Below are 144,179 nucleotides of genomic sequence, written 5' to 3'. Positions count from 1 at the left end.
CGGTCCAGCTAAGCATCTGGCCTTTGGCATATTAGTGATAAACTCATATTCTACATCTGTCTTCTGGGAGAGGAACACTGGAACAAAATGCACTTCCATTCTCCATTTAATACTTTCAGCGAGTGACTTTGGAAGTGTAATTTCATTTTACATTTAACAACTGCAAGCATTATATGAATTTGGAGAATGCAGAGGGGAGGGCAGTCAACAAATTTTAATCAAGAAACCACTTGCATAACGAAGGAAGCAATGGAGCAACCGAAGGGAGGCAACACCATCTGGAGGAAAAGACTGATAACTCATTGAGAAGCCAAGGGCCTATGAAAGAGAAATGTCTCTGGGCTACATAATTAACTTGGTATTTCATGTCTTTATGGTAGGTGGGTTATAGGTTAGTTCAGAGACCAGTGAAACTCATACAATACTCCGAAGACTGAGAGTAGACGGGGAGAGATGCACATAGCTTAAAACAAAGCTGGGCCATTTTCTCTATTTCCATTTCCTGGAAAACAATCTCTTTATTTGAATTTTCTGGAAATCACACAGAAGTGAAATAAATCACTGGCTTTAAAGCTTTCATCGTCTGCATCATTTCACACCTCTCCTGGGGCTTGCTGCTTCCAAACAATCCCATGATTTGGCAAATGTCACAGCTGGTTTTCATATTTGTCACAGCCTGGTGACCTATCACAGCAAGAGGAGACTCAAAAGTAAGAATTAGGCTATCCCAAAACATTTAGTTCTTCAATAAAAAACAAGATTAATATTCTTTATGTCTCTATTTAAGCTTTTTTCTCCTGTTGATCACTGTAATAATGGGCTGCACTGTGCTCTGTGAAACATTTCCATAATGTAAGAGCCCTGCTTCAATAGTTACAGGGAGAGAAGGGAACTTGGTGCCATCCAATGATCGTTCTGATGTTTCACCTTTCCATTAAGCTAAAACAGATATTTGCAAGAATAAAATGCCATATGAGAGAGAACTCATCAAAGGTAATCCAGTCTTTCCATGAATCCAATAAGGATGTTTGGACAAAATGATGTTAATGGTTGGCTGAGTATTTTCCTTCTACTGTTTTTCAGAAGTGGCTTTTGGGAACTATGTGCTAAATAACCATCTTTTTCTCTCACATCCAGATTTCTGCCATTGACTTTTTGCTTTTGAGATTGGAAATGCTACCTTTGTAATATAACTGCACCTCCCATGGTGGAAGATGGATGAAAAACACATTCTGTGGCTGTTGTGCTGGTCTACACAGAAGCATTAGGAGGTCTTAGGCGTATGTTCACTCTGCTGCTTTAATATTTGATTCCATTTTATGAATCTCTTACACTTGAGGACTTTCGTCAGGCTTCCAGCAGTGTTACAGCCTTTAAGATACTCATGAGGTTGGAAAACCAAACATGCACTGATTGAAGGAAATAAAAGAACAATAGGTTCTTACAACTGCAGCGGAAACTATTTAGCCATGTGAAAATGTGGGAGAATCTGCACTAGGTAACAACTGTTGTATTTCTGGGTATGAGAATATAGATTAAATTGGTTTTGGAGAGAAAAGCTTTTCACCTAAATGGGATCACCAGAGTTGCAAGCCTGTATAACAGTAAAAATCAGAAGTTTCAGCCAAGTTTAATGGAGAGGACCTAATTCCCATTATCTGTGCTGGGTGTGAAATTGCTGTGATGTGTAATACAGCAGAGAACAAGCCTGATAGATTTTACTGAGGTTCATCCCATTGCTACATGAGAAATAGATCTAACATGAGCCATCATAAATAAAATGTCTCAGAAATCCCTGAGGTTGCCCAAGGTAGCAGCTCTTCACGACAAAAAGGTCATTTATTTCCTTCCCAAGCAAATATGAACTGGTAAAAGAGTTGTTACACTTAACAGTGGATTGTACTCATGGAGAGCTTACTTCCAATGAAGCCCAGTTTCACTGTGGGCATTCACATGGTTGTTAACAGCATTTCACCTGCAGGAGCTGTCACCAGTAACATGGCAAAGATTCCCATTCCCCTGCACAAGCAAATACGACTTTGATGCTTTGAACCTAGACTTCAGCTATAACAGTTCATAAAGCAATTCTGTGTTACTCCCCAGCCTGGTCACACTCTCCCATTACCATGCCCTTGGTGACAACCATCTCTAGCTAATCATTCTTACTACCCTGCCCCACTTGTGCAAAGTCAGTAAAGGGGGCAAGAAACCCCCAAAGTGGTGGTATCTTCTTGTTTTAAAAAGCAGGCACAATGACAGCTTTTTAGTGATAGTTATTGGGGTACAGTCTGATAGAGAAAGATGGGAGGAGCACTGAATGAGGCCAGACAGCTGAAAGGGAAAATGGTCTCTTGAGCGTGAAGTCAAGAGCTGATAGTGCAACTCTTGACTTCAGGCAAAGCTGAAGGAAGCAAAATCTAAACATGCTGGGACAGGGTAAGGGGTCCATCTACCTGCACACATAGTTTGGATTATTTTGGTTTGGTTTTGGGGTTTTCTTTTGGATAGCTCATACTTCTACCTAATTAACTTGGCCATCAAAACAGCAACAATACAGAAATGCTGTGAGGGTTTATTGTTCTCTGCTTCATAGAATCATAGAATAGTTTTGGTTGTAAGGGATCTTTAAAAGTCATTTAATCCACCCCCCACCCCTGCAGTGAGCAGGGACCCCTTCCACTAGAGCAGCTTGCTCCAAGCCCGTGTCCTACCTGCCCTTGAACACTGCCAGGGATGGGGCAGCCACAGCTTCTCTGGGCACCCTCACAGGGAAGAGCTTCTGCCTAAGAGCTCATCTCAGTCTCCCCTCTGGCAGGTTAAAGCCATTCCCCTTGGCCTGTCCCTACATCCCTTGTCCCAAGCCCCTCTCCAGCTTCCCTTCAGCCCCTTCAGGCACTGGAGCTGCTCTCAGGTCTCCCCTTCAGGAGCCTTCTCTTCTCCAGGCTGACCCAGCCCAGCTCTCTCAGTCTGGCTCCAGGGCAGAGCTGCTCCAGCCCTCACAGCATCTCCATGGCCTCCTCTGGCCTCGCTCCAACAGCTCCATGTCCCTCCTCTGCTGCTGCCCCAGAGCTGGATCAGGGCTGCAGGGGGGTCTCCCCAGAGCACAGCAGAGGGGGAGAATCCCCTCCTTTGACCTGCTGCTCACGCTCTGGGGGTGCAGCCCAGGATACAGTTGGTTTCTGGGCTCAAACACACACTGCAGGTCACGGGGAGCTCTCAATCCGTTCATCTCCCAAACTGCATTGATACCAGAGGTTGCCTGAACCCAGGCACAGGACCTTGCACTTGGCTCTGTTGAACCTCACAATGTTCACATGCGCCCACTTCTCCAGCTTGGCCAGGTTCCTCTGGAGGGCATCTTATCCCTCAGGTGCATCAACTGCACCACTCAGCTTGGTCTTCCCAGGCACACAGGTGAAGCTGATGTGTTAGGAGGTCCCAGGGTCCTCCTTCCTACAGTGTTGAAAAATGGGTGCTGTTTCCCTTTTTCCACTCACCAGGGCCTTCACCTGATGCCAGGGCTTTTCAGACATGGAATGAGCCTTGTTTTCAGCATAACCACCTCAGCTTAGCGCAGGCAAAGGGCAAAAGCTGACTTTGTGTGTGAGGTGGGGCTGTGTGTGCAAACGAGGACACAGAAAAACCAAGTTAAGGTGTGACTAAGCAATGCAGCACAGCTGGTGCTGGCCTTGATGGAAGGAATAAAAGGGGAAGAAGGAGCTGTATTTATTCCTTTCTTCCACCTCTCGTACGCAACATGTCAGACCCTTCCTATGGTGGAACCTGGCAGCCCAAGGATGCAGCAGCTGTTGTCACCTACTTGCTCCCAAGGTATTGTTGCTAACTAAATCTTAAATGGCCATAGGTGCTCTTGAAAACTGAAGTGCTTTTGTTCTGAAAAAAGAGACCTTTCTGCATAGTGGAATACAGATGGTACTTGTTCCTTTGTATGAAAGCCCTTAAATACCATCGTGTTTAGGGCTGACTCACAGATATAAGTCTCTTTCTTTCCTTTCTCCTATATGTGTAATGAAAATAGAATTACAAAAGGTCCTTAGGCAGGCTGTACAAGGCAAAGGACGAGTGGCAGGGTTTCAATACTTGCTTCCTACCTCTTCCTTCCCCACGCACCACCCACCCATGCACATGTTTGTTTGCTTGCCCACAAGCCTGTTACAATCTGGTTCTTAATGAAAATGACTTTTATTTTTCATATATACCTTCAGAAGCTCTTGGGAAGGCACCTTCCCCTACAATTTGCCTGTTGAGTGATGCTGGGATGTGCATTAGGGCTGGAAATCAGGTCTTGTATTTTGTGTCATTGTGGGGCAAACCATGGTAGCTCTTTACATTTCAATCTCTTTTAGCCTTTCTGCTGTGAGTGGAACACTGATCCTTCCCTAGAGGAAGGCCTGTGCAAAGACATAATCCCACACTCGGGGATTCAAAGATGCTTTGCATGCAGGATTGGTAATGACTGAAATGCCAACTGCCCTAAAACCTAATGAAGATATTCAAAACTACTTCATCTTGTGCTATCCAATTCTCAGGTTGTTTCTATATGAAGTTGATTCATAAAAACATCCTTACAGGCTGGCTCAGAGGCAGCCGGCATCTCTGGAAGGTAAGTGCAGGAAAAGTTGTTGGCTCCATTAGGAGAATTGCTGTGTTTTCCGTTTGAAAGAGCCGGCAATTACATCAAGTTGCTATTTTTAGGCAGATAATAAAGTGGAACACTGGGTTAATGAAAGCAGCCTGCGCCAGCTGAGTGCTATGGAATAGTCACCCAGCGTATGCATGGTAGGCTGTATGTCTGAAACACATGCAGTCCACCTGCCTCTCAAATACAACTTAGCTTTTTGCCTGAGAAGAAAAGCTGGTTCTATTGGCAAAACAGAAAACATAATTGGAGACAACTCATCTCTTAATCCACTCCTTACTTCCAAAATTCCTTGAGTTTCTTTCAGAGGTGAAGGAGTGTTAATGCCATCATCTGAACACAAATGGTAGGAAGGGAGGAATTTGATCCATGCACTGGTATTCACAGTGCTTCTCTGCAAATGTCTCCGTGTTCATTCTGCAGTGCACTCCCCTAAGAGCTTAAGAAAACCACCCTGAGTTTTGTAGCTCCATTTAGCACACTCTAGCAGGCTACATGCAATTTTTGAGGCTTCTCTCTTTAAATGTCTTACGAGTTGCAATGCCAATGGTGGTGGTGTTTTGGGCAAACGAGTTGAAGGACTGTCTGTGGTGATAATGATGGTCAAAGTCTTAGTTTCAGATATTCAGGACAACACATAGATGCTTCCAGATCCAATAGGCTGCAGGCTTTGCTGTTGCAGTCAAAAGGGTGCAAACTCACCAAAATACCAACATAGAATCATAGAACAGTTAGGGTTGGAAAGGACCTTAAGATCATCAAGTTCCAACCCCCCTGCCTAGAAGTGGCATGCTGAATTAAAGAACATAGCGTTTATTGTAGCTTATGGTGGCCTGTGCAAAAGGGAGCTTGTAGAGTTATTTGCATCTTTCTCATGGTGGTCTGGATACAGCCTCTTTTAGGAAGCCCTTAAATTCTTGCTTGCTGGAGGCTTGGAGATCACATGAGGGAGAGGAGTGCTCCATACCTGCCCTATTTCTTTTTGTTCTCTGTGAGTATCCTCCCTCCTGGTTATGGTCAGGGACTTCCTTGCCTCTAATCAGGATGTTATAAATTCTGGGTGATGAGAAAAAGAGCCCAGTGGGGATCCTCTCAAGTCCCAGAGATTAGGGTGAAGCACTGACTTTAATGAGACAGTTCACATGCTGGCAGTGTAGTGTATACCAAGGACCTTGCTGAACTTGACTGCGTGTGGCACAGCAAGAGCTGTCGCGTTAGGGAAGGATTTGTTTGAATGGGAGAGGAAAGCTTTCTGTGAAGCTCCCCCCATCACCCAAGGGCTAATATGGATTAATTAGAGACTCTAGAGAAAACAGGATCTCTTATATGAAATATGTGGTTTTTTTTTACTCCTAGAAAGACCAGATTAAGGGTTGATCAATTCATGCTGGTTCTCAGCTTAATGAAGAATGTAAAGATCACAGGGAAAAACTGAGCACTTTCTGATTTACAGGGTCTGATTGGAGCAGTCATCTGGAAAGCATCAGCTGTTATAGTACTTCCCTGTTTCCAAGAACAGATTAATAACTAGATTGATTGTTCTGTTATAGCTACACTTTGTCTCCAGTTATTACACTCCAGGTATGGTATGAGTGTGGTTTCAAAGGCTATTGCTCAGTCTAAAAATCAGCGTGTGTTCAGGCTTTTTCCCAGTTGAAAATGGCACTTATTAGCCACTGGATAAAGGATATAACAGAGATAGCTGCAGCCTCTTGGTACTGTGGAGTAGGAGTAGGGGAAGTAGAAAGAGTACCTATAGGGAGCCAGAGTTGCTATCCTGCCCCGTAGGAGAGCCAGAGACACTCATCCCCACAATGGTCTCTCTCTCCCATAGCAGGAAGCACCACCTAATATTTCCCTTTATTTCTTGTTGGCTTCTGGCAGTCTCCTGCCTCAGGCAATTGATAAATTTGCTTGTGCCCAAGAGACATCCATAGAGTGGATGCAGGATGATGCCATTCACCTCCTCCAACCCCAACGTTTTTAACCTGGAGGCGTTTTCTTCTAAATCTGCTTTACAACATTAGAGCTCCATTTGTGAGTTATGTCTGAGCCCACCTGAAAGTTATTGATGAGTTCTATTTTCAGCCTTGTTGTAACTGTGTTTTAGTGATATTGACAGAAGCAAAGTGAAAATACACTGGCCAGTTCTGTTGTTGAGTGCAAATCCAGCTCTACCCTGTATTTATATTTGCCATAATTAAAAGTGTATGTAGCTAATAGTCATCGGATGTTTTACTGAGTCATATATGCTATTCATGCCTAAACAGGTAATTTTAAAGATGTTCCTGGTTCTTTTAACTGACAGAAACAATCTTGTCTTTGCCCATTTCCTTCCTTGTGCTGTTGGAATTTGCTAGGAATTCTGTATCTTTCCATCTATGACCTGGTTTAGTTGCCAACAGAGTTGGCAGGAGTTTTTCCACTGGCTTTGTCCAAAATCGGATCAGGCCACTAGAGAGCAAATGATAAATCACGTTCATAAAGCTGAAAGTTAACCACTGGCATTGATCAATACACACATGTATTTCTGCCTGGGCAGGGTTTGCAGTTTGGCATCTTTCCCTCAGCAATATCGCTGTAGTACAGTGAAAGGCGAGTATCTACAGCGATGCTGGGCTTCACTGTCCCTCTGGGGTTCTATGTGGGGCAAGTGTTGAAACCTTAATGGGGGAGTTACAGGTGTGTGGCTTCAGAGGTGCCTGGCCATGAACAGCAGCACTTCTCACTAGAGTTTCTGTTCCTTATATCTTGAGGCTGACAAGTTCACTGAATTCCCATGTCCTTTTCTTCCTTTTATTGCTGTCAGTAACAATAGTTGAAGATTTTGGCATGAAGGTACTGCATTTTTGTCATTAAAATCACTCATTCTTCTGTAAAAGTGTGTAGGTAGGTCTACAAAAGCACAGCATCTCAGAATTCTTTACCAAAGCACATAATCTTTCTTTACCAAGCACATCATCTTTCTTTACCAAAGCACATCTTTCTTTACCCAAAGCACATCTTATCTTTCTTTACCAAAGCACACCTTTCTTTACCAAGCACATCATCTTTCTTTACCAAAGGACATAATCTTTACCAAAACACTTCCCTTTCAGTCTTCTAAGCATTCTTTAGCCTGTTAAGACCAACTAATAAATGTTTTCGAAAGTGTAAAAAAAAACCATTGAAAATATAAAGTAAGATTCTTTTTAGACTAAAAGCGTGTCTATTATCTGTCTTTTCCCAGGGAACATTTTCCCTATTATCTGCCTTGACAAACAACTAGTCTCACTGATAAATAATTCAGCAGCAAGAGACTCTGGGGCTGTCTGTATAAAATTATGGCATACATTAACTGATGTCCTCACCAAGCAGGAGGTGCTGGGAGAATTAGCCTTGACAAAATGGCATTTCTAAATCCCCAGCTGTCCCCTTAAGAAACTGTGCCCTCAATATTCAGGTCTCTGCAGTTAGAAACTGGTGGCTCCACTGGAAAAGCAAGAGCTAAAGTGAGTTTTGGGGTGTTTTTCCATCAAGCTTTGTTGTTTTGGAACCTGTTAACACTGTCTGAATATCATATTCTAAGCAATTCTTGATCTGATTCAAGTTTCATTAAGCTGTTGTTTTTAAATCGCTCATGTGGGTTTTTTTTACCCTCCTAAAAGAAACACTTTAGGTGCCTGGCAGGTTAAAAGAGAAAATATTAAACAGTCTCATCACTGAAAGAGGACCAGTTCCCTGTGCCCAAACTCTGTTTAACTGTGTGTGGGTAAGGCATACCAGTATCAGTCCTTGAACGCTTGAGGGTCATGCTGATTTCAAGTGAAGTCTTCATCTCAAGCATCTTTCAGTAGGGAAGACTTCATGTAAGGAATAAAAAGGCTGCAAATAATTAGTACCATACTTTGGCACACATTACCCCTGGGTTAACTATTAAAAGAACCCATTCAGTGACAGCAGCTGCTGCAGATATCCTGAGTCTAAGCCAGCCCTGGGAGCTTCCCTGCTCCCTGCACTTGTGTTCCCTTGACTTCTCATTGCCTCTGCCTCCAGTGCTGTGAAGCTGCTTGGAAGGTTTGGACTCTGTGAAATGACTCTACAGTGATTTAGAAGTGATGAAGGCTGTACCATGCGTAAGTACTGCCATTTAGAGATGACCTTGTTTTTAATAATAGTCGTATCTTTAAAAGATAAAGCTTTGGCAAAGTTATGATATGGCTTTTTGCTGCAATTAGACTCAAGCTTTGTGCAGCTGTGAAGTTAAAGCAGAAATCAGTATATGCATCATCTGGCCTCAGTGCACAGTTGGATTTTAATACGAAGCAGTTTTATTCTGGACCGGGGGAGGAAGGGGTGTGTATGTTAATAACGAAGACCATAGCTGTCTATGACCTAAAACTACACCCTTGTATAAACAAAATACACAGAGAGTGGGTAGGGAAAGATTTTGTTGTTAAGTGATGGAAAACCAAAGTGAGTAAACAAGGTCACACAATAAAACTGGGGAAGGCTGAAATATTCACTTGCACTCTGAACAAGCCATCTCCTCCATCAGCCAGCCTTTGCTGTCTTTCTGGTTCTGTAAAAGGATGCACTTTAGCAAATATGCTGCTTCACTGTTGCAGGAGGACACCAAGGGAAGAGACCAGTTTAGGCATAGGGGTTGGCTGCCCAGGTTACTGGTAGCCTCCTTTGGAGAGAGAAAAGTTAGAGAGGTAACTGTAGTCATGAGGGAGCTCTGCAGTATCCAAACCCAGCCAAAACAACTTATTACTGTTAGCTGTAGATAACTGAAGTTCCCACCAGTCCTTGCCACTCTTACAGGGATCAAAATAATTCACACAAAGCCAACACATCTTGTAATGGCAAGCCCCAAGGGCTGTAGGTAGTGAGGTTTTCACAAACACATTGCCTGCTCCCACTTACTTCCCTTGGGGAAGATTTCTTGGGGGTGTTTTTTTCCAAGTCTAATTATCACTTAAATTAATCCTCAGTGTCAATGGCAAAAATGTCTGAGAGCCTTCCTCATGCAGTCAGCAAAAGAGCCCGTGAGGTGCTCTTATTCCAGCTTCAAATGAGAGCATCTTTTGCAATTAGCAGTTGGGATGAAGATTCTGGAGCATGTAAATCACTCAAAGCCCGTGGTAAAAGGGGCTAGAAAACCTTAGAACTTGCTCATGTTTTGATTTTTTTAGGGCATGCAGACCTTGCCAGAAGCATTCCTTCAACCTCCCCCCATTGCTGACCCCAAAACATAATCGTACAGAAGACTAAAGCGAAAGGAACTGGATCAGTACCCGGTCTCAGTTTAGGCTTTCTCTTGCCTCTGAAGTGTGGCACATTGCTTTTGTTGTCCTACATCCGAAAGATGGAGGTAGTTTGATCTGTTGTGAAAGGATTTGGGGGGTCCTGTTGCTGTTTGTGCAAAGACACCTTGAAGTAGAAAACAGTTTCTCCCACAAATATTCACGCATGTTAAGTGTGATGTCTATTCCCTGTGCTACAGAAATCAGTAAAACCATCTTTGTACTAATGCTGGTTGAAAGGGAATGGAAAAGGGATTAAGACAGGATAAGGAAAAGCTGCCACCTCACTGGGAAGTGTTTTTCAGGGTCACAGGTTGAAATTTGCCATGATGAGAAGTTTTGAGAGCGACTGTTAAACATCTAAGCAGCTACTGAAGTGAGATTTTTCAGTTACTGTAGCTGCTGAGGTGGTGAAGGAAAATTGATGCTCAATAATCCGAGCTCAAAGCGCTTTGCCAAATCACTGTTAAATGTGTAAGCTGCAGACTGAACAAACATAGCGAAGAAAAATTGCCAGAGAATGCCCCATAGCAACAAGTCCATTAGTTTGCCATTTATAATGGGACAAATATATTCTTTCCGAAGTCATAAAGATAGAATCTTCAAACATCATTCGTTTTCCCAGCTGGGATCAGAACCTATACATATATACAGTCTTCAGCCGTGATTGTGCACAAAACATTCAGTATTTATTTCCTTTCACATTTTATTATTGTTAGTGGAAGGGCCCAAAAATATAATCAGGATGCAGACTGCATATGCCTGATAATATAGAAATAGCACAGCATACCTGTCTTGCACCAGAAGACTTGTAAGAAAACCTTTAGTGTATGGAGTATGCACATGGATTTAGCTGCCACCTTGAACCCCTCAGTTCGTCTTTCAAAACAGGCATCAAAATAAATAGGAAAAAAATGGATTTGTCAGTTAAAATCGGTGGTGAAGTGTTTATGTACGCTCTATCCAGTTTTCTCACATACTAGTAAGATTTTTCAGGTTTTGCTTTTCTCCTCCTGATTTGCCTTCCCTCAATCATCCCTCCACTTTGCTCCATTTGATTCTCTTTGAAACAGAGAATTTATGGATTAAGAGCAAATCTGTTCCTTCTTTCTGCTGGAGCTCTGGTTTAGGTTACTGCAAAAAGAAGACTCCTGGTTGAATTATCAGTTGTGTCTACATTTAGTTTGGATTTATCTCTTTTGCATCCACATTCTTCTTTGTTGCTCTATGCTCTGCCTTTGATTGAAGGCATTTATGGCTGCTCTCATTCTCTGATGTCAGCCCACTGTGAGCAAAAGCAATGGAAATCAGTTAATGCGTGTTAATTGTGAGTGTCTCCACCTTAACCACAGGTATTGTTATCAATACTGTAGCCAATTTTGGTTTAAAGTGTAAGTTTTATTAAACTGAGGAAGCTAGAGCAGATAAACCAGCGCTGGGCGCCCCACGCGCACACTCGGTCCCTGGGAGGCGGTCCTTTATCTTGTTCGGTTCAAGGCTCCAGCCAATCCTGTCGCCCCTCCTCACTCGGATGTTGACGTGGCTCTTCCCCATTGGTTCCCTTTGTTGCAGGGGGGTCTCATTACCGAGAAGTTTCGGGAAGTTTCGAGAAGCTCCCAGAGGCTTCGAGAAGCGTCCACTGCCAGCCTCCAGCCCCCTCACCGTCGCAGCCCCCTCCCCTCAAGCGTTGCAACAAGACACCACTTCGAGCCACCCAGCCCCCTTTTCTCTCTCACAATCCCGTGCAACAATACAACTGACCTCCCCCCCATTACTTACACAGTACAACAGTTACAGAGTCAAAAAGGAGTATTGTTTCACATAACGACAGCCACAGAGAGCCTCCCTCCCCGCAGACTTCTTGATGAACAAACCCCACACATCACAGGTATGGCTCATAAATAAAGCATGTGGTAGGTTTCTGGGAATAGCATTCCCACTGGGACCATCACAGTGTGTCACATTTATAGCTTTAAAAGAGAAGGGTGTCAAAATGGGCTCACTTGATTGAAAGAACGTTCACTACCAGTTTGTCAGGTCTGTTGTAATGTTCAAGCAAATTAAGATGCTGGTTTTCTTTAAGCAGTAAATACCTGAAACATGACAACGAATTGAAATATTAGAAAGGATACTGGGAAGCTTTGGTAGTCCGTGCTTGTGAATTTAAATGTCTAGCAGCAAATAGCTCTTAAGTGGTGGTCAAGCGTATCTTCTATGTTCAACTTTACGATGTGCACCAGGCAGTGCCAAACCATGTGTGTGAGCGCAGGGCTAAAGAGTTGTGACAAATACGTGGTGACTGTACTTGAAAACTTCAGCACAGTCTGGGCACTGGGAAGAGGTGCCGTCACACAGACGTGAAGTACCCATTTTCCAAGTGATTTTGGAGTCCATACGACACAGAGCTACTTTCTGAAGTCCCTTTGGACACTGTTCCCTCGCACTTCTGGTGATGGGACTCCTGCCTGCATCTCTGTTCAGGCACGCTGCCTGCTTGTGCCAATCGATGAGGCTGTGTCACAGCGCTGCTTGATTGTCTCTTGTCTCCAGCTACTGCGATCCATGTGCGGCCAGAGCAGTGGTAGAAACTTCAGCTTTGACCTTTATTTACTTTGCAAAATCAGCCTGAAGTTTATTATGGCCTTTGGAGGTGCTCCAGCTACTTACCCATAAGTATGCTGAACAAAGCCCTCCTAGCCAGGGCAAAGAAATAGTCCTAAAGGAGGAATCTGTGGTGATTGCTTTGACTGCCGTTAATGTTCCCATGCTTAAAGCGAGTAGGTGGGGTTTAGTGGGGGGCTTTTCTTTCTGTTATTGCAGGTCCTCTTCCTCACTTGGCCGTCTTGCTGGTGGCTCTTTATATTTAACCAAGGCAGAAAGCTGCTGGTTCAAAGGGACTGGGTCTTAACTGCGTCCTCCTTACTCCATCTCCTGTTCTTCCTTCTGGTGAGTGTTTTAAACTTCTCATGTTGTGATTCCTTTTTACTCCTGAAAGTTCAGACTGAAGTTTGGATCCAGCAGGAGAAGCAGCCGAGTTGTGCTGATGCCTCTTGCACCAAACACTGAGTACTCCGTGCTGGTGTGGTTTAAGACAATCTAGGACATGCAGGAGACATGAAAAGCGTGATTTCACAGATGAGCAACGTAGCCTCTGTATTTCATGCTGTTTGGTAGCCATTCTGAGCCACATGGTCTGGCAGAGGTCAGCTTTGTTCGGTATCTACCCTAAGCTCTTTGTTTTGATGCAGCCATATCCTCTGCGTGGCAAAACAGCCATTTCCAAATGCCCAAAAGGCACTGTTCCCCCTTCCATCATCCGTCAGGGGTGTTAGTAATGAATATAACAATGCATAATTATGATCTATAAAGAATTATTGCTAAAGCGGGTGTCATGACAGAACATTTATAAAGTATACGACCAAGCTCTTACTTAGCAGCTCTCGGAGCTTTCAGCTTGGCTGTTAAATGAAAGCTTTTGTGTTCTGGTTGTATTTTGCCTTGGGGAGTTGATGTGGTTTCCGAGCCCAGCAGCCAGGTCCCTCCTTCTTACCTCCCTTTTCTTAAGGAGTCCTGAAAGGTGTTGTCTTTTCCCCCAGAAATACCCATTTAACTGGTACCTGGTACTGCTGCTTGCTTCTGAATGTGAAGATTCTCTCTCGGGAAACAGCAGATCCTGGCCCCCAAAACCATAAAAGCTTGATGGCTTTCCTATCTCTTCATAAACCCATGAGGTCTGAGGTTCTGTTACTGATAACGTTTTCTCCTCTGTTTTCTGTTGAATGAGCTGGTGAGCAAGTAAGCGTCTGTGCTTCACTCTCTAACCATAGTGACTTCATGTAAATAATCCCATGCACGGCCGATAACCGCTTAAATACATGCGGGACAAACTGAGGTCCATTAGGGATATGAGATGTGGTGGGAATGAGTAAGTAGTAAATCCAGTGACTACTGGAATCATACTACTTGTTGTTAATGGTGGCTGAACACAGTGAATGGACTTGCTTGCATGCTCTGCAAAAAAAAATCTGATACATTTTCTTTCCTTTTCCTCGGTCTATAAGTAATTTCTATATCCTTTATAACATCCTCCTTTGTGGCATTTAAGGAGTCAACATTCCTTTGGCATTAAAGAAAATCCTCTCTTAGTCCCTAGAACTGCTGTTTAAATTGATAATGGTGCCGAGGCATTTTCTTCTCTGACCACACTGTGCTTACAGAAGGAATTAGATTCCTCAGTTGAGGCCCTGGCAGTCATAATTCAGGTACTCTTTGAGGGCAGGCATTTGTTTGTTGGTTTCTTTTAATGAAACAGAAGGTGTATTGAGCACATCTGTTGAGTGCTCTAGGGAGTGCGTGCCTGGAATCGCTGAATCATCCCCTGGTAGGGGGTTTGCTGTTACAGATTTGCAGTTCAAAACGCAATCCCTTCGTTCTCAAAGGTGGGGGTTTTTATCACTGCCATTGCATCTCTGCTTTCTTGCGTCTGGTGGGGCACTTCACGGCTCTGTCCTTCCTCTGGGGATATTCCAGTTTGTTTAACTCCAGGTCTCCAGCATTCTTCAATAATCACTTGGAGCCGAGCTGACTGCGTTCACTGGGTGCCTGCCTGTCCAGGGCTTCATGGTGTAAACTAGCACATAGCACAGTGTCCAGTTGAAAACAGTTTTCATCCTGGAGACTCTGAGTTGCCCCTATCCGTGACCCCTTTCTGCAGATGATGTATTTTACCTTAATATGTATGCTGTCAAAACACAGAGGACCAGAGCCCTCTCTGCCTTGGTGGAAAGGAGGTCAGCCAGCCTTGCTGATAGGAAATCTATGCAGTTCCTCCATTCAGGCAAAGACAGACTGATAAGTATCAATTGAGACATCTGGATAGATCTTGGGAGAATAAGAGCCCTTGCATAGAAAGTTTTCCTCCTGGTTTTTTTTTTTTTTTTTTTTTGAGCGTATTATTCTGTTTGGTGTCCTTATCTAAGGACATTCTTACTTAAGTGCTTGTGTTTTAAGTGCAGCTTTAGCTTTTCTCATGCTTATCCTGCCAGCACTTCCTGCCCTCTCTGTTATGCAGAGGTAGAAGCTTTCTGTGGCTTTGTTAAAGTCTTGAAGCTTTGAGCATGCATTTCACTGCTTGTCCTTGGCGTATTCAACTTTTGTGTAAGTCAGCCTTGTCAGCTCGCATCCAGACAAAACATCGAACTGGAAGATGTGTACTGTTTACTACAGCAATAAGAAAAGGGCCTTGATTATGGTAAGCAGTGTAAAAGATAGTTGTCTCTAAGGACACGAACCGCGCTGATAAGCAATAGCTGCAGAGCAGTATGTTTTGGTAAGAATCTGAAGGATCTCTAGAGTGTTCACTTTGCTCATCCTCAATGTGGTAAAACGCAGCACAACCCAGTGGTAAAGTTTTGAGTGTTCCCCAGTCCAGTTTTTGGTGCGCTGAAGAAGGAAGTTCATGCACCAGCTGCTAAGGAGAGAAATAGCAGTTACAGCTGAACGCAGGATAGCAAAGTATTACTGTTGCTCCTGCTGTCACTGTTGTGGTTTCAGTCTGAGCTGTTAAAGCAGAAATTTGTCTTATATTTTGCTCCAGATGCTTGTTGTTCCGTAGGAGTCTTCCCCGTCACCCATATATGAAATTGAATACCTCTGCAGACCACAAGCTTTTACTACCTTGTTATTCCTCCAGATAGTTTAAAACTGATGCAGTCCATCCTGTTACTCTGTGTTAGTGCCCTGAAAAAATTTGTCTTGATACTACCAGGTCCTATTGGTTCCCTTGAAAAAGGATTGGGCAAAACCTGAAACTAATATAGAACAACCTAAGCAAACACTGGGCTAAACTCAGTTTAATCTCTGCTTTCCAAGACTGGGGTTAGTGTTCCAAGCCAAGGTTGTAATTTAAGAAGTGAAGAAAATGTCTCAGACTTTTTGTCTATGAGGATAGTCATTTATCTGCAGGTAACATTTATGGGGAGAATAGAGGAGGTATTGCAAAACAAGATGGAATAGAGAAAAGCAGAGGGTACAGCAGGCAAAAAGTTCTATCGACAATGATGCCAAATTGCAGAGGTTGCCCACTGTACTGCTCTGCTTCTCAAGGGAACGCATGTACTCAAAGGGTGAAAGATTTAATTTATCCTTCTTCAAGCATCTGATGCTATTTCGAATGGTTTTAAGCAGAATATTACTTTCGGATGCTCCACAGCAGGTACTTTATCTAAAACTGCATTGCAAATAGAGATACTTCAACATATTCAAGAAAATAACCAGTGCCAAGGTATTATGGCACCCAGATGGTTTCATAAACCATGAGTATGTTTTAACTAGTGCCTCTAATCACTTACTTTGGGTTTTCATGTGTCAGACTGATAGCCTAAGAAACAGTAATTGTCTCATTAAAGTTTTTGAGCTTTAATACTGTACATAGAGATAGGAATTTGGCACTGCACAGAAATGAGTTAAGCTTCATCAGCTTTGTGAGACAAGCATGTGGTTAGGTGTGCTCCCCAATTACAGTAAAAAATGTAGTTCTCATTTCTGCAGCTGCTATGATGCTGGATGGGGCTTGATAATACCTCATTGCATTGAGCTGCTTTGTGCTCTCTTGAGCCACTCTTTTTGCACGTGTGGAGACTGCAGTGCAGTAGAACTGAAATCCCCTTTTCCTGGCAGCAGCAAGACTTCGTAGCCTGTGATTGCTGCACCCTTTGGGCCAGAGGTGCCTCTGTGCTGTGAATTGCACATTGCCAGGTAGCAGACAGAAAGGAGGGTAATCCACTTCAAGTACCGACCAGGGTGAGACCTGGCCACTTTGAAGTCTTGCCTAGAAAATGGAGAGATACAGGAGGTCTGGATTCAGCCCGAAAGGTGAGGAAATGCCCACTGGATGCGGTAGTACGCAGCTCTAGCAGCCGTGATTAAAGGGGAAGTAGTGATCTCAAGTGATGCTAGGAAAGAGCAGGGAAATCCACAAACCCAAAAGATTTCATGCAAACGGGGCAACATCTTAACTGCAGCGGTTCCAGGCGACAGAGGTCAAATTCACGACGATGATAGTTGCACTTTCCTAAAAGTAAAGAATTCCAATGAAATGTTTGCAATGCTGCTTGATTGCATCAGTGAGCTGGTTTGTATCAATCAGTAGACTTCGTAGAAAGTAAACCAAGGACATTATTGTGCCTACCCTTAAATAGAGAAGATTAAAACTAATAGAGTTCATATATCAAGTGGTAAGTACAGTTAAAAACCTCCATAAATCTAGTGTACTAGCGTGTTATTCCGTCAGTGTTTTAATGTGACAGCAGAATTACAAAGAAACTCCTCTGAAATGAAGCTGTTTCTTTTATGAAGGCCCAAGTCTTTGAATAAGAAGGAAAGGAACAATTTTTTTTGTTCCTCTTCTCAGATGCATTGATGTGCATCACTTTAACATCAAGTGATTACTACTGACTAGATGAAGACTGTGAGTTAAAAGAGGTTTGATTGTCTTTAATCCAGGGAAAATACATTCCTCAGAGGTGTTTGCTTTCTTCTTTTTAGACTTCAGTTCAAACAACCTGTCGAGGGACTACACGTGCCAGCCATTGGGAAATATGCCTTTGTAAAGTCAGACCCCATAGGAGCCTGTGCTGGGTTTGTGTGTGGATAAAAGCCTCTTGACACGGAGCGCTCAGTGCTGATGTGCGGGATGGTTCAGTGAGAATGCGAAGGCAATGGGTTATACGGGAGCCTGATCTGGCAGATTTCACTTCCATTACAAGGAATTAATCCCTTGTTCAACAGACCTAAAATAGAAGCTCTTTTGCCTGCCTGGTAATTAGTCTCTTGCATATTTGCATCTCATTGGCTTTTTCTCTGCACTTAATGGCGCAGCTGCTTTTTGCTCATGATAAACTAGCATGGGGATCAGGAAAACACATCCATTTGGCCGTAATGGTGTATCTAATATCTTGTTGCATCTCGAGCTTCTTGGTCATGATGGTAATCTCCTATTAGTTCCAGGAGTGCTTTCCTTCTTTCCTTCCTCCCTCTCTGCTCCCTATTAGTTAAAGCACAGATTTAGTGAAACAGATTTCCACATCAGCCATCCACTACTGTGAAACCTCAGCTATTACTGGAAATTTTATACATCCCATCAGCCATTCTGAACTGGTGCCTGCACAAATCCACAAATAGTAAGCAGGGGAAAGAAGAGCTGCATATAGCCAAATTAATGTCTATTGCTTCCATGTAATGAACTGAAAACCTTCCTTTCACATTGTGATTTGTGTGCAGCCTGCTTTAGCCACAGGCAACGCCAAGCAAGCCCTAGTGCTTAAGAAACCTGCTGGTTCTCACAGCTTTCAATGGGAAGAATGAGTACATTGGGGATGTGAATATAAGCCAGTTGCTAACTCTGTAATTTGAATAGCTGGTGAACGTTTAGGATCTTAATTAAGACAAAACATTAGCAATGGAATTATGAATCACGGCAGAGCTCCATTGAGCAGCAGCAGAAGTCAGAAGCTTCTTTGCTGAAGGCAAGAAGAGTCAAATAGCCAGCGACAGCTTTGCTGGTCATAAATTGAAGGAAATAAAGGCAACCTAGGCTCTGTGAATTTGGATTCAAAGTTGTAATTACAACTTGCCCTGCACTGGGTTGTGTGGTGTGAAATCTCTGCAGATACAGTCTCAAGTCTGGAGTCACTGAAAGTCACAGTATTGTTGGCCAATATAAATGAGTTTTTCCTCGGGCAAAATCTCTGCAAGTTTACATTTCTGGCTTTGTTTTTAATTTCACTGTTTCTCTTGCTCTGTTCCTATTTTCCATTTTGACCTGAAACCACCCCTTGTGAGTAGACTGCTGATGTGAGGGCTTAGAATTTATTATTACTTCTTACTGCAGAAAAAATAAACCCAAGTGCATATTTTGATCCCCTGCTCTTTTCCAGTGTACAACCTTAAAATGACACTACTGGTTCTTTTGCTTGCACCAGTCAAGAATTACTGAAAACTTGGCTTTTCTGCTTTTTCTTTTGATATTCATTAGGCCAAATGAAGCGATGAACTGCAGGCAGAACCAGCAGACTTAATTACTTTAACATTTCACCCTTGTAAGATTTGATATCATGAAAACGAGTAACATTGCATGCTGTGAATGGTGAGCTTGTTACAGCATTAAGCCACGTTTTCAACTCCTTGTATCTGAATGGTGCTAATAACAGTTACTCATTTGCTACAGGGCAACTAATCAGCCCCAACTCATACTGGTGTCACTGGTGGACTGCATCTGCACAGTTCAGGAGAGAAGGGCTGAAGAAAGGGCCAATAAAACCCACTTAAAAGCTCAGAAGTAGCACAGTTTAAAGCTGTGTGGAGGGGAAAAGAAACGTGGAGGCAGTCATCAGGGACACTTGGAGACTAAGGTGTAGAATTTGCTATTTGAACATATGCACACAAATGCAGTGATTGTATGCTTTAGTTTCAGACGATATTATGTCCTGTGACAAATCCATAGGGACTCTTCCTCTCTAAGCCTTCTAAGGACTCTGAAGACCCTTTCTGCATACCAAGGTGGGGGAAAGGGGTGGTTCATCTGCAGCCCTGGCTCATCTGCAGACTCCATAGAATTCAGAAAATGCAGGGGGTCTGGAAAAGCCCTGGATGAAGGGTTAAATTTTCCCTTTTTCCTGGCCAATAACTTTGTTTTCTTATGTGAAAAGAGACAGAGATAGCCACTGGGATTTAGCTGAAAGAGATGGTGCAGTCCAGGAAACAGCACAAGAGAAGTGCAGTGTTCAGTATGCCCTGGGCTTTCTCTAGCAGGCTCTTGCAATATTTACCAGTGGTGTGAAAAGCATGAGAGTTAGCTGCTTCTTGCTTCTAAATTATAAAGATGAGTGTTTCGCAGTGGTTTGAATTAATGAGGCTTCCAGTGTGCGACTTATTTCCTACTGAAGGAGAGGAAGTCTCTTGTATCAGAGGAGAATACAACAGGTCTGTCCCTCCTCGGTTGTGAATTGGCCAGAGAGGGAGAGCTTAGCTCATACTGCCTTCATCTTGAGCATCCCTGTGCAGTGGGCTCCACCAGTGCCTTGCCACAGGCCTTTGGATCTATGCAAATTCCTGGCCTTAGAAGAATGTGAAGTGAAAGTCGTTAATGAACACATAAGTAGTATTCTGCTGTTTTGGGGTTGTGCCTTCATTTATTTCCAGGTGTCTGTTCATGGCCTGGCAAAAGGGAATTCTTTTTCTCATTGCACAGCAAGAGCTTAAGGAAGGATGATTGAAGAACAGGGACCAAATTATGAACATAAAGAGGGATCCAAAGTATTGATAGTGCACAGTGGGTGAGATGAATGCTTCTTCAAATACGTAAATTCATCTGCCTCATTAGCTATTAATATAGCTATTGTAGAGCTAGAACATCCTCCTACTGTAAAACCTGAACAACCTCATCTTATCGAAGATCCTAATTTTATAGAAACTGGGAACTTTTGCTGAATTATTGAGGTTTTTCCCTGTAAAGCTTGTCAACTTTTTTAAAAAAAAAGAAAAGAAATGAATTTACTACTTTGCCAGTTGTGCAAGGACAAAGGGAAGATGCTGTGTTTCAGATTAAAGCCATAGAGATGATGTCAGCCTACCTTACTTGCCAGTAGACCTTATCTCTGAGAACTCATGTAACTTGCTGTAATGAAGTGGCTGGTCTAAATGCATTTGCAACTCTAAAAATAACATTTCATTTCAAAATTAGCATATTTACAATTAAGGCTCTGCTGTCTATTACAAAATGAAATATGCACATTAACTGCTAATTGTTCTGTCATGACAAATGGAGGAATAGAGCTCTCTATGAGTGCAAGAGGTGTGTGAAAGCTGTGAAACAGAGCAGGAAGGTTGAAAATTGGGTAAACATAAACTTGGCACTGGAGGAAGGTGGAAAAATGAAGGAGGCAAGATAGAGCCATTAAGGCACAGGACTGCCTTTTTAAAGCAGATTATGGTATGGGTTATCTTTCCAAATGCTAAGGTGTTCTGAGGATTTCTGAAGGCAACCTTCTGAGAAATCATCTGTGTCACTGCTCAAATACCAAGAAGCTACTTGGAAAATAGATGAAGTTGTACTGTACATGCGTTGATAATGGGTATCATCAGCCTCAACTGCTGCACAAAGGTGTCTTGGAATTTATTGTGAGCAGAGTCCTGTATTCCTTCTCTTTAAAATAAGGACTTATATTCTGATCACCTTCCTTAAGCTATAGCAAACAACTTTGGGCTATCCTCTGCCATATAGGTACTGGTTTATGCTGTGGATGTTCAGGATCAGTGTGTCTACATGAGCCCTGCTGGAGTAATGGTCTGCACAAATAACTAGACCCTTTTCAGGAGGTACCACTTCAATAGGCCACGCCAGGCTTGGACACCCAGTTCCATTCCCCCTCTCCAGGCACTCAGGAAAGTGGTGAGGATATTGATAATTCACTAAGCCAAGCTGTCCCTTGCAGCTGTGCCTTGAAAGTTCTAGTTCAAATGCTTACAAGACCTGACTTTGAGCTTGTTAAATGAGTTCTGGGTGTGGAAAGGCATGAAAACTTAGCCTATTAATAAACACATTATACATCTTGCCTGAAAAACTAGAAGCAAGCAAAGAATAGCAGCTACAGACAAATTTTGGGAACCAGGAAGAATGGAAACATTGGAAAGAAAAAGGATAATTTGGGAATTAGCTGATATCTTCAGATTTGCACATGGTCCTGGCGGTTACTTGAGCAGGAAGAAACAGAGACCAGATTTGTCTTTATTAACTTGGTTTGGGTTCTTTTTCTTGCTTAATATTCTCTGGAGTTTGAGACGATGTCTGTTAACAGATGTGCAGCCTGTGACCACTGGTGCCTTGAGCATCCTGCTGTGGGTTAGGGTTGGTCTTGTTTGTGTTTTGCTGAAGTGCTGCACACCTCTAAGACACAGCACTTGGAACGGAGCTTTAGAAACTGGAGATGAGATTAGAGGCTCTTCCTTGACTGTTTAGGTTTGCCAGCACTGAACGCTTCATTTCTGTTGCAAATCATCTGATTGGCTGTCATCACAAGGATAACCTTTGTGATCCCATTCAGCGCAAATGTGATCAAGACAGATGGTGACATCACCAAGAAACTTCTCTCTGAAAGGTTACTTTGATTCCTAACTAGGACTTCCTAACTAGCTGTCATTCTAACTCCAACGCTCACACCTGTAGTAGGGGAAATTGCCAATTTGCACATAGACTTGTAGACATTATCCACCTTTCAGCCAGGTGCCTTTCCAATGACATCTTGAATTGCTCTCTCTGTTGCTAAGCATTGGTATTTTAATATTTGCTCTTTGCAGCCTAATATATTGGCTGTCTAATTTAATTTCAGTACATTTAGGCTGAAGCTTAATCTGGGTTCTGAAATTTGCTCTACTTGTGCAAACAGTTATTTTCCCCCAGCTAATCTGAGAACACACACACATACACTCTTCCATTGAGAGATGAGCGAATCAAGCTGCGATGGTGTAGGAAGATACGAATGACCCTTACAGCGATTGGTTTTAAATGAGCCATTTCAGTACCATAGTACATTCCATCGTACATTCTGGCTGGAACTGCACTGATGCTTACATCAAAACCTCAGATGCACGTTTTGCAAGGATTCAGATCTGGATGTTTTCTGTTTTCCCCAGCTTGGGCTGTAATAATCTGATCAATACATCTGTAATAGTTTCACCTTTCTCCTTTAATGTTTACCCTGTTCAGTAGGTAGTACCCTCACCACTATTTCTTCTAAGAGGCATGTTGACAGGTATTGGCAAGAAGATAGAAAAGCTAAGGACTAGTCATAGATACCAGGTGGGTGGATAAGCAGCCTGCCAGCCTAATCAAGCTGAGATCATAGGCACAAGACACTGCCCTCCTCCAGAGTTTTCTCACCATGGTACCCCTCACAAACACAAGATTTTAGCACTGGGCTCTGAATTCCTAGTGCTCAGCTTTAACTGGGTTTGACTAGCATGTTAAAGCATGGAATCAGAGAACTGGGTTGGAAAGGACCTTAAGATCATCTAGTTCCAACCCCCCTGCCATGGGCATCTGTAAACATTCTTGCTAGGGGTGAATTATGTCCGCTCAAATAGGTTGATGAAGTGCTATAATACATATTTATGCATTATATATATATATAAAAAGTTAATTTTACTAATCTGTTCCAGTTTTATTCTTTAATTTCAACTAGGTATGCAATAGGTGTACCTTATGGCATTGCTTTCTGAGGGCTAAGACCACTTTTATTCCTGGTACACTGTGCTCAGCGTAGGCAAATAAATGTCTGGATTGATCAAAACCCAACTGATTACTTCCTTAGATAAATGATTTAAATTCATCTATTTGACACAAAATAAAGGGGGGGGGGGGGAGTTTTTGGGGTGGAACTAGGTGGCTATTTGGCTCTTTACCATACCTGATTGAATCAAGCTCTCCTATGTGTCTCAGCCTCATTTTAGTGCTTCTGAAACCTCTCAGAAACCCTTGCCCTGGACAACAATCTAAAGCCACAGGATTCATTAGCAGAACAAGGAGACCTCATTGGGTTGTGGTAGAACAGTGCATCGTTTACTTTCCTAGATACTGCTGTTTGCCTCCAGCTGAGGGAGTGTTGTGTGCAGTAATCGGTGCTTTTGTGTACGTTCAGGGTTGGGGTTTTGTTACGTGTGTTTGGTTTCTCACGGTTAACTTGTAAATAGAACAGATTTGTTGCAAACAAATGAGTGTCTGTTGCTCCAGCCAAGGTAAATAATTTGGGCTGGCTGTAGGGGATGGGTGATGCAGTGATGGTGCGCGAAAGTCCATGCTTCCAGCACAAGTTCAGTCCCTGGTACTGGTTTGCTTTAATTCTCCATGTCGCTCGCAGTCAAAGTGAATAGAAACCCGAGTCTAAATAGCTGCGAATGGGTAAAGTCAAGTAGAAAGACACAAATACCACCATTTATAGAGCAGTAGAGCTAGGGTTACCGATAGACAGCATGTGCTAAGAGCTTTTTTAAGCTGGTAAGAACTTCAGTAGGTAGCTGACAGGAGTTCCCTCATAAACTGCAATACTGGGTGAAGGCAGAAAAGCTTTCATTAAGGATGCTGCAGACCACCTGCATAGGGATGCTATCTTGTAGTCCTGATGCAGTGCCATGGGGAGCATTGAAGGGTTTCTCACTCCGCTAGAAAATAAGCGATAACAATCTTTAATGCCTCTGGTTCCTGGAAGTACTTTGAATCTTAATACAATTGCCATAAAGAGACCTCGGAGAGGAAGATTTGCCTCATGCCAACAATTTCTCAGTTTTATTGTCCATTACAATGATTTTACGCCCCAAAACATCTGAGTCCAGCCTCCTTAAAAGGAGAATTAAACTTCACTTTTCTCTGTGTGTGTGTGTGCATGCTGTGTTCTGTGTCTTCACTATCCTTCTCCCTCAGAAAAGCTTCCACAGTTCCTGTTGCAGGTGGTAGAATTTCACTGTCAGTAAAATGATGTAGAGTTAAACAGTCACTGAACTGCAGTAGTAGATGCTTCATTTCTGAATACATGTTACCAAAACATAGCTTAAATACTGTAGTGCCTAGGAGTCTGAATGCTACTACAGTATGCTATGTAGGCATACTTTTTCCCCCATGCTACAGAAAGATTTGCCAAAAGACGAAGGAGTACACAGTATTGAGAAGGCTTGGTGATGCTGAAAGAAAAGGGAGATGTGTAATCAGTTTGATAGCTCTTGAGTTTACAGATGATCCTTGTCAGAAACACGAGCCACAACAACGTGCATGGGTTTTCTAATTCAAAGAAGTAGGTAATTTGAGTGGCTGCCCAGACAAGAAGCTATTCCATGATGCTGATCATGTATCATGAGATCAGGACAGGCAGTTGAAGGCCTGACATCAGTATTTGAACTCAGGCATGTGAAGAAAGGAATTAATTATGTGTTGCCAAGTAGTCTGATGTGGGGAGAGGAATGGGCAGAGCTGCTCTGTGTGGTCTCGTTACTAGTCCAGTAACACTTAAGGATAAGCTGCACAGAGCTGTCTGAAGTGGGCCTAAATTGTTAGGAGAAACCAGTAACTGTACCAGATTGTTCCTATTCTAAGACAAAATGATCTGGTATTTGATGTGCTGTTTGCAATATCCTTAGTTTGCATACCATTTATCATCTCTCTTGAGGAGTTCTGGGTTCTGCTAGTGTTGTGCTGCTGTTGCCTTGGCTTTTTACCTGGTTTTCCCCACAAACTATGGTTTGAGTCTTGTGTGGACAGAAGAGTGCGGAAGTTGTGCAAACCACGTGTCAAACATCACCAATGTTTTACTGTATCCCTGTCCCTGATTTCTTTGTCTGCAATACTGACTTGGAAATAAATCCCTTAGCCATCCTCTCAAACCTTGCATCGTGTCATCCTCTCGCTATAGGCAAAGAACTTCCCAAGACAGAGGTGGTGCTTTGAGTTCTTGCTGAATTATATTGCAGCTCTGATGGGACCAAGTGAGATAAGCTGCTCTGAACTGCAGCATGGTTTCCTGCCTTCTCATTTCTTACTGCACTGAACTCTGTCCAAAGTAATGTTCTTGAAACTGCTTGAACTGCATCCCAATAAGCCAGTATTCTTTCAGGACCAGGAGGAAGTTAAACTTGCAATCATGATTAGCTATGAGAAACTTATACTCGAGTTGATGGAACAACTCTTTCTTTCAGTCTTCACAGTGCTTCTACATTCAGTTACCTTTTGGGCTCTGCTTCAGGCTGGGCTGTGGATCTCACACTAGGTTGTCCCAGGAATTATCTGGCAGTTTAGGGCTCTCAGGGTGTGATCTGATGTACCCTTGCTCTCTGTTTAGTAGTAGGATTTGCAAAAGGCTGTGGCCTGGGCACATGCACACAGTTGTTAGGTTTCAGCAGAGTTTCAGTAGGTTCTTAACAGTAAAAGTACACTCCAGTGTGCTATACAAATGTGGCCTTTCTATCAGTATGACAAATTTTGTAACCCTATATCTTAATCTTATAATGTTAGGGATGTAGTGATAAATGCAGTTAGATCCATATGGTGTATAGGAAGGCTTCTATTTGACTTACAAAGTAAAAAGTAGTAGATTTTAAAGTTTTTCTTCAAAACAGCATCATGCTGCACCCATCTGTATCACCTTACACAACCAACTGAAGCAACCAAGATTTCCTGCTAGGTGATCAATGGTTTTCCCACATTCAGGGCTCTTGCACTGTGTACACATGGGAAAACATAGAATGATCTTCTGCTTGGAGGACTCTCTTCCAATCGCAAGGTGAAAATGGGATTATTGGGTGACTTAATTTGGTTTTCAGTGAACCAGGAAGCTTAACATCCTGCTTTGCATGCTTTCTAGTGTATTTGCCAGATGGGTCCAGGTTGCCTGTAAAGAGTTTTGGTAAAGCTAATAAACTTGGTGGTGTGGAGGTATGCAACAGATTAGGACCTCTGTTGGGACTGCAACTGCTCCTTGGCCAGACGGACCTAAACAGGAAATACCATAATGAGCTCCTGTTTTTTATGCTTATTTATCCTTGTGGTTTTTCTTTTTTCCCAGATTCTTCCCTTTGTTTTTGATATTCCAGCACTTGAGCGTTTGCACTGTGTTTTTCCGAAAGCACTCTGAGTCATGCTCTGTGCACGCTGCTGTGTAAATCATGTATTTCAATTGATTAACAGTTTAAAGCCTACTTTCCTTAGAGCGGTTGCTAAAATAAGTAACACCGCAAAAAGGCTCTGTCTGTAAGCTATGGTAATGCCTTTGGAATAAAACAGTAAGTTACTCACTTGGAGCTGAACTTTATGCAAGCTATTCTGGTTTTGTTCGGGGAACGTTCTGAAGCGGATTAGATTGCGTTAGTCTGTAACTAATGAACGTTTGGTGCTTTGTGGCCTATCGAGGAGAAATGGCTGTAACAACTTGTCACTACTGTGTTCGTTCACAAATAGACAGTCAGCATCTTACAATTAGTCTGGATGATCTTAACTGTAATCTTGATGTGGAACGTTGTGAGCAGGAGCTCCAATCTCAGTGCTCTCAGAGATTCTACCGTCGAGATGATTAAGGAAAGTGTGTCTGTTCTGTAATGGCATTTAAAATCCATTATTACTTTGTTAGTTTGCAGGAATCAAAATGAAACACTTCCATCATGCAAAGTGATGCAAAAATCTTCTGCAGTTTCTCCTGTTCTTTCCTCTGTTCTGCTCCCTAAACTGCATACCATGCAGCAAGAAGTTTGGGTTAATACATGTTATCTGAAAAATGGCTATTTTTTTGGTTTTGAGCCTGCTACCTGTTAATGGGGACACCTGATGATCATTCCCTCTTACTCTTCAGGTCCACCTCATTCATTAGAAGAGCTTTGATGCAGTCTCTTCCTGCCCTCCCTTTGCCTGTGTCTCTGCAGTGAGCACCTGGGTTGAGAACTTAGCTTCAGAGAAATCATGACTACTTCTCACTCTGTTGCAGTTCTGACTTTTTAATCAGGCAGTGTGTTCAATATAGATGGAGTTTAAGAAAATGGCTTAGGGAATGTGGTTAGATACTGCTGTTCCATAACCATCATCTGAAATTTTCTTATTGAATGACAGAATTGTTAGGGTTGGAAAGGACCTTAAGATCATCCAGTTCCAACCCACCTGCCATGGGCAGGGACACCTCACACTAAACCAACTCACCCAAGGCGTCGTCCAGCCTATGTTATCATCCTATGCTCATCAGCTGATACTGTTCTGACACACTTGGAGTGATGATAACTACAAAACCAGCCTCTGTCCTTCATTGTTCATGTTTCAAAAACTTACTCATATGTGTCCCAAGGTTTTTTGCATAGTCTTACTCTTTTGACTGTTTTCATAGTGCAGCTGGGCCCTGGTATTTGATCACAGTTACTGGTGTCTGCTGGATTATCACTGGGAGGAGTGAAATGCACCACATAAAAAGAATCCATGAGAAAAGCATCAGGGTGGTTGGGATACTGATCTCCTGTCGCTTTATAGATGAGCTTTGTCTCCCAAGCAGAAACTGTAGCTCCTTCATCCAAGGGATAGCAGCACCCACAATAATTGTGTTAGGGAATAAACCTTTGGTTTATGGTCCTGTTGTCTCCTAGAGTTTGAGTGTACAGACAAACATCATTGGCAATGAAATCTTTGTTCCTATCCAAACACTGTTTCTAGAGAGCTCCTGTTCCTTTACAAACCAGGTATTTTCTTTCTTTTCAGAGAAATAACTTGGTGGGAAGAGGGGAGAGGAAAGAAGGGAAAGAGAGTGTGGAGAAAGAAAGACAACCACTGTGTCGTATGAGCTAACACTGGCTGAATAGCTTTGCTATAGATACTGAGTTTGTTTTTCCCAGTTGAGTTTTCTTTCTGACATTATTCTGTTGCCTGTAACTTTCTTCAGCACCATTTCACTAACATCCACCTTCCATTTTTTGCTAGGATAATTTACCTCCTACTCCTCCCATCCCATTTTCATGTTGAGTTTGGGTACTCCGAAGCTAAAATTGCTTTCTTTGGGTGCAGTAAGTAAACATCTCTCTAGCTGCTGTGAATTTAACCAGCCATGTTCAAAATAAGTTTTGGTAATCCTAGGATCATTCAGGTGGACAGGACTTCACAAGGTATCCAGTGCAACCTCCTGCTCAAAATGGGGTCCATGTATGCCTTCATCGCTTCATTAGAGAATTTGGATTGCTGAAGCACAGAGGGATGGGTCTTTAGCAGTCACACTTGCGATCATGCAGTAGCCAGTTTGTATAGGAGAAAATGAAGTTGTTAATTTTTGCCAAGGCACATTTGCACCTTGAGTGTTTCTAACTGGAAAGTGAGGTAAAAGCTTATAACAGAGCCATGTTGTTGTGAGGCACAGAAAGACTGCTCCTAAGCCCTCATCCAAACAGGTTGTTTCTGCCTGCTTCTTTCATTCTGAGAGATAGCTATAAGGGAGAAGAAAAACAATTTTATGTGCAGCAATATGACCCCCACCTCGGGCCTTGTTAACATGATCCTGAGACTGGGATGGTGCAGTATTAAATGGTGACATGGTTTACAGTTCCCTAAGTCACTTTGTTCATGTTTTGGTTAGCTTAGTTCATACACACACTGTGCATCCACAGCAGCGAGTGCTGAAAGCCTGGCTAGCTACAAGCATGACTTCAGCATCACTTTCATTTGTGTTGCAGTGTAGCCTAAGATACAGACCTCTCCAAGGACTGCAAGTGTGCTGCCAGGAGCAGAGAGCTGATACGCTGCTAATAGGCTGTGTCCCAAACTTTGGGACTATGAACCAGCTTCTTTGCAAACCACGTCCATGGGTTTTTTGCCAGGGTTACTTTGCAAGGCCACTTTCTGTCTCCAGGCTCCCTTCGCATTGGAATGTGGAAGCCAGAAAGTCAGATTTCATACTGTTTCACACTCTTTAATTGGCTGGATCTCCGCTGTGCCAGCAGCATCTTTCTTCCCGAGATAAACAGTAAGATGAAAAGCAAGAAAAACTCTTGCTCTGATACCTAAATAAAGAGGTTTTTAAAACATGGAGAAGTACCCTCCCCATGAGAACACCATCTCTCCTCTCGTTTGGTGTTTCCCACTTTGAATTAACAAGGCTTTGTGCAGCCCAGTGCCGCTTTGAGATTGACTCGGACTGTGCAGTGGGTTTGGACCAGATCACTTCCAATGGTTCCTTTCAACCTAAAGTAGTTTAAAACCAAACCCTAACTCCCTGGTCTAAACCTTAGTTAATAGTAGAAAGTAGGTACTTTCTTCTTTCTTGCTTTATGTTACTGCAAAAAACCCCAAATGAACAAAGAAAGATGTTTAGAGAGCTGGGGTTTTGGATACCAAGCACTTTTCCAAAGATCAAAGTGAATCTAGAAAGCAATCTAAGTCCAGAGCTTAGGCTCTCTTGAAGTCTGGCATTGTTGTGTTATATCTTGTCAAAGACAAGATACAGGGAAAGCAGATAGTTGTTTGAAATGGGCAATAGCCATTGATTCCAACACCTCACGCAGTTCTCATACTGTACAAAGGGTTAGGCAAGCAAGGAGGCAACTTGGATTGCAAGTTTACTCTGTTTTCTTCTCCCTTACCCTTTTTGTGAGCTGATGTGTCAGAGCAAGAAGTAAATCTCTGTCTGCATCTCTTGAGTGTGTGGGACCTGAATTACGAGCAGACTTTTGAGCACATTTCTCTGGAATGTACTATTAGTTGTTCTGACAATTAGAGAGTAGCTGAGGGGGTGTTCCAGTGGATATAATTAGATTTAATGGGCCATGATGAAGACCAAGGGAATACGGGGAAAATGATGGGGAAAGCTTATTCTTCATAAGGTACGTCATAGCATTCTAGCCTAGTGTGAGGCATCTCTGCCCATGGCAGGGGGTTGGAAGTGGGTGATCTTCAGGTCCTTTCCAACCCAAACCAGTCTGCAGTGCTATGATTCTAAAAAACCTAGAGCTTACATTGGTACCTGAAGAACCAACAAAGCAGAGAGGGGGGCACTGAAGCAGAATGGCAGCCAGTCACTGAGATAACATGCAAGTTAGAAAGGCAGGTGCAAAGGACATGTAATAACATAAAGCTGTCTTGGTTGACTCACTCTTTTTATTGGCTATGAGGAAGAAGTGGGACTTTATGGGTGTTCAAACTCGTGCCAAGAAGCATTTGAATCCAGTCCTCCAAACACCTCCAGGGTATCAGCTGGCTAACACTTTCCCGATTACCTCAGCCTGCCTCTACACTGGCATCTTCTCTGCAATGAGTAATGCTGATTTGGAACCAGCAGCAACAACAAAGGAACAGTGTGAAAAATTAAGATGATCCTCAGCCAGATTGCAGCTTGAAGCGTCTGGAAAGGAAAGTGCTCATCAAGCTTTCCAATGGCTGCCTTTGCTTCTAACTTGGCCCCAGTGTCTTCTACCTTGCGTGTCAGCAGGGAAAGTGGTCATGACATCCTCAATGTGTGTCCATTTTATGGTATTCTGAGCAAGTGTTTCGTTTGCCTTCCTTGATTGTATTCCCTGAAGGACTGTGGTGGTTTAACCCCTTAACTAAGCACCACTAAGTTTCTGGCATCGCTGTTTTCCATGAAGAGAACCTGGGAAGTGTTTCCCTAGATCCTGGTTTTAAAAGCTCTCCATCACGTTCTCCTGTAGCTAATGCTTGCAGGAAGAAATCGTGTGTCTTGGAGGATGTAACTTCAAACAGTATATTGGCTCACAGACAGCAGGGCATTTCCAGCCAGGGACTGCACTGTGTAAGAGGTGCAGTGTACTGCTGGTGTCTACAGGCTTGTCTTTGAGATCAGTTTTATTTGTAGGTGTCTTAGTAGAAAGTACATTCAAAAGTACACCTCGGGGTTAAGTAGCAGAAGAATAGAAAGGAATGGGGAGAAGCAGGATTTAAGTGTGTCTCTAATCCCGTAAGTGACTACTTACCTGATCTGATGCTCTCATTTTAGAGGGCAAACGTGGGAATGCCCCAGTGTGGTAACAGTGGTACTTAATACCCACTTTGTACACATGTGGCTGATTGTGTGAGATGAAGCCAAGTATATCCTGAGCTGCTGCATGCACAGAGGCTTTTCTTCCTGCCCTACCAAAGAACATCTGACCTGGGGAGTGAATAGAACAGTGCTTTGTGTTTCTAATTCCTTTCTTTGCCTGTAATGTACACTGTTTCTTCTGAAAGTTTTTCTGCGGTCCTCATGCTGGTAGATGATGACAGAACTGTGTAAAATGTTGCCAAGAGTTTGTAATACGTGGTGCATCGCCTCTCCTGTCAGGTTTATATGTTCTGAAGTCATTGCCCTTCTTTATTTAAACATAACGTGAAATCATAGCTTTTGGAGAGCCATGCAATAGTGCCCACACCTTTTTCAATATCAAGGATGTAGTATGAGTCACTGTTTCGTTTAATTCAGACAGTGACAGCTGTGTTCATGCATCCTTAAAGCAGGCAGAGTAATGTTACACAGCCCTTGAACAAAGCACATGGTGGGAAGTGGCACGGCAAGCCTCTGTGGAGTGACTGGGCAGCAGTCTTGAAGGGCTTTGGCAAGCGGAAGGAAAGCATCAGTTCCAGGAGAGCTTGTTCAGCTTTGTTAACGCAGCAGTTGATTTGGTTGAGTCATCAGAGGCTGGAGCCTGAAAGTGAGTTACCAAAAGGAACTTGTAGGGTAAAAGCTGGAGAGGGGCTTTGGGCAAGGGATGTAGGGACAGGCCAAGGGGAATGGCTTTAACCTGCCCGAGGGGAGACTGAGCTGAGCTCTTAGGCAGAAGCTCTTCCCTGTGAGGGTGCTGAGGCGCTGGCACAGGGTCCCCAGAGAAGCTGTGGCTTCCCCATCCCTGGCAGTGTTCAAGGGCAGGTTGGACACAGGGGCTTGGAGCAAGCTGCTCTGGTGGGGGTTGGAGCTGGAGGAGCTTTAAGGTCCATTCCCACCAAAACCAGTCTGGGATTCTAGGATTTTAGGCTTTTCAATCCACTTTGCCTTGAAATTGTTTTTGTTGCGCAACTGCTTCCCAGAACCCCCTGTCTTTTTAGTTATCACTAGTGGGGAACAGTGAATCTGGGGGGCAGATGTGGGAGATGAGGGAACACAGGGGCTACTGTCTCTTCTTTTGCATTTAAGAGAGTCAGTGATGCTCATAAGCAGGTAGCGCTTGCATGTGAGACTTGCTCAGGCTCAGTCTCCTCCTGCAGCCTGCACATGGGACCCTGAGGTACCTGCAGGTATATCCCAAATGCATAGCAGGGGGGAAGCATGAGGGCACAAGTGTACTTGTAACCTCAGCAGACAAGAGGGTGATGCTTTTACTGCTGTTAATGAAATCAAGAGATTCTATGGGATGCTAAGAGGGACAGACCAGACCAGGTTTTCTCAGTCTGACTTTGCCTGGTTCTTCTGCTCTGACCCGAGATGTTCTCACTGGCTCGGTAGCGTGGCTGTGGTAGTCACACAGCCATCACTAGCCAAAAGCTCTAGATCACTAGATTGCACATTGATTGCACACTGGAGTGGCCATGGGCACAAAAGGTCTCACCTCACTGCTAAAAGAACTGTTGAGTTCTTGGGTACCATCCCAAACAGGGCACTAAAGGCTTCAGACAGGTGAGAAATCCTTTGGTAATGGCTGACACCCCTTGCAATATGTATGTTATTTATAACCAAGACTCTTTAAACCCCACAAATTGACATATTTGGCTGCCTTGGGGATGATTCTGCTGCAAACACAGATTGTGTGATACAAAGATTTGCCTCATCGAATTCATGAATATCAAGTGTAGGAAAATCTGCTTTGCTCAGAATTTGTAATAATTCAGCATATGTTATTTTGTCACAGGCTTTCATTTGAAAAGAGGAAATTGCTCTTAAACTGTTAGCACTGAGGGCCCATATATATGGAGATCTGTTTGAGAAGGATTTTCTTGTGTGAGGGTTTTGGCTATGTCTAGACTTAGCTCTTTGGCTTGCGTATTTCTATTACAGAGAATTCAGATAGGGTATAACTATTATTGATGAACTGCATTGTACCTTTTAGTGGAGTTTTCCTTGGTGAGCCAAATGGCTGAAATTAAGCTTGTTGCATTTTATCCCCTTTTTAAGGGAAGCTGAATGGTGGCTGCTCTTACACTAAGTGTTCACCTATGGGTTTTAATGGCCAATCAACATCAGAGAATATTCCAGATGGACTTTCCTCACTATTCTGATGTAGATTAACTCGAATGTCTAAGATATTTTTTTGCCCATCTAGAAAGTTGTGCCATTTATTTGCATCATTTTTGTTGTCTGAATCCATAGTTCTGAGGCTGAACACCCCTTGGTTCTGCTGGTTGAGCTCTCGTGTAAGTGCTTTCTATTCTCTTTAAAGCCTAAGTCAAGTTCTCACAGCCCTAATTCCATGGTTTATTCTAACTCTGATTGAGGAGGGTGCATATGCAAAGGTCTGTGGCACACAGGTTTCAAAGCAAGCATGTTCACAGTTGCATTGCATGGATGGTTTGCAGAACGCAGCCCTGCATGCAGGCAGTGGCAGGCTCTCACAAAGGCTGCGTACAGACCAAGCCTGCATTCACTCTCTTCTGCCCTTTCAACAGCTTCTGCAGAGCTTTTACATAAACCCTTCCTCCTCTCTTCTCACCCCCAACTCATTCTGAATCTTTCCACTCCGCATTTATTCCTTCCCACCTCCACTTCCCTCCCCTCCCCAGCTCCCAGAGCTGTGCATGGAGCTGAAATTCTATTTGCTATTTCTCTGTGATAACTCGAGTCTCCAGGACATAGCCCCTTATTTGACAGAACATCCCCGCTGTGCACAAGCATCCAGAGCGGGGGGCTGAAAATCGTGTGTGCTCGCTAAGGCTCCTATTAATTGCTAAAATGTATCCCCATTACTCTCTCCCACTGCCCATGGTATTTATGAATTAAAAAAGTCCTCTGTAGCCTAAAGCTCAGAAGTAATCCCTTAATAACTTTACTGCTGGTGGCTTGTGCCAGTTCTAAATGGAGGACAGAGCTAAAATAGAAAAGAGCTCTATTGCAGGTCAAGGTAGCAGCCTCTCTAACTTTAGACCTCAGTCACTTACTTTGTATTCCTCTCCTTAGTCAGATGGAAAAAGCTCCGAGTTCCGGCTCATGTGCACTTTGCTGGTTCCCTTTTATTGTGCACCTTTCCAGTTCAGGTCGGGTACCCTGCCTCCGTGCAGCTTTACTGCTGAATTCAAGCAGCAGCCCAGGAAGAGGTTGCATGGATGCTGTCACCGTTCCTTCCCTGGCTTAGGGGGAAGGAGTAAGAGAGTGAAGAGCTGGAAAGTTGTCCCAAATCTCAAGGCTAGCCCTGGCTCCCAGGGGAGCCGGGGCTGCTTCTAGGCTGTGTTCATTCATGCTGTACAGACATAGCCCGGTTGATCTTGGTGCTACTAGGGAGGTGAGGGTTTCCTCAGCATCATTAAGCCTGACACAGGCCCCAGTGGGAAGAGCAGAGGGAGGATGTGACATGGTTTCCCTGTACTTAGTGTTTTCTCCTCAGGTGCTCCTGTAATGCTTAGAGACTCTTCCAAAACTGTCTCCTTAGTGCCGTGCTTTGAATAGAGAAGGAGCACTGGTAACACTCTCTTCAGTTTCCAGACTACTCTGTAGCCGGTCCATCATTTCTGGGGAAAGAAATGAAAGTAAAACACAACAAACCTGATGTTTTTTAAAGTATCTGAATAAGAAAGCCATGGCATCCGAAGTCTTGTGCTAAGCATTCCAGCAATCCATTCCCTGATTTGCAGTGACAAAACCCAGCCTTAATAAAGTAATAAAGTACTGCTATGCCATTAGAGTCACCTTACAAAGATAAAACTGTTCTGTCCTCTGAGAAACCCTGCATTTATCTCAGTGAAGATTTTGACCACTTTACTATTAATAAAAGGCAAAAGCTTCACCTCTGTTGCAGATAGAAAATAACAATACACAGTTGTGTTACCAGACAGCAGCTTGCCTGCATCCAAAGGGATGTTGATAGCACTGAGTTGCCAGCACCTGCACTGGATGCAAGGAATTATGTGACTAGAGTACTCGCCTTTTTACATGTCTTCTTCCTTTGTGATGAAAGGCATTTAGCCCCCCCCCCCCATATGATATGCCAACTAAAATACTCCAGTAGTGTAAAGTGGTGAGCGTGGACTTGATCCCTCCATTCAGCAAACTGCTAGCACTCATCCGTTTCTTTCTTTGCCACTGTAATCCAAATGGGCTTGCACTCGTGGTGATCTCATCACAGGTTTACACTGCACTTAGGTATGACATTGCAGCAAAACTCTGGACCTGATCTCTGCTACTCACTCTACAGATACTTGGAGCAAGTCACTTGAATTTTGTCTTCAGCTTGTTTGCTGGAAAGGAAGGAAGTAAATCAACCCAAATAGTTCAAAGTGGTGAAGAACTCTTGATTTGGTAACACTGATTGCAAAGCATGACTTTGTTCATGCTAGATGCAGAAAGATGCTGCCTCTGTTTATAACATGCCATGGTGTAATGTGTGATGCACAGTAATCACAGGGGAATAATGAGGAAAATAAGGTCAGGATTGAAATTCCATGTAGTTTATATAGACTGCTCTGATCTAGAACTGGTTAATGACAATGGACAAGTGATGCACACATCATCTAGATAAGAATTCAACTGTCCAGAGTGAGGTTTTTGAATCACTCTAAAAGGTAGCCTAAAAATTAATGTTAGTGTGCCTGTGCCTCACGGTATTGGATTTTTATGAACTACATGTCCTGTTGTTCAAATACTCTTAACAATTTGGTAAAGAGTATGTGCATAAGACAGCAATATTGCGCAGCACTAAGGTTCCTGTTAGTGGTGATCATTTGTTTCTTTGAACGTGCACATTGAACGATGGTCAGTCAAGTACTTGAGTGTCTGCCCATCTCCCTTTACTGGGAGAAAGGATTAAGAGCATATACATGGGTAGAAGTTCTACATTTTAATGAAATTTTAGGATAAAATATATCATTTCCTCCTTGTTTCGGCTGAAACAAGGTGCTTTGTTTGCTTGCTTGTTGCTAAAACATGAATTAGACCATGGAGACAACTTCTGGAAGTTTTCAGAATGCAAATGGATAATACAGGGCGATGTTGTCCTTACACATCCTGGTAGATAAGCAGCCCCTTTTTGGAGATGAGATGTGAAATGTTGCATGAAACGGGGTATATGTGAGCTGGGGGGAAATTATCATCCATATTCCATGAAGAAATTGGAGGTGTTTTAATGGGCTTTGTGTTATAATGATTGCAACAAGGGAAAAAAATCACCATTAAACTGGTAATTTGATGTGATTCATCTCCCTGATCCATTTCTTTTCATGAATCCAAGGAATTTTGCAGAAAGAGGCTGGAATATCCCCTGTGGAAGACTTCAATTAGGTTAATGACTGACATGACAAATACTTGACAGCATGTTTATGCCTACTACCATCCATTCACAATGTGCCAATTCAAATGACATTCTGTCTTTAGCTCATTTCATTTCCTGTTTGTATTCAATGTATACAAGCAATTAACACGTTTAAATGTCTTTTAGGCCTTTTAGTTACATAGTGAGTTAATTGCTAGCTTGTTTTGATGGCTACCATGCTGCTAACTGGTGAAAAACATGGTTACTTGTAAGTCAGAAGGTGGACCCTTCCAGGAAACTCATCCATTATCTTTTTACCATATGTATAGTTGGAACATGCTGCAGCCTTTGAATTTGAAGCTGTAGCATTGCTTAACCTCAAGTATCTCATCACATCTGGCATTCTTGCATGTTTAGATCCTTCCCACAGGACACTGCTGCTCTAGAAACCTTTGTGAGGAAGATCTTACTGTAGCTCTGGTGAAAGCATTAAGACTTTCAGTGTTAAACTGGTCTGTGAGGATGTATGTCAGTAAAGTTCTGGCCCTTTAATTGCTGCTACATTCACCTTAGCTTACAGGAATGACATAGATAATGAGTAAAGGATTTGGACAGTTCTGCTTCCCAATGGTCTGTTCATAGAGGCAGAAGTTTTCCAAAGTTCCTATCCATGAGTTCATCATTTCAATGCGTTCTTATAACAGCTTTAAGGAGCGTTCCCAGCTCAGCTTTATCATTTTTAGAGTTACTCTAAAATCAGTATTTTTTTCTTAGCCATTTCTGCTAATTGCTGAAAATACTAATTTGAAAGAAAACGTATGCTTCTCAAGTTCACAGTGTCTTGATCCCTTAATGATGTTGTAATAATGTTGATGCATCATTGTGGATAGCAGCAACCATTTAGAAAGAAGTGCTTTTATGCCTCGCCTGTGTATTTGGTGGTTCTTCACTGTTCTGTTAGTATTACCCAGAAGCATAAGTCTGTGTTAGCTGAACCACTGTACCAGAGCTTCAGTTTTTAGGAACTTGCCAGTGGGCCCATCTTAAATAAAACTGTTTTACAGCCTCCACAACAAGCTTTTTTGAACAAATAAAACTTTTAGTTAGGTCTCTAGATAAGGGTCCTGGTTTTAGATTCAGGCAATATCTACCACAATGAGTTCTTCTGAAAAGCTTGCCACCTTTTGTGGCAATCAAATGGATGCTAAGCCCTTGAAGAAACGAATCCCCAGTTGTGTCTCCTAACATCTTTTGGATTTAGATGATCAGCTTAGCCCAGCCTGATAAATAGCTAACCAAATCTATATACATGTCCTGGGTTCAGCAGCAGCAGTCATTTTTCTCCTTCTCAGTAGCTGGTGCAGTGCTGTGGTTTTGACTTTCAGCCTGGGAACAGCGCTGATAACACCGATGGTTTCAGTTGCTGCTCAGTAATGTTTAGTCTGACCAAGGACTTTGTGAGCCTCATGCTCTGCCAGGGAGGAGGGGAAGCCGGGAGGAAGCAGAGACAGGACCTGACCCAAACTGACCAAAGAGGTATTCCATACCACAGCACGTCATACCCACTATATAAACTGGGGGCAGTTGCCTGGAAGGGTTAGATCACTGCTCGGTCGGGCTGGGTATCGGTCGGTGGGTGGTGAGTGGTTGTATTCTCTCCCCTTGTTATTTCCCTTATCATTATTATCATTGGTGGCAGCAGCAGTGGTTTGTGTTATACCTTGGTTACTGGGCTGCTCTTATCTCAACCCGTGGGAGTCACATTCTTTCCCTTCTCCTCCCCATCCCTCCAGGAGCAGGGCAGGCAGTGAGAAAGAGACTGCATGGCTGACTGAGTTTAAACACGACAATACATTTCACTTCAATACTGATGTGAAAACAGAGAATCTGTAACTGAAGATGACGTGTGGCTCTTTTTGGCTCTTTTATTCACAAACAGCATCTTCAAGAGGTGGCACCAAAATAAGTGTGGGAATCAGCCAAAAGATTTAACAGGAATTTGCTGCCAGCAGTCACCTATTAGTATAATCTCAGGCTTCTCTGCAGCTGTTTCTATGGCAGGTTTACTTATTCAGTCTTCTCTTGTACTGTATTTTCATTATATGGGATGGTGCTGAATAGCTGTGAAACACATGGAACGCCAGATTTCACTGGCACTGTAAAAGCAGTTGTAATTGCTGATGATATCTTAAGTGTAGGAAGAAACTTCATTATGAAAGAATATTACTTATTAATTCATGTGTTTAGGATCTCAAGGTATGGTTTAGGCTCACCTTATGCTACGTAAACAGTTTGAAATGTTTTAGGATAGAAATGTGAAATAGATGAAGACAAGCTTGAAGATTCAAAGAGATGCTTGTATGATGATGAATGACTTCAGCACATCTGTGTCCTAATGCTGATGTTCAGTTGTGAATCTGTAAGAGACAGGAGAGAAAAGGGCACTAATTTGTGCCCTTTTGAAGCCATTGAAGTGAGTTTTCGGGAAGTCAGTGGAGGTGGATAAGTAGTATGTATTACTGCAGTTATTAATAGGTTGCTCTTTCAAACATTCAGATATAGAACAGGGGAAGGCACACAGTAAGATTATCTTCATACGTACCTGATGAGCAGTGAGAGCCAGCAACACAAGCTGGGAAGCTGCATCCCTCCTTGCTTTGTGTATCAGAGATGAGGGGCTGGGAAGGAGCTGACTGCAAACAAAAGGAATAAGTTTTCCAGTAGTTACAAGACCAGACCATGAATTGTGGAGTATCACAAGGACACGGAAGGTGATGTGCTAAAATAAAGCCTAGAGAAAATGTCTTCTGCTGTTCTCACTAGGAACACATTAAATCCCTGCTTCTCTGGCAGAGGATATGGCGATTTGAATTGCAGACTTAACTGATGATGAGTTTTGAGGCTTTGTTCTGGCAGCAGGTTTTAATTTCCTACCAGCCTGTTAGTCCGGTTATGCTCAATTTGAGGTAGAATAAAGCTGTACTTCTGCCTTCTTAATAAAACTTTATTTTCAGATCATTTTTTGAATTTCAAAAGACTGCGTTGCTTAAACAAATTTGTGATGCAGCCTGCTTACAACCATGTCATGGAGGCTAGGTGGCTGCTGGGTCATCTTGATAAGAAGTCTCATCTCTCTGTAGACTTAGAACTTAGCCATTTCTCATCAGCATGCAAAATGTCGTTTGTATTCCCTATTTCCACAGAAAGCATAATGACTTCCAGTGTACAGATAGGCATTCAGACCTCATTCCTCCTGGTTTCTGCAGCGTGTATAACATGGTCATGTGCAAGAACGAACTGCAGTTGTTCAGAAGGGCACTCATGGGGAGCAGGAAGAGTCTGAAAGACAGCTAGTTACACATAGCACTAGCGTGACTCCAGGGAATAAGAGTCTCTCGGGTTTGGGTTTGGGTAATGCATCGGCTACATTAGGGCAATTACCTTAAAAATAACTATTCAGAGTGTTCTCACTGATTGAATCACAGAATCATAGAATAGTTTGGGTTGGAAAGGACCTTAAGATCATCCAGTTCCAACCCCCCTGCCATGGGCAGGGACACCTCACACTAAACCATCTCACCCAAGGCTATGTCCAACCTGGCCTTGAACGCTGCCAGGGATGGAGCATTCACAACCTCCCTGGGCAACCCATACCAGTGCCTCACCACCCTCACAGGAAAGAATTTCCTCCTTATCTCCAATCTGAACTTCCCATTTCAGTTTTAACCCGTTACCCCTTGTCCTATCACTACAGTCCCTAATGAAGAGTCCCTCCCTAGCATCCCTATAGGCCCCCTTCAGATACTGGAAGCTGCTCTGAGGTCTCCACGCAGCCTTCTCTTCTCTAGGCTGAGCAGCCCAACTGCTGTGGCTTATTCTAGAATTAATTTTATTAATTAATAGATTTATAAAATTAATTAAATTTTAATTTATTTTTATTCATCTATATATTTATTTATATATTAGGCATAATTTAATTAATTTATAATTTAATTAAATGTTAATAAAATTAATAAAATAATTAAAAATCTAAAAATAAAAATTAAAAATAAAAAATATGACATGAACCTGAAATAAGTTATTTTCTGTTGTTGTACACCATTATTTAAGTCACTTCTTCAGTCTGACTTTTCAATTTCATTGTGACAGCTTAAGTATGTGATGCATCATAGATGTTTAAATCTTTTGTCATGTTTAAGTATTAAAATCAGTCTCCAGATAAATCCCCCTTTCCCTCTTGTTTTTAAATGCTTTGGGCCAGTTTCTGTGGCATGACCCAAACCTCCTCTGTCAAAAAGCAGCAGTGGAATTGCTGACAGCTCTGTGATTCTCTGCTTGGCTGGAGACTGACCTTGCCACAGAACAGGGCAACTTCAAGACCTCTCTAAAGCATTTGATGGGCACAGGCCCAGTCTTCCTTCCACACCCATCTGTTCATGCTCAACTTATTCCAAGTCATCCTACAGTAAATCAATCCCAAAGGACCTATACAATCAAAGCAGCAAACCTTGGGAGCACCAGGACAACTGTTCTGATAAAGTCTTGTTCAGTCACTGCTTTATCATTAACATTTTTATTACTTTTCTTAATTACATTTTTGGCCACACTTTCTCAGCTTAAACTCTTAAGTTACGTTTTAAATGGTGAGCTACAATTGCTTTGTTTAGGTCTTGCCTTGCTTCGAATCCTTAAGAGAAATTACATTTCTTAATCATTCAGTAACATGAATTAAAGTTTATCTTCTTTCAAGTGCTAGAATCCATACCTTTAACCCTTTTCCATTAAATACATCAGTTTCTATTTGCTCTCAAGTCATTTATTCGCTGGGAGAGCACAAGTTGATGACAGGCATCGCATGGTGGTCTTTCCTGTATTGAGGCCATTGGAAGGGGCAGTCCCGTAGCAGTCCCAGAAGCTTTCTTTGAGATTTTAGACAAGTCACTTGTTGTGACTTGTTAATAATAAAATAAAATAATTAAAAAAAATGTGAGGGATTTAATTGCCTTCTGTTTTCATGTATCTGAATGCAATTTTGATGCATGGGTACTTAGAAAGAGCAAGACTTGTGATGATTTGGGTGCCTTGCTGGACGCTGTTGAGGGGAGCTGGTTCTGGAAAAGCTGAGTGATCAAGCATCTCCTAGTGTTGCAGATTAAGTGTGTGAAATGGCTCATTTCTACTTTTTTTCCCCCAAGATACACCCGAGGTGGTTATATGGAGGTTATTAAAGTGTAATTGCAGAGTATGATTGTTTACGTACTTAGGCTGGCTTTGTGCAGACTATTTGTATTATACCCAAGCTCATGTCTGGCTTATATTACCTTTAATAGAAGAACACAGGTCCTCGGGATGTAGAAACGGGAACCCGTATATTATGCTTAATACACATATTTTAGAGTCATTATGTTATATGATGAAATTGCATAGCATAGAAGACCACATGCAGGGAAGTGATTTCTCTGAAGTATTGTTGGAAAACAGCACTGGTTTAATGTAGGGTATACAGAAGACATGATACCCTACGCTAGAAACTCTCTGCTCAGTGTTTTACTTACAGTCCCCGAGCTGTTCTAGCTTTGGGATCCGGTGCCCTAAATGCCCTATCTTAATTAGATCGTACTTTTGGTAATTAGTTTTCCTAATGCAATATAGTCAGTCCTCTCCGAAATGTTCTTCCGATGCCTAGGGACACACTGTGTCAAAACCTGATGAGTGCTAGAAGCTTACATATGCAAAAGATGATTTATAGTTGAGGTTACTCCTCTGTACCAACACAGTGAAGAAGGGAAGCACTAGAACTATAATCTTTTTGACATCCCCAGCAGGAAACCCAACTTGTTCTTCTTCCATTAGACAGTTAATGTCTTGCAATGCTATGAACCATAGGCATTTACCCACAACCACTGAGCATGGCAAATGTTTTCCATTTCCATCTTCTATTTGTTCAGGCGGGCCATCAGAACCTGTGTTCGGGAGCGGATGTATCAGCCGTGTGCACTGACCACCAAATAGCAGCTGGAGTAGAAAAGGGCAACAGTTCTTTTTAGAGCTTATTTACACCCCAAAATCGCAGCTTTAACTTGACCAAATTCATGTTTTCCACTTCTGTTGCTGAACTGCTTAGAAAAGCAAAGGGGATCAGAATCTGTTGGTTTGATGCTTCCTTCAGTGACATTTCCCACTTGATAACACCTTATGCGCCTGGGGATTTTTGCTGCAAAGAGCGTGTTGAATATAATCAACTTTCTTTGATGAATCCTGGGGGTTTTGGCTTTGTTTGGTTGCATTTTTTGTTTGGGGGTCTTTTAAATTCCTTGGCACACTTTTGGAGATTCCTGTACAAAAGGCTGGAAAAGTCTGATTACCTAAACCAGAGCTGAGGTGCTAAGCCGGTCCCTTGAATATGTTTTAAATGGCTTTGTTGTATTATTTCAGTTGCAGCTTACTTTATTATCCTCCTGAAGTATTTATCTGACTGGAAAGCACCACACAAAGGTTAATGAGATATTTCTATAGAGGACTTCTAATGACACTGTGATAAAACCCCAAAGGATTTCGATCTTGTAATAAAACCCGGGGTATTTTGTCAGTGAGTGGAAGTGGAGAAAAAGGAATAGCTGTGAGGTAAATATCCTCCAAAGTCATCCAGTTCAGAAATGTTTCAGCAGTTCCAATTAAAAATCTCAGAGATTGATTCCTCTGAAATGACGCAGTACTTGGAGGTAACTGATTACAGCAGTTTCTCACGAGCATGAATTTAGACATTCAGGTCCTTCTCTGGCTCCATCCAGACACAGCATCCCTCCCAGGGGAGACATCTCCCCTAATTCTCCCATCCCTTGGGCACAGCAAATCATAGATGGATGGCTGGGGGGATCATTACACAGGGACTACCTGAGATATGCTGTACTTGGGGCTAAAACCAACTGGAGCTGCTCTTTCCACTCCCTTGTGCTGATGCAGATTTTGGGGGCCACAATATACACCAGACTAAATAGGCTTCCAGTAGTGTGAATCAGTCCAGTGATGCAGGTTAGCACCCAATCTCCTGATGGGTGGCATGGGAGGAGGGGAACAAGCAGGGGCTTGAATGTCTTATATAGCTTTTGCTATAGGAGGAAGAGGACTTGTATAATTTCACCCTGACAGAATTATACTGCTAGGGAATGCCACACATGGGGAAGAAATCAGACCCTGAACTCAAGGCTATGATGTGATATGAGGGACATTTCAGTGCAATGTTTTATCAAACTGAAAGATGGTTAATGCTTTTGAATGAACTGTAATAAATATGAATACGAAGGAATACAATGGGCACATTAAATGAAGGTTTTGGTGTTTGTGGAGCCTTTGCCAGACCCAGAAAGCGTGTTCCAAGAGCAGAGGTAGTGCTACAAGTCATAATACCCCTAAAATGGACATGAACTGAAACAACCTCATTACAACAGTGTTTATGACAGGCAGAAAAGAACAAACCACAGGTATGTCAGTCGGAATGTTTTGTTCATGTTTTGTGTGTCCCATTAAGGATAATGAGAGTGAAGAAAAGACTGGTCAGTTTTTCTCACTTATGGACACAGTCTGATACTTTGCCTCAAAAACAAAAAAGCAAAGCAGCACATTTCCTGAAACTGAGAAAATGAGACCTCAGTACTTAGAAGAGACCATCAAAAGGGAATACTGAAGCAATTCCTCATTTCATTTGCGTAGCACATTGCTGCTGCTATAGCTCAGCTATATCAGGGCAGGGGTTTGTGGTGAATGTGATAGAGAAAAGGAAGGATCAGTGCTTAGCTTGGGGTGGGGATATTTGGCTAGTGAGGGGCTGGTGTTCTGCAGTCGGGCTGTGACCCACATGCCCAGCTCCCCTTTCCATGGAAAGGACATGAAAGGGTTGGAAGGTGGCAAATGCTCTTCTTCTAACCTAAATTGCCACCAGGATGAGCTCTCACCTCTGGGAAGTGTCTCCCACTGTGTATCTGCGAGTTTCCAGCCTCAGCTCTGTTTCCTTCACAAAACCAGGGCAAACACTTCCCTTGGCATCCTCTCCCTGCTGCATATGGATGTACCCTGAGGATTTTAAGTCAGTCTTCCTCATTTTCATAGCCCGCAACAGTTGCACAAGGCAGTGAACACTGCCCATGTGGGTATTTCAAGTGGGTATTTTCATCATGGGTAATGTTCTTCCATGTATTTTCCATTCATTGCCTCTTCCGTTTAGGGACATTTGCCTTTATAGATTTCAAAGCAAAGGAGGCAGGAATGGGATGTTTAGTCCATGAAGCTGGAGAGGATTAGTCTAACTTATTGCATTCAAGTAGCCAAAGTGGCTATTAAGCACAGCTACCTGAGCATGAAAATGGGAGGTTTCCTTAGGCAATATTTCAACCCCTTAAACAACAAATAAGTCCCCCGATGTCGGGCAGTGCTAGAAGAACCAAAATTGAGCTCTGTACTGAAGATAAAGCACACAAAGGGATGAGGGCTCATTTCACTTAAAGCCTTGACTGGAAGTATTGGTGGTTAACAGAATCAATATAGAACCAACTGATTGCTAACGGAGCCAGTCAAGTCGTTGGCACTTACACCATTTTAGGCTTAGGAAGGTGAAAGATTTCCTTATTTCTCTTATTTCCTAGCACTTTCAGATTTCCTCAGAAACTTGGAAAAGGTGATGACTGGCTTTGCCTCTTAAATGAACAGAGGCTCTGAGAGGAGCACTTTGATATAAACCCATTTTGATAAAACGCATTCGATATAAACCAACGCTGCCATCTCCTTAATTACATCCACAGTGTGTTTTATAAATATTTGCTTATAGCTTCCTGCATGAAGGCACAGGCAAAAATATGGCAATAAATTTCTATAATTGCAGTTTAATGATCTGCATTTTAATTGAGGTTTTGCCAAATAATTTTGTAGGAACTCAGGAATGCCGTTGCGTGGTTAAGCACTTCGGGCTTGAATTCCTCTGCTTGTTATATTAGCACCTATAAGGGCGTGAAGACAGGGGCATTAAAATGTTTTTAAATGTTAGGACTTATCTTTTTCTCACTCCTGTTTGCAGTATTCTAGGCAAAGACGTCTTCTTATGTCTTGGCTGCTTCTGATCAAACTGCATTACACAGTGCTCTGAGGAAGCACTTTAATTAAAGTTGATAGTGAAGCCTTATACATACTTGCAGAACACTTCCCTGCGCTGTTGTTACTCTCTGAGATGCCCTCTCCTTAATTCTTCTTCTCTGAAAGCAAAACCACGCTCTCTCCTTTTTGCATCTACATGTTCCTCCAGTTTCTGCCCTGTTTTCCCAACTAACACTTACTTGACATACATTGTCGCCAGCCAAATAGAGAGTTAAGGAGGAGTAGGTGATGCTGCCAGAACTGCTCCTCAGATATCTCTTCTGCATAACTTATCATAGTGTGACACTTGCCATTTTGGTCAAGCACACAGGAGTTGCACCAAGATCTCCAATGGCCTGTGATGCTACTATTTCATGCTTACTGGGAGCTGTGGGATATTTCTCTTCCCTGTCGCTTTGGTCCAGAGGACAAAAACGCCATCAGTAATGCTAAAATTCATGCTTTGCCCATTAAATGGTGTCAGAGACCAATTTCCCAGGGTGTTTTGCTGCATTTCCTAGGCAATAAATAGTTGATGATCACAAAGTCTGGCTGCCAGTCTCCTCCCCTTCACTTATCCCTGGTCATTTTGATACCATTAGCAAATCTTAACCAACCTTGCCAGAAGCATGGAACTTCCTTTTGTGACAGCAAGTGGGATGGGAGAGGGAGACTCAAATGCGTGGCACTCTGGGAGAAGTTGTGACTCTGTGCTAGGTGCATCTCTGCAGGTTCCCACATCTCAGATGCAGATCTGCTGGAAGTCAGGCCTGGTTGGGTGAGGCATCAACCAAACAATTACCAGTCCATGTTTCACTGCTTTTATTACATCTCTTTTGTGTGTGTGTGTCCTCATTTCAGATCAAACACTGAGGAAAATGCCAAGTGACTGGAGCTCACTGTTTTCAAAGCAGAGCTCTGTAGTAATTCTGGTTTCCCAGAATTACTACATTAATTAACCCTGTTAACATTCATGCAGCCAGGGTTATCAACTCAAACATACTTCTTTTCTTTGTTGCCGTCTGCTAAGATCCACTTAACAAGTGCTAAAGACACATTTTGTGATTTCTTAGTTCCTACAGGGGATGGGACTTTTCAATTTATTCTTTTTAATATAATAACAAGAAATCAGAATGTTCTTGGCAAGCATCAAACAAAAAAGCATCTCTTTCTGCCTCCAAGGATAAAACCATTTGAGTATATCCCTCTGGATATGGTCCTTTCCCAGATGTGCAGAGGAATTGCTGCTCTTCTGGATTTGAATGATCACAACTGTGAGCACAAGACCCACTGGGAACAGACTGAAAATGGTGTTTGAATCTCGTTCTTGCAAAGACAGGGTTGTGATGTTGCAACGCTTTATGTGCCACCTTGAGTTTTCCCAGAAGCCTTTTCCTCTTCAGTGCTTCACTTCTGCTGTCCAGCTTTGCCTTTTCTCTTGTGAGCTCTGGTCCATTTTAAATGGTGATCTTAGTCTATGGAGCGATAAACAGGAAATAGAAGTATTGTCCCTTCTGGGCATCAAACTTTGCAGTGTGTGAGTATTCACTGAGTTCTGCCATACCTTTGGAAGAGTCTTTTTGTGCAGACTTGAGCTGTTAGCATGTACCGTTCTTATTAAATATTAGACTTGGAAGAGCCACCTGTGTCACATAAAGTCCATGATGAGCAGAAACCTTATGCTCGTTTCCCTGCAGGTACTTTTCCACCTGTGTGCATGTGTAAAAATAGGTTATGTACTTAAATAATGCATAGAAGTCATCCATAAATAGCCTCATTTGGTTAAGAAAGATCCCTCATGCAATATACACATCTCACTTTTGCATATAGGTTTTGCAGTCCATCTCTTGTGTCTTATCCTAGACCTGATTTTCCTGGGTATCTTTCAGATTAAATAACTTTCTTGCTTCATTATTTTTCTCCATGCTTTAACTTTTCTGCAAGGTAGGTTTTTCTCTCCCAGGCCCAGTCTATAGCTATCTGAGAGTCTCTTTTAGTTGTTGTGCTTATCTTTTTTTAGTCTTCAGATAATGGATAATGTGCTTTGTGCTTTGTATGTGCTAAGCAGCCAGTGTGATGAAAAACACAATCACCAAACAAGCTGGTACTTAGAAGCAGGAAAATAAATGTGGCACCTAATTATCTGTACTCCCACTTAACCCTATCTGATATCCTACCAGGCTTTGATCCAAGCTTCCAGCAAATGGGTATGCACCCCAGGAAACAATTAGTAGAGAGTAATACTGCATCTTTTCCCACAATGAAAATATAACCTTGTTGCTGCAAAATAGAACTGCTTACTATTGGTATTCCATCTCGGCTGAGGAAAAGAATGCTCAGTTGCTTTAGACAAAATTCAGTATGCTCTGAAGGGTCTGGAGTCCAGTACCATAGAAGGACGTTTTACAGGGGACAGGCTAGTCAATGATGTATGTTTTTTGCCTTTCCTTATATCAACCTATTGAACAGTGGTAGAAAAAAGAGAACAGAGGGAATATCGCTGTGGTATGCTAAAGATAAGTCGCGTCAAATTTAGATGTAACGAACTGAGCTGTTCTTTCTGCACAGAAGTCAGCAGCAAAGTTTGCAATGGGATCTGAGGCAAAGCAGCTGAGTCGCTTACTGCAAGCCATAATCCTTAGGAAAATAAGAGAGCTCAGACTATGACATTGTCCCATGACTAAATATAGGGAAAAGCTAAGCCTTGCTGTCTTGTTTGTACTACTGCAGAGTTGTGAAATTCTCAGAGGATGAAAGGACAGAGCCGAGTGTGAAAGCGCGTGATATTTTTTGAGCGATGTTAGTTTTATGGATCTAAATATAGGAGGTGGCCAGACTGCATAACAGTCCCAAACTCCTGAACTCCGTGTGAGAGAATTGGAATCACCAGCAGTGTAAAACTGCAGTTCGTGTCATGTCAGAGCCCTGACCTGCTCCGGAAAGAAAGGAACCAGCGTTTCCAGAAAGACTTGTTATTCACTGATGGGAGCTCCTAATGCAGGCAAAGGATGTTTAAACTTCCCCTGTTTAAGTTTTAGATTGGATATAAGAAGTTCTTTACTGTGAGGGTGCTGAGGCACTGGAATGGGTTGCCCAGGGAAGTTGTGAATGCTCCATCCCTGGCAGTGTTCAAGGACAGGTTGGACAGAGCCTTGGGTGAGATGGTTTAATGTGAGGTGTCCCTGCCCATGGCAGGGGGGGTGGAACTGGATGATCTCAAGTTCCCTTCCAACCCTAACTATTCTATGATTCTACGTGTCCTGTCTTGTGAGAATGAATTTCCAACACAGCAGGTAGATAAGTATAGAAAATGAGATTAAGACAATGCGTGACTTTTTTGAGGCCTCAGGATTCAAAAGATTAGCTGCAGAAACAGTGTAAACAGCCACAACTCCACTCTATGCAAAAAACCAGGTTGTATTCCAGAGCCTTTTGGAGTTTGACTTTTCTTCTTGACAGGCATTTGCCAACACTGGGAAACTTAGGGCAAATTCATCTTCTTTTTCTCTTCCTCTTCTTCAAAGCAAGAATTAGTCTGCGTGAAGTGCTGTTATTTTACACTGCCTCCTTCATCCCCTCCGATGTTGTTTGTTTCACACTGAATGTTTTAGTAAAGCTTGGGTAGGCTGTCTGAGAGGGTTCTGTGGGGAGGCATTGGCCTTGTGATGGCGAAGATTTACAGCTGCCAGTAAGGAAGGGAGGTGTACTGTAACTTTGCACAACTTCTTACCCAGGGAAGGCTATGCAGATGGTCACAAAACGAGAAGTGAAGAGCGTGAGAAACTCCCTTTCAGTCTATGGGGAGGGTGGTTACTTCACACACCAGTGGTCCTCCCTTTCCTGCTGCCAACAGCTATTTCTCTGCTATTGACAAGAGAGGGGAACCAGGACTGGCTCTTACACTTAGTGCTGTCCCCATTCATTTGTTCATCCCCTGGGGAATCAGGCAAGAAGGAGCTCTTGCTCCTCCTGTTAAATGCAGGATTTATGTGCCTGGGGCTGAGCGTGGTGCGTGATGCTGCATCGAACATACCCCCTGTGCTGATCCGTTGCACTCATTGAATCACATGCCTTTGAAATAAACCTTCCGTTCCCTCTGAACTGCTAGGATTTTTCCCCAGCTCCAGCAGCATGGATTGCTGGTGGGTTTGGTGCAAGTTCCTACTTAGGGAACAGTTAGAGAGAATTATTTACTGGGAAGGGCACTCAATTAAAACAGCTTTCAAACCAAAAAGCTGTGTCTGTTCCCCAGCCCTTTCTTAATGTTCTTTTTTTACTCTGGTCATAAAACACAAAGCTAATGATGAAAAGCTAAAGAGGAAATGGTGAAATGGTGAAGAGATTGTAAAGCAAACAGTTTGATGGCTCTACTGAGTCATAGCACTGCTTCGCTTACCATCTTTTCCAGTTTCTCATTAGCAGCCAAATGGACGCGCACACAGGCACATTTCCTCACACTGGCTCGCAGCAGAGCTGTAGTTTCAGCTGCTTATGATCCTTCAGCCAGTCATTTCCTCTGCCTTTGCATAAGTGACTCCTCAGGACGCTATTGCAATGCTTGGATATTTGTCCATTTCCAAAAATAATCCCCTCTGAATGTCCCCGAGTTTTAGAATGAATCATTTCAGTCTCTGAATCACTGCGATGCGCTAACAGGGGCAAACAATAGCCCCAATCAGCCATAGTTCAATTTACAACTAAAAAGCTGTAAACCCGAGGCTTCCAGAAGTAGGGTTTTAAGTTGGTGAAATACTCCAAACCCAAGAAGCAGAGTGAGGACAACTGCCTCTGAGCAGCTTCTTGTCAAGCTGCATAAGCTGTTGTCTGTGGTTGGGGCAGTTGAGCTGCAAAGCTGTCCTGTGTTGTTCTTAGGACATGCAAGTTTCCAGCCTCCTCTCCCACCCAGTGCTTAGCAGAGGAAAGATGGGAGGCTCATGTTTCCTGGGAGTCATTCAAATCCTGTTTAATTCCCAGCAGATGTAACCAATAATAACACTGGTGGCTGTGTTTTGGATGTGTCAGGCATGGTCTTACGTGGCATCACCTGCTAGTATTGCCTGGCATAGCTGCAGTGCCTAATTTGCCCTAATTGAGGCAAATGAGAAATTGCATCTCCAAAAGAAGGTTCTTTCACACCCCTCCATGAGCTGGTAATGTCAGCTACGACCTGGTAGTGTTGGTTGGAATGAGATTGTCGACATCTTCAAATGGAAAAGCACAATAAAATAGCTCTTTTGGCTACAGAAACTGGTATGATTTATGCCAAAGCAGCTCCATAGGCCCCAAGGCCATGGCAGAGCATTTAGAGTTCTGCTATATGTTACTGTTCTTCAGTTTCACCATTGAACTGCAGGTAAAGGAAGGGAAATGTCATCCTTATTAATGATTGCTTAGTATGTGTGTTTCTCAGGAGGAGCACGTTATGGTGTACTTGCACACAGAGCCAGGATGTGAAAGGTTTTGTAATCCTTTATATATCCTCTTCTTTAGATCACAAAAAACCAACATGCTTACACATTAATTGTCCATCTTATCTTCCTAATGCTTTCTTACCTCCTCCCAGGCATAGTGGGACTACCTCCCCTGTTCCTAACTCTTTTATTAACCAGCTACCTTTCTGTATGTTGCTCCCCACAGGTTGTCTTGGGGGCTTTTCCAGCACTGTAATGCTGTAGGAGTGGATTTCTTTTCTGCCCTGGTATTCTGTAGACCGTCTTAAAACGCTCCTAAATGACACCTCCACGTTTTTCAAGTACATAGAACGTGCACAGAATGTCAAGTGTGGGCATTTGTCTCTAAGCATATTTTATAAATACATTGCTGTGCATGCAGAAGTGTTTTTTTCTTCCATAATCACACAGTTTTCATATGTGACATGGTATTCCATTTAGAGGACCTGAGGGCCCAGTGTGTTAGAGTATGCTACTAATCTCTTCGGAACGTGCAATCAGAAAAGAGCAAAGCTTTTAATGCACTTTGTATAAATGTGTGGTTGCTGAAATACGTATGATTTAGTTGAGTGCAATTACTACTTGATTGAGTGACATATCCAATGGTAGGCTGAATACGTGTGAAGAAATCTGGAAAGTCACCTATGAAATGAGGTTGGGATAGCTGACAAAATCAAGTGCAATGTCAGATGTTGGCTAAAGTTTGGGCTGCATTGGTGACAAATCCATTTCTGCATGACCCCAACAATGTCCCAGTGGGGAATTAAGTTCAGAAGAAGACTTTCCTTTGGGAAACCGAAGGACCTTCTCACCGGATACTTTTTATAGTTCACGCAGCATTTTCAACGGGAAAACATTTTCTCTCCTCAAATCCATGTTTTAGATTCTGATACATGAGAAATTCGGGAAGAGATGACCAATGCCAACGGGAAAGTGCAGCTTGGAATTCTAAACCATGGTTTTCCTTTTTTTAGGCTAGGGAGAAGCTGGAGGAGGAAACATTCCAGGTCAGAGCACCTCATCCAAATAAGGGTTTGCTTGTTGCGGGCTGGTAGATGGCTTCAGACTCTACCCCCAAATAATCGATTCTTTCTGCAGTTCTGTCTCTCCAAGTGCTGTGCTGGAAAATAGCTGAAAGGTTTTGAGGCTTTCATTAATTATTCCTGCAGCTCTGGACTTCGGCCTTCATCCAGAACTTGTGAAACAGCAGAAGGAAAGCTGACTGCCTTGCTTTTATGTCTGGGACTAGAAGAAGGGCTAAGAAACTCATGCGATGACCTAGTTTCCTGAGCTTCCCCCCCCCCCCTTTTAAGATGCTGCCAGTCATTGATGAGCAGGTTTCATTTAAGCAAAAATAACCTCCTTCCCTCTCCTCTTCCCAAAAGGAATTGGCTGTAGGGAAGAATATAAATGGTTAGCACTTCTTTTTTTTTTTTTTTTTGGCCAGGAATTCAGGTTAATTTTTTCATGTGTTTTATCTCATCCTTAGAAAAAGAAATGCCATTTTAGGAGCGTGTTCTTGACTCTGAAGTGCTATAAAATTTACTATAATAGCAAGTCTGTTTCTTAAATCTTCTTAAGTGTTTTTGTCCTAGCAAGTGTGCTGTTTTGGCTACTTCAAGGAAAAAAGAAGGGGAAAAAAATCAATAGCAGGAATTCATCATACCATTTGTTTGTCAGTCTAGTTGGAAATTAGCTGTCAGCTTAAAACAAACAAAAAGAGGATAAAATACCCCAACATGCATTCATGCTAGCACAGAATAATACAGAACACTAGAATAGCTTATCTGTGACCTTGCTATTCATCCTCCTGGCTGTGAATCTGTGGAAGTGAAAAGCATTTTAATGTTTCATGGTAGTGGTTGTGTCTGTGTAGTCCTGTAAAGACATCATAGAACCATAGAACAGTTAGGGTTGGAAAGGACCTTAAGATCATCCAGTTCCACCCCCCCCTGCCATGAGTAGGGACACCTCACACTAAACCATCTAACCCAAGGCTACGTTCAACCTGGTCTTGAACACTGCCAGGGATGGAGCATTCACAGCCTCCCTGAGCAACCCATTCCAGTGCCTCACCACCCTCACAGGAAAGAGTTTCCTCCTTCTATCCAATCTAAACTTCCCCTGTTTAAGTTTGAACTCGTTACCCCTTGTTCTGTCACTACATCCTCAGCAGCAAGATCAAAGCTGAGCATCTTAACTTGAGAAACCTTGGACCTTACCAGCCTTTGCTTTACTGGGCGACACCCAGGGCTGTGGGAACACCAGGTTTTCTGCTAGAGCAATTCCTTTTGCCCTCCCCATGGGAGAAACATGTCCCATCTACACATATCACCTGAACTTGCTTTGCAGCTACTGCCCATGAGCGATAAACTACCCTAAAGAACTCACCATTTTCAAAGGCAGCAGGCACATCTCTGTTTTCTATGCAGGTTGCCTTTACAGAGGGATCATAATTTTTGTGTGATCCCACCCCTGTGCCTTTCTGCAGGTGTGCTTGTGCCCTTTATAGTACCTTGGTCCTATTCAAACTCTTTGCATGGCCATGACTACTGCCATCTCAGCCTTGCTTCTTTCTCTTCCCACCTTCAGCAGCAGACCCCAATCCAACAGCCTTAATAGTTTTTAAACAGGTACAAGTTTTGCTTGTGGCAAAGAACTATGGAAAAGTTTAACCATTATGGTGTTCTCTGATGTGTACCAGTCCCTCTTTGCCTAAATCAGGCCATGTTCATCTGCTCCATTTCTCTAAGTTGCTACTGCCTTCTGCTAGCAAACATAAAGCTCTTCTACCTTCCTTGTAATCACAGTCCCAAGAAAACCCCTTCCACCACATGGGGTTGAAGCCAAGTGAGGGGATTGAGTCCTACCTTCAAATCATGCCCTCAAGAAGTAGGGAACCATATTTGTTAGAAGGCCAGCTTTCTACCCCAACTTTTGTTGGGTTTAGGAGATGTCAATTGATTTTACAAGTGCTTGTATCTATTGCTTTTATAGTCAGTGGCTCTGAAATCGTTTGTCTTTGGGAATGTAACCAGAAGTTAGGTGGTCCTCACATTCTAGGCCAGGTTTTGCAAATGGGTGTAACCCACAGTAAGCATTTAGGCACCAGGGTAAGAGAGGCTGGGTTTTCAGAAGGGCTCAGGAAGTTGGATGTGTAGATGCTTAAAAACTTCACCACAAAGCAGGAAGATGTTGAGAGTTCTTTAGTTTTGAAAACAAGCACACAAAACCCAGATGTTTTACTAAGTTAAGAGAGAACTTGAAAAATCCTCCTATATTTGCAGATGCTAATCCCTGCAAATGCTGCAAATACTGTGAATGCTCTTGGATTGATCATTTAATACGCTTGGTGAAAACCCAGTTCTCTCTATCACAAGTAGAGAATTGCAAGTCTTTTGTATTCTGAGAGCAGGTAACGCTTATGCCTTTGTTGCCAAGTTTTCTGGATTCTATTTGTCAGGCTTTAAACCAAACCTGGTTTGCGATTCAAACAAACATTCAGGTCAGTCCATTTTCACTTCTAGTTTAACTGGGACGCAGTGTGTCCGGCTGGCTTTGTATGTTTGATGGGGTTATCAGTTCCTCGAGGTTACAGTGGTTAGTGATGTGTTTCATTTGTAAGCACTTAAAGGCACAGCCAGCGTTCAAGCTTTTTTTCCAGGCCTCTTTATTTTAGTAGAAAGCTGCCATGTTCATAAAGGAGTCAGTGTCACACAGCAAAGTCACCCTCTTCTTCCTGTTTTTTTTATTTCATCTTCAAAGTCCCCTTCTCTTTCCACATATTCTGCTTGGGCTGACCTCTTGCTGGTGCTCAAAAATAGTGAGGTTGGCATACAGGGTGGGTAGGATGCATCTCTAATTCATCACAGCATTAGATCTTCACTTGGGATCACAGGCCAGAAGGGTGCTGCCAGGCTATAAGGTTAAGTGTTAATGTTGGCTGGAAATGGTGAATCAGTTCTTTCCAGGCATGATGCACCAGAGAGTCCCCTTGGTGGTGGATTTCCCTTATTGACTCAAGTCACCTACTGCTCATGCATCATTACATGGGTATGATGCCAACCCTAAAACAAAATGAAGAGAGTGACTCTTCAATTCCACTTCCATGTGGAGGGATGGTTTCGGGTTTGTGTTGAGGAAATGTATTGCTTCCACAAAGTCATAGCATTAAGAAAACGTCTCCACCAAGCTGCTGAAATACCTGTATGAAGCTGGGAAGGAATGAAGACTGGGGAAATGGGGAGGAAGTGCAGAAAACTGAATCAGAAGACTGTTAAGACCAGAACTCAGTGCCATTTTAGTCCCTTTTTGATACTTTAAAAAGACCATTTTGAAACCCTCACTCCTTTCCTCTTAACAAAAATGTGTTCTTCTCACATGCCCAGTTAGAGACTTTGTTCTGGCACATTCAGGATCCTTGCCTTCAGTTCCTGTAGCTGGTATTAACAGCCCTTTTATTAACAGCCCTTTTCCAGGCAGCTTTCTGTAGAGGCATCCTCACAGACAACCTCTAAGAAGTCTGCTACTCGGGAGAGAATTATCAAGCAGCGAGAGCAGCACAGCAGGCAAGGATTTCCAAATGGAGTCAAACCTATAGGGAAACATTTGCCTCAAACTCAGGTAAGTCGGGTAGGCTAGAAGTGAAGCAGTCGCATGGTGCAGACGCATGCCGAGTAGATGTAGCATTGTTATTTTATCCTAAAGTCTTCCGTGTTTCCTTGTGCAACGTAAAAAAGACATCAGCTACTCAATACTAGCATTCTTTTCTCTCTCGTGGTCGATTAGCACCATGTACTAGCCCAGGGCTCCCAGGTATCATTTAGGTACACATACATATAAAGTCAGTCAGAGTGAACCCAAAGCATGCTGGATCTATCACACATACTGTTCATATGGAAGTTGATTCTCCTTGTGAATGCATCTGTGTTTCCATTTGGGACTGGAGTTTAGCCTGTTAGATGGACATTTAGGTTATATACAGTTGTCCTGGGGCATATCTGTCCAGGCTCTGTACACGTATAAAATACATGTGGCTGATGCCTGCAGAAGGGCTTTCCAGACGTCTGGATCTTGGGTAGTCCACTCAGTTCTGCAAGGGGAAGTCTGCGTATGTTGGAATGCCAGGGGACTAGCTAAATGCCTTATCCCTTCCTGAACAAAATGTATGAAGGATGAGAGGTCATGCCAGCAACCAAATCACCCATGGTAGTTTTATCCTGGAGAAACAGGTTCATAATTGAACATACCCACATTCTGTATTGTCACTGCCTAACTCCAGAAGCATTTTGGTGTTGTTTTTTAAAGTTCTGCTGCCTTCTTTCTCTCCCCTGTCTGTTTTTAACTAAAAATGGGAATTTTGGCCTTGTAGCCCAGCAGGTCACCATGGGGGAAACACACTGAGCTTGGGCTGAAATTAATAGGAGAGCTTGCTGAAGCAGCAGGAATCCTGGCATGCTCGGGTGGCTCCATGTAGGAGCCTGTGAGCTGGATGATGTCTTTTAAGCCAGGGCCCTGCTGTCTAGCTCCTTGCAAGTCAAGGTCAAGTGCAGTGTTTTCACTCCCTTAGAAGTGCTCAGCTTGTACTGTGTGTGGACCTGTTGTATGGGTAGTTGAAAGGAAAGGAAGCTCTGCCGCTTCCCCAGACTTCCTTAGGCATCCGGCTTCCCCCCCCAGTGAGGGCAAAAGTGACCTAAAAGAGGGATTGCACTTTTTGGCTGACCCACTCAACTGACTGCTCACAGGGAAAGAAAGTTTGCAACTGAGAGATGTCAGAAGGGTACCTGAGGTTGGTTTTGTTGTTGGCAATATAGAGGCATAATGGGACTTGAGCATCTGTCTTTCTGGTCGATATTTAAAAGCATCATCACCAGTTAGCCCTAGAGAGGACTTGTACAGTTTTGCTATAATGTATACATACGTTCTTTCTGCCTGGCAGATGAAAACAATTGTTTGTTTTAATTGTGCAGTAAAGGAGGAAGAACTATGCACTTTTACCACCTTTAACCCTCCTGACCATATATAAGGAGATGCTAGTGCTTGAGAGCAATTGAACTTGTTCTGGTCACACTCATAGACAAGAGTAGTAGTCATTTTTAAGATTCCCATTCTTAAATGTTACAACAGGGTTTGAAGTTACTCAAAGTGCAGTGTAAATGTTATGTGCTGCCTGCTCTATGTTGATATTACCGTGGCATATTTTCCAGTAGCAAAGTAAATAATTAGCACATGGGAAGAGATTACTTTGTTAATAAGCAGCACACAGTGCCAGTTCATCCAATAAAGACTTATTGCATTTGTCTGTCTAGACAGCACGTATACTCCATAGGGCCATGGCCTCATAAACCACAATAATCTGGCCAGGATAAGGATGGTTGTTAAGTGGCTGGAAACCTGGAACAATGCAGGAAGAGATGACTCAATAGCTGTGCTTCTTCCTCAAATTCACCCATGATCCAAAGTAGCTGTAGGGGATACTCTGCTGCCTCTGAACGTGTTGCCAGATTAATGACATTTAAAACAAGGGCCCTGATGAACAACAGACATAGCATAGTCTCATATGCTTGCCATGAGAGTGGAGTTTCCTGTCCATCCTAGTGAGGATGCCTGTCTCAAGTTCTCCTTCCAGTCAAACTGAACATGATGCAGTGCCACTGCCTGTGTGACCTGGAGCAGACCTACTCATGTCACACAGGAAAAAGCAGTTTAATTCAGCAGAGGATGCACTTAGAAAAGGTTTCTTAGCAAACCCTGTAGTACAGGTGGCTGTGTGACCTCCTTGAGAAGGGGTGAGGACCTTGCTTTTCATACAAGTGTCACTGAAAAGAGGAGCTGAAGACTAGAGCCCACCTGCCTGGGAGAGCCACTGCACGATTTCACTTGGTGCATACAAGGAGGAAGACCTGATCATCACAAGTAGGGTGATGAGCCCTTTTAAATCAGTTCAGTGACCCAGGCATTAACAGAGATGCTTCAGCCCCATTACTTAATGATGAAAGGAACAAAAGCGCCAAAACATTTGGAGAGCATCCGGAGCCCAAAGAGCACACACGTTTTCAGTTGGCTTTTACCCAAATGAGGAGGGAGGGAGGATGTCATGGGCTGGCAGTGAGGTGCAAAAGAAATACGTACATTGAATGGCTCCTGTCCTCACAGGAGCAATGGGGGTGAGTTTGAGGTGGTTTTTTTTTTTTTGAAGAAGCAGCTTCCCAAAACCTGTGGCACTCTCTTGGGCTGTGGCTTGGGGTGGTGGGACACTGGCACAGGGTGCCCAGAGAAGCTGTGGCTGCCCCATCCCTGGCAGTGCTCAAGGCCAGGTTGGACACAGGGGCTTGGAGCAAGCTGCTCTAGTGGAAGGGGTCCCTGCCTGTGGCAGGGTTTGGAGCTGGGTGAGCTTTAAGGTCCCTTCCAACCCAAACCAGTCTGGGATTCTAAGGGCTGTTTCTTTTTACTTCTGTCTGTCTTGCAGTCATCAGATAAAAGCACAGTTGCCACGAGCTTGAAAGTGAAGCTTCCCTTACCTTAAAAGTACTGTTTCTCACTCCCCTTTGTCATGTTTTGAGTCACTGTGACAAGCAGAGCTGCTAACATTAGCTCTCCTCCTCCTAATTAGACAACTGCATTAAAACCCTTTATTAATGCCGACCCTCCTGGGTGGTTGCAGATATATATATACTCTCACAGAGTAATTGCTTTCTGGCCCTCTTTTTAATTGGAGCCAGCGGGGGGGCTGTGGAATTCCACTGCCTTCGTCTCCCGTGGGCTCATTGTGCCTGTGACACAAATTTAGAAGCAGGGAACTACTTTAGAGATCTGCATCTGAAAGAACGTGTGAGGGAAGGAAAAACCGCAACAGCAGCGCTGAGATTTAAGAGGAATCGACAAAGTGTTTCATTTTGGTTCCTTCTTTTATTGGGAGGGGGGGAAAAAAGGGGGTGTTATGGCCTTTGGCTCAGGTGGTGCAGCTTGTAACTAGGTTAGCCGGATTCTGAAGGAGCTTAAAGACTGTTTGAGGCTAAGCTCACATGTTAGCTAAGGTCGCACCTATTCTGCAGAAATGATCCTCAGTTTTCTAGGTCCTTGGAGTCTCAGTGTGTGTGGGAGAGATAACAGAATTCCAAACCCAAACATGAAAGGCACTGCTGCTCCTCATTCAGATCTTGTCAACTCCAGCTTCAGAAAACTGGCCTTGTTTTACTGGACATTCCTATTCCACTGGAAATTGATCCTTTTTGAGGAAAGAAACCATTTGCCAGAAGAAAACATTTCTGCCAAATAAATTCCAACAAACCAAGAGGTTGGAAGGAGAATCCATCCACGTTTGATCACGCAAAATACAGTCAGGGGGGTTTGTGCTGCAGGAGAATAGAAGTGTTTGAGATATGTGCTTTAGCCAGGTATTTAAAGTGAAATGAGTATAGTGAGGTGGTAAGAGTATTATCAGTCTTCAGAGTTAATGTATGCTAAGGTGGATGAAGTTATTCGTATCCATCCAAGTCACTGTTTCAGGCAGTGACTGCAGACACTTCTACGCTCTGTAGTGTTCCAATTAATGTTTTCTAAATTATAGTCATAATTATAAGGGTTAGAAACTATAATTTCTCAAAGAAGTGTGCAGGTACGACAGCATGAAAAGAAGGTCTGTCTCTTATTTCAACACTTTAAAATAAGAAGTTTCATTCAATTCCTTTTATATTCCAGCAGCAATAACCATAAAACTGTAGGAATATAATTGCCTCTTTTGGAGCTTTCTTCTTTTTCCCCCAACATCTCACGGTTTTGACAGTTTGTAATTAATTCTGCTAGAACTTACACCAATCCTTCCTTTTCTTCTTTCCCCTTTCCACATAAGGCTAGGTTCTGGAGCAGAGTTTCATGCCAGCCTAACCATTCCCTAGTGTCGCATGTACAGATGTACCAAGCTTTGCACCGGAGTGTGTTTGGTGGCGATTGCAATGCTGGTGTTTTGCTTCTCGTCTCTTATAAAAGGCTGATTACTGTTGCCAGCTCTATTCGCAGTTGGGGGTTTCTAGAGAGGACAGTATCTCCTCATCACATCTGTCTAATTAGGCTGATTGGTTCACAGCACCCTGCCAACCTGATGGAGAGGTGTGCTTGGCTCCGTGTCCTTATTTCTAACTGCTTTTGCCTTGTGTTAAATGAACGTTTGCAGAGGCTCTTCAGGAGCTACTCTTAGCTAGAGGCAAAGAGGCATGACCAATGTAATGCTGAAGAAGTAAAACCTTTCCTGCTGATGTGCCGTGGATAAGATATGCCACAAATACACAAAGGTCTTGGTTTTGAGTTGTGGTTGCATGGAGTGAGAAAAAACAGTTGGGGGGGTTTGCAGATTAAGGATTTGGGGAGGACCACCCCATGACAGTGATCTATACATGGAGATCAGCCTAGGTTGATTAATCTGATTTTCCATTTAAAGGTAGTCCAGCCATCCCTGGTGGCTTTAAATCTGCACCATAGAAGGTAAAAACGACGTACCTGAAAGGACTGTGCTTGTTTCAGAGGCTGTGGGGCTACAGCACATGTGGGTTTGGGCCCTGCACTTGCAGCCCTTTCATAATACAGTGCTGCTATTCAATTCTGTAGGGACTGAAACATTTGCTCAGGACCACTGACCTCAGAAATGCAGCTTCCAGTAGTGTGTAAGAACTAGACTGTGTAGTAACAGCAGCATGAAAGCACATGAGGAGGGTATGCTTGATAAGCAAGAAGAAAGGGGCAGTGTTGTGCCTGGAATGAGCTGTCTGACTTCTGAGCTGTAAAACCAAGAAGGAAATGGAGAGGAGGAGGCTGCGTAGTGTGAAGCAGGACTGAGATTTTGGTTTGTCTTTTAAATCCCAGCTTTTGAGATGTTTGTATTAGTGAAATTTATTCACTCCATAGTAGTTGCCCAAGAGCTAAGTCTCTACTGGCTTTAATTCTTGTAATCAAAACAATTGGTATAGCACACCATGCCCAGAAAAGCAGTTGAAGCATTCATGTGTGTGTGTGTATATATATATATTTGAATGTATGTATGATATGTAGTTTATATATCATATATAATTAGATATATATTCATATATATATGAATATATTTAAATAATTGGATTTTGAGCTCTCTCCTAAACATGTGGTTGCTCTACTCACAAAGAAAATGTAGCTCTTACATTGCAGCCTTTAAATTATCCATTGACTTTGACAAGCAGTCACAGGAATGCTGTGATAACATTGAATTTCATGCAGGCTAATGTTCTCTTTTGTTGACCCTCTTAAGGAAAATGGTTCTAAGTGTCTGAAACCCTAAACCTCACAGGTGCTCTACTGGGTTTAAGTTCTGTTGCAGCTGAATCTCAGTTAATGTCAAGCGCATCAGAATGTGCAGAATTCATTTTCCTCTAACACCGACGAACCACCTGACAGATTTACATCAGAATCACAGACACATTGTGTGGCTTCATTTAACTGCACGTAAGAGCGTTTCATAACCTGATATTCTGCTGTGTAATTTTAGTGTGATGCTATTAGCTTTGAAATCATTGCAGTGAATCCCACCATCCATGTATCTGGCCCAGCAAAACTAAACCTAAATCCTACTTTCTTGACAAAGCCTGAAGTCTTAATGTTCTGTTATTTTACCTTTATTTATTCTTAAGGGATTACAAAGAAGAAATACCATGATTTTTTTCCATTTTAGAAGACCAGGAAGCTTTACAGCTGCAGCACTGTGCAACATTAAATCCATTTCCCATTTCAAATATGTATTAGTATGTACAGCTAACATCCGAGAAGAATTTTACGTTTGGAGTGAAGAGCTCATTTGAGCGCAGTATACCCGGTGAATTCCCTCCTTTTAGAGCAAGACTAGTGCTCATGAGCAGCTGCCTAGAAAAAGGCTTACTTCAGGCACACAACAGGTAAGAAAGGCTTTTCCACTCACATGCTTCTTCCTCCTTGCACGAGCTCACATCAAGCTCTAATGACTCATCGGTTTGAAAGGCTTTGTCCATGCCATAGGTGATAAACACTGGAGAGATTTGCTTGAAGAGGCAAGCTATGAACACCTATTCCTATCAAAAGCCAAGGTAGAATGTGGGTGAGAGAGAGTAGTTTGCACTGGTCTGAGAGTGAGGGAATTAGGAGATATGTTTGATAAGTAGATATAGGCATTAACCTTCAGTATATTACCTATTCATGCTATGACCAAGGCATTAGAGCTGAAAAGCTGGGTTTAGGAAAGGCTCAACAGTCATCGATAGGATAATTTACACTGTTGATTTAGGATTTCAAGGAGTGGAAAAAAAACCCTCACTTATTCCTCTTCAGTTTGGAGGACAGATTTTCAAGCCAGAACAGGCAGTAAGTCTATGGTGGATAGCTCTTCATTTCTGATAGACAGGAAGCAGTTATTTGTCTCAACTCATCTAAGGAGGCAGCTAACCAGTGATCAATCCTGGCTTTCCCCTAAATGTGTTCTGAAACATGTCTGCAGTCCATTCCTGAGTCCACATAGTGTAAACACACATGTTTTGTGTGGACAGATCACTGTATAACCCTGGGATTTTTCCTTTTCCACCTGGAGAAGAAGGGAAGATGTTCTGGCCACTCCTCAAAGGGCCATGCTCACAAACATTCAGAACCTATACCCCAAGAAGCCTTAGTGTTGATGGCTGATTACGAGGTCTGTGATGAGTCTTTAATAAAGGCCAAGACAGCAGCAGTGCTCTCACTGTGCAGCAATTTACCTCCTCCACATTGGGAAAACCTATCCAGCTGGTTACCATACTGCTTAAGCTGACCTTACTGCTTCTCTACATCTGCCAATAAATCTCAGTGGAGTTCTGTAGTAGTAGTATTCCCTGGGTGAAAAACAGTAGGTTGAATCTGTTGGAGAGCCCTGACAAACTTTGTTAGATAATGCCCCCATTATCAAAGCTAGCCTTATGGACAACATATAAATGTTTACCTGTGCAGGAATGATAGGGGAATATGAGCTGATAATTAAGGTGAGTAATGAAAGCTGAAAATCCTTGTTTCCTGAACTAACATTTGGAGGGAACCCTTGAGGCTGAAACAGGGACGTGGCTTTTAAACTGTGCTGAAATGAGTTGGAATAGTTCCACTTTTTTTGTGAGACAAGAAAATAGGAGTGTGTGTGCTAAAAGCAGCGCTTGCCCTTCCTGAACAGGAGCATCTGACAGCCGAGACGAATTGGTTCAGCTTTGTCATTTAAAAGAATGACTGATATTTTATCGAGTTGCTCCCTCATGGGCAGGCTCTTACAAAATGAGAGCGATGATTCCATTAATTTGTGGCTCCTCTGCGGTCCCAGGTGATGTAGTTAATATAGTTCCTGAAATGTCAAGTTAATACTTATTCCTCCTTTCGGTGCCTTCTTCTCTAAGTTTGCCCTCAGCTCATACCCTCTGATAGTAAGAGGAGTTGAAAGTTGAGAACGGAGACTTCAGGCTTGATGTAAAGAGAAGAAGATAAAAGCTATCAAAGTGAAACTTCCACAGGTGTCTTCAGATGCAGCTTAGCTCCTGGCTCTCCCAGTTTGTGTTTGTAACCCCATTTGTGTAAAGTAACGCAGCTCCCTAAATTCACTTGAGCTGTGGACGTGGTTTAGTGGTGGATTTGACAGTCCTGGGGTAAAGGGTTGGACTGAATCATCTTAAAGGTCTTTTCAAGCTAATTGATTCTATGGCTGTGTTTAACCCACTTGAATACCACCGATATCAGACTAACCCAATACCTGGACAGTTCACAGAATTTTCTGTCTTCTTGCATTGACCTTTGTTTCCACTTTCATTTTGGGGTAGTTTTGTTGTTTTGTTTGTTTTTTTTTTTGTGCTGAATCTTTAAAAGAAAGAAGTGTGTGGAGCACTGCCCCATAGCATCTTGACTCATGCGAACGAGAAGGTATTTCAGCAGGAAGCCTTGGGACAAAGTTGCCAAATGCAAACCTGCACTTGACTTGGATGGTGCTTCCCAAGAGTCCTGGAGAAAGGCTGGTCCTCAGCCCAGTCAACCTCTGAGTGGAAGATGGAAAGGAGCCTGATAACACTGGTCATGAGCAGATCTCCTGTTCATTTCTTGAATTAGGTGAAAGAAGCCAAACACCTACGTTGTAAAGGGAAGGAATTTCACCTAAACTCTAATTTCTGGTTATCGATCACACTCAATGAGCTTAAATAGTTAACAGAGCAGTTCTTGACGTTCTTCATAGCTCTAAGGATGTGTGAGTGGGCTATTCAGAGGTGAAATGAACACTGGTGTAAAACACTATTTTACCAACTCACTTTGTATGTTTCTAGGGGTGCCTCTCACAGTGACTGAAGGAAAAGAACAACCTGGGTAGTTTGCTACAGTGAGATGGTGCAAGAAGTGTGAAAACGAAAGCGATTGAATGTGATAAACCCCAGGATTGCTTTTAGCTTTTTTCATTTCACCCTGGGGGGATGGATGGACAACAACCCCCAAAAACCAACAGTTCAAACATAGGCAAAACGTATGCTGATCTCATTGTCCTGAGTGAAAACTTTGGGGAAGTGCTCTTTTAGGAATCGTGATTTTTTTTTTTTTCTTGGATAATTAGATCTGACATTAGATGCATATAATTAACTGGGAAAATGGTTTGCATGCTGGCTGTAATAGCACTGTCTGATCTCTTTGCCAGATAACTGCTACGGCCTGGTTTTTCGGCATCATTTTATTTCCACAGATAGCAGGAAATGTACCTAACTGGAGTCACCTGGATTTGTCTCCAGGGCCAGAATCCTGGGACCCTTTACTGATCTGGCATGCACCCTCAAAGCTTCCCTTCAAGACAGTCCTGGTTCAAAGGATTTATTTCTTTTGATAGCTGAATGTGAATGACTCCCCCTTGTTGATAGAATAACAGGACTGAAACCTCAGAGCAGCCTTCCAGTATCTGAAGGGGGGCTACAGGGATGCTGGGGAGGGACTCTTCATTAGAGACTGTAGTGACAGGACAAGGGGTAATGGGTTAAAACTGAAACAGGGGAAGTTTAGATTGGATATAAGGAAGAAGTTCTTTCCTGTGAGGGTGGTGAGGCACTGGACTGGGTTGCCCAGGGAGGTTGTGAATGCTCCATCCCTGGCAGTGTTCAAGGCCAGGTTGGACAGAGCCTTGGGTGCCATGGTTCAGTGTGAGGTGTCCCTGCCCATGGCAGGGGGGTGGAACTGGATGATCTTAAGCTCCTTTCCAACCCTAACTATTCTGTGATTCATGTGTATTGCTTCATGTGTATTGCTCAGGGAAAGATGTCTTTTAGGATTGGCACAGAAGCTTTTACTGTGGTTTTCAAACTGTGAGTCTCTGGGAGGGAGGGAGATGTGCCTGTAAACTAAAAAGGAGCTTTATATGTCCTTTGTTAACCAGAGCTCAGCACTGTGGTGTCATTTATGTCTTTTGTCCCCAGGTATTTTTTAATAGCAGATTTACCAGCTGCTAAGCAAACACCTAAACATAAAGGACAGGGAAAGAAATGGTTGTAGCTGCCTGTTATGATGTATTTTATGCTACTTACAACTTTTTGCATTTAGATTAGATGAAGTTTAGTTATGTAGAAGAAAGCTTTCAGTCCTGAGTTTATAGGGAGTAAGAAGATGGGCATGAGATGAGTGAAGCAGCACCAAGTTATTCTTATTTTTGCTTCTGAGCATGGGCTCCAGGACTAATATTTAGTCCTGTAATAACAATAAAACCATAATAATACCGAGGAATATAGGCTTAAGATGTCTTGGACCACAGTGGGGTTAGGAGTTTCAAACTAAGTGCTCGATTATGGTCCAGGTGAAAGGAGGGCAGCTTTCATGTCTGTGGAAGAACAAAAAGGTCCGTGAGGCATTTTTGGAATACCCCATGATGATCTGAGCATGGTTTGTTTCACCTCATGGAGAAATAGCTTTTAAGGCATATTGCAGGCAGCCTTATAACTCCGCTGGGTGCAGTGGGATTAAGAAAAGTACCCCAAAGAAGTCAAAACCTTTAGCAGCCATCTGCAGTTAAAGCCCATCATTCCCAGCTCTGCATGTTCTCTGCTTTTCTATGTGAAAGATAAAAATAGATTTCCCTTCACAAAGCTCTCAGTGGGGGGTCACACAAATACACAGCAGACATTTTTATTCCTATCAGATCGTTCTCTCTGCATTACTTCTTTTGATGTACGGGGTCTTTACTGCAGTGAGCTTCCCCCTATCTTTCCTGAGCATCACTGCCTATTGGTATCTATCATTCAGCATGGTTACAACATATGAAGCCATTGCTGTGCTAAGTATGTAGCGTATGAACATAAATGTGTGTGTGTGTATATATATATATATATAAAAAACTACAGTTCAGCTTCTTGAGCAGACACATGTCTATCTTTTAAAATGCTTATTTATTTAGTTTACTGTAATACCTAAGACTGGACAGAAAGCAAAACTAGCTGCTGTAGAAGCTCTAAATAAAAGGTAAATACCTAGCCTGAAGAGGTCACAGCTTAGATATGAACTCATGCGAACTCAGAAAGCTTATATCTGAGGGCTGGTCACATCCCCTTGGAAAGACAATCTCACCTGCTGTGTTCCAGCTGGATTGCCAGTGCTTTTTGTATTGTTTCTCATGAATCACAGGGGTTTTCTTTGACTGAAGTTCCATCTTCCCAATGTCTGCATCTCCTGAATGTTGTGATTGTGGACACTGCCATGTCTGCTGGATTTCCCTGTTTCTGGGATCCCAGAGGAATGCCGAAGCTTGAATCAGTGCCTAACATTCTGAGATGATGGCTGGCCTTTCTGCCCATGAACTGCTGCTTTCTTTCATTGTTGGCCCACTGAAATTACAGGTGACCTGTGCTCAGCTTTCTTAGGCTCATGGTTCAGCTTTCAACTAAATTAAAGCATCCCAAATATTAGGCCACCTTAGGAGTTTGTAGTCGCTTGCCTTGCCTCCAGATTTCAGCCATCCTGATGCTCATTGCTCAGTAGTCTTTTCTTTCCTTATTAAAACCCCATGTAATACAGAAGTATTACAGACTACAAACTGAAAGTAGAGTTTTAAAAGCATACAAGTTATATTGGTTATATCATCATTCATATCAACTTAATTGTCTGTTATCACAACTAATTTGACCAACTCTCTGGGTAAATCTACAGCTTCAGTGCCCTGTTTGCTCAGAGTCTGAAGCCATTGAGCTCAGTTATTGCACGTTTGAATTTGAAATAACTCATTCCATTCAAACAATGGGAGAGGTCCAGGTTTGACTGGGCCTGGCGGGCAATGCCTTTCTACCTGAACACTTCAGGCATCCTGAGGCATTAGAATGGCAATTTTAGAGGGGTAACACCGCAGGCGATATGACTAACAAACATCAGGGGACCTGAAGAGATTTGTTTTTCCCCATAAATACAAGGAAGAATAGAAATAGTTATGCATGTGGAAGGTGAAGGCACTCATACTTTGGACAATTTTGCCCTAATTTTTCTTTTATTTCCCTTCTGATATTTGCACTTCTAAAAATCAGGGCTATTTTTGCTAGTGAAATTGTTTGCTCTTGCAGCTGAGCTTGACCCCTGTAGAACAATGAGAGGCAGTGGTTTGTATTCATCAAAAGAAGCAGTGACTCCAGAATGCTCTGTGTTCAGGTTTCAAATGGGAGGGACCGTATTCTTTCTTATTGTTTTAAGCAACAAAATATAACGATTGTGTGCACTGGAGCACTTCAGAGAAATGCATGTTATTTCAAGGAAGAAATCTGATTGGAAAGGTTCACAACTACAGTGCCCAGTGGTTTTATCACTGCTTGCAGTCTTTTAATAGTACAGTCTGGTTTTTTATATTAGAAATTGACCTGAATCCTTTTTAAAAGGTACTGATTGTGTTTGATAGGCTCATAGAATAGTGATAATTCTGTCTTTGCCAACAAGACAAACTTGTCTTTCTATTATCATTTTGCACTGGGCTCCAGGAATTCCATTGCTTTAAATGAAATAATAGAAATCGTTATAGATAACCTCTTGCAGCATTTGTAAGGTTTACCTTTATTTTTTGCTCACTTCAAATTTTACTGCCCATTTTTACTTTGAATTGGTAGATATGTACAGAGCTAACAACCCGGCTACGATCAGTATCTGTCAAATTTTGCTTTGCATGAAGATCTGAGGAACAAACCAGGTGTATGTGGGCTGCAACGTATTCTCCTTCCCATCAGGTTTATAGGATGCTGAACACTTGCTTTATTATTGTTTGAGGGCTGTAGCAGATCATTTAAAGATAGGTAATTGTGGGGCACCCTCATCATACGCACTTCTGTTCCAGCTGACATATGCACTAATCTGATCGAGTGGAATGTTAATCTTGGTAATGATAATTCCTACTATTCCTACAAACCCAGTCTCTGAAGGCACTGATGAGACTTGCTGCACGTAACCGACTTCCACCACACCCTGTGGAAAAGCTCCACTTTCCTGACAGAGGTCATTGGCACTCTGAGAAATCCTTTATATTTCCAGGTCCCAATACAGGAGCACAACGGCTGCAGGCTTGCAGTTGACGGCGAGCTTTATTTTGCATTCAGCATGCGTGTTTGTGCCTAAATATTGCAGCGACAGGCGTGCTGTAACTACCTAAGACAGGAAACACTCTGCATACGCAGCCTTCCGAAAACTGGTGCATAGCCATGAGATCTCTGTATGAAAAGAAAGAGGAATGCATATACATATCCTTGTGCTCTGCTGGGAAGGTTTGCCACGTCTTATTTTGGATTCTATTTACAGTTAGAGCAAAATGTTGCTCCTGATGCATTTTTCACTGACATGAGTGAAGAAATAGCTCACGCTGACGGTGTTCAATACCACAGTGAATGGAGCAAACAGGAACCTGAGACAAACCCAGTAAAGCCCTGCCAGCTGTAATACCCAGCTCACGCCTGGAAAGGCTAACAACCAGACAAAGGAATTGAAGGGGCAGTTCAGGTCAGGGAAGGTCTAAGAAAGAAAGAGGTGATTGAAAGCTGGCTCCTAACAAAAGCCTTTCAGAGAATGAAAAAGAAGCCCAAGATCCAGTGTGCTGACCTGTGTATGTGTAGGGGGATTCCTCCCATCCCACTCTGGAAAAGGCTGAGGAAAAGCAGTAGTGTCTGGCTGAGATGGTGTGATTGTATGAGACCCTCTGAGTGGTACTGACAGCCATTGGGAAGAGTCTTAATTCCTATCCAAGGAAATACAAGTGAGGTTAAAGCAGAGCCCAGAAAGAGTGGAGGAGATTATATTAATTATCACATCTTTGTTATCTCTTTAAATAAATATCTGGAGCATGGATGTCCTGAAAGGATGCAATACACAGCTAAATCCCCACTGCAGCAACCTGATGAACTGGTTCAGGACTTTCCTGCTACAGTCATACTGGTCCAAGTCAGTAAGTGGTTATTAAACGGCAGGGATCTCTAGGAGCATCTGTGAGTTGCAGGAAATGGTGATACTGATTCCATGGGCCTCTTCTTTTTATATCGCATTCCTATAAAAAGTGAGAAGGAATCATATTGCCAGCAGAGATGTAAAATCAGGTCGGGACTGTCGCTGGTTATTTAAAGGTATTGCAATGCTTTTTGTAAGACTGAACATATTACATGCTGTATCTTGGCTAAATTCCATCTCTTATAATTACATCCTCTTCTCCCTTTCTCAAACGTTTCTTGCTATCAGAAGAGGATGCAGCATTCTTCTTTCTCCTAGATATCTGGGTAGCGGTGTTTCAGTCTCATCATCATCTCTCTGAAAGACAGATTCGAGCCGCAGCATGATCTTTGCATTGCTCCCTGTGCCATTGCTGTGGATGGAGAGAGGTTTTGAAAGCAGTGCTCAGGCAGAGGTTCCATTTTACTCCCAGCTTAAGTACAAGCACAAATCTGTTGGTCTGGCTTCCTCTGCTGTTGCTCGTTTGCTGCAGTAGAATCTCTCCCTGGAGCAGTGGGAGGCTTAACACTTAAACCCTAAAAAGTGCTTTGAGATCATTTTAGTCAAACTGCAAGCCAACAGCATTCCATTAGTACTGGGAATGCTTTCAGAGCATTGACCAGCTTGTGCTTCCAGCTCGATGAACTGGTGACTGTAGCCCTTAGGATGGCATTTTGATCAGCAGAATCCAAGGGGGGTTGTTACTGCGTTAGCTGCTGGATGAGCTGTCAGGATGGTACTGAAAGCAAACATGGGCTGTGTGACCAAAAAGAAAAACCCAGCCACCTGACACTATTTTAGTGTCCTTTCCTCTGTGACTACAGTGTTTGCTGGTGAGAAGTGCCCACAAGCCTGTTACTTGGAAACACAGGCAGACACTCCATGAGAGCAGTGGTCTGGTCTTTGCAGTCACTTAGCCAGCTGTGGACAGCAGCAGGTATTTGGGAGGAGAGCCTAGTGAAGATGTTCATCTGGCCGAATGCACGATGCCAACAGTAAAGTTCCCATCACAAATGGCCCTAGAAGGATATCCTGTTGCCAGTTTCCTTGAAGACAGAATTGAATTGACTAAGAAATGGAGCTACTGTTTCTCACCTGGAACACTCACAAATTGGACTGAGGAACTTGGGAAGAGGCTGGCCAAGTTTCACTGCAAGTGCCAGAACTGCAGGCTTTTTTTGTGTGTCCAACGGTTTTCTGTGGTGCTCAGCCTGCATCCTCTTGGGAGTTGGATACAGTTCAGGAAATGTAATTCCTCTTTCCTTCGAGGGCCCTGCTTCAGTGGCAACCAACCTGATTCCTCATTGCTTTGTGCATTTCTAGAGAGAGGCACGTAGTGGTTTAAACCAAAGGCATTTATCGGCAGTGTCATCTCTATATGCTCTCTTATATCCTCTATATGCTCAGGAGCAGGGGATGGTTTATGCAGCAGGCAGTGAATGATGACACCTACAGCTCCCTCTCTCCTTTTTACTTCTGTTTTTTTCTCCGGTAAATACATGAGGGTCTAACCAGGAATTGTGGAATCACAGAATGGTTTGGGTTGGAAAAGACCTAGTTCCTGTCCCCTGCCATGGGCAGGGACACCTTCCTCTGGAGCAGGTTGCTCCAAGCTGTGTCCGACCTGGCCTTGAACACTGCCAGGGATGGGACAGCCACAGCTTCCTTGGCAACCTGTTCCAGTGCTTCACTACTCTCGCAATAAAGAATTTATTCCTTATATCCAGCCTAAATCTCCCCTGTTTCAGTTTGAATACATCACCCCTTGCCCTACCACTACAGTCCCTCATGAATAGTCCCTCTCTAGTATCCTTGTAGGCCTCCTTCAGATACTGGATATTATAACTGGTGTTATTCACAAGGATAACATTTAATAAGCACTGATTTGATGTCTTCCCTTTGGTGATATCCAGCTCTAGTCCTGTACCTCTTTCACAGAAAGGTGCTCAAATATTTCAAAGCAATGCCTGTACAAGAAGAAAAGAAGGCAAAAGAACATGATATGTGCCAAACTCCCTACATCAGCTTAATCTTGCCACTGTGGAGCTCTCCAGCAGTGTGTGTATATTCCTGGTGTCAGGATCCTCTGGGATGCTCTTATTGTGCTGGCTGCAGTCAGAGCTTAAGAAGTGCTGGAGCCCCAGCACAGAGGGGTGCTCTGCATGGCACCCTGTTGCCTGTACCAGGAAGCAGGAGGGATGGGCAAAGTGTAGCACCCATGCAGTCATCATTGGAGCACCCCGCCAGGCCATGCTCGGAGGGGATTCCAGGCAGCATCCAAGCGCCTTCACACGGTGCAACAACTTCAGCGGGGGGCTGAGCATCGGCTCTCATGTTTTATTCATCCAGATTGCATTTCCCCATTCCAGAGATCTCCGTTTGTCTCTTCACTGGAGAATCTGTTCCATTTCCTCGTTTAGCACCGTGCTGCAGCGCTCACGTTTCCACCAAGTACCTTTGCTTAGAGACCGATGGGCAGCAGTCACAAGTCTGGCTTCTCAAGACTGAAGAGTGGGAGAGAGAGGCAGATGTAGTTGTAACTGATCAGTCCGTTTTGTTCTACAAGAGATCTGATTTGCAAGAGCCTCTGAAAAGGAAATGAAACCAGAAGAAAGCCAGTTTCTTGTCTCTTTCGCTTTTTTGGTAAGATTTGAGGTTTGACTCATCTTCCCCAGGCTAATTGTCAAGAAGCTGACAGATCAGTGGTGCTTGACAAGTGAGTAATTGGGAGAAAAGAGGGAGTGCAGCAGGTGTCAGTACTAATTTGGTAAAACAACCAAAAAAAAGAGTGGCGAGTGGTATGATAGTCACTTACACAGTCATGACGCTACAACCTCCTCACACAAAACATGTGCAGGCTTTTACAACACATAGAGCATTAACCATTAGCAAGCCACTCCGGGTCTATTTCTAAGGTGACCTAAATGTTCACCAGAAGGAGGTGGGTTTTGAGGCTCTTAACAAGACTGGTTCACAGCGCTGCTGGGGAACAGGACCAAAGTGAGTTTTGTGCTTCTCATCTGCCCCGTTGCTGGGCATATGGAATACTCCTTGCAGGGAGCAGAGCGCCATGCCTTGGCCCTGACTTGGCTGTGCTATAGGCTGGACCATCAGGGAAGGGTACCACTGCCAGAGTTGGAGCATCCATCGTTATCACTCTGCCAAGATCTCCGCTGCCCACAGCTGCCCTAATTTTCCCAAACTGGGACTCTGCCCGGTCCCTGCTCATTGCTAAGAGGCTGATTTTACAGCAAAGCCCAAATCTCACTTGCTGAGTGGAAGAAATGAGCTCTGCACCTGGAGAATACCTCTGGCTCTTGAGAGAACAGTCTAAAACCCTTAAAGAATTTCTTCCTAATCTCTAATCTCAGTCTCCCCTCTGGCAGGTTAAAGCCATTCCCCCTTGTCCTGTCCCTACAGGCACCTGTCCAAACCCCTCTCCAGAATTCTTGTCAGCCCCTTTAGGCACTGGAAGCTGCTATAAGGTCTCCCTGGAGCCTTCTCCAGGCTGAACAAGCCCAGCGCTCAGCCTTTCCTCACAGCAGAGGTGCTCCAGCCCTTGCAGCTTCTTTGTAGCCTCCCCTGGATTTGCTCTAACAGGTCCTATAGCACATCCATTCAGCTTTGTCCAATACAGCCTGTAATTCAGCAGGTAAGAGAGCTGACAGGCGCTGTTGCGGCAGATTTAAATCAGGCGAAACCTCGAGCAACAGGAAGCAATCAGAGCCAGCCAGCAAAGTCGTGCTGACCTTCCACTGGTGCTGCCACAGCCCCAAGCATGACTCCGGGTGCCGCATCCTTGGGAATGGTGGCACTGGGGAAAGCCAGAGGGCCCTTCCCGATGGCTGCCTCTGCTCAGTGTCTGCCGGATGGAGTGTTATCACTATGACAACCCACAGGTATAGGATGTGAGCACCAGCTGACCCGCATTGCATGTGTCTGGCTAGGCGCTGGGCTTCCCTGGCTGGGAGGGGAGCAAAGAACACAAGGAACCACAGGTGACTGTCCCCTGGCTCTGTCCCATCACTTGCTAGCAAGTTTGGGATGTAAGGTAAATGTAAGGCAAGGTGGGAGCTTTAGGGACACTGGGTTATTTAGGGTTTTAAATCATCCTCTCTGGGACAAGGAAAGGGTAGACTCATTTTTCTTCTCTGTTTCTAGAGCCCTTCTTCAGGAAAAGACTTGTAAGAATACAAAGCTTCCCTTCAGACTCTGCCTTCTGCTGCCTGTTAAAAGGTAAAATGCTTCCAACGCTCATACACACCGCCTGTCGCTCTGCCTGCATGTGTGTGTGTGTGCATGCAAGCCTTACTTTCTTTCACTACTATGACAGCCCATGCTCCTCTAAAGCTATTCCCAGCGCTGGAAATGCAACTCCTCCCTCCAGTGCCCCGCGTGTGTGTGCGTGTGGCTTGGGCTTTCTGCTTCAGCTCACTCCCCTCCGATCACAGGGCTGGCGGTCACGACTCTGCTCCACACAGAGGGGAGGGGAAACACAGGAGCAGGCACAGAGCTGACCTACGGAGCCGTTGATAACTTATTCCCTTCGCAGCGGAATCGCATAGGGGAGGGGAAGGAGGAAGGAGGGAGAGGAGAAAGAGGGGGAGGAGGAGGAGGAAAAGGGGGAAAAGAAAGAAAATCCGGAGAATTCCAGTCTCCCAAATGTAGTGAAGCCTGGCAGCCGGAGTTCATTTGCTCTAGAGGAGCAGAGAAGCGAGAGGACATTCAAGAAAAGAAGCCAGCAAGGTCTGTGGCTTTCTTCCCGACAGCAGCAGTGATTTAGAGGTGAAATGATTCCTCCGAGCGGCATGACCGAAGTCGGCGTGGATAGTGTGGAGAAAGAGAATGAAGTGGAGAGCACAGAGCAGCCCCCCTCTCCAGCATCAACCACCAGCCAGGAATCCAAGGTACTCGCACAATGAGGTCTTTTCCCTTTTTGTTTTTACTCTTTCTTTGGTTTGAAGAGAGCTTTGCTCTGGTTTTGATGTGGAGCCCTGTGCCAGGAGCAGCGCTGGAGTGCTACGAGCCACCTCTGATTGCGGTGCCTGCTCTGGCACTCCTCCTTCTGAATTCTCCCTGTCACCTGGGCAGCTCAGGAGGCTGAACTGGGAAAATACCTGCCTTTGAGATGCTTGCTTGTGTTTATTCCTCTGTATGCCGTAAGGTCTTTAAGGAGCGGTGGGGCTCAGGGAGGGGATCGCTGTCAATGGATGTTTTTAGCTATTCCCACCCCAAGCATCAGATCGCTTACAGGGGTTTGTTCATAATTGGAGAGCTTGATTTATTACTCAGGTTCAGAGAAGAGAACCTTGCCTGGGGACTTGGGGGTTATCACCTGCCTTACCCTCTCTGGCAGACTCACCAGTGAACTTTCATTGTTTAACCACTCAGCATTGAAGCAGGACGTGACAGTTTGGGCACAATAATCCTTATGTGAAAAGAGGAGAACTTCTTCTTTTCCTGCAGCCTTTTCCCTCTGCTTATTGACTTTTAAGTGTGGTTCAATTTACTTTATTGGAAACCAGCTTCCAGCTCAAATGGCACGGCCTCTGAGTCTTTAAATGACCTGCATATGAAAAGTTTTCTGCCTGCCAGTATGTCACTTAGAAGATAGAGATGTAAAGGGAGAAAATGCATAATGATGGCCTTAAAGGTCTTTCCCAACCTAGTTGATTCTATGAGTGTTCTTTTCAACATACCTGGATAATGTGCTTTTACTGATCCTCTGCTTACTTATGATGGGTATTATGATAACACCTGACTGATCTCCCTGTGAACTTCATAGCGATGCTCTGAGCTGTGTAAACACGTAAAAGCAGGGAGGTCCTTGCCACTAGGAGCTGGGTAGAACCTTAGGAGGCAGTGTATGAACAAAACAGCCACTTGACAAGGAAGGTTCGTTCCAGCTCGAGTTTAAAGGCAGTGGCAGCATGGTTCTAACGTAGGAAGACGGCTCCCTTATTCCGCAGTTATAGCTATAGCTGTGAGTGAGTTGCAATTATCTGTCTGTGTGGGTAGTTCTGACGTGGGCTTTGGGATTTATGATTTCTTTTCTATTAGATGCTATACTCCAAGGAGAGCTGAGGTATTCCCTCTGTAAAACAGCCTCTTTAAAAGAAAAGAGCTCTCTGCATAGCAATAATATACACTGTTAACTATACGCATGCAGCAGTACTGGGATGCTGCTGTAGTCTTCCTGGTTAATGGGAAATGAAAAGTAAATGGGTCATCAGCTCAACCCCAGGCTCTAAAAGGATCCAGTTGGTTGGTACCTATGTCTCCCCTGAGGCCGCTTCTCTGCAATTGCTGAGTTGTTATTTGGCCAGTGGGAAGCTCCGTGAGGTCCCAAAAGGAGCTGGAGACTGCGCTGCACTTGCCAGGAGCAGCTCCTCATGCGCATTGGGCTGTGCACAGGGCCTGATGCTCCCTGTTCTCCTAGCTATGGTCCTCACTCAGTGCTGGGCAAGTGGTTATGGAGCTCAAGGTGCCACTCACATGGCCAGGGACTTAATTCCCATGGTGCTTTGAGGGACTTTCTCACTGGGTCACAGAGAGCTGTTCCCAAAAGAAACTAAGCAGCACGAATCCAAAACTGAGGGAAAGTGAAGTGCTGCACGCAGGGCTCCTCCTTGCAGATCCTCGCTGCTCCTCCTTGTGCATCTACCCATGCTTTTGCAAGGATGGCAACAGGAATTAGGCACATCTGGACAGAGAGCAAATAAGCTGCAAACTGGTTTATAATCGAACGTTACCATCATCAGTTTGAAGCAATACACTGGAATAGGCAAGAGCCGTGACTGTGCAGTGGATGCTGTTACTCACAGATATTTTTAGTAAACATGTAATCTGTGTTTTTACATTGTAGAGCTGCAAAACCCATCAGAAAGCACATTGTATGGTTATTTCAATAGATGGAGTCAGAGGAACCTTCTGAGCACTGGGGTAATGAGATAAGCTTTCTCTTTTTGGTCCTAGCAAACAGCAGGATGGAAAGATTCTCAGTGATTTCATAAAGATGATGGTTGTGCTTGGTTTTTTTGCTAAGAGAATTGATGTATTTCAGAACCTAAAGACTGACAAAAGCATAAACCAGTGCTTGCCAAGGGCCTGTGTGCAAGCTTTTATCCTGTGTGTCCCCTGCTGAGGGAGCTATCCTGGCATTCCCAGAGGGCTAAGATTTCTTCAGGTACTCTGTTGCACAGGTTAACAAGTTCACATCTGCTGCAGCTACTGCAGAACAGTTTGTGCAGTATCTAATTACCCCACAGGGACTTGTTTCTGTGGCAAAACACTATTACGACTGCATATACGGGAGTGGAAACGACATGGATAATAGCAGCCTTCAAAATGCATTTGAAAGCATTCGGCAGAAAGGCAGTTTTGATAACCTAACGTAGAACTAGCGTAGCAAGCTTGCTTCCAGTCCTGTATAATCATAGGCAGTGTGGCACAGGGTCCCTTCTAGTACCACACTGCAGACGGTGCTCTGACGTGGAGGAGATATTGCAGTTCCTGACTAGTGTGAGTCTGAGAGGCAGAACTTCAGGCTGCTACCCAGTAGTTGAAATTTGGAATGACTCTCATGTGTTACTCACACACCCCTGTCACGGGAAGGCAGCTCTCTCTGTAATAAGCACTAAAGCCTCCCACTGTTGTCCCAAAAGTCTATGTTACCACCACCTTTTCCTATGGATTAGGAGCATATTATCAGGTGAGCGCGCCCAGATGTTGAAAGGCTACACTGTCCTCCTCATCATGAGCATCTTAGCACCTTCAGTATAACCACTCAGAACGAGGAAGTTCAAATGAGCTTTCAAGCCCTGGGCCCTAACAGCAAACCCATTTGCATGTTTTAAGCCTGTTTGCCTTACTGCATAGTACATGTATTTGTAAAGAGCATGACTGTGTCTTTTGGGTTACGTGTCCTCAGGTACTTTACACGCAGCAACTCCAGCGTACTCTGTCATTAATACAACTTCAAATAGGTGTCCAAAGGGTAGCAAACACGCTGTAGCTGATCCAGCCTGTGTACTGCTACTGTGCTAAAAACCCCAAAGCTTGAATGGTTAAGAATGTTGCTAATTTATTAAATTATTGGCTCTTGAAAACATTTCCTTCACACTTAAGTATGACTTGAGTGGATACTTAAAGGTTACTAGGAGAATACCTTCATGAGGGTACCATGCAAACACATGTAATTGCTACGTTTACTACATTCATATATTTGTAGTTGTGGCTCCCACCTCTTTGGCTTCCAAGAAGGCAAATTGCCAGTTTGCCAAAGGCTTTTGTAGGTTTACAAGTCAAGGAGGAATCCTGATGGGAAGTTTCTTCTTGGTGCCAGCAATTACAGACACACTGCACGCTTGTACAGCTGCTAACTTAGCAACATAAGCAGCATTCTAGTGGCAACGGTCAGAGATCATGTTTCTGATGTATCTTACGTAAAGATTCCTTGGAATTCAGTAAAGAAAACTGGGATTTGAAGGAATATCTTTCTAAAGAAAAGATTCCTACACCTGGCAGTGTTTCTTTATGTTTTAATGTAGTTTGGCACATAATTCTGCTAGGTTTATTCTTCTTATATCTAACTGACCTTTTCATATGGAAAGGAAAGAGCCCATCTGCTGATTTCTTTAGGTGTGAGTCAAGCCATTACAGCTGCATTGTGAGTAATGGCTGAGGGCATTCATAGACAAGAAAGTATATCTTAGAAAATTCCCTTACCAGTTTAAAGTTCGGGGGGGGCTGAGCATTTGGGGTGTTTGAGCTAGTACCCACAGGGTCGATCAGCACTGCTGATCTTCAAGCTGTTGATCTGGACTATGTGCTTCACAAAATAAATGAGTCTGTCTCAGTCTGCACTTCCCATACAGGGGCTATCCAGTGGCCAGTGTTCAGGGAAATGCAGACCCCTCGTCTTCAAGTTCAGGTATGGCAGTTCAGGAGATGGAGCACCATTATGCAAACACTAGCTAACCTAGTACATAATGTGTGCATGTGTATGTCCGCTTTATGTACTATGCATCATGTATACATGTGTAGTGCGTGATGTGTAGCACATCGAATGGAAGTTGCTGAAGAACAGCAAGCCACAAAAAAGATTAAGCATTGAAGTCCAAGATTAGACTTCATTTATGTACATCCCCATATAGGTCAAGAAAATTGAGCTTACTTTCCCCTGACTTGCTGATCTAACAAAGCAATGGAGCTTACCTGAGGTTTCAAACCCAGGTGTTAATATTAGATACTGAACTAACGTAAACAGCTTGGAACTCTTTGGATTTTAATAGGATTGCGTGGGCTTTAATCATGTAGGATTTGTGCTATGCTGTTCAGCAGAGATCTTCCCCAGTTAAAGAGTTAATACTTTATGAGGCTGCATAGATGGTTACTCATGGATTAATATTTTAAGAGGGTAGGGAGTTTGGTGTACAGTTAGTGTTTCACCCTCCATACCAGTGATAAACATCCAGTACATAAACTACTGCTGTGGTCTTCAAAGGAATACCAGACAGCTTCCAAAAAATCCTGTAAAAGGGGAAGGAAAAACCCGTTCTTCTTAATCTCACCTCTATGCCTCTGCTTAAAATGGTGAGTACGTGCTCTGTAGGTAAGACTAAGGGAAAGAAGTGAGCTTAAATGTATTAATGTCTTCTGATGAAGTGTTAGAACAAATTATGTACATGTTAGAACAAATTATGTATGTGTTAGAACAAATTATGTACAGGAAGATTTCATTAAGAACAGGAAATAATACTCTATCAATAATTTCTTGAGCAGACTTGTTCTTGTATTTACATTTTTTCACTTGTCTTTCTTATTCTTCTTCTAATTAAAACACTCTTGTATTGGTTTTGCTTTGATATATGATGCCTGATACATAGTTCTGATCAGTCTGAGACGTTTAAGGCAAAATAGAAATGGGATCAGCTCATTCTCTTCTGTCCACACTTCCAGTGTTGCCAGAATGGGCAAGATGCCTATTGCCTTCCAACAGCTGATGATGGCTTGTCTGATTTATTAAAAAGTGCAAATTTTCACTGTAACAAAAGTTGTTTTCAAAGCTGGAAAAGAACTCAATCCCATCGCCTCAGTCTTCTTTGCTGTATTCCCGTTCTGAAAGTAATCCTGTTCAAATCATTTTTAACCACTACTTTTAAAAGGCTTTCCCAGCATCTGGATGCTCTGATATTTAAGGGATGCCCTCTGCCCCTCTCCCCTTCCTAATTCCCTGTCCAAGTTTATTTCTGGCCAGCTTGTGTGCCATTGTAATTTTAATAACTTAGCCTTAGTTTAAACACCTCTTTTTGTATTCATGGTCTAGGTTTCCATCATGTAAGAATAGACTTTCACATCTTTTCCCAGCCTTTTATTTTCTCTATTAAACAAGTTAGGCTCACAGAAGATAAACTGTCCGTTCTTATCTCGTTCTTGTAACAGATCCGTGCCCCAGTTTCACTTTTGAATAACCTTTGAGAATGGGTGGCTGAGTCTGTGCAGGGTGTTCGACATGAGATCTTGAACAGCATCACTAATGCCTCCCTAACTTTCCCAGGAGCTGTGCTCCTGATGTTAGTGTCTCTTCATCTCCCCTTGGTCAACCAGAAGTCTCCATTCTGTCTCTCTGTAGTTCCTGGTGGATCCAGGATACATTTGTCCTCATCTAGCATGGTTTGGAGCAGGTCTCAGGTGTACAAGCTTGCATTTCCAAAGCAGAATTTCATCACATTCCTTCAATCCCTAGGCTTCCCCAGTTTTGACAGTGGTTCCAACATCATGTCAAATATAAATGTCCTATGAATTGCCTAATATTTGCATCAAATTCAGTAATAAAAATACAGAGAACAAGATTGATCCTTACACTATGCCAGTGTTGCTCTTTGAAGAACTCTACCTTCCTTCAACCTAGCACTTCTTTCCACAAGAGCCATCTCTCATTGAACTTAAACATTCTTCACTACTTCACAGACTCGTAGAATGGGACCCCAAAGTTCATCTATCTGTCCCATGGGCAGGGACCCCTTCCACTAGAGCAGCTTGCTCCAAGCCCCTGTGTCCAACCTGGCCTTGAACACTGCCAGGGATGGGGCAGCCACAGCTTCTCTGGGCACCCTGTGCAGCGCCTCAGCACCCTCACAGGGAAGAGCTTCTGCCTAATGTTTAATCCAAATCTCTCAAAATACTCTGGTTCTTTTTTATCTAAAGGGAATTCAGTTCTATTCCAAGCGTGTTTCAAGAGCCAAAGAAGTGTATCTCTGTGATCGACTGCATTCTGCTCTGTTCTCTTCTCTTCAGTCCTGGGTAATAGATTTTGGTAGCATACTCAATAAGTTTAATGAAATCCCAATAGGCAGAATCTACCTTTGACCTAAAACTTTTTGTCTAGAAAATTGTTCATCTCACCCAAGACAAGCAGTCTGGGAGGATCCACCTTTTCCTTTTTGTCAAGCAATATTGAGGTCAGGGCTACAAATCTGTATTTGCTGGCGTTGCTTTTCCTGCTTCTTTTGAAACAAGAGTTCTTTTTTTTTTTTTCACTTCCTATCATTTCTGCCTTCATAAGTCTTGTTAAGGAAACTTGTTCATAGTCTTCCAAAGGAGAATTTTGTAATGGAGATTAACCGTTTTCTTTTCTCCCTTTCACCTCGGCCGATACATTGAACTGCTTTTTTAATGTCATACCATCCATTTCTGCAACCTCTTGCCTATTATTGTACCCTATTGTTCCGGGAAGAAAGAAGTAAGATGAAGTATTTGCTGAAGTTTTGAGGCAGCCTTTTATCCCATCCTTACTGTACCACAGCCTGTTTCTTCTTTATCTTTCCCTAGCCCAAATCAATCCATTGACATTTCCTTAAATACCTTTTGCAAGGACTCGGCTTCTCTTGACAATTAACATACTTAAACCTCAAGAGCTCTGCTTGACAGCTCAGGTTTCATTTGCACACTAGGTTTTTTCCCACTTTTTCTTGTTCCCCTCCCCACCATTCTCTGGGGACTCTTCCCTTATTCCAGATTTCCCTTTTGAGGTGACCGTTTTCATGCAGTCTGCCTGGAGAACATTCACAGGACCTTTTTATTTCTTTCCATTTCATATTCCAGGCAGTATTAACAGATTTGCTTTGAAGAAATTCTAAGCCTCTTACACATGCAAGCACAGCCAAGCATCTGACCGTTTCTGATCAGTGCTTATCAGTTAAACATGTCTCTAACCTGATACCTGAAGGCTAGCAGAGGCCAAGGTTGTTCCACAGCCTGTGGTCATCTGAGTTCATCAGCATTCAGTACTTGCTGAAAGCCAGCATGTGTTAGCAGATACAGTTACCTGCTTTCATAGCTGTGCTGCTTTCCAGACCACTGCTTCATCATCACACCTTCAGAGAGAGACTAGTTTGGGTCCTTCTGTGCCACACTCCAAACTGTGATGTGATCTCCAATATATCCGTAGGTATCTGGGAGTGTTGAAGCTTGGTATTTCTTCTAGGGAGCATAGCACATTGACGGCAATCCTCTTGAAATCCAAAACCATGTCTTAGAGGCTCATTTTCCCCTTACACTTTATTTAATTTAGATGGAAGTAAATCATAATCACCTGACAGAAACCTCTAATTTCTTGTATGATGAGCAGTCCTCCTATTGCCTACCCGAGCCGTTGCTGCATACTCTTGATAGGTAGAAGATTGTGTATTTGATAGATTTATCCTCATGTTTGTCAGGCAGAAGACTGATCTTTCAGATGTGAGCGCAAGCTGAGCATTCTTAACACAGTTTTCAGACCCCCACAACTTCCAGTTGCAAAGGAAAAGGATCATTCAATGTTAAACGAGCGCTGGCTTTGCCAGGCAAGGGGATGTCTGTATTCTAGCTGAAGCATAAGCAAACTTTGCATGTTCATTAGCAAAGAGGACCAGCTGTGAAAATGAGAAACCTAAGTGTGAATGACTGAAATAACTTGATCTTTTTTTTTTCCCTTTGGCATATGCCTCTGCTTCAGGGAACTCCCTTGATTCACTAGGCCAACTGACAGAATATATGCTCCTTGTCAGGGATTTCAACTCCTATGTGAAACGTATTTACAAGGGATGCCTGCAAAGCAGACTTCTTGTGTCTTTGGTTTCAACAGTTAAATATGACAAAGGGCTTGCATATCTTATTTATTTAGAAGAAATAAGCCTTATGTCTGTAGTCTTGCATGAAGATGGAAGTGTTACTTAAAAATGACTTAAAAATACCATAGCATGAATAATTGTGAAAGAGAGGTGTTTCCCAGGCACAGGAGGCTGCAAGTTCAATACGGGATTGCAGACAGTCCTTTAGGCGGGTAACAGGGACAACGTGCATGTTTTTGCTTTCTGTAGGCATCGTATGCTTTGTTTCTGAGTGCCATTTGAAAGCTTGATTAAAATGCCACACATGCAGTGCTTTATTAATAAAGATCATTTTAGCAATCGTGTTCTGAAGAGAAAAATGCAGTTGACCTGTAGTAACTGATGATTAGGTTTAATTCAGAAAGGAGCAAAATAGAAGAAACTGGGATTCACAAAGCTACTGAAATCAGTGTTTAGGATACTGGGTTTTATCCCAGCTTATTCATCAGAGTCAGACAAAGAAATGTATGCTGTGGAGGCCCAGCTCAGGTAAGAGAGCAAAGTCAGCATGACAGGTTGTTATAACAAGTACTGTTGTATATGGTCTTAGAGATCAACTTGCATCTCCATTACCCCAATATTTAACTTCATTTGGTTTTTACAAGAAGTACTCTTGCATAGTGAAGGGACGCATCAGCTTTTCTTGGCCAAGAGTCAGATTACTGGTGTGATGCATACAAACATCACATATATAGGTGTATTATTCAGTATTGGTTTTGTTTCCCCTGCCAGTTTGAATGCTGTGGTACCCATTCTGAAAACCAAAATGCCTTAGGATTGAACCAAGAGGCTGAAAACCTTGGCACAACCTCCCTTGTCTTTGTGCGTACACACAGTGAGGAATGGCCTTGGACTGGGCATCTCTGTCCTCACAAGTAACCAAAGTAGACTGGGTAAAATTCAACATGGACAACTCAGCAGTGCACCACTCACTTCTGTGCAGTTAAGTTGTTAAGATGCTCAGGTCCATACGCATTTATAAAGGCACCCATTGTTAAATTTTCAGCCAGTACCAATCAGCTCGAGGACCTGACACATCCAATTTTTATTGTACCTCTTAGTGTACTTATTTATATTATTTATAAGTGCATGTAGCTCATTTCTCACCTTCACACATCCTCTTTTAATTCAGATTATCTACTTAAGGAATCATTTTCAAATGAACATAATGTGACTTATGCTGATTTGCCAAACATTTCTGTTAATGGATGTTCCAGGGAAACGTGTACTTGTCAAGGTGGGTATTTTTAACATCAAAACTCCTGGTTTTGAGGGAATCTTCCGTTTTCTCGACGGGATAAACACTTTTGTCAGGTGAAATTTCCAGTCAAAAGAGGAGAAAAACTCACGGTACAGCCTCACCTGTAATTAGAGACCAACTTGAGGCAGTTGAGTTGGTAGTTCAGTCTCCTTACGTTATAAATGGAACCCAGACTGAAATTGTTTTATCAAAGGTGATTTAGAGGAAAAGCCTGCCTTGTGTGCTCTAAATTAGCCTCTCTGAGGGGAGATCTTTTTCCATGCACCATAGTAGGCAGCTACAGCTGAGTTTAAAGCTTGAATTTAACTATGGTGAACACCACTGTGTATCTGTCAGAGCAAGGTCTCGAACCTTGAATTGGCCAGTTCTCAGTTCCCCTGGCAGGTTAGCCTGTTTGACTTTCCCCTCTTCTGCCCACAGCTTGCTCAAAGACCTTTTGAAAGGCTGCAGTTGTTTCTTATGTCAGTGTGGAACAAAATCATTCAAACTCTGAAAACCTGTGCTAAGTGGAACTGCTGTTTTCCAGCCAGCCCTATAATGGAAAGTTATGCACCTATGACAAAAAGAATGACAAATGTGAGCCTACCCAGGCTTCAAAATGTGAAGTGCTGCTATTAAACCGTAGCCACAAGATGAATCATGTTCCAGTTCCATGAAGTATGGGCACACAGGAGTCTTTGGCAGGTTCACAGCAGTTAGATCTCCTGTAGTTAGTTGCAATGACAAATGGACTTAATCCTCCTGGCTGTTAAAGATCCAGTTGAGCAGTTAACTTTTTTGCTAGCTCATCCTCTCACTCTCTGCCTTTCAGTGTTTCTCCCTCTGTTCCTGTTCTCACCCCAGTGCTTTAATCCAGGACAATCTCTGATACAGTGAGCCAATGCAAAGATGGATGCCCATTCACCTCTTACATGATGTAACCTTATGTTTTCTTTATGTGTATATTCAGGAAACTATACATAAATTTAAAACCTAGGCAAAGAGGTAATAGAAAACATTCCTTACACAGAAGAAATGAAACCTTCTTCTTAGTCTGCTTTCTGGATAGGTAGTTGAAGACCAATGCAAATCAAGAGATTCCTTTCCAACTGCACTGCCAGTGGAGGGTTTTCAAGCTCCTGCTTCCCCAAGCAGCTTAGGCTCCCACAGACTTCCCTGTGCTGCAGTTCTGTGCTCTGACAACACTGGCTTTTTTAGCAGTTCCTGCCTGATATCCAGCAAAAATGCTGTGGACGTATGATTCCTTAGAGATTATCCAAGCTCAAACGACTGCCAACAGCTCTAATAGACCTACTTGAATCCTGCTAGAATGCACATAAATCAAAAGCGTTTCACAAATGTTCAAAATATGACAGCCAAGTCTTAAAATAAAAACCTTAATAACATGATTTGACTCTAAGGAGAACTCGACTATGACCGCATGCTGGCCATGAGAAGTGTAGTCAGCCCGCCTGATGAAAAGCCATCTCTTTTCTAACAAGATGAGGCGGCTAGCCTATTTTCATCGGCACACCTATTTTATTGTTGAACGCAGTGCAGTAAATACAGTATTCCTGAAGCAGCAGTAATGTCATTTGGTGTTTACTACCAGCTGCTGAGTTCTGGACAAAAAATTCCTTTCCATGAGTTATTGTACCTTTAGTACAGTCATACTTGCAGCCACTACTGCATATAAAATAAAGCAAGTACTGCACTGGCTCTTCAGTTCAGCAGAGATCAGTAGCTCTGATTCCTGGTGTAATACGTCATGTTCTCTATAAGTCAGTGCTACTCTGCTGATACCAGGAATTATACCTGCTCGGACAGAAGGGACTAAACAAAGCGAGGCACTTCATGGAAATTGCTCTTCTTACACAGAATTCATATTTATATTCTTTTAAACCCTCTCTGTCCTAACTTGGCTTTGCTTTCCTCTGTTTCCTTCTTCTAGTCCCCTGCTCTCCTGTCTGCCTGAATCCCTCTTGCAGCCCCATGCAATATGTTGTTCCCGTCGGAGTCGCTGATATTATCTTTGTCGGAAGGGCTTCACAGATCCTTTTACTGCTTCAAGATCCCTAGCTCTCCTATCAAATAAGTAACCCCTACTAAATCTGTTATGTCACTACCAACAGCTCTTTTCTCGTTCAATACCAAAAATGTGAAGTTTGGATATACTTCATTTATTAGATGAGCACAAGCTTGTGACAGAAGCTTTTCTCCTTGTTTATTATTTAGCTGTTTGTGTGGAGGCTTTCATTAGCAACAGTTGAACTTTAGAGGATTCTGAGGGTCTTAAAATCTCTTTTAACACTCAGAAGAAATTGTAGCTCTTCAGAAAGAGCTATAGCCTTAAATTCCCTACCTTTCTGTTTGTGGTATTCTGTATGTAACCATCCTTTTGCATGAAGTCAGCTCTCGCAGTATGAAAACGCATTTCTGCCGTTCAGACAGTCATTTTCATCGTGAGGCTTTGAGAGAGGTAATTTGAAGAGGAAAGCTGTGCAGCTGCTGAGGATAAAAATAAAATGGTTTTGTTTTGCAGGGTTGATCTTGAAACAATAGCTGGTGAAATACACTCAGCAGCTTGCAGCTCGTGGAAAACAATGTGAAAGAAAGGGAATAGCCTGAGGCCAAAGGAGTCAAACATGTGTGATAGATCCCATACAGAACGATTCTTGCCAATTATCATCTCCAAATACATGTACTTACATTGTCAACCTCTTGAAGCAGTGTTTAGGCTTTTAAACATCTCCAGAAAGTGCCACGTAACCGTATGTCATATATACGACAATACCATCACCAAGTTAAGCAGATTCTTCATGTGGAGAGCTGGCCTGTTCTTTATGTAGGACGCTGAAGCCAGTTTCTGCTGGGCATGACTAATGTGTAATAACAAGCAGACAAAAGACAGACTGCGATAGAAACTTTCTGTACTAGTATCAGGTTCCTTGGAAACTGGTACTACAGGCGTAATTTTCCCCAAAATTATCTGGAAGTGCTTTTTGGGAATTAGCAAATGGCTGGAGCAGATGTGTCGAAAGGGATGAATGTGTGCCGTTAAGTTAGACTTTGAGTAGAGCTTTCATGGAAAATGTGCCAGATCCGGGCTCGATCTGACTAGGGATCTCTGCCACAGTGGACAGGAAGATGACTAGATGCAGAATGAACAGCAAGATGTTACCAAGATAGGAAAAATCAGAATTGGCACAGCATTTGTAATGTATCTGATAGCTGCTGTAGGACATTAGAACTGGAAATGTGAGATGAAGGAAACTGGTGGGTTCCTAGGTGAAGCATAGAAAAGCCAAGAGGAATTAGTTGCTTTGCTCTACCTCTGCTTTCAGCTCTTCCCCCAGATCCAGTGCTTCAGAGCAGAATGGTGCTGGGTTAGCAGCACCAGGACCATATGGATCCTGCTGGATTTGTGCTGTCAGAACAGGCAGTGCCAGGGTGGCTGCACTCTGACCTGCAGAGTGGCTGGCAAGAAGCAGTGTTCACAGGATGGGACAGTGTCAGTCTTCATGAGGGATAAAAAGAAGATGGAAGGCAGCAAATTTGCTGCCAGATTGCAAAGATATGCACAAGAAGGGGAAGGAAACTGTGAAAAAGGAAAATTGGAAATGCACCAACAAACGCTGCTAATATTCTGTAAGGCAGACGTTCCTACGCCATCTCCCACTGAGATGGGCTTGAAATGGAAAGATGGAAGCACACTGTGCAACTTGAATCTGTATCTCTCTGAACAGGTAGGGAGGGCAGAAACCTGCAGGATCAAATAAGCCAAAATATCAAAGTTTAGGGGTTTGTTTTAAGCCAATAGACCATATAGCACCCAAATTCTGGCAGTGTGTTTCTGGCCCTTTCGTTGATTGGGAACTGAAATAACATCATCTCTGGGTTAAAGCAGAGCAGCTAAGTGAGACATTTGGGCAGAATTAATTCACACAAAGTATGAACTTGAAACAAGTGTCTAGGAAAGACCAAAGAAGCCAGAAGCATAGGGTATCCCCCTTGATCTATCTACATTTGGTTATGGAGGAGTGGAGGTTGACAGAGAAGGGTTGAATGAAGTCAGCCAGATGACAGGATGCTGAAGGTGGCCAGGTGTCTTTTTGTGCTGCATGCGAGCAGAAAGCCTTTGGCTTTAATGCATAGTGTAAAACAGTATTGAACCCAGAAAGTTTCATTTCAAAACAAAAAACCCAACCACCCAGCCAAGCCCCAAGCCTTTATTCAGTAAACATGCTCGCTGCAGTCAGCGGGAGTTAACAGTGAGGAGAGACCTTAGCATTTGGCCTAGTGACAATAACTTTGTTGTAGAGCTGAGCACTCGCATGTTTTCATTGCGAAGCAATTTAAACAGCGCAAGTTTGAACCCCAGAAGTAGGAGTGGAAACACTGGCAGGATATTAACTATAACACCTCCCAGTAGATCTCAGTCTTGGTTTTAAGATGGTACAAATGTGGTTATCCAGTACGCGGGATCTGGTGCTGATGTTAATTTGCCCTGTGTTAATATCGGCCTCCCTGCCAGATGTATTTCCGTGCTTGCGTCAAGAGTCATGCTGCCATTTAAAGTAGTGTAAAACACCTCTGTTAAGAAAAAAAGAAAGATAAATATAAGAGGAAAAACAAACGGGTAAAGTAAATCAGTGGAAACTATTGCTAGAGGTAGAGCAGCACTTTTTAGCAGGATGCTAATGGTCCAAGAGGGTTGTGTTGAGCTTTAATTTCTCATAAGATCACTAGTGGCAAATAATGATGTACGCTTCATGGATGGACAGAGACAAGATACAATCAAGGATGATTAATCTTACATTTGCAATCACATCCACTGCAGAATATTCATGACAGGGAAAAGCAGCAAAATGCAAGCTCTATTATTATTATTGAGGACTCTCAGCGGGTAGATCCCAGCATAGCTTCCTTCACCTCAGCAGGGCTGCCTGGCTTCACATTACCCTGAAATCCAGCCTTTTAATCTCCAAATTTCATTGTATTACTTACACAACAGCAAAGATTGGTAAATCCAGAGTTACTGCAGGGAAATCGTGGCTCCATTTAGAAGCTGAAGTGGAAAAGACATGTTCAAAAAGGGCAGCAAATTGCAGGATTCCCAAAGAAACCTTTGGGAGGTAGCAGTCCAAATTCCTTCTATGTCAGGAAGCAAGAGATAACCCTGTGTCCCCCATCCTAATGGGGACAAAGTATGGAGATGACCGGCTGCTTAGCAACCAGATGCCTGAGGTGAAACCTAAAGTACAAAACAAGACGTTGCAAGCACGTACCTGTGTTGAAACGGAAAATACAGGGATTTTTGTGTGTGTGTGTTAAAAACAATTGACTTTCCCTGACTGTTTCCTGCTTTCTTCATGAGCTTTCCCGTTGGTTTCAGGAGGAAAGACTCAGGCAATTCAATTGCTAGACCATGAAACCAGAGGTTTGCAGCTGGTTATTCCACCAGCCCCCTTTCATAAACTGGATTACAAAAGATCTCTCACAGGTGGTGCCACCCGTGTTGGAACAGCTATTTAGCAGCAGGGAGGATATAATCCTGCATATAAACACCAGATTTGTTGTTTGTCCCCCTGCTCCTGAGAGGTGCAGCTCTTCTTTTGCTGGGTTAAGCAGGAGAGGAGATCAAAGAGACAAAACATCTTGCAACCCTGATACAAAACAAGCAACAAGCTTAGTAGTGTCTGAAGTGTTGCTTAGTGTGATTTCTAATGTGCTTTGATTTATGCACATATTCGCAGAGAGGGAAGAATTGATAACCATTGAGCTCAACAAAATGAACTCGGCAGACCCGAGTTAATCTGATTTCCATGAACCAGATGATAAACTTCAGAAAGCTACAGTGTAGCTTGACTGACAGATATTGTTTGTTGTTAGCTTGAAATGCAGCAAACTTTGAGACAGAGTCCGTTTCTTCTCTCTGTTCGAAGCAGACTAAACCTGATCCTTGGTTAGTGTTATCGCAAGTGTTTTCACCAAGCTGAACTTGAATCTAACCCGTTAGAAAGTTTGAAGAGATATCACTAGAGACTAGATCTGTCACAAAGAGAAAGGTTAAATGAAATCTTTTCTTTCTGTGTTACACTTTTTAATATAAATTGTTTGAAAGAAAGCAGCACAATACACCAAAATACGGCACAACGGCAACAATGCTGTTGCATGTCGAAATTGAGAGTCCTGGCTAAATATATAGGTTTATTACACGTGTTGGGGTGGGATTTTACTTATCATTAAAATCTGCTGCATTTGACATGCATACAGGTATCACTGTATTTATTTTGCATATGCTTCCTCCTTTTTACAAGCTGTTTTAAAGTGTTTAAATGACTGTGAGTCTTTTGAAGTCAATATGATTATATAGTTGGCAGAGAAGGTAATACGAGCTCAGGATAAGTCACAGTTGCAGAGTATCTAACACAGAGTTTACTCTTTTTATGCTTTAAGACTAAGTAGGCTATTCTGAACTTATTGGAGGAAAAGGATTACCCTGAGATTAGATGCCAGTTGTTATAGTTAATAAATTGGTTGTGTTTCTTCAAATCTGTCACTCCCTACCTTGCATTTCTTTCTCCTGATACCTTTCCTGTTCAGAATTGAAGCCGTATAAAGGAATTCGGAGCACAAGTGAGACTTCTTCATCTTTTTCAGGCCTTAAAACTTTCAACACTTGTTGTGTTCAACACATTTGTCTCACGTTTGCTAATCCTGGTGCCTTGCAGTATAAGAAGAAAAAGTACCCAAAACTGTAGGGTAGTTTCAAACCAACTGCAGGAACAGCTGTTGAGAACTAAATTAATTGTTCAGCTTGTTTTAAACCAAACCAGAGAGTTGTACAGAATGAGCAGGTCCGCTAAGCCAACACGCTGCTTGGCTACATGTGCAGGCTGTACCTCTTCATGATTTAGAGGTCTGGCAATTAGAGATGTAAGCGTGCAGCTGCCAGCGATGTAGTACATCAGGGAAGGGCTGAGGACGTGTGATTCACAGTGACAGTTGTAGGAGCAGTGACAACTGAGCATCCCTTCAGACTTCATGCTTTTAAACCCGAAGGCTCTCTCAGGAGTTTCGCTGTTAGGCTCTGGCATGCCAATCAGAGCATTTCATTGCAGTTAGGACTCTACGTGTGAAACCAAATCACAGCAAGAGCCCTGCCTGAAAAGGTTTATATCCTAAATAGGTTTGAGGATCAGTGAGTATCAAAACCAGTATAGGGCAGGGAGGAGAATGCGAGGATGACGATCAGAGCAGCGAGAGCCAACCAGATTAGTTGGAAGTACGCAATAAATCAGGAACAATGTTATTGTTAGGTATGATGGAAAATGTCTCCCCTCTGACTATTCCAACACAGTATTCAAGCTGACAGTTTGATTTCTTTACTTTTACAACAATAACAAACATACTTGTTCCCATGCCAGCTATGCAATCTGTTTGGGAAAGCACAAGATATACGTAGCAGATTCTGCAGTAATGAGCACTCCTTCTTTGTCTGTAGTGGATTAAAACGATGCAGCTTCCAAGAAAGCTGGCTAGAGCAGGCACAAATACATGACAGGGACTGTATAAATCAGCTACAATTGAAGTCAGTTCAGCTAATTCAATTTGTACCAGTAGATTATTTGTACTATTTATTATTTAGAAAGAAGGTAGGAAAGGAATCAGCCTTGCTAACAAATTTTATCATGGGTGCATTGCCAACAAAATAATACCAACCCGTTAAGTGTTTGAAATATCCTTTTATCTTGTTAATGCTTTAAGACAGGGTACTTCTCTCATCAGCAGGCAAACATACATGTGATTTATGAACTGGTGTACTGGCTTTGGGCATGTCATAATCTTATTTTTGCTCATTAAAATACCAAGACAGTGCATTTTCAAATCAAATCCAGGAATAAAACCCACCCTTGTCTGTGCCCCAAAATACCTTACTTTTGTATCCCTCAGTTCTAAGAAGAAAATCATCAGCCTTCATGCTCATAAAAATAAGCACTTCTGTTTGAGCTGGTTCCTTGTTTACTCCTAAGCATAGTTAGCTGAAACCCAGCGATGCTGCCAGGCTAGCTTACACCCTGGTAACATCCAGTCCTTCCACAAATCTAGTTAGCATCTGAAGTATGTTCTGAGGGTTGCTAATACAAATTGAATGCTTCTTGCCCCAGAAAATGGACTGTGGTCAGTAGAAGAGATGCCATGATGCCATTCATCAAGACTCTTGTTCTTTCCCTTATTTGAAAGGCTTTTGGTGTGAGTCCCCTTGGGTAACATCCCATGTACCTGATGTGCTCTCTAGTGAATCTACGCAACATCCTCTAGGCCCTCTGTGTTTCAAGTCCTTCTTTTATAACGCTGTAAAAGTCAATTTGGAAACTTGCCCCAAGAAGCTGTAAGGAAGAAGCAGCAGTTCCTTACAGAAAGTGGATGTTTGTCTCGCAGCAGAGTGAAATACGCTGGCAGAGCATTTTTAGTCTGCATAGCTAAACAAAACAGCTGCATTTTATAAAGACTGCAGGGATCAAACTGGCTTGATGGCTCGTTCCAGCTCTCTTAATACCCTATATTAGCTGTAATCCATCTAATTATATTGGTAATGCTAGCGTGAAGAAAGGGGTAGAGAAGAGCAAGCAGTATCTCTGTTTTTTATTGTTAGTGCAATAGCAGTGCAGCAGACGGCTGGTGTCTGAGAATGAGGGCTTGGTTATATGGTCTGTCAGTAAAGTGGGGTTGATAAGCCTGGTTCACTTAAAGGTCTTTTCCAATCTAGTTTATGATTCTATGATTCATTTGTTCATTTCTCCTGGAAGAGAGTTAAGAGGGCAAGCGTACAAAGATAATCTCCCTGTTGGCCCCACGCTGCACAGGAGCCTCTGCCGCTAGCAATGATGAGTAGCAGTGGTTGAGAAGGGAGCAAGACCAAGCACATTGGGAAATAAGATGAAGTGGGCAGGCTCTGTGAGGGTTGCTCTGAACACCAAAGCTTTTTGGCCCCAGCAAACATAACAAACGTAATATAATGTGAGATGCAGTTTGTCCTCCCAGGGACCACCGTTCACCCTGAGAGCCTTACAGAGGGAGCTTCAGGAAAGGTAACGAAGCATTTGTGTGCGCGATGTGGAGAGAGTGAGGCTTTCCTTGAACTCTTTTGAATGGTGAGGAGGTGTGATGAAGAAGTTGTGCTAGAGAAGTGGTGGTGGCCTAGGGGCACCTATCTTTGCATTTTAGTTTGATTTGGGAGCGTGGTTTCAAAGCACATCTCCCAGATGCTGCTGCTCACCCCTCCTTGTTTTGGTGTGTAGACCACAGGCTGCACCACTTGGGGGTTTGCTTGTGCTCCCAGTTTGTACCTAATGCACAGCAGGACTGCTGGGCTGGTCCAGAGTACTCTGTGCCCTGAAAGGTGTAGGATCTGTATGCTGGGTCCTCAACAGCCCCCATTTCGCTCTCCAGATTTGCTTCTACTGAGCCATGCTGACTGCTAATGTAGGTAAAGTGGAGAGGCAAGGGAAAAGAGTACCAGTGAGCAGTTAGGAGCTTGAACAGATTACTCTACAGGGTGGGTAATTACCTTTTGGAATTGCAGAGCTAAGGAATATAAAAGAGCTCAAATCACTGATATCTTCCTAACTTCCATGGGAAGTTCTTGAATCAATACTGTAGAAGAATTGTGTTTCCAAGGTTTATGTCAAATAAATTCTCAGTGAAGGCAGGTGCAATTCCCACTCAAGTCAAAAGCAGTTAACACTAGGAAGGGATTTCAATAGCTGTCCTTTTTCTGCCTGCTATTCTCTGGTTTTAGCAGTTAAAGGGTTTGAGTATAGGGGAATTAGGAACAGAGGAGGTGCAGGTAAGCTGTGATTTGTCAGGGCTTCCTTATCCCTTAAAGCTTGAATTTTCAATGTCTCGGATGAAGATGGAGATTGGGGAAGATACTGAGAAGAAAAGGTCAGCCAAGCTCTGAGGTAGAGCTATTGCACTTATCTCTACCTTGCCTGCGGGGTGGGTGCGTGCAGTCACTCGGAGGCTGTGTGACTGGTATCACAAGTCCAGGAAAACCCTTGTGCTTATGAGGATCTAATGTTTATTTCAATGGAAACTAATTTGTGGCCTTCCTTGCAGAGGAGGAAATCTGGGAAGTTTAGGAGGTTTATCTCAAAGATGGTTCCTACAGCCTTCTTGTGCTTGCTTTAGGGGTTTTGTCTTAAGTCCCAGTACCTGATTTTTCACTGAAGTATTGAGTGCAGAACAACCCTGGTTTATCCAAAGGTTGGGAGCATTTCTTCCTAAGATTCAACTTTGGACTCATGCACTCTGCAGAAAGGAATGATAAATCGTAGACTTTGCATACTATTGAGAGAGCTGATTCCTGTCTCAGATGATGCTGTAGCAGCTCTATTAGGAACCAGTGGAATCACAAGTGCGTTAAATTGCTTTACAGCAGATCGAAATCGGGCATCGATTACATGCCTGTTACTCCATTTGAAATCTTCCAATGAAAGAACAGGGATAGGTCATAGCAAACTTCCAAATGGGGAGCTGGTGATATTTAAACAAGTGAGGTGATGCTTAATTGACTGCAACAGAATCAGAACTTAAACTCTCATGGTTTGACAGTTTCCACTATCTGCACAAATTCTCTCATGAGCCCGTATGAGAAATGAGGTTTGGATCACATTTTAAGACCTGATGCCAGTCATACCCTGTGTGCTCTCACTGAGGCAAATGTAAACCATTTTGATCTGAGAGGTGCTTTTTAACAGTACTGAGCAATGTAATTAGCTATTTAAAATACTAAACATTGCTGATGTTCTGCAGTTTGGCATAGTCACTTCTGTACACATGTAGCCTGTTTGGGGTATAATAGCTGCAGATTCCATTGGTGTTTCAGGGATGCAGTGCAAGCCAAATATGTAGGCATCTTCTAGCCTGAATGCGAATGCAGATGAGTATGATATCTGCATTTGGGTAACAACAAGGATGCCTACCTTGTCTGGAAATTACCTAACCACGTTGACACAGAACAGTGCTCAGGGAATCTCAGCACTATTGGTTTGTGCAGAGATGCCTACCAAATATGTGAATGTAACTCGATCAACTTGTTCTTCAGTATGTGTGTGTCCTGCTCTGACTATTGGTGATGGTGATGCATGGGGTATGCACAGTTGTATGCTCAGCATGGTGTGCATGCATGTGTTTGGACATGCATAGCCTGAATGCTGGACTAACCTTTGGAAAACTGTTGGCTTCTCTGCCTGGGAGAGGGAAAGCTGCTGGTACATCCCTTGACTGGCAAATGGCTGTGCAAAGGAGACTGGGGTGAGGGTAGTAAATGCAGAGCTCCTTATGATACACTGCATGCATTGTCCAGACTAGGACAGCTGTTTCATGGTAAAACAAATCCTGTATTGCACAGCTTAGTCTTCTTTCTGCGCAAGAAGCCCCGTTTTGAAATGTAATTAACTTCCTATGGCTCTATGGAAATGGATGGGCAATCAATAACGAATGCCAATTCAGTCACCTTGGGGCCGTGTAATTCTCTGTGTTTTGCTACACTAATGAGGCCTGACTTCAGTGAGGAGGGAAGGGGGTGAATTATTGTGGAGTTCCTGGCTGTCACTGGAGAGATGGAGTAACCTCGGGACTGAGTAACCTCAGTGATTGCAGGAGCCTGTGACTAACATCCAAGCAGAAGAGAGAAGACCTCGCATTTTATTGGTGCAGTTATACAGTGAGATTTAGGCTCAGCTAATCCACGACTTTGGCTTCAGCTGAAAGAGCTTCAGAAGCTGCTCTTACCTGGTAGCTGGCATATCATAACTTAATTGCTCTTATTCACACACTCCCCCAGAGACTGAGAGTCTCTTGCAAATAGGTATTTCCTTTTGGATCCCTTGAACCCCGAGAGAGTTGTGGGTGAGAGTGGTGCATGTTGGATGGGCTCTGGTCTCTGCCTACTCCCAGAGTCACTAAGGAGAAACAGCTCAGGGAGCAGAATGCAGTTTGCTCCCATGTCACAAACCCAAACACTGTTAACTGGAGGCAATGGCAGCCCTTTGCCTATTTATTGGACTTGGAAGAGCTCATTGTGAACCATGGGGAATTGAGCTGGAGTGTCTCCTTTCTCCAAGAGCAAGCTGCTTGTGTCTGAAGGTGGCATTCCTTCAGTGCTTTTGGCTGCACCATAGGAAAATGGATGGATCAGGAATAGAACCTAGGGAGTTCGGCACTCACAAGCACCCTGGGGCAACTCAGTGTTACAGACCAGTGCCACACTTTCTTTAGGAAAGCATGTGAACTCCTTCCCTTTCTGTTAGTGTGAATTATGACTCCCAATCATCATTGCTCCTAACATAAACAGTCTCTAAGATAAACCATTCCTGCTGGATACCACAGACAGCCTGGTGGCATGGAAAATTTTGGTTGTTACATCACACTTGCCCAGAGAATTGCAGCAGTGATTGAAAGGATCGTGCAGTGGTTGGAATAGTGCTGAGTGAAAGGTGGTACACTGGCATTAGGCTCCAGAGACTGCAAACATGAAGGGGATGCAGAGCTGGCTTTGCTTTTACCTGGCCTCTATTTATGGGCCATTGGAGGTGACGGACCCACAAACACATGCAGCTGATATCCTGATAGCTTCTGTGCCTCACCTTGCACCTTTCTCAGCCTTACATAAACTTGATTTTGGGGGGGAAGGATGAGAGGATCTGTACAGTGCAAGACAGTTGATAGATGAAGAGTCTGAGTTAACAAAGTTAAGTTAATAATGCCTTATTGCAGTCCTCAATAGTCTGACAATCAAGGCACAATACATGGATATGTACATATATATGTTCAGATATATATACACACAAGAATATATGTAAATGTGTGTTAACTGGCATTGATTAATACATTAACCATCGGTTAGCTAGTTAATGATACTGTTACTGCTCCTTAGCCTTCTTTCATTTAAAAAGAACTAAAAGAAAACAAGAATTTCTGTCAAAACTGTATGAAATCTCCATTTTGGCCAAATTCAAGAAATACAAGCGTTTCAAACATCTTTACTGGATTCATTCCTCTTGTACCAGGGTTTTTTTAACAGGGGTTCCTGAACTGGCTTTACAGGCTGCTTAAGGACCGTGCAAGGATGAATAAGACTCCTCAGGTGTTATAAGGATATGTTCTTCAACGCGTACAACTCTCTGCAGTACCTCTTTGCTCTCATACCTGAAAGAAAAGCCCAATAGAAGCATTCATCAGGGCTTTATTGTCTATCAGAAGGCATGTGTAGGGTAGTTTATTTTCTCTTTGGGATGTGTTTTCTTTGCTCTGAAATTGCTGGTTAAATTCTAAAGTCAGTTTTATTGTTCAGGGTCTGCCAATGGCTCCCAGGTTCACTTGCCTGCAGCCCACCCCAACCGCAGGAGCCTTGCCTTGCCGTTGGAGAGGGAAGGGCTGTGATTGTGACTGGCTTCTCTGTTGCAGCTGCAGAAACTGAAGCGATCGCTCTCCTTCAAGACCAAAAGCTTGCGGAGTAAAAGCGCGGACAATTTCTTCCAGAGGACTAACAGCGACGTGAAGCTGCAAGTGGACTTGATGCCTGAGGTGAGCACGAGCACCGGGCAGCTCCCCAGCTCCGAGAGCCAGGCGTCCTCCCCGAGCAGAGTCCCGCAGCTGCCAGAAAACAACAAGGCTCACATCTTCCAGGAGCACATCTTCAAGAAGCCCACCTTCTGTGACGTCTGCAACCACATGATTGTCGGTAAGGAGTGATGGGTGTTAAATCCGCGCTAGGGATCGCAGGGTGACCTTTCCGTGACTTAATGTGAGCCCGGATGTCTGCTTGAGGGTGTTCATGCCGGAAGGACCCAGACTTCTGTCACATCTGCACTGGTTAATACAAGCTCTACATCTGTTGACAGATCTCTTGCCTTGTAGGCATATAATGTTACCACAAATTACAGGTGAAGGTTTCAGCTGGAGTCAGATTCCTCTCCCGTTCAGGTCATACTGAGCACTAAGCACAAATATGGTTGTATGTTACACTCGAAACAGCAGAAATGCATCTTGCAAATCTGTGTATGCTTATCCTAATTCTTTTGCCCAGCAGTAACGCTAACTGTCTTGCAACTTGCGTCTGCCCTCACAACCTGCATTGTGCCCAGTTTGCATTCACCTGTGGTGACCACAGATTCCAGGTAGACCTTAAACAGTATTCCAGTACATAAAGGGCTGACAAGAAACCTGGAGAAGGGCTTTGGACAAGGGCCTGTAGGGACAGGCCAAGGGGAATGGCTTTAACCTGCCAGAGGGGAGACTGAGATGAGCTCTTAGGCAGAACCTCTTCCCTGTGAGGGTGCTGAGGCACTGGCACAGGGTGCCCAGAGAAGCTGTGGCTGCCCCATCCCTGGCAGTGTTCAAGACTATAATGAGCCCTGCGTGTAAGGTAAGATGCTTGAAGATGCTGCAGATTATCTATGGGGCTGTGCAAGGAGAGGTCAGGAAAGCAGTGGTGGCTGGTGGTTGGAGGTGTAGAACGTGCACCATCGTCACGGCGGGAAGCTGCAGCAGTTGCTCTTCAGAAGTCTGGCCCTAGAAACTCATGTTGTTTTGGCTGGTGTGTTATGTACTGTTTCTGTAACTCGGTGTTACAGAAACATGGAATAGTTAGGGTTGGAAAGGACCTTAAGATCATCCAGTTGTCCCAGTACAGTAGATCTGGAATGAATTTGGTGGCAGTGTACCAGCGTGAAAGTGAGTGACACACTATCCGAGTTTTTACACAGGATAAGGAATAAAACACTAGCTTTATGCAGAAGTAGCACAGGTCTTTGAGCACAAACTATTGTCTGTAGTTTATCTAGCTTACTGTAAGAAACTCCTGTCCTTTGGCATGGAAATCACTGCCCTTCAGATAACAGTATGATGAGCTCCTGAAAGGTGCTGGTAGGATTGCTCAACCTTTTTCAGAGAATGGTACCTCCTTTCCCACATAAGGGTGCTCAGCGTGCCCCACTTGTGTGCATGGGAAAAGGCAGATGTCTGTAGAACATTAAAGCTCGTGCAAGACAATCCTGCCTCCATGAAGTGAAGGATTAAACACAAGGTTTGATTTCATCCTCTCTGCAGCACAGCTGTACTGAATCCAGGGAAACAGAGAAGCTTTGATCCCAGGTTTTTGGTGCTATTTTCCAGTCTTTTAAGCTTTTTTCTACTTTAAGTGATAGAACAAGCCAAAGGGAGAAGGAGTAAAGCATTGCTATCAGGGAAGTTCATAGAGCAGGTACTGAAAGGAAGTCTGGAAGACAGAATAGGTAGCTGAAATAACCCATTTGTGGGAGCAAGCCCAGAACTTGTCTTCTGTAACACAGATAGACGTTTCATCGAGGCTTAGTTTCACAAATACATGCTGCAAATATAAGTCCTTTGCGTTCCTGGCAGCTTTCCATGACGTTGTATGGAGATCAGTATCATCACAGATCTGTACGACTCAGCAATACTGTTCCAAAACACTGCTGCTCAAGATGGATTAATACTGGCAGCAAACTTTGCAGGGAGTAACGCCAGCTCGTAAACACCCATGCCCTTCTCCTTTGCTGGGCAATCTGGGATAGGAAAGTCCTGAAGCATAGCTTTGAGCTTCGAAATACCAGTTTTAACCCCACCTGCCTTCTGAACTTGCTCTATTCTTTTCTATCCTCTGAGGACTTCCCTTTTCTGGTCTGTAACGTAGCTACTTCGTTAGAGGAAGAAGCCTTTTATAGTCGCTGAAGAAGCTAATGCAGCCTGGTTTGCCTGGTGGCAGGCTGAGTCAGGTGAATTGCTTTCACCTCCTCCAGCTCATCTTTGGCTGGAGGTGCAGCAGAAAAGATGATGAGGGTTTTGCTTTATAATGCTTTAGACTCTAGATGGCCTGGTTCTAAATAGACATCTTCTTTCTTCCTGTAATTCTGTCCTTTTGATCCTTACTGCAGTCATGCCTGGTTTTGCTGTATTGTATTTTAAGGAGCATGGGAGGTCTGGATGTTACTGTTTGCAGCTCTGTTATAATCCGTACAGCTTTTGCAGCTGGTGGGGGAGCGGAACAGGCAGATTCCCAGGAACTCCTGTCCAGCCTGCTCCCAAAGACAGACTGAAACAAATTCACTCCTGTGCAGGGACTCTGAATTTGCACTTGCAACATGGAGCCTCTTTGTTCTCTCTGTTTGTACTTTTCATGGGCAGTGACATTGGAGAGTAACGAGTCTATGGCTTTAAATTCCTTATTGATGAGAATAAAGGCGAAGACAGATGCATGTTTTGAAGAGTGGGGGAAAGAGTCCAGGAAAATCCCAGCTGGACTTTGGATGGTTTCAGTTTTGTCACCAAGGATGTTTCCAGGTTCACCTTAAATGGCTTTCTGATCTATGAACTGAGCAGCTCTGTTTGGTACAGGGCAGCATGATGAACTGCGCGTAGCATGAACGTGCAGTACGTACTTCAGCCTCCCTGGTGTGGCAGAATCCATCTGTAGCTTCAGAGTGAGCAGAACACTGGGAGCAGAGGCAGCAGGCTCCTTGGGCTGCTCTTTTCAAGGCAAAATTAAAGCAAAGGGATGTGACACGTTATCTTCCTACAAAAAAATACGTGCATCATCTCTCCTTGATTGTTAGGCACTAAGAGCCAAGTGTTGCCTTTGGGATGCAGCGCGTGTTCGTTTGACAGTAGAGTCATCAGATAGTGGCCAAGTACATGTAATCGATTTCAGCGTTCAGAGGAAGAGGTTTACTAGGATCAGTGTAATGCAAACATACTCATTCACGTGCCTTTCATGCATCCCAGAGTGCAGTGCAGCATACTCAAAAGAAACTGTTGTTTTGAATTCAAAAGGGAAAAGGCAGTATTACAAGTGTGCTTCATACCTCACCTTAAAGACAGGAGTTGAAGTGTTCCTACTGGCTGTACGAGACTGGGGAAGGTTCCACCTCAGTAAATAGAAGGAGAATGTGACATAGAAGCAGTAGTTTTCTGCCAAGTAACGTAAGGGAGAAAACTTCAGATGCAGGGGGAGTTCTGAGGAGTGCATGGCAGATCCATTTTGCATTAATGGAGCCTTCTTGCAGCATCAAATGCTGCAGTACAGTTGCCAGTTCTAATACTGAAATCAGCAGTAATAATTCACTTAATTTCAGAGCAAATCAACAGTATGCTGGAGCAGACCCTCCTCCTGCTGCTGTGAGCTCCAAGCATTGGTTGGTTTAGGACTGAGGTTTCAGCTCCATGGTGGGCTGCATCTTTTCCTAACTGCATCGACCCATGAACATTCTTCACAGTAAGACTCTTAGACATCCATTTATTTGCTGTTCTTACTACTAGTATTTAGCACTCTTTTAATAACCCCCACAAGGGAAAAGGTTGAAAATCAAAGTACCTTGTGGAATGTATCACCAGATCATTATTTAGAAGACATTGGTTTGCTTACTTTACATCACTGAAAAGAAAATCAAACCCCTTTGAGTTGGCTTTGTGTTGCCTACCATCCTCTGTGTTTAGCAAGAATGTGGCAAGCTTTGGCAATGCCCATAAGGGTAGGCAAAACTGCCTGGCACTGGCAAAGATGGGAGCTGTTCATGTTGCGTCAGGTTAGAGTCTTCAACTATGCTGATCAGAAGTGAGTTCTTGCTCTTCTTCAGTCTCTGGTGTGTCATCGCTCGTCTCTGTGATACTCTTGAGGAAAACATGATGTCAGTGCTCTACTCTTGAACAGCATTGTGTGTTTAAAAACCCTCCATCTGTAGACTTCTCAACATTTTACTCACTTGCAGTTCATTTCCTGTGCTGACTCACATGGAAAAAATGTTCTTTTCCACACATTCCAAGCATATTACATGCAATTAACGTATTCCCATCTAAGTCAGATATAAGTAGTGTAGCAAAAAATAAGTCTCTTTGCTTTTAAAAATAGCTGACTTTAAAGTGAAACCTTTAAAGCTGTGTTTTAACGAAATAGAAGCTTATTTATAACAACACTGGTGTTTCAGAAGCATACTTAGCAGTTTCCTTCCCTGCTTAACCTTAACTCGGATGCGGAATTTTCACCAACTACTCTTTTTAGTGACACCTGAGGCAGTATCTTTGCCTGGAAAGACAATGCTAGAGGGCCACAAACTTTCAGGAAGACCCAACAAGACTGTGGTGTGGAATGTCCAGTAATAGTCAAACCCAGGTTCTTCTGGATCATGCCATCACTAGCTTATGTACCTGAGATAGACTCATCTATAGATGGTCTCTGGGCAATAGAGTTTCTGGTCTGGATGCAGATTCTCCAGACCTTTGCAGCTCTGGAGGTAAAGGACTCAGTACCTGCCTTCTCAGGGAAGTAGCTAGGTTCCAGTCAGAAGCATGTAGAAAACAAAGCAGATTGTAAAGAAGCAATACCAATAATAAACCTCTAATGCAGTTTACTTCCTGTCTACTCATGAGCAGTGCTTAAGCAGTGAAATTGTGATACCCCTTTAGTGTTGACTGGCTCCTGCCACTGCCTGTTCTGGTTTAGCCGCCAGCAAAGTCCCACGTGGCCATTCTTTCTGGCCATTTCGTCTAGAAGCAGCCTTTATTCCTTTATTTCACTGTGTTACTGTGGTTACTAGAACATTCAGCCATTGTCATCCCCAGGGCTGTAATGCAACATCCTCCATAAAGCTAGGATCAAAGTTGATAAGTTGGCCCAGCTTTTCAAACGCAGGAGTGAATGAGAGAGGGAGAGATCTCAATCGGAGCTATGGTCTCCTATTTTCCTTAGTCACTACATCTGAACCTCTTCTCTTAAGACTATCAGTAAGTGCGACTAATAAGTAATGGAAAAAACTCTGTAGTTTGAGGAAGTGTTTATGTAACTGTAATTTATGTGGATGCTTATTAAATATAGCAAAATTTCACAGGAACTGTGACACAGTGCTTTCTGCCTCCAGTCTGATCAGCTCCCTCCTAAAGAGCATCCTTGCCTTTTTTTAAGCTTGCTGCCTAGCTTCCATTAAGCAGGCATTCTGCTTTGATCCACACCTACCTTTATTCAGCATTATCCAGGTAGACGAGGGTCTGGTAAACACGCTGAACACCCCTGCTTGGCAGCTAGACAAAGTAAAAGGACACCTGGGAAGCATGACAGTAGCTGAAGCTCTGTTTCCAAGGCTGTAGTAGTTTGGAGGACTCTTAACAAATATAAATATAAAAAAGGCATTTTTATTTCCTGAGGCTTCTCTTGGAGGATAAAGGCAGAATAGCATTATTCAGCCTTGCCTCCGCTCAGTCTCTCTAACATCTCCCATCTGCATGACCCTGCGGCGAAAGATTTGTGTTGCCACTGCATCAGCATGAGAGTTGTCCCCTATAGAGGAGGGTAAAGAGCTGCCAGTGAGGAGGAGATGCCCCTCGAGCAGCTTGAGGAGGAAGCTTTGTGTCCGCCTCTCTAATGGGTTTGTGCAGTCACAATTGAGCCTTCCCAGGTCTATTTTCCGGGTGATAGACCCCTACAGTACAACATAGTGTGAATGTTGTGTATTATTAATGTAAGAGGATGAAGAGTTTCTCTATGGAAAGAGGTTTTCAAAAGACTCCTTTGGTTGTGATTGTGAGGAAAAGGGGCAGTTGTGTAACCTTGTCAATGACTCAGTGACCGGTACCAGGAGCCATCCTATAGGTTTAATAACACATGACCTGGAGTCCCTGTCTCTTTCTCCTCCCTCTCTCCAGTAAATCCACACCTGGATTTAGGAGCCTCCGGTTCTCGCTCCACTTGATGGACACCTAAATCTTGTAGCACTTTTAAGACTCAGTGTGAGCGAGAATGATTTCAGTCCTCTCTGACCTCCTGTGCTAGGGTTTAAGGCAAGCAAAAGCATTGCATTTTTTAGCACACACCTGCAAAAAATGGATGCAAGATAATAATATTAATAGATATATTTGCTTGAAATTGAACCCGGTTTGTCCTATGATTTCTTCCTTGAGTTAATAACTCTCCATCAGCACAAACTGTTGCACTTTAAGGAGGAGCCCTCTAAGAAGAGCTAAACAAAAGCCTTTTGGAAGCAGGAAGTTAAGTACTGCAGTAACCAAACTACTGTATGCAGTTAACTGTTAGCTGTAGACTAGTCAGGTACAGATAATGTCATCGGGATTCTGCATGATTTCCAGAAGTGAATGGTTTGTCTACTGAAACACACAAAGTGGGGATGAACAGATGGAAAGAGGTAGAAATACATATGGTACATGCAGCACAGGTGTGCTCCATTGGTATGACTCCTGTGTTTAATAAGCATGACAAGAAGTATTCAATTCATGCAGCCCCCTATTTGTAAAGTAGCTACTGAGAGGTCCCTGCATTAAATTAGTATTGTTCTTTGGTAATGAAGAGTTAAACAGACTTGAAAGCAAATACTTGAAAGCAAATATTTAGTCTGTTTATCCTTTGGGAGGGCTTCCTCCTCTGAGATGAGGCAAGAATGTTATCAGTAAATGGGATAATCAGCGACTGCTTAGCTGAGAAAAGAGTGTGGAGATGTGTTTTAAAAAGGGGGTGGAAATGTGTTTTAAATTGTTGAAGAGCATCAAGCATGTTTCACATTTGTAGCCAGATCATTTGCAAGCTCACTGTCATTTGGTGGAAATGGCTGCAGTTAATCTTCAGGGAAAAGAGACATTCAAGACCTTGACCAACATTTGCTGCCTAACTAGATGGAAAACAGTAATTGTTCCCAGCACCTCTACAAGCAGTATTTTGATGTGGTGTTAGCCAAGATGCTTTTTGACCAGAAACTACATTGAAAAATACCAAACAACTTATCCAGTAGTGGCAATTTCTTCTGAGATCAGCCCAAGTGAGGAACATAACAGTAAGCTTAAAATCTGTTAAAGACCTAGGGATGAAGCAGGATGTAAGATCTCTTTCTTTAATGTCCTACTCTGGACTTTTCCTGAGCTCTATGGGACATCGGGTGCTTTCAGATAAGTGAATTAAATGCATCTTCTTTGAAGCTGACCTTCTAGTCATAACATTATTTTTCTACTTGAGAGTCTTTGTCTACCAGAGTATCGCTGTTATGTGGATAATTACGTTGCCATGTAGCTGACAAAAGCATCATCTAGAAGGGAAATTGCTGGCAGCTTCACCTTACTATGAGTTGCAGAAGCCATAAAACGAGGCAATTAGCAGAAATGCTTTTGCAAGAAATAGAGCATTGTCATTGTGTAGAGTAAAATGCCTACCCACGGTTGCTCGTCGCTGTCCTTAATATAGAAGGATGCCTCAGAAAGCAATGATCCTTATGGCTTACATGGAACGTTGCATGCTCTTTCTGCTTAGGTAATATGAATGCAAGTAAATGCAACTTCAGCAATCTTCTCTAAACTGCTGAAGTTTTAGCTTTACCCCCAGGCACATAATACTCTTTCTGCATTGCTGAACTGGAGAAACTTCTGTACAGAAGATTTTCTTATTCATTGAAACAATAATTGATGCCATGTGGAAGTGTACTTGTAGGTGTGCTGTGGACCAGTGCTGCTATGTGTCAAGTACTAAATTCTCTGGGGTTGCAAGCTGAGATTGCCTCTTTGAGCAGATGACAATAGCCAACAGCAGTGGGTTTCTGCCCAGCTTGTGGGATTTCACTGAAATCAATACCTATTTCTGAAATAAAAACCAAAGACATTTGAAAAGGGCCAAAAGGTTTCATTTGAATGTTTTTTCACATTTACAATTTCTCTTCTTGTTTTCAAAATCACTGTGGAAAGAGAAACTAAAGCGAAACCACAGTTACAGAATGTGATTGTAAGATTATGTAAAGAAGCAACACATTGTGACTAACTGTGAAAATAACTCCCTGAAAACTGATCCCACCAAGCTGGTACCACTGCCCAGTTACTCACAGTGGTGCCCTGAATCATCTCCAGTGAGAGCAAATGATGCTGCTGCTCGCGCAGGTTGCGCTGTTGAGGGAGCGTTTTTTGCTATGGGAGGAAAGAGCCAAAAACCTCAAGAAGTTTGAAACAGCAGAAAACCACAGAGCAGCTGACCCTTCACATAACAGGGCTGGGGGTTTTAAAGTAAGCCTTTTATATTCCTAATTAATTGTCATCATCTTCTGGCACTCTCATAGTGCCTCTCATGTAGCCATAGCAGCCTCTTATTTCAAGCCTATAGAGCTCTGTGAGCAATAGGCAATGCTAAAAATCCATCAGCAGATCAGGGGGGATATTAAATCCCATCGCTGAGGATAGACTCTTCTTTTGTTCTACCTGCCTTCTCCCACGTTTTCAGCAAGCCTAGAGTCCTGCTCTTCATTTCACAGCATGGCTTTCGTTCAGATACTGGGTTTGGTTTTGGTTTCCAGCTTCTCCTTAATGGTCCAATGTCCTTGAAGGATCAGCACATATAAATGGCCCTACAAAATTCAACTGTTTTTTCAAAGCATCTCAAAACACACACACACACAAAAGCTGTAATTGGATAGGTTTTCATTCCAACACATGTAAGAACACAGGTACAAATAACCTGAGCCTGCCAACATGGAGATCTTGTTTGAAATCTGAGTTTCTTCATCTTCTCCTTAAGAAGAGTTATTGAACACACTGTGTTTACTAATGTTACTGAGGCCAAGATCAGTGACTGATCTCTGCTTGGCCTCCTCCAGGACATGACCTCAGGTTTAATTTCTCCATGTCCAGTTCAGCCGTGGTACTACCATCATCTCTGGGGAAGTTCACTATCACCTCCCATTGGCAATCATGGGAGAGAGGATAAGTATATGCTTATCTTCTTTGAGCTATTTTCCTTCTCAACAATGCAACACGCTGCAAAGGTCTACAAGCACAGGCTCAGTACTCTAGGAAGCTGCCTAGAAAAGCAGGTATTGAGATATCAGGGTGTGTTTAGAGCAAAGAAGGTTAGATATGATTTATCTTGTTTGGTTTTTAGAGGACTGGGAGCGTTTCTTTCGATAATATCTAGATGTTAGTTTACTTATCATGGCGTTCCAGCATCTTAATTAACATGTAGATGATCAAAGACCTGAGATGATAATTTAAGAAGTATGGAGGTGGATATTTCCTTTCAGGGACAGACATTTATAGCAAAGCTGCTGAATATGTGAAAAGTGCATTGCCAAAAAACCTTTTGTGGACAATTTCTTCTTCTTCTGATCACCAGACATCAAGAATGAGGCTCACTTTTGCTCTCAAAGACAGGAAAAACTTATTTGCATTTTAAGTAAGTCTTGTTCTTGAACCACATAATAAAAGGTCTGGCACCATTGGAAGTTCTTTGTCAAGGAGCTACAGAGTTGATTTGCAAGAGGAATAAAGGCATTTCCTCTTGCTGCTGTGTATGATTAAAAGCCATGAAGTTAGTACTTTATTTTAGTAGGGATATTTTTCTTCTCTGTAACAGCCTTGAAGAAAAAACCTGCCTATTACTGCCTCAGTTTTTTCTCAGCATGTCATTTCTAAAGAAAACTATGTCACTAGGAAGTCAGTTCTAATTTTATGCGCTGTTTTGTAGCCTGCCTACAGGCAAGGCAACTTTTTTTGCTGTTGAAACATTGGATATCGTTATGGGGAAATAGGGTGGGGTGGGTACTCACAGACCCGCACCTCTTAGTGACAGGTGATCTAACATTTATCCATGTGGCAGGAGAGGTACCATGGCTGCATATCAAGTCCTGTTCTACAGAACATAAATGGAGAAGTCCCAGCTTCTCCCCACACCCCATTTGGTTTAGACTGGCACAAGGTAGACTCAGGGGAATGGGCCGCTTCGCCAGTCAAAGTGTCAGGTTCAGACCCGGCAGCTTGGTCCCAAATGGGGAAGTTCCTGCTCTAGTTCCCATGTGTTCATAGGATCATAGAATAGTTAGGGTGGGAAAGGACCTAAAGATCATCCAGTTCCAACCCCCTGCCATGGGCAGGGACACCTCACACTAAACCCCTCTCACCCAAGGCCTCGTCCAGCCTCATCTTGAACACTGCCAGGGATGGAGCATTCACAACCTCCCTGGGCAACCCATTCCAGTGCCTCACCACCCTCACAGGAAACAATTTCCTCCTTATATCCAATCTAAACTTCCCATCTTTCAGTTTGAACCCATTACCCCTTGTCCTATCACTACAGTCCCTAATGAAGAGTCCCTCCCCAGCATCCCTATAGGCCCCCTTCAGACACTGGAAGCTGCTCTGAGGTCTCCACACAGCTTCTCTTCTCCAGGCTCAACAGCCCCAATTTTCTCAGCCTGTCTTCATAAGATGTCTCTGTAGAGTCCTTGTCCCAAGGAGCTACTGCTTTAACCTACCCACAGCTCCGAATGCATTGAACTCACAGGTTTAACTGTGGAAAAGAAGGAGACCAGTACAAAACCATCTCTCATTAAAGAGTAACCCCTTTGATGTCAATCCCATGCCACCATTATTCATGAAAAAAAAATCCTAAATAAGATTTTTGCCTAGTTTTCTCAGTGTGCTTTGAACTTCGTCATCCTACACTTCGGTTATTCATGCATAGAGCGCCTTTGCCATAGTGTTGAAATGACTGCCTGGTTGTGTCAAAAGAGAAGGTATCCATGAAGCATGGTTTCATCTCTTAAAAAAGGAAAATTGATCCTTTAGAATCACCAAAATGGCAATGGCAAGAGCTGCCATAATACATTTATCTGAGGGCCATTTAGGAACAGCACAGAGCAGACCACAACGTTAGTATGTCATCTTTTTATTACTTTGTTAAACAACCCTCTCAGTCCTGTATTTAGCAGTGGAAAGCACGATGGGAGGGTTGCTAATAGCACTGGTAATTTCATGTGAGGTGAATATTTGTGTATCAGTCAGCACACCTAGCAACTGTGTGTGTCCAGCAGCTTGCATTGTCGCTCTGGCATTAGATGGCAATGACTTCCAGCAGTCAGCTATCTAGGGTGGCTTGGGAAATCTGGGTTCAGGCTTTGATTTATAGCTCTCCTGATGACCAGCTGAGGATCTGGGCCTCTGTCCTACCCACAGCGTCAGCTGGGAAAGGCAATGGGGACCCAGCATCCATTAAGAAGAAGAAGCAGAAGGATGCCAGGTATTAGGGCAGAGGAAGGGGGGCAATTCCCAAGGTGGCAGGAGGCTGAAGGCCAAAGAAGGTCAAGCAGAGGGATGCCCAGCTCATCCTTACAAACCTAATGATCTGGGGGAATGAGGCTCAAGAGTGTTAACTTGAAAGGGGTGGATGTCCTGCAGAGAAAGTGCCATTCTCTGGTCTACCCCCAGCTCTAGGAGCAGGAAATAGCCACAAAGGAGTTCTTAAAACCAGTCTCCCTTTGAGCATCAGAGATTTTGTGCAAAAACAGTCAATTAAAAATGAAGAAGGGGATGGGAAGGGAGGTCGTGCACAGGCTTGGAGGTGACTGCATGGGCACCAGTGCCATTTCAGGGACTTTTCTTTCTCCTTCTAAGGTGACATCCAAAACCCTTCCCTGCTACGATACCGGCCCCAGCTTGCTTAAAATTCTCCTTTTCCCATCAGTTCTGGCATGGAAACAGCTTTCTGGTGACAATTGCAAATGTGCTTGGGGAGAAAGGGGCAAGGCATTCATTATTTTTATCAGCCTCCCACAGCAGAAGTTGAAGTTCTATGGAAAATATGTAATTTTAAATGCATTTATTTATGTAAGTTTTAAATCAAAACAGTTTCTGACTAGCATGTTCCCCTTAGCTGGAACGCTAAAAAATAGTTGTTGGGTCATGGCTGGATTAGCTGGAGGTGACAGTCTCTCTCTCTGTGTCCCTTTCCCTTCTCCTTTCTCTCCTCTACAGACTGGAATCATTTTATCCTCTCTTTTATTTTTTCCCACTTTACTATAATATAATTATCTGTATACAGGCAGCATAATGTCATGTTGTTACCAACATCTGCAGTGTTCTCTCACATTTCTCTGGGCTGTAGGGCTTGTTATCCATCTCTAGCTATTAATCTTCTGTTGAGTCTTGAAGCAGGCAGAAAGCAGCCAACTGTGCTGCGGCCACAGCCGTGCTGACCAAGAGGGTGATAAAGGTTCCCTTTGCGTGTGTGTGACAAATGTAATTCCCATTTGCATTCCTTAGGATAAATGTCACTTTCCTGAAGTGCAGCGTGGTTACTAAATTATAGGAGAGACAGACATAAAGATTTAGGATTAAATTCTGCCCTGTCTCCTCTGTCTCTCTCCAGATCTTTCCATCCACCTATATTGAGGTGTTCTGTTTCCATTTAGGCTTTCTCCACAGGAAGCTTTAGCTTTACCAAAGTGATGCACTGCGTCCTTTTGGTGGTATTTGAGGTCAGATTATCAGAACAGTTTAGGATTCAATTTTCCATGGCTGCCCTGGAAAACCTAGCCACTGGTTTAGATATTCAAATGGGAGCTGACCCAGTCGTAGAGTATTTCTAGCGAGGCATTATTAAACATGACCTGCTTCTCAAAACGCTGTCCTTCCAGGGCCGGGTGTCTGGATGCATTAGCTGGTACCTGAAGAAACTGGCTGTAGGAGAACCTCAGTTTTAAGTTCATTTAAGAGCTAGTCAGGTATCCTGACATGAAATTTCCTCATTTGCATGCAGTGAAACACTGTTCTGTCAGCTTTTCCCCCCGTTTCAAACTACCAGGATGCCTTCCAAAACCAGCCCCATTGAGGCAACTGCGAAGTCAAAAAGCTTGCTTACATGGGAGGATGAAAACTAATGCAGCAGGTCAAACCCTGGTCTCATTTACACCTATACAGAACATGGATCTGTTCTTTGCAGCGTGGGCAGTGCCTCAGTTCTGAATCTCGGGAACTTCTGGGTCTGATGCATTGCCAGTATGTAGTTGTCTAATCTCTGGTAGCAGTTTTGAAATAGCTTAGCTATGGTTCCCTGAGGAGGTTTGATTTAGTGTGATTGAGATCAGAAATCGAAGAAGAAAGAATTATCCTGGGGAAGAATGGAAATCTGTCATGTAGAAATGCCATTTTCAGAGCTTTGGGATATGGTAGTTAAGTGTAAATACAGAATAAATGCTTCTTCTTTAAGCCCTTTAGTTATTCCTCAGTGGGAGACAGGGAGATATATGCAAATTATTTCCAAGCTGCCTAATCCTGCAGTAAATCAAGTAGTTAGAAATGACAATGAATTAAAGATTGAAGCTTTTGGTGGTTAGAGGCAATTTCGTTTTGATTTACAAAGACTTCTTGTAGGCTCAGGAGTGTGACTGAAATACTTTTCCTCTCTTTGAAGCCCTTACTTACCTGCCCACCGGTAACAAATGACATTCAGCAATAGAAATACAGTGCTGCTCTTTGTAATTTATGGTGTTAGTGATTTTCACATGATCACAGGTTTCTGCTGTGGAGAAGCTGGGTCTTAGTTTTTGAAGGTGGAACGGACACTTTGCATTCAGTTAACACATCATTTGGATGCACGTTTATATTGACAGATGCGTATCTTCTGTGATCGCGTGGTTATAACACGTAAGGATGAATACACACCTTGTAATGTTAACACTGAAACGGCTGGAAGAGTGTAACACAGCCAGTCTGTGAGACTGTCTTTTCAGGTGAACCTCAGGAGTAACTTAGTAAAGCAGGTAAGAGTCATGTTGGTACAGACCAGCATGACCCAGTCTAAGCACTGACACTAAACACATGTGTAGGCAAAGCATGATGCCATTTACTTCTTTTTTTCATTCCACCTTATAATTGCAAAAGCGGTGGAGGAGGCCCTGTGCTCTCACTGTGTCATTTGTTGTCCATCAGGAAAGGTGATTCAGTATTTCATCATCTGTCCCAAAAGGACAAAGCCTCAGCCATCAATATGGGTTTGAGCATATGTTACTGAAAAGAAACTGACTGAAAAAGCAGCGCAGTAACCCGAGTGCAATCACACAGAAAAAAAAAAACAACCAAAACCCACAGGGATGTGTTCTTGTAGTAAATCCTGTGTTTACTAGGAAAAAAGACGCCAGGGATGAGGCTAGGTGCTTGCACATACGCAGAAGGGGCTGAGAGGGACCAAGCAGGCAACAAGCTGGGAGCAGGCACTGACCCCACTCTGTGCGAGTCCCTGGGGTGCACCCCACACTCGAGTGCATCCACTCCCCATCTCTCCAGCAGGCTCAATAGGAAGGAGGGGAGGATGGCAGTTCCCTGTCCTACTAGTGATGCATCTGAGCTTTGCTCACTCCTGTCTGCCCCAGCTCCTCCAGCCTGGCTCTTTCTGGCTTGAAAGTGGCCACCTCAGGGACCAATACCACTGAAAGCAGTCCTGTCAAGGCTTGGGTTTTGTCAGCACCTTGATGAGACCTTCCCTCAAGTGCTTCTTCCAGACACAGGGTTTCACTAAATAAAGTGAGCAGCACGTACATGGTGTTGACTGCTCAAATAACCAAGAGCTACATGAGCACTTTCCGATGCAGCATCCCTCTAACATTCCTATCGTGCCTGTCTAATGAGGGTGGGTTAAAATGTCAAGGGTTTTTGAGAGGTTTTTTTACTACCTTGTTTCTTACTCTCGCAGTAGATGGTAATGAACTGACATGTTGCTTACTCATTGCGTTTATACGGTCCTGCAGGGACAAAAGAGTTGTTGCAGTTTAACTGCTTCTGCATAGTTTAGGAGGTCTTATGGGCGCACGAATACAAATGACTGTTCCTGCCTGGAAGCAAACAGACTTGGCTCTGTCGTTAAAGAGTAAGTTCATGTTGAAGATAATGCAGAACTACCTTTGCCCAAGTGGGAGAAGCCTGCTTCTGTGTGGTGAAATTTCTCCTGGAGCTACGTTACCTGTGATGCTGGTCTTTTCCACTGCCAGTGAATCGGAGCAAGGTCAGACCCATGATATCACACAGGGACAAGGAGCCCTTTCTGCAGCCTCTGAGCACTGGTCCAGGATGGTGAGAGCAGCAATCCCTGGGTGAATGTGTGAGCAATGGTAAGGGGGCTAGTTTAGCCCCCTCAGACACCCCTGGAGCTACCTCCCCCCACAAAACCTGGTCCTTCACTGGATCCCCAGGGCAGCTCCCGAACCTGGGTGTTTCTTCAGCAGCTCCCTCAGCCATGCCCAGCTCTCATGCCAAGCCCTTTCAAAACAGCAGAGGGATTTTGCTTGGTGTTTGTGAGGTAGAGACATCACAGATAAGGCTCTCATACAACAGAGCATCATCTGATGTATATCTGTAAAGGCAACAATAGCCTAGGAAAGGGCCTGGGGGCAAAATGCCTAAAATAGGCTGTAATGAAAACGTGTGTATAAATGTATATGAAGAAAAGCAGGTGAGGCGACCTCCAGTAAAAGCAGTAAAGTGACCTCCCTCTCCGTTCTTTCAGGTCAGTCGTTAAATGCATGGAAACTATGGATTTTGTCTGAATAAATCATTTCCCTGCATTTCACAGGGACAACCGCCAAGCATGGACTGCGCTGCAAGGCTTGTAAGATGAGCATCCACCACAAGTGTGCGGACAGCATTGGACAGCAGCGCTGCATGGGCAAGCTGGTAAGTGCAATGGGAAGCACTGCTGACCCTGTGTGCCTGACCTGGCTGGTGTTAGCTGGTGTGTGAACAGAACTGACACCAGGTCACTTCACTGAAGACAGAGAAGGAAAGGCAGGTTGGTCACCTTAGAATCCATTTGGGCAATTGCTGTTACTCATAGACCTGAACCATAATGAAGCGCAAATCTGGTCTGTTTGTGGATGTGAAAATGCAGTTCCATAATCCAGATTCAGCTAAATAACAGAATTAATTCCCTTGGTTTAAACTGTGCTGTGTGTAGTGTAAATCTCACAAGGAATGCTAGAAATCAGTGAAAATACTCCAACAGAGTTTCATGAAAAATCCTTCAAATTATGTTTTATTGTTTTTTCCACTGTTAGGGCTTGAAGAAAACCCCAAATTCATCTTAAAAAGAAAACCAAAGGCTATTTCACTGTGGGACATTGCAGAGTTTGAATCAATCTCTCGTTAGGAGAGGCTGGGAGGAGATTTCCTCCCGTATGGAGCCCTGCCTGGCTCACCTTCTGAGCAGCAAATTCTCATTATTGGCATAGGCAGGACATTGTGTGTGAGACAGTTCTAACCCAACTTGATGACTCTTATGGGAATGCAGTTCTTTTGACAAAAGGACTTGGAAAAATGGCCATTTAGAATATCAAAACTGAATAGACATATTCATGTTTCGCATGTTCTTATTTGCTGCAACCTGAAGGTACCCGAGACAAATATGAGCTAAACCCGAGCAGTTTCACTGTGTTAAATGATGAAAAAATAGGCTTCAGAAGGCAGGAAAAAGAGTATTCAGTAAAAGCTATTGTTGTTCATACACATGAGGCAAATCTTTATGCATTTAAACCATAACCATAGCCCTAGTGTGAAGCATTCTGATATAGGAAGTCAGTCTGTGAAGAGCTGGTGCCACTGCAAGTCCTGGACAAGTCAAATATAAAATCACATTACTTATTTGTGGTCATTAGTTTTCAGCAGCAGAAAAGTAGAGGGCAAATTTACATCAGGAAGCTGTCCAGCAAAGCTCCTGGGTTTTTCTGAGCTCACGTTATGTCTGAATCTATTTTGGGGGCAAACCATGGATCTGGAATTTATTACTCTAAGAGACCAAATTTATCAGCCTCCTCATTCCTTCTTAATCTGTACTGTGGCTCATTAGCAAAAGAATTAGTTGCCTATCATTTTTGATGTATACTGAGCATAGGATACAGTAGATGTGCACATCTCAATGAGGCTTTTCCACGTCTTACTGTGGCTGGAAGCTCTCGAGCCTGTGAAGATTACAAATCTGAGAGACCATTTGTGAGTCCCTATTACCTGGAAGGGTCTTTCCAATGCCTTAGATGTTAGCACCTTCATTTGGGGTCCTCGGCCTTTGCCTGAGGTATTTGCTAGCTGAGATAGTAAATAGAGAGGTAACAGGAAATGGTCAGCCTTCTAAGAAGTGTTTTATGAGTGGTATAGGGCACAGTTATTTGCCATATTGTGGCCTTTAATGGTACAGCTTGAGTTGTTACAGTGCATTTCTCTACAAAAGGGCACTGAGGGGATATCTGGTGACAACTTGGGAAGCTTTGTGTCCTTACAAGACAAAAAGGCAGTGGGAGCTGCAGTCAGTGGGCAGCAAACCTCAGAAAAATCCATAGAAAGGCTCTAAATTCCTTGGGTTTCACAGGTGGGCACACGAGGATTTGGCGTTAGGGCGGGGAAGGGTAGTCCTGTGTTTAGCAAATGCAAAACAATGCAGATTCACACTGCATAAAGAGAAAGGGAGAGGGGAACCTTCCCAGAACCTGTAATGATTCAGCACCTCTGCTGCAGCTGATCAGTGCTGCTTTTGTGTGAGATGAAAGAAAAAGGGGAGCTGAAAATGAGCCCCTCCTTCCACATAAGGAAGGGAAACTGGGGATGAATCTAATTAATCCCTGATCTCTAAACCCCGTGGTGAGACAACAACAGGAGGCACATTTCCAGCCGTTAACACAGGAGCTGAGGTTATTTCTACTGCCTGTATCATGGGAGCAGTGCACTTCACTTGTCTTTGCTTTCTCTCCCTCCAGCCAAAGGGATTTCGACGGTACTACAGCTCACCCCTACTCATTCATGAACAGTTTGGCTGCATCAAAGAAGTGATGCCTATTGGTAGGTTTCAATTGCTTTTCTGTTCAGTCTCCCTTGGGCAGTGCTCTGCAGCAGCAGCAGCAGGTTATTTACCCTCAGCAGCCTTCCAGCTCCTTTCGGTGGCTGGATGTCCTTCTGCCATCTCAGGAAAGGACCACTTCAAAGATAGCTGGAAGAGGAGAGGGTGTGTTTATTGTGCGCTTCACTCACCCCCCCCATACATGCAACCTTTTAGCAATCACCCTGCTTAGAATGATCACCAGCTGAGACCAAGGTTGGAACTTAAAAGGGAGGAAGCACTGGTGAAGGCCTGGGCTGGGAAGAACCAGATAAAAGACGGATCAGAACAGCAGAAGGCATTCAAATCACTGGTCTGGCTTTGGAGGGACATTGCTCAGGTCCTGCTTGATTCCCTCCACACTCCTTACTTTCCTCATGCTTTTCCCTTATTAACCATGTCTGCACACTGCCTGAGCATTGCAGAGACCAGATTTCACTCGCTCTGATACCAAACTCCTGGAAAGAAACCTTCTGAAATGGAGAAGTTGGGTCAATTCGAGGAAATAATTTCTCCCCCCAATTCCCTGGCCAGGCAGTACAAACCATGAAAGCCAAAACTAGGCGGCCAGCTTACAGTTAGGTCTCTGAGGACATTTGCTGTGTTGTTTTCAGCAGTTTGAAAACAGGGGGGGTTAAATTAAAGAATTAAATGGATTTCATCTCAGTTTTTTTCTAAAAAAAATATGTAATTCTTGTCAGAAACAATAGAAACGTTTTGAGCAAACTCTGGCTAAAAGTGAAGTGTGCTTTGCTCTCATCAAAGTTCCAAATCCCACGTGTTTTCTCAGTATACTGGCCAAAACTTACCTCCTTCTACACAGTACTACATATATAATGTATTGTACATGTCTGCTGCCTTGTACCACAAAGCAGGCTGAGGAGTGTTAAGTATAAGGAAAAGGATGTGAAGGGAATTTGCTTGTGCTAGCTGAAGATGTCCATTTCTCTACTGTGGCAAACGACTTTTAGAGGCAGCTATGAGGGACAGTGGCAATGAGAACTGAACAGACATATACCAGTGGGAGTGAGTGGTCTCCTTTCTAGTCACTCCTAGGCTGAGCTGAGCAACTTGGAGCACATTCCCAACAGCAGGTACCTACTCATGCCTGCCTCCAGACCTCATATGGCCCCACAGTGGGGATGTCAGCGTCTTTCAAGGAAGATCCAGGCCATCGTGTTTATCCACGTTAGCCAAGTAGGAGTGCTGAATGCAGATGGATAAAGGAGTTGGCCCACCCATACCACAAGGATGCTCAGGCACCACGCAGGGCTTTTCCCTTTAAGCATGCTGTTGAGAGCGATCCAAGAGGTCAGTGGTAGGTGGGAACAGGCAGCAAACATGGATTGGAGTCACTGGCACTTTGTCTTCCTTACCTCAGTGTAGGCAGCATCAGCGGTGATTAGAGAAGAGGGATGGCAGGTGAAGAGAAACAAGGCAATGGCCAGGACCCTAAGAACCTGTATGAGGGGAGGATGATTTTGATGGGAGAAGCAGGAAATCGCTAGCAAAAGCCAATTCCACCAAGTTATCTAACACTTTGTATCAGGATAATCTGTCAGCTCGTGTCTAAGCATACACCCCAGCATGCTGGTAGAGGCAGGTATTTCTCCAGGTGGTGCAGGAACATGATCAGAAGTATCTCCAAGGGGTTGATGCACATTTTGCTCCTTCTGTTGCAGCCTGCGGAAACAAGGTTGATCCTGTGTATGAAACTCTCCGCTTTGGGACCTCCTTAGCCCAGAAAACCAAAAAGGGCAGCTCTGGAAGTGGGTCTGATTCTCCAAACAGAAATTCTGTGAGTATCCCACGTCTTTGTTCCATTTTCTTTCTGGAGGAGCAGCAGATATTCACCCACAGGAGTTCATATCAGAGCTCACAAAACTTGTATTTCAAACTGTAAAACACTAATCTCGTGCTGTGCTTCCAAAGTAAGACCAGGAAACACGTTGCTATTGCAAACTGAGGTTTGAAATGTCATTGAGATGACTCCTGAGAAAAAGGGGGAAATGCAAATTAAATGAAAAAGATTAAAATACAAATTAAATGGAAAAAAAAAAGAAAATACAAATTAAATGAATAATCTTATTTTGTCAGATTGGAAAAGGGAATTGTGTTCTTTTGATTTTGATTGTGTGAAAGTGGAACAGAGATATTTAACCGTCATGCTGGAGTACATGCACACTGCCTGTGGTTGATGGTGGGCATTTACCCTTCATACAAGTGATGGCATTCATACATTTACCCTTCATACAAATGATGGCAATGGGCTGGAGTCCTCAGAGCCTAAATTTAAAAGGCCAAAGCTCCACAATACAAACCCAGACAAAACTAAGCCACTGTGACAAGGTAGCAGACTGACACTTCCACTCCTCAGTATAGGCTCAGCCTCAGAGACCTGGATTCCTTTCCAAAACCCAAACTCCAGGCAGGTGTACACAGCTTGTTCTGTCCAGACAGGGAGATTTTCGCCTTTGTGCTAATCTTTGTCATTCACTTTCTCCTATCATAAAAGGCCAGGCAGAAAACTGGAGAAAGAGAACAAGGGAAACAATAGTTCCCTTAGCCCTGCTTTTGCTAAATCCCTACTTAGCTCAACAGTAACAATAACCAATTTCTGCCTTACAGGAATGGTTATTTCAGCAGTGTTGGAATCCATGAGACCAGGAGCTCATTCATGGTGTTGAAAGACTGTTTGCTACCCTTTCATCTCTCATAAACAGGGACTTCAGCCTATATATGCTTGAGGCTCTTTTGTTTTTGCATCGACATCCTTCCCACTGGTCCCCCCACCAAAAAGAAGGCACAACAAAATCACCCCTGAATACACTGGAGGCTAACACTGGTTGTCATATCTAAAACTCAGACCCACATTATCTGACAATCTGTCCCACTCTCACCTCAGGATAAAAACCCCAGGCACAGAGACATAATGACACTTGGTCTCCAGGCCTCAGAGCAAACACTTATATGTTTGATTTGAAGCTGTACTATTATCTGTTCATGTTTGGTACAGCATCTCCCTGGCGCTTCAACGTATACCCACTGAATTGTAACGTTAGGTGGTATAGGTGGCCACTAAACAGACATCCATTTGTGTCAGATGGGAAAGAAACCAGGCAAATTTAAACAAGAACTAAGTGAAATCTGCAAGGAAGTTATTAAACAACATGTCCTCTATCACCCCTTGTTTGTGCCTTAACAGAGGTTTTGTAATTCCCATTCTTCTTTAAAGCCCGAAGTAACACCACCACCTCTCGCCTTGTGGTTGCGTTTCTTTCAGTTATTTAATTTGCTTTGAAGAAAGGAGTTCTACAAATGTAATTATTGCTTCCTAAATCCACAAAGTGTTCTGTTAAATTATGAATGGCAACTCAAGCGTAGAAGTCACGACTGCTGCATCAGCTTGCCCTAGGGAGCTGATCACGTCTAGGTGGGGTGTGGGTGGAGGATGAGGAATGCAAGTTCATTATGGGGATTTCTCCAGGGTATTGAGGCTGAGAGAGAATATAACATGTGTCAGCATACAGAAAACAGGGAACATTAGAGAACTGAATAAACAGATATGTTAAACCATAGCTTGTGCCAGTGCAAGCTTGTGGATTGAGACAACCGGGGCAGACACAAGCCTGATCCAAGTGATGGATCTTTATAACTGTGATGTGTGACCCAGGAGCAGGCACTGAGCGGCGACCACAGCAGGGACATGACACAGAGCCCTTAGAGCAGAGGTAAAAATGCACCAGAGCATGTGAGCGAGCAGCACATGTGCAGTACCTAATAACACATAGGTACTAAGTTCTTTCCCCAGTGGTCCTCACTTCTGTGTTGCTTCACTCCTCTCCAAGCAGAAGCAGCTGTGTGAGGCTCACAGCGGTACAGAGGCTTTGCAGCATGCCTTGTCTCTACAGCCATAAAGCTTCCAGGACTGCAGTTCATGACTAGGCAGAGCAGAGAACTAGCCATGGTATTTTGAATATGAGTGAGCAGTGTGGATGCACCCACTGTGGTTTTTCAGCCCGGATTCTGCATTTCCCATAAAGGAAAGGGGCCATATGCTCCAGATTTACTACCTACTGCTTCCTTAAAACTGTGCTGCTGCAACCCACATTTATACAGAAAGTCACTCGAGGTGATGTAAACGTGATTCCAGTTCTCGTTAGCTTTTCGTAGCTCAGCTCCTCTCAAAAGCAGTTTTGTCCCGCTGTCATTTCTGTTAGAGCTCTTGAGTGTAAAATCGTTAACTGAGGTTACTTCAGGAGGTTTTGAATGAGGTGTGCACTGAAGAGACAGCCACTGAGCATCCCATATGCAGTAGTACCCAATAAAATATGAAGCTAATTATCAGCAATCATGTAATTATGAAGATAGTCTATGAAGAATGAGGAACATGCCATAGCAATGAGCTGGAAAATGGCTGGCACTTGCTGTTTCATCTAAGCCAGTTTCCCTTCTCCACACAGCAACTAGAATTCCCTAGGTAAGCTCTGCACTGTCTCCATGCTATTGCATATTGCACCCATTGCTACTGCAGTGCCTTCTCATCTGGGGTGACCCATTTGTGCAAGATGCAAGAGAAACATGACCTGCTCCAAAAGGCTGTGTCTAAAAGCAATGCAGAACAGAGCAGTAAAGTGGAAGTCTCTTAAAATAGCAGGGGAAGCAACATAACCACAGGATACCTAAGGCATAAACCTACTTTTAACCTCTTTGTTCATTGGTATCCTTGGGTGGAGAAGTAGCTGGGAATGTACTAGATATGGAAAATAAAATTGTCGCAGTACTTTCCAAACCAGCCTGGTTTTACTTAGTGTCAACACTGCTAAAACAAACCCCAAAACCCCATCAAAATCTCTAAAGGAACTCAGATCTTGAACAAAAGCAGTGGGTGTTCCTCACCTGGCTTCTCTTCCTATAAGAAGGCAAAAGTCTGTAAAGCAATGGACAGAGCCTTTGTGTACAGTACGATTGCAAAGTGTCATGGAAAACTGAAGTTACATCCTTGCATGTGTCTTGCAGTCCTGTTAACAAGAAACAAGCAAAGCTCAGGAGCACATCAGGGTTCAGTTTTTCAGATTGGAGAGAGCACCTGACTCAAGTTCAGCATTTGGGTTTTTTACTTTTAGCAAAGGTGTTCTACCCAAAAGATGTCACAGAAACTGCAGTTCCATAAGGTCGGATTCAGACAGCTGTTTGGAGCAGCTCCTGGTTCCTGTCAGGCTATAGATGGAGAAGCTGACTACTCAACTGAGGAATCCAGTGCCTTATGCAGAGTATACTTCTGAGGCTTGAGATTATATCACCCATGTTTTCCTACACTCTAGAACAATGGGTCCCTAACCATGATTGACATTAATGTGGTACAAATAAGAAATCATAGTAAGTCTAACACCACCACTTGGGTTTCATTTTTCCCTAACCATACCAACCAGATGACTTTAAAAAGCCCGTGAGGGCAGATATTTAAAGACTGACTTCACCAACTCCATCACACTCCAGCTCCTTCTTTCACAGCATGTTAACAGAACTAAAATCAATACATTACAGTTATTTTACTGAATAATGGATTCAGGGTTCGTAAATTAATAGTCACTGATTTCAATTAACATCCAGTCTGATGGTAGATAGCTATTTAGTATACCTGCAGGATCTACAAATCCCCCCAAGCTCCTTCTGTTTTATACAGAGAACCACATAATTTAACATAATCCTTTGTTCCCTGATTTTCATTTCACTTTATACTGCAGAAATCTTTTGTGCTCCAGGCTGCCAATTTGGTCTGGAGTTCTTTCTGGGCTCCCTGGGAAGTAGGTATTTGTTGTGCATCACCAGGTACAATGTTTTCTGTAATCCCATCAGGCTGACTTGCTCTGCTCTGATAACACCCAACTGCTGCCTTCCCCAAAGGCTCTTCTGTGGTCTTGGCTCACCCCATCTTGCTCTTCCTGTCCCTGCAGACAGCTGACCTGGCAGAAGTTCCTGAGGAAGGCGGTAGCTCTGCAGGCACCCTTGACATAAGCAGGAAGCGCAGCAACAGCGGTGAGTGCTGCCAGGCCAGGAGAGCATCTTCAGATGTACAGGCCTGTGTACAACCTATTTCAGATGGGGGTTTTATGGCATGTCCATATTTTAGCAGCGTTCTGGCTTTCAGACAGGGAGTTGAGTGGGGGGTGAAGTTGGTGCAAGAGTTTGGGGAATGCTTTTTGCCATTCAGATGAAATCCAAGCCACCATTTTCTTTAGTTTCTGTGTCCAGACCTGATACTGGCCAAGGTTCAGGTCCATTCCCTATCTCCCATACTTCAGGAACATGGCTGTAGACTAATCACTTAACATGCTGCAGTTCAGCATTGGCTAAGTGGAACAAAACCAAATCTTTTCCATATGTTGGACTTGTGTACGTGGCTTTGTATACCATAACCTCTTTGGGACAGGAGATGAATCATATAATATACATATGTCTGTGAAATATCGAACACAGTGAATCCTGATCATAATTGCAGCTCAGTACAAGTACAGTATGTGCTCAGTAATATTAATAGCCTAATTTCCTTGCCTGCTATGCAGTACCAGAGTAATGTTTTTACAGCATTGATGTGATGGGGTTTCAAGACCATCATACCCATAGAGAGCTTAGTAATGAAAACTTAGTCAATGAAATTGGTGTTTGTGGCACTGTTCTTGAATTCAGTGAGGGAAGAAATAAGTGCAGAAGGGTTTGGGACACTAAGCAAAGCTTCAGGTCCAGACCATCAGAGCAACTTCTCTGGCAGCACCTGGAGGCTGCTTTGCTAAATCTCAGGTGCTGCTAAAGAAGTTGATCTGATGGTTTAGCATGTATCTCATACGCTACCAAAATAAATCACTTTGAGCATCCTTTTCTTCTTCATAGCACCCCCAGTGCCCTTTACGTGCTGCTAGCAATACATGTAGGTAAAATGACAGCTCCAACTTGTCCATTCCCATTTTATGCTGTCTCCTTATTCCTTTTCTCCCCTCCTGGTCCTGTCACTGCTCACTGTGTTCAGTCATTTCCTCCCCCTCACTTTGTGCACACACCATCTACGTTACCTGCTTTGTCTCAGCAATACATGTAGGTTCTCTGTTTTGCAAGTGCGAGCTGACCTGACCTGGTTAAAGAATTCATTGTTTAATCCTGCCCACCCGAGATTAATTTGATCCTGCATTTCCAGATAACTTTTCATTTCCCTGTCAATCGGGAGCTCCATTTCTGACACCCAAAGAAACTTTCTTCTCTGAGCTCTGTATTCACCGAATGCACCGAGAGGCCTTTAAGGAACTTACTCATAGAGATCAGTTTAAAAACTCAGCATGTGTCAAACCTCCACACAACTTCCGCGGCACATTAGCGATTCCTTTGATCAGCGCTGCCTTTTCCACAATCCATCCTTCAGAGGCTCAGGGTATAAATTATGCATCAGCCGCTCCAAAAGTTTCCCCTCGGTAGGTTTTTCATGGAGTGCCTGCACTGTTTGCCCAAGCGGTGGGATGGCAAAAGCCTTCTCCCACTGGAAAAAATCCCTCCTTTTTCTTTGCCTTTTTTTTTGCTGGCTGCTGCTAGGGCAAGCAAACGTGCAACTAAATGGGGTTTTATTGTGCGGGGAAGTGGTCTACACACCCATATGGCATTTGGGAAGAGCCAGGGACCATGAGCTAAACAGAGATGAAACGCTTAAGGAAGTGCATTGAATATATTATTGCAGGGTGATTCACCACTCCGTTCTCCTCGGCTGTCCCCTGCTCCTTCAGCAGGCAGTGCCACTGCAGTGCTTTGGTGAACCAGCTCTATTCCGCTTCTTTCCCTTTTAATTAAAACAGGGCCTTCTGCAAATAAGATTTTTAGGCAAAGGTACTTTGGGGACTCTTTCCTGAAAGGGGAAGAATGGAAAAGACACAGCCTGCAGAAGGGTGAAAGAGCCCAGCACGTGTAGCCGTGGAATCACTCCTACAGACTGCTCGGACAACAACTTCAAAGGAAGGCTTTTTCAGTCAGAAACGAAGCAAGGCTTCCTAGTGTACAGCTCTAAGGTGGCATACCTGATTTCCAGCCCTTCAGCCTCCTCTAAGCCAGTTATGCTCCCTCCCTGCTGTGAATTGCCATCTGTAACAGAAGTCCCGCAAGCCAAAATGTGATTCAAGTGACACGTATGAATCTGTTATCAACAGGGATTTGAGCACTTTCCCCTCAAGTGAACTAAGGGATGTCTTCCCTACAAACCCAGGATATATTTCAGCTCCCTCTCTGCCTTCTGGGTCAGCTCCACAGCTTATGAGGCTGTACATTAGCCTCATAATGTACATAATGCATTAGCTTTCAGCTTTATATCCTGTCACCAAGCAGATATCACTCCAAACATGATGCCAAAGTGCTTCTACTTTGTCTGGCGAATGGCTTTCTGCAAGTCCAAAATGTTCTGGCTACCCAAATTCATGATTAACTGGGACTTTTTCTATTTGTCTCCTCAACTTCTCTTCCTCTGGACAAAAAAAAACAAAGAACAGTCACTTGAGTAGGACTTAAACACTGCCAGCTTGTCACAGCAGCATTTTACACCCCTTTCTACAGATGTCAGATATACTCATGCACCCCTATACTAGAAGATAAAAGGACATTCATTTTGTGTTGGTTTTCCCTCTGGTACTGGTGGCAGATTGACAGTTTGCAGGGTCAGGTCTCTCTATAGAAGGACTTGGTAGATACAGATTGAGGCCCCCAGGTCAGTGCGGTCAGACCACGTGGATGGACCCAGCGTGGGGCATTCTCAGGTTAATCGCTGCAGGTACCAGCTCACATGCTGTCTTCACATTGAGCTTTATGACTGCAATATTATTGCATTTTATCAGAGAATATGTGCTTGTGTGTGCTCATGGATACATGCTAGTTTGCACAAGTCTTGTGCATGCTGTCACTGCTGTTTTGGCTGTCTTTGTTACAAGAACACTGCTGTTTCAGTGTCTAAACACAACTCCCTATTCTCAAGAAACCTCACCATTTCACTCATAGAACTTCAGAGTTGTCATTTATAGTGATGCATTTGCAGGTGCTTTTGAACTGAAACACTGCTCATCCTAAACATGGAAATCCAGCATTCAGTGGGAGGATGAGGCTGATGGACTTCAACTAGTAATGCAGTTAGGGGACCTAGGTTCTGCTCCCAGAGCTGCACTTGTGTATATTCACTTGATGAAAATGGTTTATTTGTTAGGATTGGAAATTCTTCAGGACAGGTTATTTTGTGCCGTATGCCAGTGTATGTGGTTTTGGGGGGGGGGGGTGTAGAAGGGTTCAGAGGAGAGCACAAGGGATCAGAGAAATTAAGGGGGAAAGGAAACAGATTAACACAATGAAAGTGATGCTGCTGAGGTGAAGAGTCTTACACTACCCCTAACGTGTCGTGTCTTTTCTTTATTGCAGTGTTTACATACTCTGAAAACGGCACAGAACACTTTGGAGAAGAACCAAAAAGTATACATTCCCTGGTATGGGCATACGTGTTGTGGGAACGCAATGGGAATGGGAACGGGAAATATATATATATGTGTATATATAAAAAAATATATATAAAAAGTATATATATATTTATATACATGTACATATATATAAATAAAAGTCTTGGTTTTATAGATAGCTGAGGCCCTTGAGTAGGTTTGCTGGGGGTCTATTCTGGAGAAGCACTGGTATCTGACTGTCACGTTCCTACACCATTTCTGGGCCACTGGCCACAGTTGGAAGCAATCTACAGGACTGGATGGCTCTTTGGTTTACCTGTTAGGGACTCCTTTATGTTCTGGTTGTGACAAATTGATATTGTGAACATAAAGGATCCAGTGTGGAGGCCATGTCGTTAGGAACAGATCATAGATATGGTGTGGAAAATCATTTGGGGTTTGGTTTAGGTGCCTTTTTTTCCCCCTCCAGTGGAGAAAGTGAGGAGAGAGTGGAGCCAGGGGGAAGCCCAGCCCAAGCAGCTTTCTGTTTCAGTGGTTTTCCCACCCTAGCTTTTGGACCTGTGTACGTATAGCTCTACCTCCATCATCCATAACAAGGCCTGCATAATAAACATATAATGGGAGTGATACACTACTGGGCTCATAAGAGTCATGCATCAACAGAGAGCAAAAGACAGACTCATTTTTAAGATCTCACCCAAAAGACCTACTTGTGCAGGTTTCTGCTTGTGTTCTTTGGAAGCCTGGAGTCTTGGGGTTCAAAGAGTCTTATTTCTAAGGGAAGATAGTTGCTGCCTTAGTGGTTCACAGTGTATCTGGACCATAGTCCTCTGAGGTGTGAAAGGAATAAGATGATTCTGGCTCATTTCTTGGAAGAACAGGCCCTGGTTTCACAGTCTCTAACAAAGTGAGCCGTGTGGACAGGACAGATACTGAAATCTGTCTTTCTCTTCTTTCTTAAAGGGACCATTTTATAAAAGCACGTTACAAATGAACACCTATGTTGCCTTGTACAAATTTGTACCACAAGAAAATGAAGACTTGGAGATGAGGTAACAAAACATTCGTTAGTTGTTTTGGCCTGTGTGACTTTGGATGGGGAAGGTTTCATTCTGATATTTGTACTAAACACTTCTTATAGACATATCCATTTGTAGCTACAAAGGCATTCTCATGGGTGAAAAGCTGGTAACACAATAGAGGAAAAGTTTCAAAGCCACTTACATCACTTCAGGAGCAAGATGGCTTTCAGCTAGGAAATAGTCAGTCCTCAGCTGCTTTGGTTTGTCCACCAGGATTTTTCACTAGGAATCCCTCACCAGCTCTCGTGCTGATTTCAGCAGCTTCCTTTCTCCCCTCAGCAGAGTTTAATTATTCCAAACACATTGGAACAGCTTCCCAAGAAGGGCTTGAGAAAAAATAGCAACCCTGTTGTCCTGGTGACAGCACCTCTCTGGGAAAGCTGGAAAACACTGGTTTAGGTGGTGCAGTGGTAGAAGACCGAATGCCTGTTTCTCCACTTGGAAAGTAAACCAAAGAGGCCCGCTACTGCACCCACATCCAGCTACATCCCGACAGGGCCACATCTTCTACGTGTGCTCTGCAAGAGCCCATGGAATTGGACCCGTATCCATCCAGGTGTATTTGTAAGCTCTTGGGCTGATACCTCAACACTACAGTGAGCCTAACAAGGAATGGGGGGAAAGCTGAATAATTAGGGGTCAGCCGTTATTAAGATCAAAGAAATCCCTGTTATCAAGCAGACAGAGCTTTCTGCCATTAATCTGTTTGGAAATGGGCTGCCACTTACATTCTACAATGCAGCGCTATTATAATAACATGCTAATGTTGATGAAGTGCTTCCAGTGGGGGAAGGAGGTCAAGTAACTGTTCGACTACCTGCACACAATCAGCTCAGCACATTTTGCTATTAGCATTTCCAGCCAAATTATTCTCCTAGCTCTGCTGTTGAACTAGTCAGCTGGATGCTGATACTTAGCAATTACCACCCTGCACCACACATTATAAAGGTAAATATGTCCCATTGAAATCAAAAAGACTTTCTTGGGCAGAATTATATCCCTGCTGACTAATTGCCTTTGTCAGTTAAATAGAACTATTTTCCTGCTGCCTTCCTTCTGCAATCACAGCTTGAAAACACAGATGATGAAGTGGTGTGTCCCAACAATGTGAAATGTCTTGAAGTAATAAGATAATGCCTGTAACAAATAGGGGCTGTATTTTAAACAGTTTCTTACTAAACAGGAAGCAAAAATTCCAGTTCACAGATGTTGTCTCAAAATAAAGATCCAACCCAAACACACAGAGGCTCTCTTTCTGCATGATTGAAGTAAGCCTTGCTTACATTGAGTGTACCTGCAGCGAATGCTCACGTACATTGACCAAGACCTCCTTCCTGTTAGAAGGCAATTGTGGAAGCTGATGTAACATCACAATTAAGACTCATCTTAACCACTATTCCTTTTCTAATTACAGGCCAGGGGATATGATCACTCTTCTGGAAGACTCCAATGAAGACTGGTGGAAGGTATGTGCATATTAGTTTTTACCTGTTTCCTTTACCTGTTTTCTTTCCAATACTGAACTTGTATGCAGGCTACTTATGTTAACAACCTTCTTCTGCCTATATGTTTTCTCCACAGGGGAAAATTGATGACAGAACTGGATTTTTTCCTGCTAACTTTGTTCAAAGAGTGCAACACAATGAGAAGATTTACAGGTGTATCAGGACATTCATTGGCTGCAAGGAACAGGGACAGATAACTCTGAAAGAGAACCAGGTAAGTTCCCTTGTGCCAGATCCCCACTGGACTTGAGCATCCACCAGTCTGATCGATGACTGGAGGGACTGTTGTGCAAGATGAGCACAGGCAGATGCTGTTCACTCCAGTTTTACTACAGCATTATTTGTACAGTAATAGCATCTAATAGCCAGTTAAGAGCAGTGTTGGCCTTGTGCAAATGTATGCACCTTGCCTAATATAGCCAAGATTTTCAGACTCCAGACATTCATAAAGGTACTTTGCATTTTATGCACTTTGCTATTGACTTCAGAGGGACAGCTTGAAGAACACGCAGTCTTCTAGAGATAGAGCATGTGGGCTTGATAAATGATTTGGGTTTCTACTCACTATTAGAGCTAACCTAAAAGATAGTGGCTCCCTCCTCAGATCTTAACTTACCTGAAGATGCAAACACAGCTCATTGGTCTGGCTTCAAGAGGAACTGAGTTTAGACAGCACCAAACCAACCTGTAAATCTCTAATTTCACTCTCATTCACCAGTTGCAAAGTATCTTTAATCATTGATTGCTTGTGTCACCACTTGTACACCTTCTCTACAGGGCTGTAATTTGTCCTGAACTAGAAGTGCTACTGTGAGTTAAAGTACATCGTGTACAGTGAGGACTCGCTGGGTCCACCCTGGCATGCTCTCAGCAGCTCCTTGGTTGGGCTCACTAGGCGAAAGCCACTGCCACCACTGTTAGCTTTGCCTTCGATCTGATTTTAAACGTGATGTTCAACATTAAAACACCCAAGTGTGAAGACTTGTAATGCAGCTATGAATACTTGCTGGGGTAAAGTGAGAAAAGAAGGTTGCTCAAAACCTGCATTAAGGGACAGTCAGGTTTCTGGTGTAAGCTCAGGATGGCTGAGTAAGCGTGAAGCACAGCTTGAGTACTCTGACACCTGGATGAAATAGGTGGATTGTTCTCACTGCATCTTGTGAAGGCTCATGTTCTTCCACTTTACTACGTATTTCTTTTCCTTTGGCAATTGATGTCATATCAATTTTTTCCACACAGGACTTCTGTAACACTTCTTTTGTGGAGAAGGTTAATTTATACCTTTGCTGCTGCTGTGCCATACAAGTGCCAACAACCCTTGGCTTTACATAGCTTTCTTGAGGAAGGCACAGCAATACAGTGACCAGAATACATTTTAACTGCCCCTGTGCACATAGTACATGGGGCAGCCCTGAAGCTGCTAGAAAGAGAGAACAGTGCTTGATTATATTTCCTTTTTCTAACCCAGCACCTCTTTTGATGGTTTATATATGTGCACACAGAGGAAAAGAAATGTTACCAAAGCAGAATGAGAGATCTTGCACCCTTTGTGCTCTAGAATAAGCAATATATGAGAGTAAAGCTTGGGGGAACAGTAGTGTGGGAATATGGCATGCCAGCATGAGGGAACGCTCAGGGTCTGAGTCCCTTCACATCAGTGGACGTACCAGACCCTCTTTGTTAGCATAGCTGCTGCTGCAGACAGTAAGAACCCAGCTTCTTGCCTCATTTCTCAAACTCACAGTTTCCAAGTGGGCAGATCTGGCAGCTTCATCTCAACACAAGGTCTTCCTATTGTCCCTATTTCATAACAGGCTCACAAGAGAGCTTGTAGTCAGGGACGCAGCATTGTCTGTGGTAGGGCAGGAGGAAAAGAAAGGGATGAACGCATCCTGCCTGTCTTCTGCTTCCTCCTGTTTAGTGAACTTAGCTCTGTCTCAAAGCCCTGCAAATGCTGAGGTTGAATGTGAATGCTCCCAGTGAGAGAGGCTTCAGAGGGATAAAGAGATATTTGGTGTTAAACAATAGGGCAGGCAGACAAATGCAGAGACATCAGAGGGAAAGGAGGGGGACCAATAGATCCCACTCCACCCTTGCACAAATCATCCAAAAGGAGGCATCCAAGTTGCTGGTTTTGAGCATCCCTTGATAGCTGGCAGCATGCACAGGACCAGCAGGTAGCAGTGGGACAAGGACAGGAGCACAAGGTCTCCTGACCCTAACGTGTGGGACGTGTGCCTGCCGTGGAGATCGCGGTCTGAATGGCACAACTCTTTTGTCTCTGTTTTTAACAGAACAACTTTGTCTTCACTGTGGAAAATCTCTGATTGCAAAAACCAGTCTGATATCGAGAAGGTTTGTTTTTAATTCCAAAAATTAATTTATGTTTCCAAAGTGAAATTTTCTTTCTTCAGCCGTTTCTCTTCTTTTTTAAATCCTTTATTTCCCCGTTGTTTTGCTTGTGAAGCAGACAGAGGGATGGAATGGGGAAGAAAAGTCATCTGAATGGGGTTTCTGGGAAAAGCTTGGCAGAAGTTTGCTTGTTTGTTTGTTTTGTTCTATCTGGGGATGTCTGTGGGATATAACCACCCGTTTTAGCTGTCTCTGGGCACAGTGTCCAAAGCGCTGTGAATGCAGTGTAAGTACTATGTGCATAGTGCTGGCTTATTCCAGGTTAGCAAGAAGGGGAGGTTATTTATTGCTACCAATTGATGTCAAGTCTCACTTTAGCTAGAAAACCTCATTAACTGAGCTAATAAGTTCTTGTTACAGTGGGATGGCAAATTGTCTTGATTTTATACTGTTAATTCAGGGAGTCAGATTCTGCAAGGTCTAACAAGAGCCCAGAGCTATTGTGACAACAGAGGCAAGGATGACATGCCAAAAGATGGGAGATTGGGATGAGCTCTCAGGCAGAAGCCCAGAGAAGCTGTGGCTGCCCCATCCCTGGCAGTGTTCAAGGGCAGGTTGGACACAGGGGCTTGGAGCAAGCTGCTCCAGTGGAAGGGGTCCCTGCCCATGGCAGGGGTTGGAGCTGGATGAGCTTTAAGGTCCCTTCCAACCCAAACCAGTCTGGGATTCCATGATGGATTATACTGCTTGATGCCCTCCATGGTTTACCCTGCAGGTCTCTCTCCCTTTTGTGCTTTAGATGAATGTTGCCAGGTGGAGTCTGTTCTTCTAAGGCAAAAGGCACTCACATCAACAAAGCCACAGGACTACCATAAGAAAAGCCTTTTCAGGCAAGCAGAGACGTTGTCAAAGTTTGATGCTCAGTGGGTGAGGCTTCCTCTGGAATCACTGGGCAGTTTCATGCCCTGGCAATAACATTTTGAGCTCCATCTTCATGCAAACCTTCCTGGCAAGGCCAATACTGCAGGACAGGGCTGAGGGAAAAACAACGCAATTTGCTCACCCATCTTGAGCAATCTTGTCTTCCCAAAGGATGCCTCGGGAAGTTCATTCTGAAATGTGAAACCCAGCCTGGGGGGGAATGGGAGCAGTGCTTCAGACAGCAACCTCTGGGGGTTTAGGGTTCACTGACAGATTTGTGGGTCCTGAAACCATTTCAGAAGCTGACTGGGGACCACAGGGCTCAACCAGGAATCTCTGGCAGAGAGGCACACATAGGCCCTGACATCAATAAAGCAAGAGTATTAACAGGGCGACCGAACCCAGCCTATTTCTGTGGCTTTCCACTCTTCTAGGCTGTTTCACACACAACACTGCTGCATAATTTCCAGCTCTGGTTGCTTGTACCGTCACTTGGAAATATAATGTTGTCTCCAGCCTGTAACTTCTGCTCTAGCCTACCCGAATTCATTAGCACACATTATACAAATGCTTCCTTGCATGACTACAGGCTCTGATTTGACCTCTTTTAATGAAAGAAAAAGCCACCACATCTTAATATATCACCAGTGTTTGGAAAAGTGTCTCTTAAAATGCCTCTAACCTTTCTGGTCATCTTTATATTTAAAGTAGTCATAATAATCTATTGTTTGAATGTCTCGGTTTATTCCTTTTATGACACCCTACTTAAATAAAGGAAATAGCTTCTTTAAAACCAAGCTACTCCTGCCCTTCTCCAGCTGCCTCTGACGTCCAGAGTCACACTCATACAAACCACTTTAGAGCTGGGCTTTTTGTGATGGAATAACACAATTGATTTTAAATTGCACAAGTCATCTTGTGCAATAGAAATGACCCCAAACCACCACATGTGTAACAGCACTCAGTCAGAAACTCCCTGCCTCATCTAGATGTGCACTGTGAGTTTACACAAAGGCCAGTGCAGCAGATCCAGTTTGAGATGGTATCACTGATGTAAATTAGACCTGCTACCGAAAAGCATCTCCCAGCCAGATTCTGCCATAGGCCACTGCTGTGGTCTATGGCACAACCTCTGAACCAGAGCTGTCAGCCTGGCTGTCCCCTTGGCACCACAGCCCAAGGGACAAACTTTCCCCCTGACCCAACACCCATCACATGGATTTCAGGGAGCCACATGTATGTTAGCAGCTGTGTGCAGATATGATCCAACCACTCCAGGAGAGCCTGGGAATGGGCTTAAACATATCCATGAGGCTGGGTTTAACAAGGCAGGGTTCCAGCCCAGGTCTATAGCCCTGGGAGATCTACTTGTCTCAGGTCTTCTGATGAGCCTGGATGCTGTGTCCCTACCTGTTTTTTTCACCTCACTGCCCAGGAATTCCTTTATGTCCCCACATCTTTCATCTGTGATACTCCAAAAGAAGCTGAACTCCCAGGAGCATGACTCAGCTGCCTTTGCAAATCAGTTGCATTAGGGTGACTTATGCATTTGGTCTGAATGCCATAAAGCACAAGCCCAGTGCAGCAGGCGAGGTTGCAGTTCTTCACGTGCTCCACAGCTATAACTGGCTGCACTTCATGGCGAGCCTTAAGGGGAAAAGTGCCTTTTTCCTGCTGCCTCTGATTTCATTGACGTCAGTCTTGCTGAACAGGGAGGGGTGACTTCATTCATTCATCCAGTTCAGCCCAGGTCATATTTAAAGCCCTAAGTAAGTGCTGTAGGTAAAACAAGCTGGTGCTCTCCGTCTAAAAGCTAATGAAATAACTGATGTAAACCCTGTCACCATTGTTTTCACTATGACCAAATGGCTATGAAAACTGAGCTACTTACTTTTCCATCCACAAAGCTCCCAGAAGCAAGAACTTCAGCACAGATGTAGAAACTCACAGTGACCCTGTGCTTTCATTCTTACAAACAGAAGACTTGAGCTTTCAGAGCACTTCACCTGGTCTTCAGGCTCCAGGACAGCTCTTGCAACTGTCATTATAACCAAATCCCTACGTGATCAGAGCCAGTCTGTGGCTGGCAGACGCATTAAATATATGGGAGAGAGAGGATAAGCAAAAGATAGCAGCATAAAATTAGAGCAAGTTCAGACTACTCCTGAACACAGAGAATTTGCCACTTGAGGCCACATTCAAAGCATGGGACTTAGAAGAACAGGAAAGCATTAATGACCCTGCAGCTTGAAGGATCATTTCCTAATTGCTCATCTCCCCCATGTGCTCCAGGCTGACTGCTGGGTAACAAAATCCTCAAGGCAGATGCTGACAAGTTCAGACAACAGTTGTGGTCTGAATGGTTTGGGTTTGGGGTTTTTTTAAGTGAGATGAAAGAATTGAGAATTGACTTTAAGACATTAGATCCCACTTTCTGCTAGTCCTGATGCCTGAGAAACAGCCCAAGATGCAATTTCTCTACCCTGGGGCTTACTCCATCACTAACCTGTTGAGCTGGATGCAGGGAAAAAACCCAGCTGTTCATCCCCATTGGTGTTGCTACCAAATTTAGTGGAGAGTGGCTGCTCAGTGGCTCCCTTACCTGGCCAGGCCAGCAGCCTTGCCCCCAGGACACGCCAGCCTGAGAAGTTCCCATTTTATCAGGTAGTTTCCAATCTGACACAGAAAATCATGTGCGGCACCGAAGCAAAGCTACGGCACCTTGTACTGCTGCTGCCATCAGGTTTGGCGTCTGTCACCAGGGCAACAGCTCCATCAGGTGGATTCCAAGACCCTGGATAATGCGGCATATTGTAGGCAAGCTTGTTCTGCCCTCCACACATCCCCTTCCCCTGGAGGGAGTGGGAAAAACCTCTGTCCTCTGACCACCGGCATATGCGAGGCTTAGTGCATTAGGGTGGGAGAATTTCAGCTGGAATTTGGGAGAATTCAGATCAATGCGTTCATATATAGTTCTTACAGAATGCCTTGTACTCCTCCTGCCCAGTGAAGATCTGAAGTTATTGCTATAGCAGGGGACAGCCACTGCTAGATCAAGGAGTACTCAAACCAGCAACAGAAACAAAGAACCCCCTCTAAACAAAAGACCAAATCTGCCATCCTTTTTCACTCCGAAGATAAAGGAAAGCAGTGTTCAGAAAGCTCAGTATCTGCCTTTTGTCCCCAGATCATTCTGCTGACATCAGTTGAAAACTCTGATCTCACAATACATTCTGCACAGCAGCAGAGGGGTAAGCAAGAAATGCACAGTGGCAGCAGGCAGAGCAGATCTCCTTCTGGAGATCTATTTTGGGGACTCTCTGGCCCACACAGAAACCAGGGGTCTTGCAGACCCCTTTGGTTAGGAAGAAAGCACAGTGATGGAGCCAGGCATTCCTTTGAACCAGAAACAAAAGGCTGCAAAGGCTCATTTCCCCACGCAGCAGCAGGGATCAGCTGAGCAGGGGCATCCTTCAACCAAGATGCTCTTTCCCAGTGTTGAATACTCTGCCACGCTCAGCCACCCTTACCCTTGTGCTTCTTTGCAGGCTTTTTCTCTCACTGTTGGAGTTTCCATAGTCTTTCTTAGCCCAACATCTCTCAGAGGTCAGAGACCCCTTTCTGTGTGTATGTGCTTCAAATGGTGATGCGACTGCAGAGGGGGCAGCTGCTGTGCTAGGGAATCACGCGCGAATGGGCTGGGCTGCTTTACAACACAGCCTAAACTAAACAGCATCAATTCCACACCTCCCACGCTTTCCATATGATTTAGCCCAAACAACGATAACATCATCTTATTTCACTGTATGTCAGCTCTGTTGGTGTGCTCAGTCATTCTGCCACAGGGATCCAGTTCAGTTAGTGTTCAGTAGGTAGCTTAATGAAATTAATGAGTCCATTTGCTTTCCAAACATTTGTTTGCTGGTACAAAGATGCACCTGAGGATTTCTGAGTGCTGAAGGCAGCAAACATGAAGCAGCTTCACCTCCTTCTTATGACCTTTCATTTTCCTCTGCCAGCATCACTGTTGAAGGTAAATGCTGTGTATGTAACAACAGCAGGACAAGCTGGCCCAGACTTCAGATGTGGTGTTTAGGTGTCACTGTGCAATCCACAGCAGTCATGCTGAAATGGATTTAGCCAGGAATACTATAGGGTCATTTTTATTTCATTTCATACCCTCTGAATTATTGCAATTAAACACTGTAAATACCTACAGACAGAGCCTTTGTGAGTGTTAGCCCAGACGGAGGGCTCTGAAGACCTGGCACTGACATCATGAGAAATCAGTGAGCTGGTCTCAAAAGGACCATCAGTTTTCTGGCTGGTTTTCAGCCTTGTTTGATCAGTAGGAAATATGCAACTCTTTGGCATAGATGAAGTGCCCAGGCTAAAGTACCGGTGCCACTGGGCTTTCAAATGGTTTGGCCGTTACCGCAAGTGTCTCAGAAAGGGCCCTAAGGTGGCAATACCTGAGATCAAAGATATAAAATACCAGCTCAAAGATATGAAATACCATGAAAAAAAATACAAAAATACCATGAAGACAAAGGTCTTCAGGAAATGCAAACCTTTACCAAGATGTAATATTTGTGCTATTGGAAAGACCATATGGTTTCACAACAACTGCCTCCATTTGGAGTAGGTGTGATGCAAACACACGCGCAGAGCTGGATTCAGACCACATACTTTGGTGCCCAAAACAGGCACGTGTAGGTGCAAGGGCTGAGTAAATAACATAACCCACTGCTCATCTGAGAAGTACCTTGAACATGCAGAAGAGAGTATGCTTGCATTCAGATCACCTGCTGCAAGTGACCCACTTGGTGTCACAATTCGGGGATGCTGATGAGGATGCTGGGGCACTGGCCCATCCCTGGCAGTGTCCAAGGGCAGGTTGGACACAGGGGCTAGGAGCAAGCTGCTCTAGTGGAAGGGGTCCCTGCCCGTGGCAGGGGTTGGAGCTGGAGGAGCTTTAAGGTCCCTTCCAACACAAACCAGTCTGGGATTCTAATTCATTTTCACCAGCAACATGTTGAGGGAGCCAGATAGCTCATGATCTGGAATACCCCATTCCTCTTGTACACAAAGAACTAAATTGCATCATTACAGCAGACTTCACAATTCAAGTTTCAAAACCTTTGATCCAGCACAAATTTCTTAACGATTTTCATGTTTCTTACGCAAACGTGGCACTTGGAGGAGGCGGCGGAGAGGTGACTCTCTGAATATGTGAGTTTGAGTTTCTTATCAAAGCAGGCAGACTCCAAAAGGGATTGTCCTACCTATAGAAATAACTAGCAGGAAGTCTAACCCACCTGATAAATAGCCTGGAATAATTTGTTGCTTTTGATCGTGGCAAAGAGTTTATTATTTTATTTTCATACCTTCTTTGCCTTCAGATTTGTGTGACTTCTGAAAAGGAACATGATGGCTTTATCAAAGTATACAGCGGGAAGAAGAAAGGCTTTGTCCCCATAGACGTCTTAGAAAACATCTGATTTCAACAACGCACCTGCTGCAGTAGGAGCCCTTTGTTGGCGATGCCTGTCTGCCTCATCTCACACTGTGTCAACCCAGAGGGGCTGTCTTGCAGATGTTCAGGGAAATAGTGAGAAAACTGCGACTACGAGAAGAAAAAGACATTTAGGCTGCCACAGCAACACTGAGAAATAAGAAAAGTGGAACGTTTGACAGCAAATACAGTCAGAAATCAATAGGGAAATGAGAGGTCCTTGGACACTAACAAGAATAAGGTAAGGAAAAGAAGAGGCTGGGCTGATTTCTGGTGCAGGATGCCTGCTACACCCTGATGGAGACGGACAGTTTGTTCCGAAGGACTAAACCTACGTCCTGTTCTTGTGTCTTAGAAACCTGTTGGGCTGCTTTCTTGTTTGAAGTGTGTGTTTAGGGGGGAGGGGGGAAAAAACACCTTTCAAACTGTCCTCGTACTGCAGTCCAATGCTTGTAGGAAGTGTGGCTGTGGTTCTGTCCCATTATCAACCGACCAGTTTAAACCCTGGTGTTTAGTCCCATAGCAGCGCGGTTTGGAGCCACCACATGAGCCGTGTCAGGCCGAGAAATGCACTGTGCCCTGAAAGTCAGCAGCTTTCTCTTTCTGTGCAATCCCCCCATATGAAGGAGTAGCGAACCCGTGTGTCCTTTGTTTTCTCTGTATACGAGCAAAAGCTCTCAGCGTGGTTTGGGTGTGATGGCTGCTCTCATAGCTCACAATAGCTGGTCCTCCGATGCACAAACCTGCTCAGAAGCATCCCTCTGTGTTTCCTGCACCTTGATCTGGTGATACAGAAATGCTGGGAGAGAGCCACAGGCTTGAAATGTTTTCTATTTTTCTGTGTTTATTGCACTTAAAAGATTTTATATATTAATCCTATTTATAAGAAACAATAAAACAATTAAGTCGCCCCCGGAAGACTGAAGATGCCAGGGAAGGGCAGACTGCACATGGAAGTGAAGTCTGTGATTGCTGAAATCCAGAACTCGCGATAGAAAGGCACTGTCTGAGTATTGTGTTCACACGCCAAAGGCATCTTCTTCATTTGCTGAATAGAAGTTTTGCAGATTCAGCAATAAATGCACTGTCATGAATTCCTCCTTGGTATAAACCTTTTCCATCTGTTTTGTCCATGTAAACCTCCATCTTCAAACACGTTTTGGGCGCATGAACCTTTTGGTACCCAGGAAGCAGCCTGTGGGACCTGTGGATCTTGACCAAACTGTACAAGTCAGCCAGTGCCAATCCTGTTGTAGAGCAGGGGCCTTATGATGACTCCAGACAGGGAACCTATTTTCCAAGTATTTAATTGGATGTAATTGCACCAAACACCCTCTAAAACAGCTTAGCATGTATTATGACGTGGAGATTAAGTCCTATCCCGAAGCTCCCTCCTGAATTCATGCCTTATTTGACCAGATTGAGACTGAATTTGAGTCTTTACTGAGATTAACCCCAAAACGATGTCCTAAATCCCGATACCACAAGTAGAAACTCACATGCTGCCAGGCGAGTGTGGCCCTTTGCAAAGATGACACTGTTTCCAAAACCAAGCTATCCATCCTGCCTCCGTGTACTGAGGCAGTTTGAGTCTCAGTAGTTGCCCTATTTGAGTAGCTGATCTTACACAAAGCCTTATGAAATCCGGTGCAGCTCTACACACGGCCAGAAGTTCACAGAGGAGATGGGTCTACAACCTTTCAGAGACACCTTTTGCAGCTCTTGCATATCACTTGATTGCAGAGGAGGAAGCTGCAGGGGTGGCAACTGCTGAAATGTGGTCCCTCATAAGTTATTATAGTTGGTCTGTACCAGTCGATGTCCTCCTGGCTGATTTCATATCTTTTGTGGCAATATCAGCAATTTATAAATGTTAGGGTTTGGGTTTTTTCTCCAATTCAAACCATGAACATTTGCTCAGCTCATTTTCCTAAGTAAGTAACCAACAATAAACTCGGTGCAAGGACAAAGGATTCTGTTAAGCCTTAAAGATCAAGAGGGAAAGCAGTGGAGATGTAGTCATCTGCTCTGCTTTAAAAGATGCACTTTTTAATATTCACCCGTTCAAAATGAAAACTCAAGGTCTGTTAGAATGAAAATATTTGCTACTTTTGATCAGGCCTCTCACGTGGACAGAGGAAATCCGTATTAATCTCTACATATGTGCTGTTGTTTACACGATTGCATTATACTGTGATTCCCTCCTCTTTCAGTCTTCTATGATTTCAGTTTATCCCTACAATGTGCATTGTACTATGGAAAGAATTATATGAATATTACCTACAACTCACAATGGCCTTTAATCAATGTCAGTTTGATTCCTTTTGATACTGAGCAATAAATAATAAAGTGACTGAGTAAAAACAAACAGACCTTATGTGGACTGTATTACATCTGAGAAAGCATTGCTTCTGAACCAAAGCTTTCCTGGTTATCTTTGTGGGTTTTGTCTTTTTACTGGGCTATTGCTGCCGTTTGATCTGTAGAATGCCTAATTTAGCAAGAAGCACATACGTGAGTCTTACTTTAAGCATGTGATTCATTGGCTATTTGCATGCTTAAAGCTAAAGCACTTTGCTGAATTAAGGTAATTTTCCTTGAATTTATTTTGGATGCCTTACTCTGAATTCAGACGAGTATCCTGTCATTTTTTCCTACCACATGCAGTTCACCATAGGTACTGCATTAGCAAGCAGTTAAAGTCAGACAGAAAATGGACTTTATCTGACATGTGCTCAGAAAAAAAAAATTGAATTTTAGGAGATAAATGCTGTTCAGATTTAATTTAATATTCTGCTTAATAAAAACTATGTGACGGTTGGAAGGAGAATAGAAGTGTATGTTTCTTGGCTTCTTTGCATTGGACTGTATCATATTCAGTTATCCACCTTCACGAACCTTCACTACACCCATCGTCATCAGATGCTATTGAGCATTCCCATTTAAAATGTACAGCACTTGTATTTATTTGCCACATTTAGCAAACCATTTCTGAAGTAGCTCTTCTGCACTGTATGCACCATGTGTAGACTCGGGGTGAAGTTTCGTGGTGGGGCCACCTTGAGCATTTGTTTCTGGCACATCAGAACGTGTTTTAGCCACTCCACATCTCATCGCAGCATAAAACCGGTACAGAATACTTTCATAAGCGCTAGGAAGAGTTGATCAACAGAAGCTGAGGATGAACTGCCTGAATCACCATCACCTCCTCCCGTCCGTAAATGACACAGCATCTCAGCTCATTATCATTATCATTTCTCTACACTTGGCCATTTTGACTTCCTTCAGAGACAGATGCTGCAGTGCACAGTCAGCTGCGGATTCATGGCTCCAGGGAAACTAAGATGCTTCCACAGAGGTTGTGCATCTTTAGCACTGCTCACAGGCATTTTCTTCCAATTATTTGCTGATAGTCAGTTGGCTAAATATAGCACGCAGAACCGTCAGAGGAACCTGCATAGAGCCAGCAGTGACACTGGAGGTTTGGAAGAACTGTGACCATCTGTGTAGGCTGTCTACACTGACACTAGACAGATGTCATTGCAAAATGAACTTAACTCATTTATTTTAAATATGCACAGATGAGGCTGATTTATTGAGCCTTTAAATTAGATCTTTCTTTCCCTAAAGGCCACTGAATAAATGCAGCAAGCCATAGCAATCTTACCCCATTGAAATCCACAGTGAAATGAATCCTTGAATGCCACAGGGACTGGAGGTCAACTGTTGTCTTGGAAAAGGCTAGTCAATGTTAAGTTCCCCCCAAAACCTATCATGTCATTTGTCTGATCTAACTGTAAATGTCTCCATCTAAGTGAGTAAATCGATTTGCTCTCATGCTTCCCCAGGAAAGAGGATAATATGCACTTCAGTGCTATGGTTCACCTGAGCACCTGAAGACTTTTGCTTTTGCATGAGCTAGATTGTGCCTCACAAGTGCCCGTTTCTACCCATCGACAACCTGGGGCAGATGTAGACTTCTGCTGATGTAACATCACTCTCAAGGCAGAAGAATTCCTAGCCCTAATTACTGGATACGTAGGTGTAACATGTATGTCTCTGTAACAACCATGTGTCTTGTACTTTCTACGGTGCCTGTGAAGTTACCAGTCATGGTTGTTAGAAATGAGAAACAAAGTACATTTTTTTTCCTCATTTTCCTTCTATAGAGTTCCCTTTACTGGCTGGTGGGTAAGGGTGGCTTCCTAAGTAAAACATTCTTCATTTGAGTACAAACATAACTTAAATCTCATATAGAATCAATCCTATTTAAGGACATTTGAATTTGAACAGGAAGAATATTAGCATGACCCTATCCCTGCCTGCAAAAATAGATTGCCCATAAGTTCCAAAAACAGAAGCAAGAAGAAGCAAGAACAGAAGCATGCACATACCCTATGCCTAGGGCAATAGCTTTGTTGTGGATCATTTTCTACTGGCATTTCACAGTGCTCCTCCTGGACACAATTCTGAGATGCTCCGATCCACCAACATGAATAACACTGGCCTGGGCAAGGGAGGGTGTTGCTTTGCTTATTCATACATAAAAGGCAAAAAAGCAGATATATATCTATTCTGTTCACTGGTGATTCACTTCTCAAATAGAAGTGAAAATAAGTCCAAAAGAAAGTGAACAATTACAAAGGATGCTAGGTTGTGTTTAAAATACCAGGAGGGAGGAGTGTGAATGATATTCCCATGCATACTGCTTCTGTACTTTGCTCTATTACAAATAAGGTCAGACCAACACAAGTCTTCAGTTTCATATTTGAGACATTTCCTAAACCAAATTATCATGCAGATCATGCAAAGCAAGGAGAATAAATATGTTTCCCGGTGGGAATACATGTCATCACAACATTGAGTGTTCCATGGCTAAAAGGAACATCTAAATCTGAAAGGTACATGAGAGCTATTTTTAAACCCATTCTTTGTATTGTTATGTGCCTGGGGAATGAACACGTGGCAGGGTCTTCACAAAGGTGGAGCAGAAAAACTGCAGTAGGGTTGCTTGAGGTCAGTATGTTTGTCCATCTCCTGAGTGGCTCAGGGAAATCAGTACAACACCTACCTAAACTAATGTCATTTGGTCAATCAATCAGATTAATTTCATATTTTATATGCAAGCATGCAGGCAACACATAAACATATATAGATACACATGTATATCTTATATTCATTAACATCAACCCAAAGGCAAGAACGCATGCCCTCAGAAATCTGGCCTGACTGATCTTTTCCTTATTAAAGTGCTCAGCACCTAAACAGGATCATAATTGGTACCTGATAAGTACTGAGACAGACAACTACCCAGAGAAATCTAGCCCTGACAAGTTTTACCTGTGTTAAACAAAGCATATAACACATAAACCAAGAGTTACAGGCAGTTGAACTGCAAATATGCAATACATTGAGTGCGGTCAAGATACTTGCTGCTCCAAAATGCACATCATTCATCAGGTGAAGGTAGGACCGCACTCTGCATACAAATTGGCATCCTGAAAGTGTTATCAGAACATGCAATCTTACCTGTTTGAGCTGGCTGCCTCACAGTAATGAGATAGATGGTGAAAACAGAGCATCACAAAGCTGAAACCACCTCTGCTGCTGGTCCTGCCATGGCTGGGAAGGCTGCAGCACCTTCCTCACCAGCACACCAGCCATTCCCATTTTACACACAGAGTGAGCCTGACACCCTGTCCTGCCAGGAAAAACCTCTTAGGCCCATCCAGTGCATCCATTCTGTTAAATGCTTGCTGTCAAAAAGTTGCCCCCAAAAAGGCAAGGCTGGCATTGACCCTGGCTCAGCAGCCTGCCTGCATGAGCATCTTCTACGAACTGGTTGGAAACCCTCATTCAAAGGGACTGCTGTGAGCCTCATCCTATCAGCATTGGGGATGGAGGGATCTACCCTATGGCACCAAGGATCAAAGGGGAAAAAACAGGTTCTAGCTTCCTTTGAGCCTTTGGGAGAAGCCTGGATCTCTAAGGCTCAAGTATGAAGTGAATCATACTAAACACGGGAGAGCAACTTCTGTTTTCAGCCCATTCACTTTATTTATTACTGTCTCCACATTTTGGCTCGAGAAATACAAGGCAAAAGCAAAGCTCTCCTGCTCTCTCCTTCACTCACCCCACATCCCAATCAGCTGTGCTCAGTCGTGCAAAGGTTTCCCCTCCCTGCCTTTTCTCCTCCTGCCAAAGGCAATGCTTCCTGTGGATGTTAACAAGGTACAGTGAGAAATTCCCCCTGCAGGGCAGTAGCTTTTCTAAGCTGACAGCCCATGTGGGATGTATTACTTACTTAAGCACAGCTGTCCACGTTACTGAGTATTGCCTGAACTGACTGAGCCACTTGAAGCTCAGTCCTGTCAGGAATGAGGTGTCAGCTGCACAGGGAAGAAGTAAGCCCAGGCTATTATAGTGTCAAGAGAAGGTTACCCCATAAAAATAGTACCAAGATCCCATGTGCTCAGTTTCTTGCTTTAACCATGGAGGAGGTAATTCATCTAATGGCACTGGAGCTCAAACGGAAGCTAATACTGTGGTGGGACAGACAAGAAAGACAATAGAACAGATACCTTTTTTTCAGTGTCTATATAGTTTGGAGCATTTTACCGTGTAATAAAACAGTAAATACACAAAAATAGCCCATTATTAGCTTACTCCTATCCATCATCTTATACATGCAGCTTCTAAACCATCTGTTGCAGTTTTTCTGTAGAGATGTGTATGGTCCTGTGGCCTCTAGAGGCTACTGTCATATGAATTATGAGTACAAACAGCAGGCAAATCAGCTTTGCTGACATCCTGAGACTAGCTCACAGGTGCTTTATGGAAGGAACAGAAAATCAGTTTAATTCCTGGGCATGCATCTTCATTGGTCAGTAAGACATTTCCTACTGAAAGGAAGGGTGAAAGGTCCCACATGTTGAGACTGGAAGAGACAGAATTCTTCTTGGAGACTGTAGCACCAATCCCATTGCTGTTCTTCACACAGCTTGTAAGGCTCTGCTCTTGAAAGAGCTCAGAGAACCACAAAGAGCCTGCGCTGTACCTTCACACAAATACCAGCAGCACAATGGAACATGCAAGCCTGCACACGGTGTTACCTGGGACAATCTGCCTCCTGCAAACCTACATGCCTTTTGTGCAAAGCAGAAGAGGTGGCACTCTGGACATGGCTGTATCTAGAGCGTGCTCCATGCAGACACTATGAAGCTTTGGCTGCAGCAGCACCACTGGAGCAGCGGGTGAATGCTAGGTGCTCAGAAAACATCACCTCCCAGTCTGTGTCCAGGCAGTGTCTGCCCAGGTTTGACCATAATGGCTTCAT

The 144,179-nt window shown here is 43.4% G+C and overlaps 1 protein-coding gene across 1 annotated transcript; it reads left to right on the top strand.

Annotated features, from left to right (window-relative positions):
• The first annotated feature begins 74,525 nt into the window (after positions 1-74,525).
• Positions 74,526-137,733, top strand: STAC (SH3 and cysteine rich domain). The gene is made up of 11 exons (XM_061464324.1): positions 74,526-74,824; positions 97,785-98,061; positions 113,710-113,810; positions 115,880-115,961; positions 117,681-117,796; positions 121,956-122,037; positions 125,434-125,498; positions 126,432-126,520; positions 127,965-128,016; positions 128,132-128,269; positions 136,731-137,733. The coding sequence occupies exons 1-11, from the start codon at positions 74,708-74,710 to the stop codon at positions 136,827-136,829; spliced, it is 1,218 nt and encodes a 405-aa protein (XP_061320308.1). The 5' UTR covers positions 74,526-74,707; the 3' UTR covers positions 136,830-137,733.
• Positions 137,734-144,179: the final 6,446 nt, after the last annotated feature.

Source organism: Pezoporus flaviventris, unplaced genomic scaffold, assembly GCF_033815535.1.
Source record: "Pezoporus flaviventris isolate CSIRO_AGI_PZ_B2104156 unplaced genomic scaffold, CSIRO_AGI_Pfla_v1 ptg000037l, whole genome shotgun sequence".
NCBI classification, from domain to species: Eukaryota; Metazoa; Chordata; class Aves; order Psittaciformes; family Psittacidae; genus Pezoporus; species Pezoporus flaviventris.
Note: the sequence above shows the minus strand (reverse complement) of the source record. Positions and strands in the feature narration are given on the sequence as shown.

Coding starts and splice junctions, on each gene's coding strand:
- STAC (XM_061464324.1), top strand. CDS start 74,708: ATGATTCCTCCGAGCGGCATGACCGAAGTCGGCGTGGATAGTGTGGAG. Junction 74,825..97,784: donor CCACCAGCCAGGAATCCAAG/GTACTCGCACAA, acceptor TCTCTGTTGCAG/CTGCAGAAACTGAAGCGATC. Junction 117,797..121,955: donor ATTCTCCAAACAGAAATTCT/GTGAGTATCCCA, acceptor CTGTCCCTGCAG/ACAGCTGACCTGGCAGAAGT.